Consider the following 116,621-nt stretch of genomic DNA (forward strand, 5'->3'; position numbering starts at 1 on the left):
TTGTTCCTAGTAAAATGAGGTTTTCCATGGTTGAAAAAACGGCTGCGTTCTTTTGAGTTAATTTCTAGATGCAGCTGAAGTTTTTTTGAAAAAAGGTCACTTTTTTCAAAAAAACCCTGTAGTCTAGATACACCCTCACTGAAAATCTTCAGTGAATGAACTCTGGTTCTATAGTTGCTTTCCTTAGGATGCTGGATTTTGTAGGCACTGGAGAATGGCAATGAAGAAAACCCTAGCCCACCCAAAGATTACATGTTAACATGCAGCTATGATAATATTGAGCAAAGAAAACAAATTAAAATATTTAAAAACAAACAAATATTTAAAAATAAGGACATGCTGCTGCTTCTTTCCCTGGTCTGGGTTTTTTATTATTATTATTATTTGAAAGCTGTCATTTTCATGTCTGCCAATGTTTTGGGTTGGTTTTGTTTCAGAGAAAAATGCAAGTTTCGTTTTCTATTTACAGATTTACAACATTGTTTGTACGATGCTACTCACTCCTGGCTCCACCCACAACTGATCACAAGAATGATTCAGCTCTAGGAGTCACAGCATAACCAGACCACAACATTCAAAAAATCAGGAATTATACCCCCAAAATCATGAGATTATCTTAATAAGTATCTGGATTCTTAAATAATACAGATGCAGTTATTTTTATTTGCCTTCTGGTCCTGGAGTCTTTCCAAGCTTTTTGTTTTGTAATCATGAGGGTGAGAAACTTGCTTCTTTCTTTTAAATGAAGACTGAGATATCTTGACTTTGGAAGCTGGCACTTTAAGAAAAAAACAAAAAATATCACAACATTTTCCAATGCAAATTCAGACCTGTCAACACTGGATTCAGCAGAGCAAATTCCTTATTCAGAACTCTTCCCAGGGCTAGATTGTTGCATGCATTATTTGCAATTACTTACCACAGTCCTTTATCAATTATTTTCATGACTAGCTGCTAAAACTGTGCACACAATTGCTGTACCTGAATGCATACCATGGCATGAATAGATGGGCCTCTGTTGAGAATTTTGACATGACCAAGAGCTTTCAGGTGGAAGCAAAACAAAGAAGAGTGATCTCTGCTTAAAGAAACTTAAAGAAAAGCTGTTTACAATGGATTTTAACGTAGCAGAGTCCACCCACAGTAAGTTGTCCTTTATGGAAGTATGAAAATATAGATCCACTCTGTTCCCTGAAGCTCAGACAGATTTCAAAGAAGGATCTTCCAGATCAGCTAGCATGAGAGATGTGCCTAAATCGATGGCATCTGAGCCAAGGACACTCATGTAAGAGAATGGAGCACACAAAGGTAAACTCTAGGAATGGAATATCTATTCATCTCTCCTGTTTTTTTTCTATTAATATCCTCCCTGCTTCTATCAGGAAGTTCCCTTCTCTTGCTTACCGATGTATATTAAAATGGCCACAGACTGTCTGAGTCATGTGTAACACTTTATCCGCAGACAGACATTTTTACAGAGGACTTTGTCTTGTCAAACTTCAGTTTCGGTTTCTGAGATGATACGTAAGTTGCAATTTCCATTTCCAGCTTCACCGCACGGTATCAGTTTTTGTTTTGTTTCTTTTAGAAACCCAACCCCAAGTTACTCTTTTCTTTCTGTTCTGACTGGATGTTTGGTTCTGATTAATACATGCTCATATGCCGGAGTCAGTTGTTTTGTGACGAATTCTGTAATTGACTTTCAGTCTGCTTTAGGATTTGGACAAATGGCAAAAGCAACACATAGTGCAGGTAAGATTTGCTTTTAAAGATATTCTAAGTTTTTAATGAAAAATTGCCTGACTTTTCTGGCTGCTCATTTATACTCCTGACTCTGTCTGTTACTTTTGATGTTTAGCACATAGATGAGACTGATTTGATACGAGTGGCATTGTGTATCCTAGGAAGGTAGAGGAAGGGGGGCTTCAGAAGCTAAATTATAGGTTCTGTCTTTGTCATCATATGTCTGCCTTAGGAGAGCGATTGGAAATGTCTCCTGCTTACTAGAGAACACCGTGAATAAAGCTGGCCAGAAAATGGAGTCTATGAAAAAAGATTAATTTTTCAGCAGAAAATGTTGAAAGTCAAAACCAATTTGGTTTTCACCAACTAAATCATATATTTCCAGCCAAAAACTGTCCGATTCCACCCTCTCCTCCTGACCCCAAAAATGAAATCAGAAAACTTTCTGTTTAATGGGCATTTTTTGAAAAACTGAATATTACCAAAGATAGCAGAGACTTTCAGAAAAAAAAAATCATTTAGCCAAGCCCCCAGTTTTCCACAGGAAAACAAGTTTTCATGGGGCATTTTTGATTAGCCCTTGCAATGAGAATTGGGGGACAAAGGGGTTTCTCTATCAACTCCCACCAAATCTGGCAGGTGGAAGGTTCAAGTCATCAAGCAGTTATGAAGACATCTGACAGGCAGGGATTGAAGGATTAAAATGGGACTAATCTGGGTCCATTGGCTATTTTCAGATTCACACAAACCCCAAGCTGGAAGACTGTGAACCCATGACACTGGCATCCACATGGTTAGTTAGGTATAATCCACCCATGGGATGCATAGCCTTAGCTAGAGGGTGTCCCACTCCAAGAGCTACCCACAGTACACTGCCTGAGGCCTGGGGCAGCTGTGCTGTTGGTGTAAACTTGTCCAGCAAGCTCGCTGTGTTGGCTGAGCTCCTAACTATAGACGGACAAAATAATAATTAAAGAAAACAATTAAATGGCCACCAAAACCAATTGGTTTGGTGAGAGCCCCCACAGCTGGCACAGCAAAAGCACTGGGAAGAGACCAACTTGTGGAGCCAGGCTGCACTTGCTCTGGCCAGAGAAGAGGTGGGAGAGGGAGCTTGACTCTAGTAATTCATACTTTGTCAAACCTTGGAAACATGCAGCACTGCTCCACTCGGGGGCCCAATCCTGGGCATGCTGCGCTCCCCCTGAGCAGAATGGGATGGGAGGTGCTCACTTGGGCTCAGCACCTTTCAGGATTAGAAGCCAGCTTTGCCCATGTCCAAGGTGTACTTAGACCCCATTATGTGGTTATAAGACCCATGTAGACGGGGCCTTATTTTCAGCAAGGTAAGAAAAATTTAGTCCTTTCTCTACTCTTTCTTTCCATCTTGGCTGGAAATAGTTACCATCTTTCCAATCACAGAATGTGTTTACCCTCGTCTCTTCTTGCCAGTCTCAGAGGGGTAGCCGTGTTAGTCTGTAACCAAAAAAAGTTTAAAACAACCAATAGTTCTGCAGCACCTAAGTCTGTCTACACAGCAGCGTTATTTCAGAATAACTGACATTATTGTGGAATAACACAGAGCGCATCTACACAGCAAGCCATTATTTTGAAATAATGTCAAGCTGCAGGACTTCTTACTCTGATTCGTGTAACCCTCATTTTATGAGAAGTAAGGAACGTTGAAGGAAGAGTGTTCTTCCTTCGACTTCCTGCTGTGTAGACAGCTTAATTCGGCTTTCGGCGCCATTTCGACTTCAGCTATGCAATTGATGTAGCTGAAGTTGCGTAGCTTAATTCGACTTCAGCCCTGCTGTGTAGATGTGCCCTTAGAGACTAACAAAAAATGTAGAGGATATCACGAGCTTTCATGGAAAAGAGGGAGGGAAAAGAGGAGGAAAAAAGGATAAAAATATTGTCAATTAGAGTGTCTGTGCTAAACGATGCTCTCTTTCTCTGCTCTTTATTGTACCCTGGGCCCCTCACTCCATTCATCTGAAGTGGATCGTGCTCATGATACCATCTACATTTTTTGTTAGTCTCTAAGGTGCTGCAGAACTATTCATCATTTAAGTTTCTTCTTGTTGGATTTAGCCTGAGTCCTGTAAACCCTTTCTTTGTGTGAGAATCCCCATGGACTTCCCATGGACTTCGTCGCACATGAGCAGAATTGCCTCCTTTATTACAGCCTCCTGCTACAAGCTGAAATTTCAAGAGCTTTGTGAGGATTTCCGCACCTCTCTTTGGATTGCCCATTAGACCAGAATTTCCCAGAGTAATGCTTATTGATCAAGTGACTAGGTCACATTCTGATCTTGGTTACGTGGTAAACCGAGAAACATCTTTCACTTTTTGTAGCTTTTTGGAGACGGTGGGGGTGGGGAGGGGAGATACGAGGAAATGTACATACTTTCATTCTCAAACATTAGCGTGGAGACATTTTTCCTAGTTCTTTTTCCAAGTCCAGGCATGTCTGAACCTCTGTAACAGATCCATTAAAGTGCGGGGAGAGGGGGGCGGGGAGGGGCGCAATAATTTTCACTTATGACTTTTGGTACGTGGTCATGGGACAGCTCCACACACACCCTCCCCCAGAAGGGATGGGACCTGGGACAGCAGGGGTGGGCCCGGGGACTAGTCTCCCCCCAGAGTTGCCTGAGGCTGGAGGATTTGCATTAAAAACACAGCAAAGGACTCACCACTCCCAGCTCTACAGCTACCATGATGCCTGGCAGCAGCCTGGAGTTGCTGCAGCTATTTAAAGGGCTCACAGCTCTAGCCCGTGCCATGGTAGCACTGCAACTGGGAGTGGCGAGCTATTTAAATAAGATCCTGCTGCCTGAGCCACTGCCTGGAAATTCAGTTGCATGGGCAGCAGGATATAAATAGAAAGCATCCAGATGCCATCCCCGGGCCAGATCGAAGTGTTAGGCAGGCTGGATCTGGCCCCGGGCCTCATCTTGCCCAGCCCTGCCTTAGAGCTTGGCTCTGAAGAGGGACAAACGTTGAGGCTGGTAGCACTAATCTGATCTATGTCCCTCAGTTGTCCCTATTGGTCGTGGCGAAACCTAATAAAAACAAACCATCTGGGAGTCATTTCCCATCATGCTTCACCCTGAACTGTATCTTCTAAAGTCGTTCATTTATTCTCCAGAATTGGCTGAGTTACAACGTGGTGACACAGGAGTTTAGTGGAATCAAAATTACATTTTAATGGTAAACATTTGTCCAGAAATTAATGTCTCTGAACTAATCGTTCTCTCCAACCAATGTGTTCAGGAACAAATGACTGTCTCTAATTGATTTTATGATATAAAGGGACATGTACATGTAGAAAATCACCCATGGATAATTGGAAATCCCCTTCTTTCAGCAGGTATCCACACAATCGCTCAACTGCTGCATTTCCTGGGTCTCTCACAGTTGTCGTTGAGGCGCTGCATTTGCAGGCGCTGAATTATTAGCTGAGGTGCATCTTTTCAATACACTATGGAGCTCAATTTGGGTTTAACCTTCAGCCCATGGGCTACATGCACCCCATTGGGGTTCCGCATGGACCCCCCCACTTACTTACTGTTCCCCCTCCCTTTCAGCACTTTCAGAGCACCGAGAATCTCGACTGATTCGTGCTCCATCCCCGCTCCTCTCCCCCCACTCCCAGAGCTTGAAGGCCACAAATCAGCTGATTTATGGCAGTTCAAGCTCTGGGAGAGAGGGGAAGAAGTGGGGACAAAGCACGAATCAGCTACAAAAGTGCTGGCAGGGAGGGGGAGGAGTAGATAAATGCTGCAGTACATGAGTAGGTGGAAGGGGGCAGAAAGGGGGTGCACAGGCTGCATGTGGAGCCCCAATGGGCCACAGTTTGCAGCTTGCCCATCACTTTCAATCTTGCGGCCCACTGAGGTGAAGGAGAGCCACTCATGTGGCCCACTCAGTAGTGTCGATGGCCCAGTGCTGATGCATTGTAAGAGTTTTCTCATGGCTCGGAAAAAGTCCTGACTGAGGTCTGTAGTGATGACTTTCTCACCGCAAAGGTATTTGTGATGTCTTCAGATCCTTGAGCTCCGTCAGTCACTCCAGTGTCAATCCCAGATTGTAAAGGTGTCTTGGGCAACAGCCAGGGACCCTTTTAACAGCTCATTGATAGTTCATCCCCTCTGCAAAACAAAACACAACATAAAAAGAAACTCCAGCTGAGTTCTTGCTCTTTCTTTTGAACTAATTTTTCTGAAGTTTTATGAGTTATTGAATTCATAAAGCACCGACACTACACACGGTCTGTGTGCTAGCAGCACCGAAAACTAAGAATCAGAATTTGAAAAACAGCAAACTGAGTACCCACTCATGAAGGGCGATGGACACATGAGGTCTTGCCCTCATGCAGAGCAGATCTCAGGATGCTCAGCTGACATCAATTGCCTTGATAGAGTGAGAGAGCCCCGTAAGAACCTTAGGCCTCAATTATTCAGATTTCAGCCTCCAATGTAAATATTCCTAACCATTTTTAAGCACGCTAATGTCGCTTGCTTATTGAGAGTATATAGTAGTCATGGACCGCTGGTGCATTATTCAGATGTTTGAAGGTAAATTACCTTAGCTGCTAAGGTGTGCAAAAGCCCAAAATTCAACATACCTAAGGACAGGTCTATACTAAACTGGAAGGTTGGCTTAAGATACACAACTCCAGCTATGTAAGTAATGTAGCTAGAGTCAACATACCTTAAGCCAAATTTCTCTAGTGGAAGCTCAGTGGCTGAAACTCTCCTGTTGACTTCCCAGAGTTCTCAGGAGTGTCCTCAGCTTTCTGCTTAGCAGGACCTTACTAGACCTGCTAAATCAAATGCCAGATCTGCAACTGGTCCACCTTGGGTAACAGAATCCCGCTGTTGAAACTTACACTCGGTAGACTTGTACAGGACTGTGTAGGCGTATCTCCAGCCTCTGGTATGTATTCTTCATCCATACAAATGTGGTGTTATACAATAAATGAACAAATGTGCCTAAATATGAATACAGCACTGACTCATACAGGGCTGACATCTGTTAATTTCACTGGGCTTTAGATCAGGTCCAGGTACCAAACATCTTACCTGAAAGCCAAGCTGCTAAAATCTGGCTCTTCAAAGAGTTTGGAAGAAGTCCAGACCAAATACAGTAAAACTTGCATTATCCAGCATGCTTGGGGATTAGGACTTTCCAGTTATCTAAAAATTCCGGTTATCTGAGGGTCCCATTAACCTAGGAAAAACCAATGGACAATAATAGTAAAACTCAGGGTTGTAATATTGGTAATTTTGTAATGTGAGGCAGTTGGTCTCACATTTCTATTGTGAGTTAAAGATGATTAATACTTCTTAAATAAAAAATTGTTAAGCCAATCATGGTAAATCAAGCCAGGCTTGTGAGCCTGAAGATGTGACAGTATTATAGCTGGGGGCAATGCCAGCTAACAAAGTTTTCTGGTTAGCAGAGTGCTGGATAACAGAGGTTTCACTGTAGTACCTTTCCAGTGCAACTTAGGAAGCTGTGCTGCGCATACCTAAGGAGGCAACTGTGATCAGCATTAGTGGCATTTAACTTTACAAATAATGGCAACTTTACAATATGGCAGGGGAAATTCACAGAATGTGCCATGAGTGGCACTGAAATTCGGAAAATAAAAGCTGCTGAAGATGTGAAAACCGATGGACAGGGTATAAATCCTTGGGGTGCATCTAGACTGGTAAGATTTTGTGCAAAAGCAACTGCTTTTGCACAAAAACTTGCCAGCTGTCTACACTGGCCGCTTGAATTTGCGCAAGAGCATTGACTTGAAAAAGCCCTCTTGCGCAAGAATACTTGCGCAAGAGGGCCAGTGTAGACAGGGAGGAGCTGTTTTGTGCAAAAAAGCCCCGATGGCTAAAACGGCGATCGGGGCTTTCTTGAGCAAAATCGCGTCTAGACTGGCCACGGATGCTTTTGCACAAAAGCACTTTTTGCACAAAAGCATCTGTGCCAATCTAGACGCGCTTTTGCGGAAATACTTTTAACGGAAAAACTTTTCCGTTAAAAGTATTTCCGCAAAATCCATCCAGTCTAGACACAGCCTTGGCGTAGACATTTTATGTCATGTCACTTCCTTTGCTTGAGGGACAAATTTTGCCTGCAGATATCCATGTGAATTTGTGTAACTATCAGAGCACCAGATTTAGCCTGTATTAGGAAGATCATCTGGGACAATTTATTTGGGTCTAGTGTCTAATTCCTGAGTGGTGCTGAAATCATTGGGAGATAAAGACACTTAACACTTTCCAGGTCCATAACTCCCAGCCTTGAATTGTTGTCTGCTGAAGTCAGTATAAGTATTTCCATCAACTTCGATGGGAATCGGATCAGCCCCTCAAAGAGCAGGAGTCAGGTTTAACTCAATTGCTAGCCCATTTTTATTGTATGGTGTATTTACAAAAATACCAGCCATGCGCTGTTTGACATACTCAGCTCAGGGTTTTTTTCATTCATCCATATTTAATTTCAGCGCTGGAACTCTGCAAGCATATATGCATGTCAGCAGCTCATTGTCAGTTTAGTATTAAAGTATTAGTCAGAATTGACTTTCTGCAGCATCCCAAACTCATTCATGATTATATAGCAATGGCACAGGACTGCTTCACTCAGCTTTGAATATTTTACAATGTTGCTATCGCTTTTGAGCAGTGTCTGCAGTCTAACTTACTTTCGGCTTCAGTAAACAAATGTAATCAAGGTTCATTCAAAAGTAGCTTTTTTGGAGTTTCTCCAGAGGAGCAAATAATCTGTTTTTTTTTAAGTCTGCATAGCAAATGATTTCCTCATTTTAATTATGTTGACTGTAATGTGCTTGCAATAATTAATGCCAGTGCTAATGGATGATTGAAATTTCTCCTTAATAATATCATTAGGAATGGATACATTTCATGCATTTAATTGTTTTTGTAAAACATCAGCTAAGCCCTCTTGCCTCCCATTTCCTATTTCCTGATTAAATTAGTTTGTATGCAAGGGCAAACCATGTTTCATAGCTGTAGCATCTTGGAGGAAATAAAACTGGTTTTTGGTTAGATGTACCAAAGTATTTTCAATTAGAGTCGCTGTTTCTGTTCTTTGTCAGTTTCAATGCTCTGCTCTGCTCTACTCCCCTTTCTTTCCTGGCCTTCTTGAAAAGAAATAAAAAATATGACAGGCAGGGATTGCCCTGAAGATGTCATTTTGGGTGGATAAATACATATTAATTAAAGCTTAAATATGTAATTACACCTGTTTTATATGATGTATAAATGCAGAAGAAGGCCATGACATCCTGTAATCTCAGTCCATTTCATGCCTCCACTACCAATGTCCAATCACAGTTCCCCATTTGGTTTCTATGAATATTATTACAGAATATTATGCTCTCAGTTATAAATACAAAATTCAGACTGAAGATCAGGGACAAGGGCTAAAATCTCATTGCTGTAAAAAAGAGGGTGAGAAGTATTGTCTGAATTGCATGTTACCGCTTTTTGTGCTTGCATTTCATTTCAGAAGTGGAACAACTTGTCTTGGACCACATAAGGACAGCTGCCCCTCCACAGAAGGCCTATCAGATTGCTCACGCATGTTCAATTACAAAACAGGAAGCCAACAAAGTACTGTACAAGCTGCATAAGGAGGGAAAGGTTGAGAAGAATGTCAGCCATAAATGGGTGGTCCGTGCAGAGGAGACAGAGGGGGAATGTCATCAGAAAACCACTGAGTTGAAAACTGGTAAATCGTCTGAGAAACCTTTTAAAACTATATCTACAGCTTTCGATGGTGAGGGCATTTGGAAGCAGAGTTTGTTTTCAAGTTGGTAACTAAATTGTGGCTACCTGCATCAAAGACTGTTGAGTCTTTGACTCCAAATACTTGATGTCCACTTTTTTACTCGGTGCAAGGGGTAACAAGTCAATCAGCTGTGTTCTTTCTCCTTTGTACGGAACTGAAACACGACTAAAGCAGGAGGTGCACTGACTCTTAGGCAGTTTTGCATTGAACCTTGTCCAGGGTGGACAGAGAAGGCAGATAAACCACATGTTACGTTCTCGGAGGGTACCCTGCCCTAGGACAGTTCTTTTGCATTACAGTCCTTGCAATCTTGGTGCATTCCGGACAAAAATTGGCTTTTCAGAAATATTTTTGAGTGTCAGGCTCCCCTCCTTATTCTGACGCAGGGTGGGTCTGCACCCAGAGAAGGGGATAGTTAATCCTCTACAGAACACTCCCCCCATCCTGTAACACATCTCCACATCTCCAGCTTCCCCGAGCCGTGATGAGGAACCATGGTTCCCAGGCAGGGGAATCTGGCACTGCCACATCCTGTGCCATGGAGACCTTCCTCTCTCCAGGAGGCATAGACCCTGCAAGTACCACTTCTGCAGGAAAAGCCAGGCAGAAGAATGACTCTGTGGATCTCATGGGATCCTGAACTCTGTAGTTCAGAATGAAAAGCTCTGCATGACCCTCCATGGGCTTCAATCCAGGGTCCTTTCCCCTCCACAGGATCTCTGTTAGCCAGGGACCTTTGGCTGGGATAGGTTTAAGCTAGCTAGAGAGAGGACCAACTCCACTCCAAGGCAGAGGTGCCATTCCCACCCCCTGATCAACTCAAGCCATGCAGCAAGCCAACCCTCTGCTCATATCCTCGCTCTTTTAAAGCCCCACATTCTCTGGAGCTGGCTGAAAATCAGTACCATGGCTATGCAGCAAGGGTGTCTGCTCCCCTGGGAGTCTGGCTTAGGAGACTGGTACAAGAAAGGAGAATGAGAAATCAGTCTCTCTTCCTAGCTAAATAGCAGAACTTTTCACAGCCCCCCCCCCTCCAAATGACAGTGCCTGATAATGTTCTCTGTTTCTAGATGACACCATGCTTGTCTCACTGCACCAGCCTGTGAACGCTCTGATGCCTGTGAAAGCTGACAGCAAACTGACAGAAATCGGTAAGATATTTGCCACATGCCTAAGACTGACTCAACTAACTTTAGAAATCTCTGGTTAACGATTTTTGACAACCACAATGGAGATTTCTCAATGTTAGCATTACGCTATTGTATGCGTACACGTGTAGCGTGGTTATTGGAGTCACAAATCATGTTGCCTCTAGAGATACTTTGCATGACTAGCATGCAGGTGATAGTACAGTCTCATCCTGTCAGGTGACCCTCCAGAAAGCCTCTGTCTTGGCGAGACAGAGCCCCACCCTGAAGCACTTTAGTGCATGGGGAGCCCAAAAACTGCTACACCGCTTTAAATGACACAGCAGACAGCCCTCCTGGGTGTGGTGTCCTGTCCCATCTAGTGGCACTGAGACCACTTACATAGAGAATAATGGAACTGTGCTACAACCTCAGCTGAGAGGCTGCTGGCTTTTAGCTCATGTAGTAGAGGCTCATACACTAAGCTCCCAGGTTCAATTCCACCTGTCCACATTACACATGCAGCCCTCTGGCTCTGGTACTTGGTGTATAGAGACAGAATTATGGGTCCACCTACTTCCCCATTGCCTGAGCTGGATAGCACAGAGCACATTACTGGCAATCCCAGTGAAGTCATATGAGCTGATAATTTGGTAAGACTCAAAGGGGAATTTGATAGACCATGTGAGGTCTCAGGGTCATCGATTACCAGCCCAGTATTCCCAGGGAGCAGCGTAGCTGGATTAGCTTCCATTTCTGGCAGTGAATCATTAAGTCCACCCTTTGTTTCCCAGAGGACCAGATTTACAAGTTTCTGTCAGAAAATGGACCTCAGAATGCACTAGCCATTGCCAAACACCTGGGAAAGACGACCTGCAAGGCTGTGAATGCAGATTTATATGCGCTTCAGAAGAAACATCTCCTCAACTTGGAGGACACCACAAACCTTTGGTCGGTTTACAGAGAGTTCACAGGTATGGTCCTGAGATGCATTTCTCATAACACTGCACTGTGGGCAGCGATACAAAAAGTGGATTTGTTTTCTTTTGGGCTGTAAAAAATTTCAGCTTGACAACTAAATGGTCCTCTTTGGCTTCAAGAACTCTGGCTTTTCCTCGAGTTGCATAGCTGCACTAATACTCACAGCTTGATCTATCTTTAACCAGAAGTTCTGGTAAACTGGCCAGTGCACCGGGCTGAGACTTGGGTCTTGGTTCAGCCAGGTGCTGTCTGATTCACTATGTACCCTCCTAAGGAAATAGGAGTTCATTTAACTCCCTGCTGCTCAATGTTCTTTCTCATCTTTTTCCATCCATGTGCAGAATAATTTTGACATGCACCAAAGCACATGTGAATATGCACCACCAGTAGAAACAAAACCTAGCTGTGGGCACTCTGCTAATCTGTTGGGGGGGGGGATTTGAATCTCTCCTGAGTGCACAGCTTACAGAGAAACACTGCCCAGTGGTGCTCCCATCTCCTCCTCCGTAAAATGGAGAGAGCGTCTGTTGGCCTTGTAAAGGCTTCTAAGATCCTGAAATTATTAGTCCTGTGTAGCCCCAAGTTATTATGCACACACATGAGGAGAAAAAGAGACGCTGCCTATCGTTCTCAGACAAAAATAATTTCATCTTGTTATCTATATGCCCTAGTCTTGATCAGACCCATTTCTGTCATTCTTTTCTGAGGATCAAATCCTGCGCTTGGAGTACACACCATTGCCACTGTTAGTTGTACATAGGTCTCGGGCATTGCTGGATGACTGAGATCTCTTTGCCACTGACACCGCTAGACACGCAGACACAGAAGTTCTATGTAAATTCACACTCCCTCCACTCTCCCTGACTTCCATAGCTCCTCCCAATGTGTTCCTGCCCACAGCCATCCATTCTGAGACCACAACACTGCCAAGACTCGTCAGTGTCACTATGAAACCAGAATTCTTGCATAGCATTTACTCCCTCTCAATACACACAAGTCGTAACATAACAGGTGCCTCTGGGCATGTCTGCACAGAACACTAAGTCTTGGCGCTCAGTCAGGTTTGAGCCATTGCAGTCCACACACAGATCAGTCTGTCTTGGGTTAGTAAGCGCACAAGATCTGGGTCCTAGAATCCTGCTAGAGCAGGGATGGCCAACCCATTACAGATAAAGAGCCAAAATAGTGGTGGATACAGCACAAAAAGCCCAGGGAAAAAAGCTGTTGAGGGGGAAAAAAAAAAGCCCCAACCACCGCGTTTCGTTGAGCAAAACAAACCCAAAACAAAAAAACAACTGTTTGCCCTTTTCAAAGCAGAGCAGGCATTGCCCTTTTAAGGCAGCCATTTCAGACAGAAACACACTGCCCCTTTAAGAACCACAAGCTGTGGGTGCCATCATTTTTTCTTTGAAGAGCCGCTAGGAAGCCTAGAGAGAGGCTGGGTTTTGTCTCAGGACAAGAACTGCTTGTCTCCCAGGAGAATTATATTTGTCTTTTGTACTGGTGACTAAATGTGTGTTTTTTTCTTTTCCAGATGACAAAGCAACAAGTCTTGGAGCAAATAAGGCCATTGGTCCAGTTATAATCCAGAATAATCCAACAAACATTATCTATCAGGGAGGAGTGCAAAACACTGTCTCTATAGCTGCTTCCACAGCTACTCAGATTGGAAACTACAACTCTCTGAATCTAGTGGATAAAAAAGATGGTAATCATCAGTCTGCGCTGGTTTATGGTTACTCTAGTGGTTATCCTCTCTGTGAACAGACATGAACAACGGCCATCATAATTGAGAACATGCAAAAGATTTCATGTTTCATTCCAGCTGGATGGAGAATGGAATTTCTGTAGGATGTGCCAACATGTTGAAATTTTGCTTTTGCTCAAAACGGGAATAAAAGTTACTACTGCAAAATGGAAATCTTGAAAAAAAATCTGTTGGGGAAACACCAAATCATTTCATGTCAATAACTGAAACTATAACATAAATGCATTAAGTATGCAGTACTGGGTCAGATCAAAGGTCCCAGTATCCTGTCTTCTGACAGTGGCCAGTGCCCGGTACCCTAGCAGGAATGAACAGAACAGGCAGTCATCAAAGTAATCTATCCCTTGTCACCCATTCCCAGCTTCTGGCAAATAGAGGCTAGGACACCTTCCCTGTCCATCCTGGCTAATAGTCATTGATGGACCTATCCTTCACGAATGTATCTACTGTAGTTCTTTTTTGAACCCTGTTAGGGCACATCTACACTAAAGGGGAAGGGGGACTTAAGATACACAACTCCAGCTATGTTAATTATGTAGCTGGTGTCAACGTATTTTAAATCACCATCCACACAGTAGGAGGTCGACTGGAGCAAACGTTCCCGTTGGCTTCCCTTACTCCTTGTGAGGAACAGGAATACCAGGGCTGACGGGGCACCCTCTCAGTTTGAATTAGTGGATCTTCACTAGCCCCTCTAAATTGAACCCTGGAAGATCGACTGTGGCATTGTTGATATTCCACATAGTATAATTTTCATCTTGACAAGGTCCTCTGGCAAAGAGTTCCACAGGTTGACTATGCATTGTGTGAAAAAAATACTTCTTTTTTTTTGTTTGTTTTAAACCCTCTGCCTATTAATCTCATTTGGTGATTCTCTAGTTCTTATTTTATAAAAAGGAGTAAATATCACTTTCTTATCTATTTCTCTACACCAGTCATGATTTTATAGACCTCAATCATAGTCCCCCTTAGTCATCTCTTTTTCAAGATGAAAAGTCCCATTCTTATTCATCTCTCCTCACATGGAAACTGTTTCATACTCCTAATCATTTTTTGAGCCCTTCTCTAAACCTCTTCCAATTACAGTCTATATTTTTGAGATGGGGTGATTTACATTTTACTAAGGGATTGTGCCCGCTGCTTGCTATGCTCACCAACCCCCCGCTCTCTGATGGCTTTCATGACCAGAGAGCACGAGAGTGTGATGACATCATTCTGTCACCCAGCAGGAAAAACGTTTTTATATATAGAGAGAGATAATATAAATTAAAATTACTATTGCAATATACACCTAATATAGACCAGATCAAAACGAGAGGGCCAAAGCAATTATTCTGGCACTCTTCCATAGAAAATTTCATTATTATCATTTTATTAATAGAGTTTTTATTCCTTCCCTTTACATTTATGCTTTAGATAATAGACCAAGTACTCCGAGCTCTAGGGCTGAATCAGAGAATGCTAATACATTACACTGTGAAGTTGAAGCAGCCACCCAGGGTGGTCAGGAAATCAACATCATAGAGTCTACACTCAAGAATACTGTGATTGGTGATGATAATCAAATGAATATCATTCTGAAGGATTTCCCTCACAACCCAGAGGAGCATGTGGACCAAGGTGGCATTCCAGAAAAGAGTAGGTACAGTGTGTTGGCTTGTGTCCTACCCTCTGCAGAGCACCGACTATATGAAAGCTCCCCCAAGAACAGTCCTTTCTGCAAGAGAGTTGAATTGTGAATCATTACAAGACACGTCAGTGCCAAAACAAACCTGTATTACCCTAGACACTGGGCATAATGCTCAGAGTCTATGATAGGGAGCAGCAGTGCCTGTTGCCCTCCAACCTTCTCCATGTAGCTCTGTCCTCTTTCACAACCATGGCAGGAAAACATGCCTAGGGCAGTTGTGGACTCTCCATCATTGGAGATATTTAAGAGCAGATTAGATAGACATCTATCAGGGATTGGTGTGTTGGGACTGCGGTCAGGGCAGGGGACTGGACCTGATGATCTCTTGAGGTTCCTTCCAGATCTAGTATTCTATGATTCCATGATTGTGAAAAGTAGTGGCCTTAGGATGATGGAGTTTGGGTAAACATCCTCTGGCATCTTACAAGCTCATGTTAGCGACTCCCTCCTTTATCAAAAACCTCTGAACCCTGCAACCCTCCCAGAAAGCCTACATTGAAGGCAGGCAGAACCAATTTTATGACAGAGTGCAGCCCAGAAAATGGGTCCTCACATTCATAATTGGCTCTGCAGCTATCGTCTGCTTCTGATTCCCACCGACTTGAAAGGGATATAGGACCAGGCAATTCAATTCCCCATTTGCGAATACTTCCCCTGTGATTGAGGGACCGAGAGTCAGAGGAGCTGGATTCTATCCAAGGCCCTACCTCTGACTTGCCAAGTGGCCTGGGGCAAACTGCTTAATGTCATCTATAAAATGAAGGTGCCAATATTTTGTATGATGCTTTTAAGTTCCACTCATGGAACACGCTGCCCAAGTGCCAAAAACTCTTTAGAATTGTGTTATTTACCCTCCTGCCTGGATCCATTTATTTCTGTGCAACAAACTAAAATGCTGAGACTTCTGCTACACCCAAGTCCTGAGAAAGGAGTACATCGCCTTTTTGAGATTGACTAATTCTGTCTGTCTTATGCCTTATTCTGTTGTTTTTATGACTAATGCTCCCTCTACCCTTTTTGTAAACTCTAGATCAATTTGGTGACTTTCTTACAAGCAGCCTTGGGCCGTCATTGAAAATTGTTAACACCCACCCCAGAGACGGGAGCGCTCCATTACAAAGAGTCAGTATCGACAACTCCAAGATGGAGAATGTCATGCTTGGAAACAGCAACAAGTTGAATGTTCATGACCAGCGTGGTTCTGCCGGCCTCGCAAAGGAGGAAACAAATGAGGAAGACGATGGTTCAGGTGAAGTTGCCTAATGCCTTTTGGACACATGTAGGCCAGTGTTTCCCAATTTTATTTGGCTATGGAACCCTTTTAAATTCGGAAGAATTTTGAGGAACCCCTACAGCCGGGGGGGCCAAAATGCAGACATGCATGTCCCAGGTGGGCTTTGGAAATACAGAGTAGCAGCTGGGGAGGGGAGGTGTCTGAAAGCTGGCAGGAAACCAGAGAGGAGTTGGTGTCTTTGCTTGCCGGCTCCTCTCTGTCTCTTTAAGGGGTGGGCGGGGGAGTGAATGAGTTCTCGCGGAACCTTTTCACCTCACGGAACCCCGGGGTTCCGCAGAGCACCATGTGGGAAACACTGTTGTAGGCTCTTCCTGATGTGGATGAGTTAGCTCCATGGTAGGTGCCAGACATTTGCCTAGGCCATACTTGCCAAACTTGGGTAGGTGACCAGTTCTAAAAATTCTATATTGGGGGTCTGATCCAAAAACTCTTTAGATGAATGGGAATCTTTCCACTGGCTTCAGTGGGCTTTGGATCAGATTCTAGAGCTCTCACTGGGTCCTTTCTCCCCCTCCGCCCCATAATGGTGGAATAAATTGATACTTTGTGCAGGGGGAGCCCTAACTTACACCACTGGCATGACATCCCTTAGCAATCTTACACCAGTGGAGAATAAAGTGCAACAGGGCTCTTTGCTACCCGAGGCATGTCACCTCCAGGGAATCAGCAAAGGGGTGGGAGTCACTGTGATGTCCACCAGACAGTGCATAGTGGCAGACTGGAGAATTCATCCCAAGTGTTGATATTATTTATCAGGGTACTTTTCCCATCATGCTAAACTGTAATTACTTTGCAAAAACCTTGGTTTCTCTTTTGCTGCATGCTGTTCCTTTTTCACATCAATATTTCTTACTTTTGTATCTTAAGCACTGATCATGAATGTCCTTTAAATTTTAAATGAAATATGCAGAGATAGAAGCAAATGTGAGTACCAGTGTCAGGAACCAGGATGTATTTATTTTCGTATAAGGATTGCACAATCCAGTTGCATTTAGAGCATGCAGGGCAGCTGGCACACAGCTCTACCTTGCTCCAGTCGTTTGAATGATTTCTCATGTTCGGTCTTGCTTAATAATTCTACCAGATTGCAACTTGACGGCAGAGCAAAGCGAACGGACATCCTGTGATGATAGCGGCGTGGCTCAGCCATGTGACGTTTCCCTTCTTTGTGAAAAACTTCACAATATAATCATTGGGAACAACAACTATATGAATGTAGAAGAAGCAGCAGATCTTGCCAGTGAGGAAGAAGATGAAGACGAATAATAGATATGCGGGGAAATGGAGGATCTCGCTTATAAGGCCCTTGTAGAAATTCACACACATGAGCAGGAAGAGATAAACTTGCTAATTCTAATTATTTTTGCCATGGAGAAGCAAGAGATTTTCTATGATTTGCAGACAATAAATGGAACAGGACATGCTGTTCTCTGCCTACTCAAAAAGCAAACAGGATCCCTCTAGCTTTCCTTAGGGAGCTCTTCTGCAAGAGAAAGAAAAGGAATAGGGAGTGAATTAATTTTATGCTCCCTGTGAATGTTCAGAGCCTTTGCTCCATTGTAAATCTTGAATCCACTCAGGACTTCGAAATCTTACGATGTGGCAAGTGACAATTTTCAAATGGCAGCTGCTGTAAAACTCAGTCACTTCCAAATGGTGTGCACCATCATTATGCTTCTAGGCAAACTGCTAACGGGAGGCGATGGCCCAGCACGAGCTATGACTCTATTTGGTCGAGAGAGTTTTCACTTCTGCCTTTTTGGAAAAGGAGATGTGCTAATGTCTAGGGGGTGGAATGGGGTGAGGAGGATGAATACAGATGTATTGTTGTCACTTTAGGATTCTGGATCTCTTCTAGGACTCTGTCCAAATTGGAAAAAGGGAAAGCAAAGGCTATGGAACCAAAGCTGAGTAACCCTACAAAGACTGTTCCATCGTAGTAGAGAATTGTATCCAGGACAGAGGATTTTGGGATGTCCTATTTTCAAGCTCAGAAAGAGGAGTCCTGTTCAAACCTCCTACACAGCCATATGTGTATTGCAAGAACAGCTGAGCTAGACTGGTTACAGAAAGCTAACAAGTGACTGGTATTAAGAGGTCAGCATGTCCACTGGGGATGTGAAAGGTTAATCACTTAACCAATTACCTGGTAAGCATAAGGCTTAATAGAATTCTTGCTGGGTAACTGGTTAACTGGACCTTGCCCCGAAACTCCAGTGGACGGCCAGCTATGTGAGGCTGGAGCAGCCACAGTTGGGTCAAGCTAACTGGTGGGATCCCAACCAGACTCACATTAGGCCAGTCGGGCTGAACCTCGGCTGTGTCGGGCCAGCAGACAGAGCCACATCTGGTCATGGCTGCGCTGAAGCAGCTCTGGCAGACAGGTGGTACCCCTGTCCTACAGACCTGGCAGGACTACAGCTCTGTTGGGACCTCAGCCCCAGCTGCCCTCCAGTGGCTCACCAATAATTCAATCATCTGACTGGTTAGCTGTTACAACAGAGAGTTACATCCCTAGTGTCCACCTCTCATTAAGTCTCGAAATGTTTACTGACTTGCTTAAAGCCCCAGCTTTTTGAAATAAGCAATATGCTTGTCTTTTAAAGAAGAAAAGCCTGAAAATGTGAACAAAGCATGGTCTTTGGCTCAGCAACCAAAAAGGCAATGAAAAGAACCCCAAAGGATATAGCTTTTTAGAACCTCTTGATTTTTTTTTCATGATTATGGGGCCTGTCTCATAATACAGTAAAACTCCAATAGTCCAGCATCCAATAGTCCGGCACTCCTGATAGTCCGGCATCAAAATGGCAAGAGCCTAGTGAATGAACTTTGGCAAAAAATGAGTCACAAGGTAACAGCGGCAGCAGCTGAACTGAGCAAAAAGGGTAAAAAAGGCTTAAAAAAACTAAAACATTACAGTATACTGTATACAGAATGTACAATAAAAAGGGTTAAGAACACTTTATATACAGTATATAATGTATACAGTATATATATAACCAGCTTATAGTACCTCCTGATAGTCCTGCATATTTGATAATCCGGCACTGGATAATCCTAGGTCCCATAGGTTCCGGATTATCAGAAGTCTACTGTAGTAGAATGCTTGATATTATCTCAGTTGCCTATATTAATCATGTGGTGCTTGGACATGACCTGGCCAGTAACTGGTTATGAACCCTGCTGAACATGGAGTTGTGGAAAGGGTGTTCTACAGCTGGGCTTCAGAAGCCAGAAATCATTAGAGGAGAATGAGGCCCTCTGGAATTTGTTTTCCTTTTAGCTCAATAATTCCACATATGTGGACTTCTCAGGTACTTTCCAAAGCCTGTGTCGTCACACAGGTCTTTCCTAGTGGGATTATTTTAGTTTTTCAGTCTCTCTCTCGCTTTCTCTTGACATTATGCTAATGTAGATAATTGTCAATGTTTTTGTCAATGTTTTGATTGTTTATGTGACAAGAGAGCAAGTGATAGGCACATTGTATAAACATGACAAATTAAATTAATGCTGCAGCTGGATTTTTAAAAGGGTTGAATGATTTTATTTGTAGTCACAGAGACATATTGCAGGGAAAGGAATCCCTTCTGCAGCCAGTTAGCTGATCATCCTCGGGGTCAGGAAGCAACTGCTCCATCTACAGCATAGTAGTCTTGGATAGGTGCCCTAGGGGCTGAAGTAGCTACTCACCGGGGGAGCTCAAAAACCAGAATTGGAACAGAAATCCCTACAAACCAGTGCACAAGGGGAGTTAAAGTAGCTGGTTTGAATCCCAGAAAGGGAAACCATTTCTATTTAAAAATAGGGGATCCAATAGTCAGTGCTGACCGAGTCCCCCAGATGCTGAAGGAGAAAATGGCCAGGGAGATGACTGATTTTCCTTCGTCCATTTTCGACACTGTGCTCCTAGAGTCTGGTTGCATCAGGAGCGCACTTACATTTGGGCTGCCCAGCAGACGTGGAGGCCGTTCCATCAACAGCACTGTGCTTCTCTTGCCCATGACTCCAACACATCCTGCCCTCCAGAGGCTGTGAAAGGAGATGGAGCAATTCTCCTACACTAAAACCACCAGCCATAGAGCCCCTTCGTGTTACCAGAGGCAGGAAAGGGCCCAAAGGAGCACTTAGCCATTTGGATTTCTCAACCACTTTTAACATCACTGTTCCATTTCCTGTTGAGCCAGAAGATTGATCCCTCTGCACCTTGTTTTTCAAGGCAAGGTAGGACCAGCTAATGGGGAGGGGGGAGCGGAAATGATCTCAAATTTTTCAAGAGTCTAAAATAAAATTCCCCAGAGTTAATTTATCTCCATAGTAAACTATAGCCAAGTCACTTCAGTGGAACATAAACATTTTAGGGAATTCATACAAATATTGATAGATTCTCCCTACAAACCAGTAAAGTCACAATATTGAATATGTCATTTAAATGCCTCATCTGAAAAGATCCAGATGTATAGCACACCACCTAGTAATGACTGTTTCAAGTTGCTTAACTCAAGGGTGACTGGAACCAGGGACACCAGTTTGCATATGGAATTGTAATATTTATCAAGCCAAGGTGTCTCCAGATGGCATCAGAACTGCCACTGAGTTCCTTTCAAAACACAGCAACAACCTGACAAGGTCTGGAGTCAGGATTTGTGGAGGTAAAGCCAAGAGCATACTGTGTTTGTAGTTGATGGATGACAAGCAAGTGACGGATTTCCACCCCCACCTCTCAGTCAAAGCAGCTGAGATGCGTGTCAAGTTTACTTGGACTGCAATGTGATCACTTTTGTTTTCCTGTGTTGAGGTAGCACTAAAATTAGGGACACTGGAACATATAAGCCCCTTCCCCATAAGAGAGTGCTCTGATTATAGCCAAATAGCAAATCAGTGGGTAGGCATGTGCCTCACTGTTCCAGGTCAGATCATTGTTCTGTGAGGTCTGGTATTCCCCTTCAGCAATGGTTAGAGACCTAAAATACCACAGTCACGGTTATATCCTGTTTATCTGACCCTTATCTCCCCTCTGTATGACCCTCAGTGGCCACCCTGAATAGTAGCTCTACACATTCATCCCTAACTCAATGATTAATTCCAATCATTAAAAGGCTTAAATGATTCCTTCTATGGCTTCGTATTTCCCAAGGAATTGCCATGTGAGTAAAGGGCAGCATATCCGTCAGAAGACCCAATAATTGACTGACTTAAGTCAATGAGAATCCTTGTGCAATTGACGTCCAAGTGACAATTATCAAGCTTAATATGGGCTTGAGTGTAAAATCCTTACTGACACCATCGGGCACTGATTCAATGGGGTATTATTCATGTAAACAAGTCCTATCTGATGTGAGTAATGGAGGCAGATGCTCAGGAGAAACCGAGTGACTCAGTTCTAGCTTCCAAAAATAAATCTCAAGCCATAAAGTGCCATTTGGCTTTTGTCGAGTTGATCTAAAAGGGTTGCACTGATAGTACAAAAGATCAAGCTTTTGAAGGTAAGTTGAATCTTCAAGCATCCAGTCCAGCCTGGATGCTGAAGCTGAGCCCAGCCTATTTCACCCAGGCAAAAAGCCTAAACAAGAACCTTCTGCTACTTTTCATTTAGAGGAAATGTCTATACATTGAAAAAAAAGGAAAATCCTGGGCAGAAGTAATTAGGAAACATCTGGCCAAACTAAAGGCAAAAGAAATCATTCCAGGCAAAGGTGGTTCATTGGAAGCTTTTCATCGTGACTCCAGCATAGCACTTAAAGGAAAAATAACACTTACCGATGAAGTGTTTAAAATGGCAAAAGGAAAAAATTACATTCATATCTAGCACAAGATGCTAAATAAATTAAGGGGAAAAATACTGGAGAGTCCGAATGTGGAGCATTCAATGTGGAGCATTCAAAAATACTGGAGAGTCCCTGGAAGCGGGGCAAGTATTTTAAAATCCCCAAAGCAGCGTGGTTCCAGGAATGACCTGTTATTGAAATGGCTGATTACTGGACACTGTCATGTTTGCCTTGGCAGCACATGGTACCTGTTTCCAGTGATGGCAATTCCTGGAATGGCAACACCGCATGAATGTGAAATATGCTAGCACTGGCAGGCATAGATAGTATGGTTGTTTAATGGCTCTCAGGATAATTATCTGCTGCGTGGGTTACCGCAATACATGTCACAGTAAGGGCTTTAATATCTCTGGGTACGTCTACACTACAGAGAAGGTCAAAGATGCCGCTGTCGATCTTCCAGGGTTTGAATTAGCAGATCCAGTGAAAACACGCTAATCCGAACTGAAAGTCCTGATTAGCTGGTAGTCCTGCTTCTATGAGGCAAGTGTGCTCCCTTCGACTTCCTGCAATGTGGACAGCACCAAAAGTCGAGTTAAGTTGCTTCAACTTCAGCTATGCAATTAACATAGCTGAAGTTGAGTATCTTAATTCAACCTCATCCCATAGTGTTGATATACCCTCAGAGGGGGAGCCATGTCAGTCTGTAGCTTTAAAAATGTGTGGTCCTGTGGCACCTTAGGGTATGTCTAGAGTACATGGCTCCATTGACGGAGCCATGTAGATGAGCTTTCTAGACACAGGGAAATGAAGCAGCAATTTAAATAATCGCTGCTTCATTTCCATCAAAATGGCTGCCACGCTGTGCCGATCAGCTGTTTGGTGACATAGTGCTGTAGTCTGGATGCTCTGTGGTCAACAAGGGAAGCCCGTGGAGGAAGCCCTTGTCGACCACCCCATTATGCCTTGTGGAATGAGGTTTACCAGGGCGGTCGACAAGGGAAACCCTTGTCGACCGTGGAGCATCTAGACTACCGCGCTATGCTGCCAAACAGCTGATCAGCACAGCGTGGCAGTCATTTTGATTTAAATGAAGCGGCGATTATTTAAATCACCACTTCATTTCCCTTTTTCGAGTACACTAATCTACATGGCTCCGTTGACAGAGCCATGTAGTTTAGACATACCCTTAGAGACTAACAAATATAGTATCATGAGCTTTTATGGGAAAAAGCCACTTCTTCAGACATGATGTTCTTGAGCAGAGAATAAGAAGGGAGAATAAGAATAAGAATAAGAATCAGAATAAGAAGGGAGAGGGAGAAAAAATAGTGCCTGTCAATTGTAGACCCAGTGCTAATGAGGCAAACTGAGTGGGCTGGAAGTGTCCCATACTTAGCTTTTGATGTCAATAGAGTGTTGAATGTACGCAAGGAAATCTGGTTTTATAAAATGTTAACCAGTCCAAACCAGGCCAAGAGAGACCGGGTCAAATTTGCATATGACGGTCAATTCCACACTCAATATCTATAATATCTGCCCTTCTAACTTCTTGATGGAAACAAGGGCCAAGGGAAGAGATGAGAACTGTTGGAATGGACTGGGTGTGTCAACTCCTTCCAGCCTGAAACCAAGGCTCTGACACCGTGCCTGCCTCTCACTGCAGAAAGTTGTCAGAGTGCCAGCAGTGAAGCAGAAGGACCAGATTTGGTGGCTGCATTGAGAGGGAAAGAAGTTGCAGCTAAATCACTTCTGAATAGTAATGCACTTACATACCATATTGGTAGACGGGCTCCGGTTTGCTCCCCATTGCAAACTGCAGGTCTGATTCTCCACTGTCCTGTGTCTTGTGCCATCATTTACACTGTGCGCATTGGGTATAAAACACCACCAAATCCACTTTACAAGGGTGTTTGTGATGATGCTGGATGCTTGGCAGTGGAGAAGCTGACTTAAGATATAATTTATTGCTGTACTCTTTTATCCCAGGTTACACACTGCTTTATGAGCTTACGACTGGGACCAATGCATTATTCAGTAGGAAAGCATGAACTCTGCAAAAAACCCACTGGAAAGCACACACGATAGTCCCCCCAAATTAATTGCTACTGTTTTGATTAAAGCACATTATCATATAAATATTTGATTAAAATGTGATTAAATCTTTCTTGCTTATGAACTGTGACACCTTTAAAACCTAACCTTTTATGGCTCTGCACCACATAATTATTTTGCTCATTAACTACGTTTAATAGTTCGATTTCTTAATATGCTTTGCCATTTGGAACCTGCCGTCAGTGCCAAGTTTAAATCAATGCTGTTAGTTATTTGTGCCATTGCAGATAATTAAACAAAAATTAAAAGCAATTTAACCTTGTAGATATTCACAGTCTGGTATTAATCTGGTTTGGGTGAGACTGATATTCAAATGCAATGGGTTTAATTTTCCTCTTGTTTATATAGGTACAAATTCCATTGCAGTCTGTGGGAGTAAAAGCAAAACAGCTTAGGGACCTTTGTGCCCAAACCGGTAAGTGGCTGCATGAAATAGATAAGGGCAATTTGGAATTTGCATGGGCAACTACTGCTCTGTAAAATAAGCCTTGGAGCAGCCCGTAGGGTTGCCAGATGGTTTCAACAAAAATACTGGACACACCTGACATTACATCACAATCTAAATTACATCTTATTTTGAAAATACTGGACATTTATAGTTTCTCATTTATATTTTCTCAATTTGTTTCCTGAACAGAAAGCTCACATACTGGACTGTCTGGTTCAAAACCAGACACCTGGCAACCCTAAGCCTCATATTTTGATTCTGTACTGTCTTGTAATTTGTGCTATCAAGACACACGAGACAGAATGCTACCCAGTGAGGATAGGATTGTCTCCCACATTCTTTGCCTCGCTATAAGTGAATGCACCAGGTTGCTAGAGGCTAGGAATCTTCAAGTAGGGGGGGCCCCTCGGGGATGTATGCCCTGGGACCACTTCCCTCTCACAATGCTTCAGGCGCAGACCCCAGGGAAACCCGCCCTGCCCTGCTTCTGCTCTGCCCCTGCGCTACCTCTTAAAAGCCCTGGACCTGCTCTGCACCTGACTCTCCCCAAGCAATGTGAACCAGGGGATTATGGGAGGGTCTTGCACGGGATGGCAGCAGGCGTGCCCCCTGCTCACACCGCAGCAGCAGGATCCAGAGGGCCCACCAGCCTGTTCTGCTGCCCTCTCCCAGCCTCCTGCACCTGCTTCTTTGCAGCCGTGGAAAGTGGAGCACACTGGGGCTTGGGGGCTCTGCTTCTCACAGCTGTGATGAAGCTGAGCGCAGAGGACAGGGAGGGAGTGGTGGGGTGAAGCAGAAGGAGGGCGACCCTTGCTGCCTCTCCATGCCAGGCCTCCCTGCCCAGCAATCCCTGGATGGTTGAAGCAGCTGCCATAGGGCATCCCAAAGCACAGGGCATGAGGCGGCCTCCCTGAACGATCCTGAGGATGGGACGGCCCTGCTTACAAGAGCCTATTGTGACTTCTGTTTTCCTTCCTGTCTGAGAATCCCCTGAGAAGTCCTTTTCTTAATCTCCTGCGGAGATTACCTGGAAATCGCCGAAAGCATAAAGACAGCAGCAAATGTAAAGAAAGTATCACAAAAATCATAATTTAGAAGCTTTATTAAAAGATCTGAATGGGTGAGAGCAAGTGAAGTTGGAGAAGAGAGTTTTTATATTTTTTTCTGGTTATGGAATCATAGATTACTTGAACTGGAAAGGACCTTGAGAGGTCATCAAGTATCTCCAGTTATGGAGATTCCACAACCCCCTAGGCAATTTATTCCAGTGTTTAACTACCCTGACAGAAGTTTTCCTAATGTCCAACCTAAACCTCCCTTGCTGTAATTTAATCCCATTGCTTCTTGTCCTGACCTCAGAGGCCAAGGAGATCAATTTTAACACCCTTTTAGATAGTTGAAAACCACTATGATGTCCCCTCTCAGTCTTCTCTTTTCTAAACTAAACAAACCCAGTTCTTTCAGTCTTCCCTCAAAGCTCATGTTTTCTAGATCTTTAATCATGAAAACCTTCCAAAGTATACGTTTCTGTATACAAAAGGCTACAAAAAGAGGGTGATGCTTATCATATAGTATCACTTGCGTTAAAGGTCTAGAAAGTTACACCAGGAAGCAAGAGGTTGTGTCCAATTCTCTTCAGATATGAACATGGACTCAGCATGAGAGCAGTGGGATGGCACGTGTGCGCTTAGAGAATAGTTTAACCCTTGGCTTACAAGAGCCAGGGATGCTCTTGTGGCTAAGCCAGGGGACAGGGACTCAGAAGCGGGCTGGCTTGGAGGACAATTCCATTTCATGAAAAATATGGAGGTTTTGCAATTTGTTTTCATTGTGAAGCAGAAGGGAAATGAGACCTTTCCATGTTTTTCATGAAAAACGACACCCAACCTCAAACTAGTGAACAGGGATGTGGGAAACCCAGGTTCTAGTCCATGCTCCTAATCAAGCAAAGTGGGAATTTAATCCTGGATATCCCACATCCCAGCACGGTGCCTTATTGGCTATTAAGGGGTTGGCAGAGGATGTCTCTGAGAAGCCTTCCTGATGAAGCCAATAGCTTTTGTCAAGACATTTCTGTTTTATGACAGAAAAAAGTTTACAGAAAAAAAGAAGATCCAGCCAGTTCCCCTCAGGAGATTGAGGTTCAATTCCAGTCTCTGCCACCGACTTCCTGTGTGATATCCCACCTCATCCCTTCTCCTTGCAGTGCTTATGGGAATGATAATGCTGCCTTCCTCCCAACTTCCTCTTCTCTCTTCTATTTACCCTGTAAGGGCTTTGGGGAAGTGTCTGTCTCATGCAATGTGCTTGTTCTACTTCTAGCACAATGAGACTCAGTTCTTAGTTAAAGCCAACCCTATGCTGTTGTGATACGGTTACTAATGAATGGAAACAGAGTCCTCTGCAGTCTGAGGCCAGCAATGACTGCAGACCAAGGCTGGAGGCATTATTCTTCCAATGTCTGCTCCTGCCAGCCTTAGCCCTATTTCCTGATTTAAACCATACACAAAAACTCGCCTTATATGGTCCTGGATGCTATATTTAGCTTGTCAATTAATCCAGCTGGATTAGAAATCACATAGCCCCGTAATTATAGGTGTATAAACTCCAGACCGGCAGCTGTTTTGACATTCTCAGCTGGGAAATCTGCCCTGAACAGTCAATGCCCTGAGCGGATGCAGGATCACGCTCTCATGACTGCCTATGCTCATGCCCATCTGTTGTGATGGCATCGTGCCGGCTCACAACGTGCTTGGACCTAGGCCCTGGGGCACAGGTGCCAGGCAATAATGAGCAGAGATGGGCAGCCTGCAAAGATCCTCTTTTTCCACAGGAAAATCTCTTCTCTCTGCCATGGTCCTTTCTCCTCCCCCGATGACATCTGCTGAGCACAGGACAGGAACGAAGCCTTGATGGGAACGAGGGCTGACGGTGTGGCAGAGGCAGACTTGGGATGAGGTGGGGACAGTTCCAGGATGCACAATGCTCCACGTGTAGCTGGAAGGCAGCAGGCTGAGGGGACAGGAGTGAACCGAGCACAGCAGAGAGAGCACACGCTGCCTCGCATCCAGTAAGGCTCCTAACAGGGCTCAGAATCCATAGGGGCAGGTCTTCAGCTGCTGTCCAGTGGGACTGCTCCCTGGAAGACAGATCTGTGCTGATTTACTCCAGCTGAGGATCTGCCACAGAGCGTGGCTGAAAGGCCAGAGTGCAGCAAACAGCCAGGCCCGGCCCTGCTCTTTCATAGGAGACAAAAGGAATGAAGCAATGAGACCATTTTAAACCCCCTCCCCTTCTTCCCCTCCTACCTAAGAAACATCTCATCCAGCTTTGAGCAATGTTTCCTGTAAACTGTGCACTTGAGCAGCCGCTCAGGAAAGATTCAAATGCTGCCCAGCGGATTAGCAGAGTGCCCACAGCTACAGGTTATTTTTCTACTGGTGGTGCACATTCATACATGCCTGTAACAGAAGCAACCCCCAGCCTGGGGGGAGTCCCAGGTCATATTGTGCAATCTCTCTGGCTGGGACTGGCCCCCCAGGCCAGGATCTGAGACTCGTGCCCCAGAGATTACACCCTCTAGCTACGTCTACACTGCAGGCTTCTTGCACAAGAGTTCTTGTGCCAAAGGTTTTGCGCAATAGCATGTCCACACTGTCACGTGCTTTTGCACAAGAGATGTGCGTTTGCACAAGAAACCCCTGTTGCCCGTCCACACTGCCTTCTTGCGCAAGAGCTCTTATGCAAGAGGGCATATTCCTCATGGGGAGAGGAATAACTCTTGAGCAAGAAGCCCTCTCTGCTGATGCTTTACTGTAAATTTACTTGTGCAAGCACGTGCATGCAGTGTAGATGCCCCGCAAGTTTTTGCACAAGAACAGCTGTTCTTGCACAAAAAGCCTGCAATGTAGACAGTGTAGCCTCTCAGTTTAACAACCAGTGTCCTACTGCCTGCACATCAACTTGGAGTGCTGTGTCTCAGATTAGTGGGAACTTGGAATTACAAAGTGTCAGCATTAAGGGTAGACAATGTTTCCCCAATGATGGGGTTTATGTGTGTATCAAAAGAAAACTCAATGAAAAACTGCTGACTTTTTAAAAAAAATTGTTTTGTTTTTGTAACTTTTATAATCAAAATTTTAGGGACACCATAATTATTTTTTTTCATTTACTAAAATCCTGTCAGATAGCAAACAGAACCTTCTGATAATAATTTAGTTTGCAATAATAATCAGCAAAATTTCTGAAAAAGTAAATTCTGCAAAATGAAAACAACTTCGCAATTTTTTGTAATGCCCTGTTCTATTCAGCATCAGTGAAACTTCTAACCACAGAAAGATCTATGCAGGTTTTATACTGTGCCCATTACCATGGTACATCTCCTTTTGGGTCCCATCTGGCTCAACATCTATCTCAAAATAATTAGTCATATTCAAAGGCCTGCACTAGCATGAATTGATTCTTGTGCAGAACACTGGCTGTTTTTCTGGACAGTATTAATTTTTCAGATGTTTCAGAGTCCATATCAGCAAGCTGGAATGTGTTTTTTGAGACCAATATAGTGTCTTCTCCCAATTCCTTGCTCAGTAAAATTGGCAATGGACTCTACTCTAGGATGGGGCAGACAGGGAAATCTCACTAAAAGCTGAGTTCAGGCCTGGAACAGATACTTCTATAGCTCCCTAGTGCCATTGATTTCATATTCCATGAGAGAAGGTCTCTGTCTGACCTCAACAAGATGTGAACCAAGCAGACATTTGCTTGCTGTGGCATTGCCATTAATTATAACTCTTGCAGCTCCTCAGCAGCTGTAGGAAAATGTGTGTGAATCTTTGATACCAGCCCAGTAAGTTAAATCAATTACACACCGTTGATAAAATAATAATTCATTAAGTGACTCTTGCATCTTTCATTTGAAGAATCCTGCCAAAATCAGTTGCATGGTTAGGTCTCTTGAAGGGTTTGCTGCCATTTACAAATGGTGTTTTGTTGTCCCCCACCCCCAGCAACTAGTACCTTGAATGGTTCAGTTGAAAAATGGGGCTAAGACTATTTCCTCTCTCACACACCCTTTTCTGTCTTGTCTGTTTGAATTGTAATCGCTTCAGGGCAGGGCTGGCCCTTCCTGTGTGGTTGGAGCCACATTTGCTAGGAGCCATGCAGGCTCAGTTGTGGTCTCTAAACACTGTGGGAAGAGAACTCATAGGGTGTGTCTAGACTACATGGCTCTGTCGACAGAGCCATGTAGATGAGTTTACTAGACATAGCAAAATGAAGCAGCGATTTAAATAATCATGCTTCATTTACATCAAAATGGCCGCTGTGCTGTGCCGACAGCTGATCCAGCACAGCGGGGCAGTAGACTTCACAAGGCATACGAAAGCAGTCAACAAAGGCTTTCCTTGTTGACCGCAGCGCATCTAGACTGCCCCGCTGTGCCGGATCAGCTGATCATCAGCACAGCGTTGCGGCCATTTTGATGTAAATGAAGCATGATTATTTAAATCGCTGCTTCATTTTGCTATGTCTAGTAAATTCATCTACGTGGTTCCTTGGACGGAGCCATGTAGTCTAGACACACCCATAATGGGTATGTCTACACTACAAAGTTAATTCGAACTAACAGACGTTAGTTCGAATTAACTTTGATAGGCGCTACACATGCAAACCGCTAGTTCGAATTTAATTGGAACTAGCGGTGCGCTTAATTCGAACTAGGTAAACCTCATTCTACGAGGGCTAACGCCTAGTTCAAATTAACTAGTTCGAATTAAGGGCTGTGTAGTCACTTAATTCGAACTAGTGGGAGGCTAGCCCACCCCAGCTTTTCCTGGTGGCCACTCTGGGCACCACCAGGGAAACTCTTCTGCCCCCCTCCCAGCCCCAGAGCCCTTAAAGGGGCATGGGCTGGCTACGGTGCCCGTGCCAGGTGCAAGCCTGCCAGCACCCAGCCAGCAGACCCTGCACCTGGCACGGATCGAGCCAGCCACCCGCTGCCACCCAGCCCTCCGCCTCTTCCCGGGACCAGGCTGGCGGCTCCCGGGAGCCTGCCCAGGTCCGCAAGAGGTGGGCGCCCGCCTGGTCTAGTGCAGACATCGTGGACCTCATCCACGACCTCCGCACTAGGCACAGGAAAGTGGCCATCTAGGGCAGGATAGCTGCCAGCCTGGCCACCCAGGAGCAGGTTGGCATGAAAATCAAGGTGGTCCAGTGAGACCCCCGACCCTGAGCCCTGCGCTTAGAATGGCCGTACTGGGTCAGACCAAAGGTCCTTTAGCCCAGTAGCCTGTCTGACGACAGCGGCCAACACTAGGGACCCTGGAGGGGATGGACCGAAGACAATGACCAAGCCATTTGTCTCGTGCCATCCATCTCCAGCCTTCCACAAACAGAAGCCAGGGACACCATTACTACCCCCTGGCTAATACCACTCCATGGACCCAACCTCCATGACTTTATCTCACTTCTCTTTAAACTCTGTTCTAGTTCTAGCCTTCACAGCCTCCTGCAGCAAGGAGTTCCACAGGGGGCTAGGGAGGGGTAAGTGGAAGGAGGTGAGAGAGGAATGGGGTACGAGCCCCTGATGGGTGGGACTGGGCTGGCTCTGCAGGCTCCTCGGGGTGGAAACTCTCCTGAAGCCCCTTGATTGACCCCCCTCCCCCCTCCGGATGGCAGTCTGCAGCAAGTGCAGCCGGGCTGATGGCCGAGTGCTGTGATGTGCCGAGTGTGGGCAATCAGGGCACTCCAAGCCAGGACTGCTTTGCAAGCAGGGAACCCCTGAGAACTGTCTGTCCGGGGTGGGGGTCGGGTCCCTTTAAGCACAGCCCTCGGCTAGCCTGAGGCAGCAGCTCCACATTCTAAGTCCTAACCTGATGCCCTGCCGGCACTGCTTACGGCCATCCTTAGCCTCAGTTCAGGGTCCACTCAGTGTGGACATGCTAGTTCAAATTAGAAAAACGCTAATTCGAACTAGTTTTTAAGTCTAGATGCGCTAATTCGAATTAGCTTAGTTTGAATTAACTAATTCGAATTAACTAATTCGAACTAAGTTAGTTCGAATTAGTGCTGTAGTGTAGACATACCCATTGTTACCTGATAGGTACTGGCCCTAGAAGGTGGCAGTGTGGAGCTGCTCTAGAAAGGACCTGATGTTAAGACTGATTCACCCATTCATCTGAAGAAATGGATTGTGCCCACAAAAGCTCATGATACCCTCTACAGGTTTTGTTAGTCTCTAAGGCGCTGCAAACCTTTCGTTGTTTTTTAAGTTTCTCCAGTTACAGACTAACTCAGCTACCCCTCTGAAACCTCACCCCATTCTGTCTGTTTATCCAACTTAGGGCAGCTCTCCATTAGAAGTGCTACACTGGCACACATAACACCAGTCTGGAAAGCATGCAGATCATTTATAATTTTATGCCATAAAATAGATAATCTGTCCTTTTAAACCACAGTATTGTAGGATAGTGTTCCATCTCACTGCCACGAAAAGAGTGAAGAGATTTAACTTCTTCCCCTGTCCCTCCATTAAAACATTTCCCATATCCTAAACTGCCAACTATGGAAAGGAGAGGAAAGACTTTCTGGCAAAATGCCCTGGCCAGGCTCAGACAAAAGTGGTCTAGGGAGTAGAATATAAGCAGTGTCTGAGGTCTCATTCTAGTTCTCTCTGTCCCTCTAAGGAAAAATTAAACCCTGTTTGTAACCTGGTTGAGTTGTTTCCAGGCCTCTTTGTTTTCTCGAGGGCCTGGCACGCTACATTTCATAGGACAACTCACCTACCAGACACAGATGTTCCCAGACCATATACATATCATATTGTACATTGTGATTAGTGCTACAACTACAGGTGGCACTCTCAGACTGGACTGAGAGAGATTTGATGCTCAGTAACCACCTGCCAGAGTGGTGATAGAAATGTAGCCGTGTTAGTCTGGTGTAGCTGAAACAACCTAGTTTATATGTAATATTTTCCCTCGGTAAATCAATGGCAAAGCTCTTTCTGACTTCAGATCATGTCCATCAGATCGTGATGAAGTTGTACAAGCTGCTGAGTGTCTGAAGCTATGTTATGACAAAGGGAAGGCATTCATTTCACAAGTTAATTCTTTGGTTGCAGAGCCCACGGTGAGAGCACCCTTCCGTCAACTTGGCTGAACAATTTAATGCTCGCAATGGAACAGAACTTCGACTGCCTGTGTGGTAAAAGCACAGTGGCTTCCAGAGGGGCAGAGATGCTGGAAGAGCAGGTGAGAGAACTTCTGGCAGGTTTGAGAGGGCAGTGTGAGTAAGTAACCAAAACAAAGTGAGCGACGCCCTATGGTTTGCACTGGGAGGTCTGACAGGTTGATCTGATGGCCCCTTTTGGCCTTAAAACCTGCAACTTTTCAGATCAAGAGGTTCAAAAGTGCTTAGTGTTTGCCTAACTCGCTTCCATTGAGGTCACTGGGAATTTTCCTATTGATTTCAATTGGAAGTAGAAGTAGGTCGACACTGAGCCACTGGGAAAATCCCACCTCTAAATATTTATTGTTGGGCCTGCGAAAATGGGTCAGAAAAACTCTGAATAGAAACTATGGATAATTTCCTACTCTTTTCTCGCTTCTAGTCAGACCAGCAATATTGTAGCACCATGTCAGGTTCAGCTGGGACCCATGATAGCAGTGGGATGTAAAATAATGAGGTGTGTTGGAGGGCAGGGAAGGGGAAACAGAAACCACTTTTGCATTGTATGAATGTCAGAAGGGATTTTGGTGCAAGTGCTAGGCAAAGTTATTTTGCTTGTCCTAATCTGACCCAATGGTTTGTGCATTGTTAGCATGAGGGTGGGGTAATATGGGGCTGGGAAATGATTTCTGGGCCTGTCACAGATTTGCGGTGGTTGCTATTTTTGGTTGATCTATTTGACTGGCATTTGATGTTCAGAAGAGCAGATGTAAGGGTAGCTAACTGGAGTCTGAGGATTCTGAGGCCTGTCATGGGACAGGCATGTAATGTTTTATAACCCCCATCCATGTCATGTGAGAGAAGCCAAGAAATAAAAGATGAAGGTCTTGCCAGCAACCCCATGAGTCATATCTTTATCACAGGCCCCATCCTTTACTGGGTAAAGGAGCAAACCAAGAACAGGAGTGTAAAGTTATATGTTTTTAAATGATTTTTGAGAACGCTGACTCATAGGACAGCAATTCTGCCATGCTCAACCCAGCTGCTAAGGAAGCAAAGAAATACCAGTGGGCAAGTTCCAGAACCTTTATACATCACCAAGAATGCCACCCTTAATAGGACCTACGCCCAAGGATAATACAGAAATCATTGTTCAGACATTTTGTGTATGATCTCACTGGCATCAGATCACAGCACACTCAACAGTCATCCAGTTACCATCATCATTCGCAGTATCACAGATACTTTACTTCTAAATCAGTCTGGGCCAGCACACACGAAGAGAGGTCTTTCAGCCACGGTCTGTTATTAGCAAAACAGATGACAAATTCCAAGCCCTGTTTGGGAGAAGATCACAATTCACATCCGCTTCTATTTTTATCAAGAATGCCGGCAGTTTGATTTAGATGGTGAAATTCATAAATCCCTAGATATCATGTCTGAACCACAAAGAGTTCATGTTGGGCTCAGGCTGGATTCCTAGAAGATTTAAAGGGTGCTTTCTGGAGAACTTGCTTTGTTGGATTATTGACCAGAATCTGTAGCACAGGAGGAAATCAACTGGTGCTTTTTCTGTCCACTCCCTTCCTAGATGTTTCTCCAAACACAAAGACCTTCTTTTACAGACTGAATCAAGTTTAACCTCTCTATTCCAGCACCCTCAGGACCCGAATGATGTCAAACCAGAGAATTTGCCCAATCATGGGAGGTCAATATTATCTAGCAGCATTACCAACACTTCTACTGCTTACTGGGCTCTTAGAAGACATTTGGGGGTAAATTAGAGCTAAATAACAGCACAGAACACTGAGAGCCAAGTTTGGTGGCTGCAAACAAACTTTATGGGCCCACGGGAAACTTAGCCACATCCATGTTAAGATGGCGTTCAGCTAACTAAAATTATGCCGGTCACTAGACCACGGATATTGCTGGAACAGAGAGTGCCGAACTAGAGAGGTTCAACCTGTAGATTTAAAGGGAAAGCAAAAGCAAGAGGAAAAAGCTGAAGTAGAGTGTCCAGGAGACAGTGGCTCCTAGGTAACGGGTTGTAGCAATTCCCAAAGAAGTGGGCACTTTCTCTGCACACAGGCAGAGCTTAGAGAGAGGCCCAAAAGAAAGGTATATTGTTATGATTAATTTGTCTCAGCACCGTGCTTAAGTGTCTATTATGGATCAGGAGCTCGCTGTGGTAGGCACTGTACTAAAACAACAAACAGATGGTTCCTACCCACACTGGCTGATCTGATGGCACCTTTTGGCCTGACAAGTTTTGAATCTTTAGAGCAGGATGTTCAAAAGGGCTCGGTGTTTGCCTAATGGGTCAGAAAACTCTGACTGAAAATTACTGATCGTTTTCTGGTCTTTTCTCGTGCCTAGTCAGACCAGCAATACTATCGCAACAGCCCTGGAAGGCCCCTGCCCCTTATAATGGAAGGGTAGGTCAGCACTGCAACTGAAGGAGTGATGGCAGCATGTGTAGACACACCTGACCTGGCGTTACTTTAGCTAGCATCGCATAAATATCGGCAATGCTGCTGCAGCATGGTCTGAGCAAAGCTGCTTGGAGTGCTGGGTCCGTGTTTGCAAAACTAGCCCATGCTGAAGCCCTTGCTGCCACGGCTTCTCTGATATTTTTAGCTGTGCTAGCTAGGTTGAATCTACACACATTTGATGGCAGTCTAGACACACCCTGACTTGAGAGATAAAAGACAACAGGTGTATTCAGGTGGATGGGGGAGCACATGTGAACAATGAGACTGTATAGGTCAGCAAAGTAGGCAATGGATTTGGCTCCCCCACAGAGCAATGTGTTGTCAAGAGCTATCTCAGAGGGATAGCCATGTTAGCCTGTATCTGCAAAAGGAGTCCTGTGGCACCTTAGAGACCTTACAGTCTCAGTTGTGGTCTCTAAACACTGTTGGCTGTGTCTAGACTGCATCCCTTTTCCGTAAAAGGGATGCAAATTAGACACATTGCAATTGCAAATGAAGTGGGGATTTAAATCCCCCCCGCTTCATTTGCATAAACATGGCTGCCTCTTTTTTCTGGCTTGGAGCTTTGCCGGAAAAAAGTGCCAGCTCTTTCGGAAAATAAATTCCTTAAAATAAGGAATAAGGGATCTTTCAGAAAAGGCTTTATTTTCCGAAACATCCCCATCTAGACTGGCGCTTTTTTCCGGCAAAGCTCTGAGCCAGAAAAAAGCGGCAGCCATGTTTATGCAAATGAAGCAGGGGGGATTTAAATCCTCACTTCATTTGCAATTGCGATGTATCTAATTTGCATCCCTTTTACGGAAAAGGGATGCAGTCTAGACACAGCATGTGGGAACAGAACTAATATTGATGTGAAGGGCCATTGTTACCTGATAGGTATGGCCCTAAAAGGTGGCAGTGTGGAGCAGCTCTAGGAAGGACCTGATGTTAAGACTGATTCATCTAAAGAAGTGGTTGTACCCACAAAAGCTCATGATACCATCTACAAGTTTGGTTAGTCTTTAAGGTGCTGCAAGACTTTTGCTATTTTTTAAGTTTTTCCAGTTACAGACTAACTCGGCTACCCCTCTGAAACTTCACCTTAGAGACTAACAGATTTATTAGGACGTAAGCTTTCATGAGAAGTGGGTTTTACCCACAAAAGCTTATGCTCTAATAAATCTATTAGTCTCTAAGATGTCACAAGACTCCTCGCTGGGTTGCCAAGAGAGAGTGTTGAAGGGGGTGTTTGAAGGAGCACAATGAATTAGCATTGCAGATGTTATGGGGAGCTCCTCTCAAGTGTGTGGGGCAGCGTGGGAGAAAGAATGAAAGTGCTTGTTTTAAAATGTTTCAAGGGCATGATAAAGGCAGAATCATTATCCAAATGGAGGTGGGAAATGACACATTTCACACCTGTGAGAGTATAACAGTGTTCAATACAAAACTAGGTAAGTTCATGGAGCTTACGTACATCAATGGCTATTAGCCAGGATGGGTAGGGATGGTGTCCCTAGTCTCTGTTTGCCAGAGGCTGGGAATGGGCGACAGGGGATAGATCACTTGATGGTTTCCTATTCTGTTCATTCCCTCTGAAGCACGTCACATTGGCCATTCTCAAAAGACAAGATACTGGGCTAGATGGACCTTTGGTCTGACCCTGTAAAGCTATTCTTTGTGTCTACGTTGCTGTTGTTAGCTGGGATGCTGTGAGGGGTAATGCTGACATAGCCACGGCAGAATCTTGGAAAGAAATAGAATGGGTTATGTTGATGCTGAAGTGACATATAGGCCCTTGTCTTATTTCTTTTGTTTTACAAAGCCATTTGTTAGTGTCCTGTTTTGGCATGCTTCTTCCCTGTGATCCCTGTGCTTTTGGAGACTGTTGTATCATGCAAGCAAGGTACTAACAAACTTCAACGGGCCTTTATTTAACAAAGGTGAATCCCCTTTACAAAGCTGCTGCTGCACCCCTCTGTAGCTCTCACTCCGTCCTGGCTCATCCCCCCCCCCCTCTTGTTTCCTGTGCTTCCAGACTCCCAACAGCCAGTGCTCCCAATTCTAATAATTACAAGCAGCATCTAAAACACCACAGAGACTTAGTGGGATGGGTATGTGAATGAAGGATAATATGAGAATAAACACAAGTTACTGGCTATATCTGCACTCTAGAAGTTGTCTCATGCTGTGCTGTTTAGATCATATCATCTGTCGAGCAGGCTTGGAGACTATTTCCGGCACTGATTAGGAGTTGCCAGAGTTGCCAATTGCCCTTATAATTACGGCAAGTTTCTAAAATAGGGAGGGGAAAAAGGACATTCCCGATTAGTGGTTGAATACATAAATCCTCTCTTCTCTGTCTGTAATTTTCCATTCAATCAGAGACCCTCTTTTGAAGGCTTTGTATGCAATCTTGTTGTAGCCTTGTTGATCTTAGGATATTAGAGAAACAAGTTGGGTGAGGTAATACCTTCTCTAGCTCCATGTGAGCTCCAAGGCTTGTCTCTCACCAACAGGAGTTGGTCCAATAAAAAGAGATTACCTCACCCATCGTGCCTCCTGAAGGCTTTGTGCAGCCCTGCACTGGCACTGTGTGGGACAGCTATGAAGACTGACTGCCAAGAAAAGGCTTTGAAAATCCATTTCTAAGGGCACGTCTACACAACAGGGCTAAACTCAAAATAAACTATGCAACTTGAGCTACGCTAATTCCATAGCTTAAATCAAAATAGCATATTTTGACTTTTGGTGCTATCTACACAGCTGTGATTTTAATACTCTTCCTCCGACTTCCCTTACTCCTGGTACAATCAGGGTTACCGGAGTCGGAGTAAGCAGTCCTCCAGCTCACCATTATTTTGACATTATGTCAAAATAATTTCTTGTGTGTAGACGCGGACTATGCTATTTCAGAATTACATCAGTTATTACGAAATAACGCTGCCGTGTATACATAGCCTAAGAAAATAATTATTTTGTTTTATTTATGTATTGCTCTTATACCTAGTCTGGTAGCACTGGGAGCCCTAGTTGTGGAGCAGGGCTTATGTGCTGTACAAACACTGAACCAGAAGACCTTGCCCTGAACAGCTGAATAGCTAAGAGTGAAGTATGTTCCCGGGGAACAAGAAAAAAGAGACACATCAGGCTCTAATTCTGTGGGCTGAGGTCTAGGAACCTGAGCATCTGGTTCCTTCTCTCTGTAGACCTCAGCCTATCAGCAAGAATAAAGTCAGTTGTGGCCCAAATTGCAGGTAGCAGGGGATACAGGTGGTGGACAGAGATCTCATGTGTCATGGTCTGTTGGTTATTTCTGCAGGGCTGGAGAAATCAGCTGATAAGAGACCTGAGAAATTCTCCATCTGCAACTTCCTATATAAGATCCTCCTGAAGCAGGACTGCTGACGACAGCCACTTCACTGCAGGATGCAGCAACAGGAGGGGTTTTGTTCTGTGGAGATGGGAGAGGCCTAACTGGTAGCTCTGAGATGAGTATGGTACAGCTTGGTAAGCTTCTCCTTCCTCCATCTCAGCCCTCCTCTGGAAGGAAAAGAAGGTGTTCAGTCTTCACTGCCATGTGGGCCTTGGTTTCCTTTCTACGAATGCCAGGAAAGGGGCCATTAGTGTCACTCAGGGGTGCTAGACACTGGATTGAGAACTAGTTCATTTCATGGAGCTATCAGCTGGGAAGAATTCTGGTGCTACTAAGTGGAGTGGAATGTGATCTGGAAGCAGAGGCATAGCGAGGGTGTTATGCGTCCGGGGGCAAAGGCAAAATATGCGCTTCCCCTTTGCCACCGGCGCATGGCTGAGCCCGACCCTGGGAGATGGGGAGGGAGCTTGTACCGTGTCTTCCCCTGCCCTCTCCAGTTTGGAGCTGGGCCCCCGCGTGCACTAACCTGCTGGAGGAGATGGAAGAGGATCGGGCTGGTGGCGGAGAGGCAGGGAGGAGGCTCCAGCCGGCGGTGGTGGGCGGAGGAGGAGCAGGCGAGCCAAGGGATGATGGGGAGTGGAGGGGGGACTAAATTAGCACCCCCCCAGTGTGGCGCCTGGGGGCAACTGCCCTCCACCTGTAACCCCTCACTACGCCACTGTCTGGAAGTTACCTGATTCTCCTTTCCCTTACTCCAGGATACATGAGGAGTAAGTCTACTGAGATCAATGGCATTACATTGACAATATCAGGCATCTTGGACTGAGAAGCATACAGCCAGCCTGTTTTCTGCCCTCTACCCAAGTTTCTATCTGTGCCACTTAGAAAGGTCAGTGGGAAAATGTGGCTCGTGCTGCTCTTTCAAGCATATATTTTAAGCATATTGTTTAATTACATCACCAGTGGTGAGTCCTGCTGCTGAACTGTAAGATGTTTAGGAAAGATGGAAATACAAAGGTGGGCTGCAAAATGCAGACTTGAATGGGACAATATTTTGAACACTCCAAAGTTTAGGAGCATTTAGACTGAGGATTCCAGTTTGACTCTCCACAAAGGATGATCTAGAATTGGGTCCAGATTTCCTGTGCCCCCAAAAGTTTTGGGATCTATTAAATTCAGGGATTTAGCATGGGCCTCTCCTTGCAGAAATACCCAACCAGCTATGTCTAGGTATTTCCCAAGAACTGCTCTGCTTACTGCATGAGATTCATCACACCTAGAAATACTGTCACTCTGACTGACGCTGATCTGCTCCAGATAGCTAATGTAAGCAGGGGAATGGTCCCGCTACTGTGGGGCACTTTCCTGGCTTCTACACTTCCTCAGTGAAATGGGCTGTGAAAGGATCTGAGTCCCTGCTCCCACTTCTTTTACCCAGAGGCCTCCCTGACCTCAAAGTCTCTCCTTCCACTCTCCTGAATGGTAGAGCCCTGGTAACCCCAACAAAGCTGGGCCCAGGATTTCTGGAGGCCCTCCACCCTAGCGATATTAGGAAGCGAGTAAATAGCTAATCATGGAGTTGATCGAATTTCTATTGACTACACGATTAGTCAATAAAGCTGTGTCTAGACTACACCTCTCTGTTGACAGAGAGATGTACATTGGGCACGTCGAAATTACTAATGAAGCAGGGATTTAACTATCCCACACTTCATTAGCATAAACATGGCCGCCGCTTTTTTTTGAAACAGCTTTTTCGGGGGGAAAAAAAAAAAAAAACCCTGGCAGTCTAGACATGGATCTATCGAAAATAAACCCTTTTTCAACAGATCCTGTATTCCTCACAAAATGAGGTTTATTTTCGACAGATCCGCGTCTAGACTGCCGGGTTTTTTTCAAAAAAGCTCCATTTCGAAAAAATGTGATGGCCATGTTTATGCTAATGAAGAACAGGATATTTAAATCCCTGCTTCATTAGCAATTTCAACATGCCTAATCTACATCTCGCTGTCAACAGAGAGACTAGTCTAGACACAGCCTAAGGGAGGAAGCCTCTGGGAGTTACCTCCTGCTGAGACTCTGCAGTTTAAATGGAGTAAGAGCCAGGAGGACAGGCAGCCTCAGTTGCTGCAGATAGGGGCTGCTCTGCAGGATGCAGAGCAGCCTATACCTGCAGCAAGCCTGGGCCTGCCATGGGCAGAGGCTGCTTGACAGCAGCTTCCCCTACTCCCCACCCCATCACTGCTGCCTCTAATAGAAGCAGCAGTGCAGGGTGGGGCAGGCGGCAACGCGGAGACAGTGCTGGGGGGAACTGGCTTTTAAGCCGGCTCGCCCCAGCACTAGCTCCTGCTGATAGAGAAGCAGCAAGGTGGCGGGGGGGGGGGGGGGGAAGGGAGGGGAGGATGCAAGTAGTCAAGTAATTGAGTAGTCAACTACTCGCGTACATCCATACTCTACCCACAATCTTGTTGTGGTCACCTAGGCCAGAGGCTAGGGCAGGGGTCAGCAACCTATGATTGCGAGCCAAATTTGGCTCACTAGGGAGCCAAATATGGCTCTTTAGCAGCTTGAGCTCAGCCCCCAACCTGTGTTTCCCCCTCAGCAGGGAGTCCGCACTGGCATTCTCGTGGCCCCTTGCAAGTTTACAGTGCCAGTGCCAGCATCCTGTGGGAAGGGGGGGGAAGCCCCAAGCTGTGGCCAGACAGCCTGCCTCCATATCATCCATCTTATTTGCCTCTCTGAAGCACAGGGCAGAGAAGGAGCAATAATATCAGCATAGTCTATGCTGGCTCATCTGATCCTGAGAAGCTGAAACACAGATATGTGGATAGAGAAGCAGCTAAGTCAATAAGCTGGCCTCGAGGCTGCGGCTGGCATCTATGTTGATTCGAACACACACAGTCCCAGGAAGAGGAATTTCCCACTGAGAAAACAATGTCCTGTACTTCAAAATTTAATCACCTCAAATCTCTCTTACAAGTGTAAATTAAGTTCACAACTCCCTTGTAAGAACTGGTCTCACAGCAGACAGACCAGCATCAATTGGCAATTAAGATAAGAAAGAGAAATACGTGACCCCATGATTATAAAAGATGGGCCCAGCACACACTCACTTGGAGTGTCATTCTACCCTCTACCTGCTGGTCGGGTTAGGTGTTTGACCTCCCGAGGTTCTATGGGGACGCCCACCTCGTATTTTCGTCTTTCCTAGGAATTGAGGGACCGGCCCTGGCCTGACATGCTGGAGTCGAGAGGCACAGAAGGGGGTAAAAATGGTACCTGGATGTGGTCCTCTGTCTTAAGTGTACACATAGAAAGAGTAAGCTGTTACTTGGTACCATTATTTCTATTTTTCTATCTTTATCTTCTTTGTAACCATTTTTAAGACCTATATTTTGCTAATAGTTAAGAAATAGAGCAATAGCCATTGTAACCATATGATTTATAAGCTTCCTCAATAAACCTGTAACTGTTTAAGCTTTAACCTGACTCCTTCAGTTGCTGTAACAGAACCAAGCACAATTTAAAAGAACTTCAGCCGGTCTAAAGGGACAGTTATAGGAAGAGCTTGGGCGTTTGGATCTGTGTCACTCCCAGGTGACAGGACCCACTGGGGCATCTTTCAGTCTTTCCTCAAGGCTGCCCGCTGCGAAGGAATTATGAAATTCTAGCAGCTGAAATCTAAGATGTAATAAGCTCTTCCTATATAACGGGGCGTCTGTTGGCCTGCTGGCCACCCTCTGCGATGGGACCCCGGTCCTAGCAGTAAAGGCACGGACGTTAAACCTTTTCTCGGAAACATACACACACACACTGCCCTGACCGTCGGCTGACACAAGCTTCCCCATGGATCCGGCTTGTGGGAAAGAAGCCGAAGGTTGGGAGTAGGATGCAGGGGGTGGGATTGATGCTGGGGGAGAAGGGTCCTGCCACCAAAAGCCTGAAGGTGTGCGGCCACCTCCGCAGCAAGTGTCAGACCTGCAGCACTCTTGAGGCACAGCCAGGGCCTGGGCAGGAGGTGCGGGGAACAGACTGTGAACCGCCCTGACATTCCGGAGACACTGTTTGTGTCCACAGGGCAGAGTGACGTCCCCCTCCAAATCTGTCCTGCAAGGTCCATGGCTGGGAACTCACTGTGCAGGGCTCTGCCCAGAGCACCTCCCCTCACACTCCCCAGCTGTTCACCACTCCTGGCTCTGGACTGCTCCAGCTCCACTCCCCTCAGCAGGGCTACTGCTCTGCCTCCAGCCCCCTGGGCTGCTTCCCTGGCCTCTCTGGCTCCAGTTTCTGCAACTCTCCTCCCAGCACAGAATCTGCTCCCTGGGCTGCTTCTCTACCTTTCCGGCTGCAGCCCTGCTCCCTGCATGGATCTTTTCCCTGGGCTGCTTCTCTGGTTCTCCCTCTGGCTGGCACGACTCTGTCTACTCCCCTGCTCACTCCTTAGCTCAGCTCTGCTCTGTCTGACCCAGGCAAATCCAGCTCTCATGGAGGACGGGACCTATTAGCCTCCTGACCCCTTCATTAGCTGCTGGCCCTATCAATCAGGCTGACTTGGAGTCTTGGTCTCTCCCCATTGGTCCTGGGGACTGTCATTCTCAGGGCTCTGATTTCTCTTCCACAATTCCCTTTCCTTTTTGGTACTAGAAGCTGACCAACCAAAACCACCGAGTTTTAGTAAGGTTCCAACAGTCCCCTCATACTAATACTCTGGGGGCAGTGGCAGAAGTACAGTGTATCTGACAGGCAGTTCAGTAGGTTGGATTAGCACGCTCAGGTTCTGCCAGAACCAGACAAGGGGTTACAGTTCCACAGATTCATTGCAACCCAGCTTCACTTGCCTCCTACCTGTAGTTAATAGTTCCCCCAGATGCCAGTTTTCATCATTTTCTATAAAAGTTTTCAACATTCCTTGGCTTTAGCAAAGCTTTTGATATGGTCTTGCACAGTACTCTTGCCAGCAAGTTACGGAAGTATGGATTGAATAAATGGGTTGTAAGGTGGATAGAAAGCTGGCTAGATTGTCAGGCTCAGCGGGTAGTGATCAACGGCTCGATGTCTGGTTGGTGGTTGGTATCAAGCAGAGTGCCCCAAAGATCCGTTCTAGGGCCAGTTTTGTGCAACATCTTTATTAATGACCTCGATGAGGAAATGGATTGCACCCTCAGCAAATTTGCGGATGACACTAAGTTGGCGGGAGAGGTAGATATGTTGGAGGGGAGGGGTATGGTCCAGAATGACCTAGACAAATTGGAGAATTGGGCCAAAAGAAATCTGATGAGGTTCAACAAGGACAAGTGCAGAGTCCCATACTTGGGACGGAAGAATCCCAAGCATTGTTTCAGGCTGGGGACTAAATGGCTAAGTAGCAGATCAGCAGAAAAGGACCTGGGGACTACAGTGGATGAGAAGCTGGATATGAGTCAACAATGTGCCCTTGTAGCCAAGAAGGCTAATGGCATATTAGGTTGCATTAGGAGGAGCATTGCCAGCAGATCTAGAGACATTATTATTCCCCTTTATTCAGCACTGGTGAGGCCACATCTGGACTATTGCATCCAATTCTGGAGCCCCCATTACAGAAAGGATGAGGACACATTGGAGAGGGTCCAGCAGAGGGCAACAATGATAATTAGGGGGCTGAAGCACGTGACCTACAAGGAGAGGCTGAGGGATTTGGGTGTGTTTAGTCTGCAGAAGAGAAGAGTGAAGGGGGATTTGATTGCAGCGTTCAGCTATCTGAATGGAGGTTCCAAAGAGGATGGAGAGAGGCTGTTCTCAATGGTGACAGACAACAGCAAGGAGCACTGGTCTCAAGTTACAGTGGGGGATGTCTAGGTTGGAGATTAGGAAAAACTATTTGACTAGAAGGGTGGTGAAGCACTGGAATGGGTTCCCTAGGGAGGTGGTAAATTCTCCATCCCCAGAGGTTTTTAAGTCATGGCTTGACAAAGTCCTGTCTGGAATGGTTTAGTTGGGGTTGGTCCTACTTTGAGCAGGGGGCTGGACTCAATGACCTTCTGAGGTCTCTTCCAGACCTATGATTCTGTGATTTTATGAATGACTTCCTAATGACTTCTTCGTTTCGGTCTTCACCAAGAAGTCCACTGATGAAGGAATGCCTAACATAGTGAATGCTAGTGGAAATGGGGTAGGTTTAGAAGAGAAAATAAAGAAGAACAGGTTAAAAATTACTTAGAAAAGTTAGATGTCTGCAAGTCACAAGTGCCTGATGAAATGCATCCTAGAATACTCAAGGAGCTGATAGAGGAAGTATCTGAGCCTTTAGCTATCATCTTTGAATAATCATGGAAGACAGGAGAGATTCCAGAAGGCTGGAAAAGGGCAAATATAGTGCCCATCTACAAAAAGGTAAATAAGAAAAACCCAAGAAACTACAGACTAGTCAATTTAACTTATGTGCCAGGAAAGATAATGGAGCAAGTAATTAAGAAAATCATCTGCAAACATCTGGAAGAAAATAAGATGACAGGTAACAGCTAGCATGGAATTGTAAAGAACAAATCATGTCAAACTAATCTGATAGTTTTCTTTCATAGGATAACAAGTCTTGTGGATGAGGGAGAAGTGGTAGATGTGGTGTACCTAGCCTTTAGTAAGGCATTTGATTTAGTCTCACATGATCTTCTTATCAATAAACTAGGCAAATACAACTTAGAGGGAGCTACTATAAGGTAGGTGCATAACTGGCCTGATAGCTGTTCTCAGAGAGTAGTTATTAATGGTTCACAAACAAGCTGGAAGGGCATAACAAGTGGGGTTCCACAGGAATCTATTTTGGGACCAGTTCTGTTCAATATCTTCATCAAAGATTTAGATATTGGCATAGAGAGTATGATTATTAAGTCTGCAGATGATACCATGCTGGGAGGGGTTGCAAGTGCTTTGGAGGATAGGATCATAATTCAAAATGATCTGGACAAACTGGAAAAATGGTCTGAGGTATATAGGATGACGTTTAATAAGGACAAAGGCAAAGTACTCCACTTAGGAAGGAACAATCAGTTTCACACATACAGAATGGGAAGTGACTATCTAAGAACAACCCAGGAAACTACAGACCGGTCAGTTTAACGTCTGTCCCAGGGAAGATAATGGAGCAGGTAATTAAAGAAATCCTATGCAAACACTTGGAAGGTAATAAAGTGATAGGGAATAGCCAGCATGGGTTTGTGAAGAACAAGTCATGCCAAACTAATCTGATAGCTTTCTTTGATAAGATAACGAGCCTTGTGGATAAGGGAGAAGCGGTGGATGTCATATACCTAGACTTTAGTAAGGCATTTGATACGGTCTCGCATGATATTCTTATTGATAAACTAGGCAAATATAACTTAGATAGGGCCATGATAAGGTGGGTGCATAATTGGCTGGATAACCGTAGTCAGAGAGTTGTTGTTAATGGTTCTAAATCCTGCTGGAAAGGGATAACAAGTGGAGTTCCTCAAGGGTGTGTTTTGGGACCCGTACTGTTCAATATCTTCATCAATGATGTAGATATTGGGATAGAGAGTACGCTTATTAAGTTTGCAGATGATACCAAACTGGGTGGGGTTGCAACTTCTTTGGAGGATAGGGACATAATTCAAAATGACCTTAGCAAGTTAGAGAAATGGTCAGAGGTAAACAGGATGAGGTTTAATAAAGAGAAATGCAAAGTGCTCCACTTAGGAAGGAACAATCAGTTCCATACATACAAGATGGGAAGCGACTGTCTAGGAAGGAGCATGGCGGAAAGGGATCTAGGGGTCATAGTGGACCACAAGTTGAATATGAGTCAACAGTGTGATGCTGTTGCAAAAAAAGCAAATATGATTCTAGGTTGTATCAACAGGTGTGTTGTAAGCAAAACTCGTGAAGTCATTCTGCCGCTCTACTCTGCACTAGTTAGGCCTCAGATGGAGTACTGTGTCCAGTTCTGGGCGCCACATTTCAAGAAAGATGTGGAGAAATTGGAAAGGGTACAGAGAAGAGCGACAAGAATGATTAAAGGTTTAGAGAACATGACCTATGAAGCCAGGCTTCATGAACTGGGCTTGTTTAGTTTGGAAAAAAGAAGATTAAGGGGGGACATGATAGCGGCTTTCAAATATCTAAAAGGGTGTCACAAGGAGGAAGGCGAAAATTTGTTCCTCTTGGTTTCTGAGGACAGGACAAGGAGTAATGGGCTTAAAGTGCAGCAGGGGAGGTTTAGATTGGACATTAGGAAAAAATTCCTAACTGTCAGGGTGGTCAAATATTGGAATAAATTGCCAAGGGAGGTGGTGGAATCTCCCTCTCTGGAGATATTTAAGAACAGGTTAGATAGACATCTGTCAGGGATGGTGTAGACGGAGCTTGATCCTGCCTTGAGGGCGGGGGGCTGGACTCGATGACCTCTCGAGGTCCCTTCCAGTCCTATTATTCTATGATTCTATGATTCTATGATCTAGGAAGGAGTTCGGCAGAAAGGAATCTAGGGGTCACAGTGGACCACAAGCTAATTATGAGTCAACAGTGTGACACTGTTGCAAAAAAATCATACATGATTCTGGGATGCATTAACAGGGATGTTGTGAGCAAGACATGAGAAGTTATTCTTCCACTCTACTCTGTGGTTATGCCTCAGTTGGAGTATTGTGTCCAGTTCTGGGCACCACATTTCAAAAAAGATGTGGAGAAAGAAATTGGAGAAGGCCCAGAGAAGAGCAACAAGAATGATTAAAGGTCTAGAGAACATGAGCTATGAGGGAAGACTGAAAGAACTGGGCTTGTTTAGTTTAGAAAGGAGAAGACTGATAGGGGACATGATAGCGGTTTTCAGGTATCTAAAAGGGTGTGTCTAGACTACAGGATTTTGTCGACAAAAGTGGACTTTTGTCAACAAAACTATACCTGTGTCCACACTGCCTTTGAGTTATGTCAACATAACGTCGACAAAACTCAGCAGTTTTGTTGATGTATATAAACCTCATTCTACGAGGAATAACGCCTTTTGTTGACAGAGTTCTGTCGATAGAAGGCATTATTGCATTTACACTGTCCTTTGCGTCCACACTGTTATGTCGACAAGCGGCTTGCTTTGTCGACAGAACTGGATGTAGTCTAGACACTCTTTGTCGGCAGAAGCTTTGTCGACAGTATCTGTCGACAAAAGTTCTGTCGACAAAACCCTGTAGTCTAGACATCCCCAAAGGGTGTTACAAGGAAGAGGGAGAAAAATTGTTCTCCTTGGCCTCTGAGGATAGGACAAGAAGCAATGGGCTTAAAATGCAGCAAGGAAGTTTTAGGTTGGATTTTAGGAAAAACTTCCTACCTGTTAGTGTGGTTAAACACTGGAATAAATTGCCTAGGGAGGTTGTGAAATCTCCATCTCCTGAGATATTTAAGAGCAGATTAGAGAAACATCTGTCAGGGATGGTCTAGATGGTGCTTGGCCCTGCCGTGAGGGCAGGGGACTGGACTCAATGACCTCTCAAGGTCCCTTCCAGTTCTAGTGTTCTATGCTTCTATGAATGTCTGTCAGGAATTGGATGCTGACAAATAAAGGCACAGTGTTGACAGCCCATCGCCAGCAATTTAAAACAATCAGAAAACTTAAGTTGTGGTCTCCAGAGAAGCAGGAGGGAAGTGAGTGGAGCCAGCAACAGGAAAGGCGCAGCCTCCAAGACCCATAGCAATGAGCAGCCCCTCCTCTCACCCCAGCAGTGCATTCGCCAGCAAACACCCCCATGCAGTAAGTACACTTCAGAATGCAGATTTGCACGAGCCAGGGCCTGAGCTGTGGCTAAGGTTTTAGGGGTGCTAAGCTTTCACTCCCTTGTTCCTGCAGACCCTCAGTGTCTCTTCTAGGACCAGTCTCCTCTAGGGTTGCCAGATTGTTTCAGAAAAAATACCAAACAAAAAAAAAAAAAAGGACCCCGAGAGTTGTTAAGCAGAAAACAAAAACTGCGTGGTCCCTTTAAGAAATGTGTGAGAGGCTTTTTGGCCCTAACAGGTTGCCGACGGCCACCCGCCATCTTGCCTTCCTGCACCGGGCCGGACAGCTCCCTGGTGGAATCTGGTAAGGGTAAGCACTAGGGTTGCCAGGCTGCTTCCGTATTGACCTGGACAGCCCGGGATTTTCGCCTCCTGGCCAGGAATAAATCAGGAAGCACCAGACATTTTAGGTGTCTGGTATTTTCTGAATTTTTTTACAGGACAGGCGGCGAAAATACCGAATTGTCCAGTTCAGTACCGGACACCTGGAAACACTAGTCTCCTCAGTTTACACTGCCAATCTGTTCAAACCTGCACCATTGACTGCAGGAGGCCCTACACTACCTGGAGTTCACAGGAGTTCAGAGGTCCCTTGGCTTGGATTTCTTCTTTCTGACCATGTGTTAACAGCCATGAGTAGGAGGGGGCGTAGGAGCTGCTGTGATCCTGCAGAGCTCTTTGTGCAGGGTAAAGCCTCTGGATCTGCCAGATTGATGACATCTGTGTCAGTAGCCCACAAGCAGGGACTTCACATTCATAGATGTGAGATGGACAGAATGACTGGACAGATCCCTACCATCCCAGCCTTACCACAGACCCTGCAGTGCTGTAGCCTGTACTGAATTGACAGCCTCAGAGAATATTCACAGAACCATGCATGTATACCACAGACCAGCGTTACTAAACGGAGTCACTAAGGTGCCTCTACCTTGAGCCAGAGGGGAGTTCTGCCTGCAAGCTTCCAGCCTTGACCTCTCTCTCCTTAAGTGGTCAATGAAAAAGACAATTGTGGGTGGTGAATTTACACCAAGCAGACACCTGTTTATTGGGAGACGGCATGAGACCAACCAAGCTCATCTCAGATACACCACCAAAGAGCCCTCATATGGGAAACAACTTCCTACCAACTGGGGCCGGACACGGGCAATCTGGAAGTGAAAGTCTCTGTATCCCATTACCAATGCCTTGAGCCATCTAGGGCTATGTCTAGACTGCAGGCCTCTTTCGGAAGAAGCTTTTCTGGAACAAATCTTCCGAAAAAACTTCTTACGAAAGAGAGCGTCCACGCTGCCAAAGCACATTGAGAAAGAGATCTTCTTTTTCGAAAGAGAGCATCCACACTGAATGGACGCTATCTCGCATTTCAGCTGTGATTGCTGTGGATGGAGTGGCCACCAGGGCACCTGTGCTTTTTCCTCTTTCCTCTTCTTGCAAAAGAATTCCCTCTTCCCCATTCAGACATGCCTTTTTTCGAAAGAGCTCTTTCAGAAAAAGGCTTCTTCCTCATAGAAAGAAGTTTACCAATATTGGAAAAAACCCTCTGTTCTTTTGATTTTTCTTTCGAAAGAATGTGATTGCAGTGTGGACGTAATTGAAGTTTTTTTCGGGAAAATAGCCATTTTTCTTAAAAAACTCTGTAGTGTAGACATACCTTTGTCCTCCTCTTTCTTGCCTTTGACAAAAGAGGAAGGGAAGAAACCAATTGTGAGATCACACAGACCTAACCAGTTTGTTTCGATGCCTGCTGGTTCTTGTGATAGCTGGTGGGAACTGCAATTAACGTCTGCTGCAATTTCTTCATTATCATAATGACAGTGCTCAGCAAAATATACGAGAGACATTGATGGCGATGCCCAGATGTGGGAACCATACGATGCCACATGGAAAATCATGGTGTGGTATAAAAACTAGGCTTTTATATGGTACAGCTGGCTCTGCATAATGCCCTTGTAATTTATCAGTCTAAAGCATCTGGTCCTTTGCTGTCATTCTTCGATTCTCAGACAACTATAATCTCAAGTGTCTTAATAATAACACAAACCTGCCAGACCGGGGGGGAGGGGCGGGGGCGCGCGCAGGGGGAGAGACGGTTCCTTTTGTGATGCTCATCACAAATGAGAGGGGGGTGGGGAAGAAACCACAAGGGAGAAACTAGGGAGGATTTGGAACGTTCCACAAAGGGGAAGATACGAAGGGAGGCTGGAGAGAGGTGAGTGGCCGCATAGGAGTCCCAGCGAAGACTCTGTCCAAGAGGGTGGACTGCAGAAAGTGTTGCTTTTGCATCCAGTCCTGAAAGAGCTTCCAAGGCACCAGTTCCACTGTAGCCTAATTTCCCTGTGAAGGTCTAATGAAAACCATTCGGCTACTCCTGCAGCTTCAGTGTGTGTGCAGCATTGGTAAGTCCCAGGGAGGCTGGCTTTCTCTACTCATCTGGAGCCTATTAAACACGACCCCCAACCCACACTCTCTGAGAAAAGAGGGGGCCAGACAATTGATCCAGATGAGCTCCCTATGACTTCCCACAGAACTACTCTCCAGCTGTTAGCAAGGCACAGGGGTGTTCTGATCAATCTCATCTCTCCAGGCGGGAGAGACAAAATTTGATCCTCTCTTGGCAGAGTTGAATGAATAAGTCATAAGGGTTTAGGATAGGATGTTTCACTTTGATGTCAGGCCTGTGGCAGATGGTCCGGTACATCCGTCCACCAGTACAAAGCTGCCCTTAAACCAGTGTAACCTTTAAAAGATTCCTCCTGTGTAACAAGATCTGTGGATGGTGTACAGATGCAATAGCAGCTTCTATAACACTAACTGCTTCTTCCCTATAGCTGGCACTTAGGATGTGGCTGAGGGCCTACTATACCTAGCTGATCCAGGGCTGCCATACTGGCTCCTGGGGACCAGTGAAAGTTAAGACAGCCTTCACTAACTGACACTGGAGGAGCAACATAATGCACAGTAGTCCCAGGATGGGAGGTGCACAGATGGCTTTTAAACCCCTTTGTACATCCCTCTCCTGGCTACGCTGCACCCCTCAGCCACAGCAGGAGACTTGGCTCTATAACCTGTGGGAAGTTAATTTCTGCAGCCCTGGGAGTTCTGGATCCAGATGCTGTAACGTGTGAGGCCTTCTTTTAGTTTGATTTCCAAGAACACTTTCTGTCTCCGAGGCCAGTGGCCACCTTCCCATTTCAACCCATTGAATCATAGAATCATAGAATAATAGGACTGGAAGGGACCTCGAGAGGTCATCGAGTCCAGCCCCCCTCCCTCAAGGCAGGACCAAGCTCCGTCTACACCATCCCTGACAGATGTCTAACTAACCTGTTCTTAAATATCTCCAGAGAGGGAGATTCCACCACCTCCCTTGGCAATTTATTCCAATATTTGACCACCCTGACAGTTAGGAATTTTTTCCTAATGTCCAATCTAAACCTCCCCTGCTGCACTTTACGCCCATTACTCCTTGTCCTGTCCTCAGAAACCAAAAGGAACAAATTTTCTCCTTCCTCCTTGTGACACCCTTTTAGATATTTGAAAACCGCTATCATGTCCCCCCCTTAATCTTCTTTTTTCCAAACTAAACAAGCCCAGTTCATGAAGCCTGGATTCATAGGTCATGTTCTCTAAACCTTTAATCATTCTTGTCACTCTTCTCTGTACCCTTTCCAATTTCTCCACATCTTTCTTGAAATGTGGCGCCCAGAACTGGACACAGTACTCCATCTGAGGCCTAACTAGTGCAGAGTAGAGCGGCAGAATGACTTCACGAGTTTTGCTTACAACACACCTGTTGATACAACCTAGAATCATATTTGCTTTTTTTGCAACAGCATCACACTGTTGACTCATATTCAACTTGTGGTCCACTATGACCCCTAGATCCCTTTCCGCCATGCTCCTTCGTAGACAGTGGCTTCCCATCTTGTATGTATGGAACTGATTGTTCCTTCCTAAGTGGAGCACTTTGCATTTCTCTTTATTAAACCTCATCCTGTTTACCTCTGACCATTTCTCTAACTTGCTAAGGTCCCTATCCTCCAAAGAAGTTGCAACCCCACCCAGTTTGGTATCATCTGCAAACTTAATAAGCGTACTCTCTATCTGAATATCTACATCATTGATGAAGATATTGAACAGTATGGGTCCCAAAACAGACCCTTGCGGAACTCCACTTGTTATCCCTTTCCAGCAGGATTTAGCACCATTAACAACAACTCTCTGACTACAGTTATCCAGCCAATTATGCACCCACCTTATCGTGGCCCTATCTAAGTTATATTGAAGGAATAAATGTGCCCAAAGTCAGCTGAATTGGGTTTAAAAACTCTTGACAAGATTCCAAAGCATGAAATCTCTGCATGGCTACCACATCATCCACCTCATTATACTGCCCAGTTCCATCCCCCACTGAAATAGAGTAGAACTGAGCCCTACGTGTAAACTTGGTTGAAAAGGAAAACTGCAGGCACTAAGCCAATTTTTTTTCAATTTAGTTGGTGTACATCTATTGACTTCATTGGCATTGATGCACACTTGTGTAACTAAGAAGGAAATCTGGCCCATTTTCATTTAAACAATGCGCTGATTTAAATTGTAAACAAATCCCAACCCATCACCCACCTTCCCACTCACCTGGCAGGCTTTCTTATTTACAAAAATAATGCTAATTTCTTTTTACAGTGCTTGTCATCATCCAAATCTCCCCAATAAGTGAGGTTCTTGTGGAAGGAGAATTTCTGATTTTCTATTTGTATTGTTATTTAAAATAGAATAATTTTAATTGTAGTTCATTAAAAAAAACTTTTGCACCCATTAAGTTTTTGTTCACTAGCATGAAAATTAAAATTCAACTTAAAACCTAGAGAACACTAAGTTCATCTTTTTTTCAGGGGTGTGAGGAAGCCAACAAAGGGCAAAGAGAAATCCTCATGGTTCATCTGCCGAATCCCCCAAAATGTGAAAATGAGGAATCCTGTGGCAGCTTACAGACTAACAAAAATAAATAGAATCATGAGCTTTCATGAGTAAATCCCACTTTCATCAGACGATTCTATGTATTTTTGTTCGTCTCTAAGACTATGTCTAGATAGCGGCGCTGTTTCAGGATGCCAGAAGTATCCCGAAATAGCTATTTCATGTCTTTAAATGAACCTGTTATTTTGAAATATATTTTGAAATAATGGGCATGTTATTCACAAATTGTGTAGCTTATTTTGAGGTAAGGGTGCTGTGTAGATGCACCCTAAGGTGCCATAGGACTACTCATTGTTTTTAAAATTACAGACTAACACAGCTACCCCTCTGAGACTTCCTCTACCCGTCCCCTCCCCCCCAAATGTGAAGTATTTCAAACGATTCATCAAAGGCCACAAGATGGCAGTCTAAGTAATCTCTTTGCATGCAAATGAAATGCTTTGTGAAATCACACTGTGTGATTCCATGGTAAATTTCAGTGGTTTTGTTTGTTTAAAAATAATAGGGAGGAACAAAGGGAAGGGACGGGGTAAAAATATGGGACCAATAACGGTCAGACTAAATAGAACCTTGCTGAGGAACCCTGTTGAGTCACCCCAGTAAGTGACAAAGCCTACCTTTGGCATCCCAGCCCCTTCCTCTCCCAACCCTTTGGCCCCCTCCTGCACCATACCTCCCATAACTCAAACCCTCTGCTCCCCACCCCCCCAACTCTGCAGCCCAGTTCCCTACCCCAGGTCACAACACCCTCCTTCACCTAAACCCCCTCCCAGATCCCACACCTCCTTCTCCTCCCTTACCCCAACCTCCATGCCAGACCTTGCACCTCCTCCATTACTATCATGGCTCTTCACCACTTACCACATTCTTGGAGTGGCCTCCATCAAAAAATTATTGCCTACTCATGGCCTAGAGTGAGTTCTGCACTGGTCAGTGTGGACAGCACTTCCACCAATAGATGGTGCTGTATCTTTAACTTTAGTTGTTATCTTGTGTGTTATGTTGTTGTATCTAAGCACAGTTCCATCAGAGCAAAACCATCTTTGCCTGGTGATCTAAAAGGTAACAATGGGCTTCGTGTCTTTGGGCCGACACCCATCAGCCTGAGTCTTGAGACCGAGGGCTGCAATATATTGAAAACATCGTTAAAAACTTTGACAAATCAGCGGGAAGATTATAACTGTAGTGGCATGTGGTGACTTTCCATGGAAAAAGTCTGTTTGACGGTATTTAGACCTCTTGGGTCCAATTTGTGCATGTGTTTAACATGATTATAGACCCAAATCTGGGAGGAGGGGTTAAGTGTACTCACGCTATCTGAATATTAGGATTCTCGTTTACTGAATGGAATCTGGCATCAGTATAGAGCATATGCCACATTAGCACCAATGAAAATGCCTGTTGTGCTGTAGGAATATTTTGTGTGCCTTTGGAGAGGCATGATTAATTGAAATGCTTGTCTCTTCCCTCTTCTGCTTGCATGTTGTACCATAACACCCTTCATCCCCCAACAAAATAGCAAAAGACAATGGCAGAAAATAATTGAGATCATCAAGGGCCAAATTTCATACAAGTAAAACTCATAAACATGTACGCAAATCAGGTAAGTGCATGCATGTGTTTACCGGGTGTGTTTGTGGGTGTGTATGAGTTCCATCTCAATTCATTCTAGCTGACAGTTCAAAGACCCACAGCATTTTTCATAGTTGCCACACAGAGAGCTGCATGTATAGTGCTGAAGTTGATACCACAGGCCAATTATCTCTTTGGTGTCAAATGGAACTGTCTTAAGAAAATATTGCTATGGAAGTCATCACCAGGTGGCGATGTTACATATAGTCTTCCAAGGTTTATTATTATTTATTATTATTATATTATTATTATTTATTTTTAAGTGTATGAGCTAATGTTCAGTTTTAGGATGAGATGTAGTCTTGCTATTAGTCTTTGCAAGTTCTGTGAGGAAGCAATTTCTGGAAAGGGGGCTGTACACTCAGAAAAAGAGTTTGCTGTCTGTCTTTGGGCTCTGATGAGAGTCTATTCTTGAGGCAGAGTTAATTCTCAGGAACTGGGCATGATTGTTGCATTGAGATTCCCACTAAATGGAATTGCCCTGCATACTGTTTAAGTCCCTTTGTCCAAGGACCGGCATATACATGTGAATAAAACACTTAGATTATACTCCACATCACTGATTTCTTCTTCACTGGCTAACCTGCCAGGCCCTAAACATCAGTTACTACTTGGTAGTGGTGCAACACTGGTGTCAAAATGGGACACTAGTTGTAGAAAAAGGAACAATGACTTAATCGATACTTTTCTGATGCTGCAACCATTGTGGATAGAAATGAAGTGCTATGGTGTAAACATCTTCTCTGGAGCATTTACCAGAAATGGAGTTTGCATCAGTAATAAAATTTCCATGATTTTAAAATCATTGGTTTCTTCTGGCATTTATTGTCAATGAGTCCAGATTCTGCTCAGTCACACTGAGGCAATCCTATAGACACAAGCAAGGTCATATAGGTAGCATTGAAAGTAATGTTTGGCTCAACATGTTCTGGGTATTTTGGTGTGAAACCAATACAAGACTATGTTAAGCACTATGACTTGAAGCACTGAATTCAGGTGTAATATAGTTAATATACAATAAAGGTTCTTTACCTATCCCAATCATAGCAATTACCTTACTAACCCATAGAAACATGGGACAGACGTTTTGCAATCTGCTGATGCCTATTAACTAGTGCTGCACTTTGAGACTGGTTGACATGAGTTGGAAAGCATAATACGTAGCTCAATATGCACAGTGTATGATTTTTTAAAATTTCCTGGTGCACTATAATGGCTGGTTGTTGGATGATACTTTTTTTTTAAAGCCTTGGTCAACTTCTCCATTATGCTGGGTCAACCGCACATGCTGCTCAGATTTCTCTGTCAGGCTGTCCTTAGTATGTTAGGTGACAGAGAATGCTTTGCAATGTTATGGACATGGATGCTGAGGGTAGGAAGAGAGATGTTGGCCTCTGTGTCTGTGTGTAAATCACTAACTGCACTCCTGTTTGTCTCCTGGTGTGACTTTTGCTCTATTTTACTCCAAATGCTTTCTCTTGTCCCCAAGAGTTACGTACCTGGCTGTTCCCTTTTAAAGTCATTGTAAGTCATTTAGGTTAAACATTGATAGTGTAAGAGTCATTATATGAAATCTATTGATATAATGAAAGTATATTTTGATCCTGTTCACCCAACAGGTGCTATTTTCTGCATCATAAACTATTATGAACCAAGTAAAATTGTGGTGGGGTGGGGGATTGATTGATGCAGGAGGTAGGTTATATGAAAAAGACTCTTTAGGTCATCAGCGGGAATCCAAACAGCCGCCAGAACGTGGAACAATTTGTGGATGTTCAGTGGTGTGTGTGAAAATTGTTTAATGGACTTTAATCCAGTCCCCATTCATCGGGATCCTTGTTAAATTTAGGCCCTTCTTGGCAAAGTAGAGACTAAATGGGTATTGGGGGGCTGAATTTGCCTGCCAATAGGGGAGCCGGGATGCCAATAGGGGAACTGACAGCTTCTGCAGGCCCCTAGACAAAGTGTGTATCTGTGTTGGGGGGCAGCAACTTTGTGATCCCAAAGAGGTGGGGCCTCAGGCAGAAGAGGTGGGGCAGGAGACAGCCAGCCTTTTGCTTCACCCAGAGTTTGGCGCACCCCCCCCTTCACCCTCAGAGTTACCCAGAGCATGTGGTGCAGGGATGTGGCCCAGGATATGCTGTTGCTACCATCTCCGACCTCCTGGAATCTCACCCAGCCTGACTCCTGCTCTGAATACTAAGGGTACGTCTAGACTACATGCCTCTGTTGCCAGAGGCATGTAGATTAGGCTACCAGACATAGGAAAATGAAGCGGCGATTTAAATTTATATGGCTGCCGCGCTGAGCCGACAAACAGCTGATCAGCTGTTTGTCGGCTCAGCGCGGTAGTCTGGACGCGCAGGTGTCGACATCAAAGGCATTTGTCAACCACCCAGGTATGCCTCCTAATCAGCTTTAAAAAGGGAGGCAATTTAGGATCCACAGTGCAAGTCCTGGGATCTCCCACTCTGTAGGCACAAGCAGTGCTCACATGTTGCGGGCACATGGCAATAGCTGGTAGGGAAAGGCATTGTGTGCAGTGAGCGAGGCCAGGACAAATCATCACCCATACTTCTGCCTTCTCAAGGTGCTGTATGTCTAGTGTGTTGTATAATATTCCTCAGTCTTGCTTTTGGGCCAGGTATGAGTCAATCCTGCTCTATCTCTGTTGAGAAACTTGATGCCAAAGCAGAGGCCTGGAAGCAGCATCAAAACCAAAGCTTTGTGGTAGCCATCCTAAGATCTCCAGTGAGAAATAGCCTAGGAGGGGAGACTCACAGCTTTAGAGAGGCAAAAGCTATGAAGAAGGGTCAGCACATGTTCTGTGTCTGTACAGGACCCAATACAACCGGGGTGTCTCAGGCCTTGGCGACACTATCACAAAATAAATGATGTTGAGGTTATTGAAAGTGGAGCCTCAGCTAACAAAGAATTGAATAGCATTTTCTGAATAACGCTGGGACAAGGATATAATGAGAAAATGATGCAACAATATAGGGTAAATGCAGAGGCTGCAACTTTTTTCAGGTATCTTATTAGCCACGGATACCACTAGGTATCCGTGTTTGGGAAATGTCCCCATAATCGCTGCCAGGCATGGGAGGCCCAATGCAGATTCCAATAGCTGTTGTGCTACCAAACCAGACTGGTATAGGCCTGTGCCCCGGGTAACTGCCATGGGAGGGGGCTGAGGTGGGACACCAGAGTGCATGCACCCTGCTCACATGAGGAAAGGTATTATGAAGAGGGAGCTTAAGGCAGCCATCCTCAACATGCCAAGCCAATGCCTGTACTAGCACCTGTATAGACTCCCAGCTAGAGTTAACCTGAAATCCACTCTGGAAATCTACATCAGACACAAACACGCTCGATAGCCCACAGCTAGACTTCTAGGATGCCAAGGTGAAAAACCCACAAAGCTGTTTGTCAATTTTGCTGTTTGCTACCCTTCCAGACCCTGCAAAAGGGGATCTTCTGAGCCTCCAGCATATCAGGAGACCCAGTGCACCTAATAAAGGCACAAAGTGGCAGAAAGTTCGAGCACCATCTGAGGCTGCCCAGGGGAAACAGACGTATCCTACCAGGAAGGTGAAGTAGCCAGTCAGGTCTCTGCATCCTCTGAAGTGCCCAACTGGGCTGAGGGATGGTAGAGACCAAGTTAAAGCCTGCAGCATCTGTCATCTCCCCACTTACATTTATATCTCCCTCCCCATGAAGGAGCATCCTTGCCTAGTCAGTTTGACAGACCTAAGCCAACAGCCTGCCACACTCTGATGGAAGGCAGGTATACAGGGCACTGGATAAGTGGTTTTCTCTTCCCAGAGTAAACTACTAGAGCCTGCTGCAATAAAATGAAGGCAGGAAAACACCTGGGCTAATTAACTAGATAGTTCCCTCATGCAAGTCACTCAACACCTGCAGCCATTTACAGTTGTTTTAAAAGGCCTCCCCTAGGTAAGGAGAGAGGGAAGACAAAGAGTGATGGACCAGAAGGAGAAAGGGAAGAGCAAGAAGAAGCTGTGTGTGAGCTGAGAGCTGGTTAACAGAGAGACACATTTTGGAGGGGTTGTTTGGGGGTAGAGGTCAAGGGAAAAAGCTGCCAAATCAGAAGGAAAAACAAACTTGACTGCTGCTTCCCAGAGTAGTGGACGAGCCCAGGTTCCCCCTAAAACTTCCCCCACTCTGGGAGGGAGACCAGGACTATCAAGGGGGTTTCACCCCAAAAACCTTGACCTAGATTGTGATGAGTATGGCTCACTAATGGTACGTCTAGACTACATGCCTCTGTCGCCAGAGGCATGTAGATTAGGCTACCAGGCATAGGAAAATGAAGCGGCTAAATAATCGCCGCTTCATTTAAATTTACATGGCTGCCGCACTGAGCCGACAAACAGCTGATCAGCTGTTTGTCGGCTCAGCGCTGTAGTCTGGACGCACGGGTGTCGACATCAAAGGCATTTGTCAACCACCCAGGTATACCTCCTGGGATGATGTATACCTGGGTGGTCGACAAATGCCTTTGATGTCGTCACCCGTGCGTCCAGACTACCGTGCTGAGACGACAAACAGCTGATCAGCTGTTTGTCGGCTCAGCGCGGCAGCCATGTAAATTTAAATGAAGCGGCGATTATTTAAATCGCCGCTTCATTTTCCTATGCCTGGTAGCCTAATCTACATGCCTCTGGCGACAGAGACATGTAGTCTAGACGTACCCTAAGCTATGGACCCTGCCTCCTGTAAAGAGAAAGGGGCTGTGTATAGGACTAGAGTGAGTCTCTGAGGCTAATATTATCCACCAACAGTGTGAGACCCATGAGGCATGGCCAGAACTTTGCCACGCCAGGTACAGCAAGTGGTCAATGCAGGCCAAGATGAAGCATAAACTGTCCCAGTCCCCACCAAGCAGCTCTCTCATCCTCTAGCCTCATCAGAGTTGTTCCCTGGCTTGTAAGCAGGTCATCAGTCCTATGAAACAGAGTTTGCCAAGGGGAGTCACTGAATAGTGTGAATTTGCTGAAAAGGCTGACTACAAATAAAGTCAATACATCATATTAGCTTATTTAACAAAGCTGTGTGTGTTCCTTGCTGAAAATAAAATATTTACTCTGGTGAATAGGAGGGTAAGTTCATACATTCAGGTGAAATGATCTTGGGCCAAAGTACAGCTGAGCAGCTAATACAGCCCACTGCAAATAGGAACCTGACAAGTAGGTGGACAAACATGTTACACCATGGAGAAGGAGCTGTGACTGTTTTCCTGAGTATTTGTACCAAGCCGAGGTGGCCTCAAAAGAAACATGGAACATAATGGAAAAAGGAATGGGAGGCTGACTCCTAGCACTCCCATTTCAATCATTAATGATGCTTCTATAGTGCAGAGGAACAGAAGAATGGTCATAATGGATGAAGCCTGTTAGTTCCATATCCTGTCTCTGGCAGTAACCAGTATCAGATGCATTAGAGGAAGATGCCAGGAATTTGCAATGGCAGTAGTATATTATTATGGAATAAGTTTCCTGGAAGAGGATGTTTTCTCCTGACCACTGAATTAGAGACAGATTTATACTTTGGGGCCACGTCCTCACTCCGCCAAAGATCGATGCTGCCGTCATCGATCTTCTGGAGTTTGAATTAGTGAGTCTAGTTAAGACCTGCTACATCGAACTCAGAGGGCACCCCCGCTGGCTGCCGGTACTTCTGCTTGTGTGTGGAGTAAGGAAAGCTGATGGGAGCAATTGCTCTCATCGGCCTCCCTCTGTGGGGATGGCGGGGAAACACGAAACAAGGTACATCAACTCCAGTTATGTAATTAACGTAGCTGGAATTCCGTATCTTGCTTCAGTGTCCTCTTTTAGTGTGCACCTGGCCTGAAGCATGAGGTTTTCTATCTCTTCTAAAAGATTTTTTTTTAAATCTTCTAATGTGTATCTTACCCACAGCTCCAAGTGCAGTGAATGTGCTCCATGCCCAGGGCTGGCCCTACTATGAGGCAAACTGAGGCAGCCGCCTCAGGTGCCAGACTGTGTGGGGAGTGTCACTAGGACCCAGAGTATAGAAAATTGTGTCTGCTGCTGGTGCATATGTAGGTAGCAGAGCAGTACCATGAAAGGAGTAGAACAGGAAGAAGGCAGAATTGAGACCTTTCTAAGTTTTGGCCCAAGCGAGGGGGCATGGGGGCATCATTTGAACTCCCCGCCTCAGGTACCAAAATGTTGTGGGCTGGCCCTGTCCATGCCACTAAAAGTCAAGAACTCAGTCCCTTGATTTTTATGTACTTTCTCCTGCTTTTTGAGATAGTGAAGTCTAATCCCTCCACAGTCTCCCTGGGCAGCCATTGCTTCTGAGGCCGTAGCAATTGCTGAAGAGCTTGTTATCTAAACTAATCTGTTGTTTCATTGGACAGTAATATTTTGGCCATACCAAGACTTGAATCCCATTTTGTCATGTTTAATCCAAATCAGACAATTTGGTAAGATCCCAAAGGTAAAAAACAGAATGGAATTAATAGGGAAAAAATGAATAGAATAAAAAAAGTAAGGAACTGGAGTGAGAGCAATCTAATAATAAGGCCTGTACTGTTTTTATTAAATTCTCATGAAATTATTAATGAGTCTTTGTTTAAAGGGCTGAAGGAGACTCTCTTTCAGCATATCAGATTGCAGGGTGAACTCATTAGGGCTATTCCTATAGATTGACGAGATTGTATCGACTCAATTCCCTTAGTCCTGTTTTGGTTTGTTGTTTCTTTCATTTGTGTGGATAATTATTTAAAGTTACAAAGGTTGAAACAAGGAGCCCAGTTCTTTCCCAGTTCATGTGAAGCCAAGCACAGTTCACATGTCATTTATGCTTATTTAGATGTAAGCTCTTTGGTGTAAGGACCTTGTCAGCTCTCTGTCCTGTAGCACCGACAGAGTGCTCAGCATGGTACAAAACAAGCCGGGTGGGAGGCTAAGTACTCTCCTAGTCCAGATAGTACACTGAACTACGAGTCAGGAGACCTGCGTTCCAGGTCTAGCTAGGATCCCTCTAGGTGGAGTGTTCTTGGGCATGCCTCAATCCTTCCACCCTTTGCTTGTCTTATCTGTTTAGAACAGTGCTTCTCAAAGTGGGCTGTGAGGGTGCCTGTACTGCTTTGTTTACCTAAAGCAGTGTTTCTTAAACTGTGTTTCGCGGCACACCGGTGTAATGTGAGGCAGTCAGAGATGTGCTGCAGAGAAGAACAGAATTCAAAATGGCCAGCCATAAAGGAGCAGGTGACTTTCTTTTTGCTCAATAACTTTCCCTCCAATTCTTTTTACCCCCGATTCTTTTTTTCTCAACCAAAAGTCCTTGGTGTTCCTCATAAAAAAAATTATTGTTTGGTGTTCCTTGGTCTTAAAAAGTTTAAGAAACACTGGCCTAAAGGGTCAGTAGCCATGGAGCCTTGTGGCTCCTGCTGCTTCCAGCACCTGCCCCTGGCTAGAAATGGTGAACTGGAGCCAATGGGAACTATGAAGTTCCATGACAAGCACCTTTTAGGTAAACAAATCAGTATGGGCCCGCTAGTGCCTTTCCCAAATCAAGCCCACAGCCCACGCTGATTTAGACTACAAGGCCCAGATCCTCAAAGGTTTTAAGGGTCTTGGAATAACTGAACCTCAGCTCTTTGGGACTGTTTTTCACCAGGTGTTTGTACAATATCAAACACAATCAGGCTTTGATCTTGTTGGGGACTGTCAGTATTACGGTAATACACATAATATCAAGACATTAATAAATGCTTTTGCTAGTTCTGTGACCAACCTTTGGGAGTAATATTTTGCACAACAAGCTAATAGAATTTCACTTACCATGTTATCAGACTTATCTATTTGTTTTCAAGCATCAATATAGTTGGAAACATTTTCTGATCACTTACCTTTGGACGAGCTTTTAGCCCTGGGATGGGAGCATGCTGTATATGTCTAAACAGATAACTTTCTTCATAAACGTCTGAGTTATTTTAGGTTCCCATTTACTGCCCTGCTTATCAGATCTTAGAGGACATTGCATCTCTCACTGCAAAGTTCAGAGCTCAATCTGAACTGAAGTATTGGAAGTGTTTGCGGCCAAGATTTCAACTCTCGACAAAGGTCATTGCTAGTCATACAAAATGCTTTTCCTTCCACTAGAACGCCCAGTTAGAGCACCAGAGAATAAATAAGTGGTCATCCAAAAGCTTTTTAAAATTCATGTTGAGCTAATTAATCTGATCAGAGATTTAGAGTATGTCTACACTGTAATGTAAGCCCAGGTTCCAACTCTGGCTTGAGCTCAAACCTTTGTCTACAGAAAAATCTCTCAGACTTGGAGTCAGATGTAGAGATCTAGGAACCTACAGTGGTGGAGGATCTGAGACCATTACCCAAGGTTCAAGCCCTATTGCTTCGCAGTGTACATGCAGCCCCAATTGACTCATGTCCTGGGAGTCCACCAAAAGTATCCCACAATACCCTGGGACAATTTCCTTTGTCCTCTCTATCCCAACAATCGCCACTTGACTCAACTGAAAATACACCCCCTCAACATACAGCAGTACATTACTGAGTCCGCATTAATCCTTCCACTGTCTTCTGATGACCCAGCTACAAACACACCATCAGAGAGCTCTCTGTGTTTGCAATGGAGACTGAACAGAACAAGCCTTTTGTTTCATGGTCATGGGAGCACATCCAAATTTTGGCCACTTTCTTAGTGCACAGCCAGTAAAACTGAGTATGTTGGCAAAAGTACCAGGAAGGACCATACATATCAGTGATAGCTAAAAAGTTGGCAACTTAGCACATTTTCCAGACCAATGACTATTGCAGGGAATGGATTAAGAGGCTGAAGAACAAGTACCAAAAGAACATAGAGTGGAAGTGCCCCTCAAGCATCCCATTGATTTCATGTCTATTTTATGAGGAGTTTGACCTGGTTTGGGACACTGCATGCAGCTGGTCAAACTCTGTCATGCTGCATGATGATCAGGTCTGCAGATATGGTGCCCTGCTGGCTCCAGAGCTCAGTATGGGGATTGATGGGAGTCAGCTGCCCTCTCTGCAAGGGGACCATGAAGTGACTTTGTTGCTGAAACCTGTTCCAGACCTGGCTGTGGAACTGGATCAAGGACAAATTCTGGGTCCATACCTGAAGGAGCGGTCTGATGCCACGCATCCTGAGAACACCCCACTGCTGAACCTGCAGCAAACATGGAGGAGACAGAAGCTGTCCCTGAGCCTGGTAAGTTTCTGATTCCAACTTATAGTTTATTATTACAGTAATGGGAGGGATTTCTGCTTTAAGATCCAATGCGAAAGTTATGAGAAGTCCCAGTTATTTGCATGTAGCTGCTAATTTTGGTCTGTTTCCCAGCACATTGGCCTCCCCCTTCTGTGTCTCCTCACTACCACATGGAGACCAAAATGGTGACTGGGATATACAAATACTAATGAATAGCTTTAAAGAGTATTTTTACTGGAAAGACACAGATGTTTGCTAGGGTCATTCCTGTTTTTCTTAAAGTAATAAAGGCTTTAAGCTTGCTACACTGTAATTGTAACCCACACACCTTCTGGATGTGGAGAACTGTCCCATTTGGCGGCACCAAGACCACTTACAGAGAGAAAAATGAGTCTGCTCTACAGCCTTAGGTGACAGCCAGGTGGCTTTTAGCTCATGCAGCAGAGGCTTCAGCAGTCCCAGGTTCAATTCGGCCTGTTGGAATTGAATAATCACTCAGCTGTCTTTGGAACCAGTGAAGTCAGTGTGAGTCTGGGAAAATGTGTTCTATTTCCAGACCTCGTTTGTTTTGGTTAAAAGTGGTCCATGTAATATGCAGAGGACAAAATCATTTGTCCCAGGTATGACTGGGGTGTCAGTTTTTGCCTAGAAATATGCTGTGGGCAGGGAGGAAGAAGAAAGCTGTGGAGTTCTGCACATTGGCAACCCTAACGGGATAACCTTAACACAGGATCCTGTTAATTTTCTCGTGGATTCTCAACCAAATCCAAGGTGCTAATAGCTGCAGATTTTTACTGCTCTGTGATAATTTTTGAATACTGCACATTCTCAGGTTATTGGGACATGCAGACCCACACAAGTAAGAGGGGCGAGGAGCGTTCATAGGAGCCTGTGCATGCAGTTGGCCCTGCCCTATTACATCAGCAGCAGATGCCATGTGTAGAGAGGGGAGTTCAGAGGAGGCCTTGCTCAGTTTGGGGCTAGTTAATTAGTAAGCCTCTCCCTTAACGAGTGAGGCTTCCCGGTTATGGTTAACCGGTAGGGGCTGGAATCTGCTCTACCCCTGCAGGGCCTGCAGAGGGCAGGAGCGCCAGAGAGCTAAAGCATCATGGCACTCCGCTTTATGACCAGGTGAGCAGTGCCTCTTTGGGCCAGAAGAGGGCATCACAGAAGCGGGCCCTGTCACAGGACGTTAAATATCTCCCAATGTTGGAGATTCCACAGTCTCCCTAGACAATTTATCCCAGTATTTAACCACCCTGACAGCTAGGAAGTTTTTCCTAGTGTCGAACTTAAACCTCCTTTGCAGCAATTTAAGCCCATTGATTTGTAACAGTAGGTTTTGACCATTTTAATAACATGTACAGGCACCATATTTACATAATTGCACCTATAGGATATTATTTAAAAAAAATAACCCATGCAGTTCCCAATACATTGCACAGTAGTAGCTCACAGGTCTCTCCTGTTCAGACAAGTGAATGGAAGATGTTGTTTCTCTGACTAGAAGCTCTAGAGATTGGCATGTTAGTGGAGTACTCAATGAACTTTACAAGCCCATATCATTTTAACACTCTGCCAAGTGTAGTCCATATGGATTATCTTTCAGTGGATCAATGTCCTGTCAGCTTCTAAGGGCAAAGTTTGTCAGACACTTTATGGAGACAGCCCCACAACATACACACTAGCTTCCATTTTAATTCATAATCTACTCCCAAGTTACATTAGGTTCCTGATGAATAACAAAGTTAGTGTATGCATAGGCTGTCAGATCCTATATTTGCTGTGCATAGGAGGTACTTTGCAGCACAGAGAGAGTGGTTCCCCCTTAAAAATAAACCTTGACCATACTGCAGTATTGATTACACCACAGCATTCCCTAACCCTAGAATTCACACAACCCATGATGTGTCACTAACACTGGGGTACAGGAAACACTTGTTCTTTTAAGGGCAATCACTGTGCCATTTAGTTTTAAGACTTCTATTAAATTGTATGGTGAATGGTAGGAGTTATATCTTAAGGCATGTCTAGACTACATCCCTCTTTTGAAAGAGGGATGTAAATTAGACAGATTGAAATTGCAAATGAAGCCGGGATTTGAATTTCCCGCACTTTATTTTCATAATGGCGGCTGCGCGTGCTTTCAAAAAGGCGATTTTGGAAAGTAAAACCGCCGTCCAGATGCAGTTGTGTTGGAAAAAAAAAACCTTTTTCAAAATAACCTGTAAACCTCATTTTTTCAGGCATTACGGTTCTTTCAAAAACGTTTTTTTCTCGAAAGAACTGTGTCTAGATGGCGGTTTCACTTTCAAAAAGCCCTTTTTAGAAAGAACACGCTGGCTGCCATTATGCAAATGAAGTGCGGGAAATTCAAATCCCAGCTTCATTTGCAATTTCGATCGTTTAATTTACATCCCTCTTTCGAAAGAGGGATGTAGTCTAGACATAGCCTTTGTGTTTATATCATACCTTGCACAATGGGCCCACAGTTCTGGCTGAGGTCTCTGTATGTGCCTGCAAGTTATATACTTAACTAGAAGATTTACCTGGCATTGCCTGGGTCTGATGCAGCAGGGACCACACAGGCCTTCCACCAGTTTCTCCCTGAGCCAGCCCAGGCAGGGAGGAGGTGTCCTCTGTCTTCTCCCCGGGACTAGCCCAGCGGCCACTCACCGTCTTCTCTCTGGGGCCAGCCTGGAGAAGGAAAGGATTGAAAAGGGGATGAAAGCACTTGCAAACTGAACAGCCAGTCAGCCAGCTGTGCTGAATCTTACACGCACGCAAAGAGTTAACTTGCAACGCAGAGGACATGAAGGCCGACGGCAGCCACGCCTCTTTCCATTATTTCATCAAAGCAACGGGAATGGCTTTAATTTTCCATGACGTGCTTATGAAATACAAGCTTTCTTGTAATAAAGAAATGATTTGGTTTTGTAAAGGTACATAAGAAATCAATTTCCCATTTTCAAATGAGGTAAGATTAAAAATAAAGCAAACAATAAGGAGGATGAGGGGGAGAGAAGAGAAATCGGAGAAGGTCCCAGCAGCCCTGAGACAGCACTGATTGCATTTGGGTCGGTTACAATGCATTCATTAATTGCTTTACTGCCGTAAAGTTTCAGCTGTAGTATTTCTTCAAAGAAATAATCCTCATCTGATTGTAAGTGATTACTTTCAGCAGGTAGTTATATGAATAGCCCGCAGGTACTTTTCTGCTGGTCATTAATCTTTGCACATAGGTTACTTTTCATTCAATAATTTGTAGATCAAAACACATGCCATCATCCCCATCTCTTAGGACAGACGCTTCTCTGACCTTCCTGCTGGCTCCATCAGCCTGGACAGTGCTTGTCAGACACATTTCACTTGAATTGGGAGGGGAGGGATTAGAAGCTGTCCTCGGTAATGGGTGATCTTGCACTCAAAGAATGATCTTCTAACTTCCATGTCATAGGCTACAAACACCACACACCAGGGACTGCATTGTCATATGCATTTGTACAGTGACTAAGACGGTAATATGGATAGTACAATAACATTCATTTATTGATCCTGATGAGGAACCTCTGAGTTCTACAGTAACATACATATGAATAACTTGGATTTTCCTCCTCGTTGGTGTTATCCGCCATGCTTACTACTCATAGGCTCCCTCTTCTCCCAGCTCCGGGGGCAAGCAGAGGGCAGAGAGTCAGGATTTCAGAGTTTTCTTCCCTGCTTTCTTGCTGGGTCACTTGGATGCATTTATTCAGCTGTCTGTGGCTCCAAATATATACCTACATCACAGCACTCGTGTGAGGCTTCATGGGCCTGACCCAAAACACACTGAAGTCAGTGGAAAGCCTCCAACTGATTTCCATAGGTTTTGGATTAGCCCCATTGTTTGCAAACCACCTCAAGGACCTCTGGCAAGAGGCGCTATGGCACTACAACACATTCTTTATGATTTCCTCAGGGGTGATCAGTTTCTCAAGAGGATGATCAATGGAATGGAGATTTTTCTAAAAGTTACACTCTAATTTAAACAGAAATGAATTCCAGGAGATGCTACCTGTGTCATTCAAACTATATGATCATCATGGTTGCTTATGGCCTTAGAATAGATCCACCTACCTGCTCATAAAAGCTCACTTTCTACATCTTGCATTGGGTGGTCTGTGTCTAAGAGACTTTCAGGCCCTGCCCTGCCAGCATGTTGTATATCTTGCTGTTACTTTTTATTCCCATTCTGCCTGTTCTTTCAAACAGCTCCTTTTTATCAAATAACGTTAAGGCAATCTGACAGGTGCAGGGGGGCAACTTTAACCTCTCCTGCTGGGCCTGCACCTTACGAACAACTGTGGGACACTCACCCTTCTGCAAAAGAAACAAGATGACTTCGGCCATAACTCTGCATCTGAATTGGGACCCATCTGGCACATGGGCCTTGTGCTGGCGCTCTGCACAGAGCTGACTTTCAGGCCAGAAATCTCTGAAATATGGGTCCATTGAAGCCTGGACTAAGCAGAGGCATTTGGTACAGGCACCCTTGCTAAGCTGCTTGCTGGCAATGGCACCAATGTCTTTTACAGGAGTACTGCTATTCCCCTGCCTCCTCTTCCATATACACACATTCTCTTCCCCACTCACATAGGTCGCTCAAGGAATAGTATTGCAGTATCATGGGGTCACATTAGCTCCCAAAGGTGTCCTTTTCTGCAAGCATCACAGAGCAGGGCGCATGCAGTCCTGGGCCAGTCTGCTAGCGCCCACAAGTTCCAGCAAGTCACATTTATAGTCAAGTCTGTTTCTCCAGTACATTACAGAATTCAGATCTGGAATGGCCAGACACATTCTCTGAATGCCAGCAGCTGCCTTCTGGCTGAGCTCCACGGTTATGCTAAGTGGCTTTGGAGCTGCCCCACGGGTCAGTCATGGATTGGAATTAGAGCCGCAGCCAGCTGGATAGGCTTCCTTCCTGCCTGGGTAGTGTTGCTTTTTTAGCTTATCTCTGCTGTGCATATTTTTCAAGTCCCTGCCTGAAGTCCCTAATAAGATTTGTATGGTGGCTTTTTCCTGACAGCAATCGTTATTTTGCCAGGAATATATTTTTTTCTGCAGACCTCTTCCTTGAACCTCCTCTGCAATTAGCTGAATGGGGATGAGAAGACTCTTTTAAAAAAAAATCAATGAGGGTGCTTATGAAAACGGGTGGCAGAACTTTTGGAATGAGGCAAAGGTGCCTGCAGTTGTTTTTCTCTTCCCTGTCTAGCTCTCTCCATGCAGCTAGCCCTTAAACCAGCAGTGCCACTGCTAGTGACAGTATGGGACTTTCCCGAGCTCAATGGTCAATCATGGAGTGAACTGGGCCATACCAGGCTCACTGATGGGGGCAGGCACAAAGCGGACAGTTATCCTGGAGCCCAGAGCTTTGAAAGCCCCTGGAGCTCCTGGCTGCTACAGTGGCAGTAGCTGGAGCCCTGGGTCCCTTTGAATTGCTGCAGAAGCACTGCTCCACACAGCTCTCAGGGCTGGGAGGGGGGGCCTGCATCGTGGTCTGGGAAGCGCTAAGGGCCCCACCCCTTCTGCCCTCAGCCTAGGGTTACCAGACGGGTTTCAAAAAAATACCTGATACACGTGATCTCAGAATGGGATGGGGGCGGGGACTGGCTGGGAGAGGAGTGGGGCTGGCTAGGAGGAGGTTGGGGGGAGCAGGGCTGGCTGGGGGAGATTTGGGATGGGAGAAACCGGCCGGAGGGAAGCAGGGTTGGCCAGGAGGGGGTTGGGGAGAGCGGGACTGGTCGGGAGGGAACCGGCTGGTGGGGAACGGGGCTGGTAGTGGGGAGTGGGGCTGGCCAAGGGGAGAAAACCGGGGGGGGGGGGGGGAGAACCGGCTGGTGGGGAGCTGGGCTGACCCGGGCACACGCAGATCCCAGGGTGCTGCCTGTCTCGCACACAGTCCCAGCGGGGCGCACGGGCGAGTCTGGCCCCAGGGATTCCATCCCGCCCCCTTCTACTGCATAGTTGCATATTTTCTGGCTGATTGATAGACATGCTCATGCAGCGGGCCAGGCAATATGCAATTAAGTACGGATACTCATGATAATAATAAAACTTACTTAATGAGAAAATACTGGACATTTATATGTCCAGTATTTTCTCAATTTGTTTCCTGGACAGAAAGCTCAACTACCAGACTGTCTGGTTCAAAACCGGACACCTGGCAACCCTAACTCAGCCTCGCCCCCTTCTGGAGGCACAGAGTCAGCCCCCTTGCACCACACTTTGCCGTGGAACCCTCGGTGACTGCCGGGCCCGCTGGGCTAGACTTTGTAGAGATTTTTAGGGATCAAGGTGAGACCATTAAATTTGTTTTCTGATTCCATCCTCCAGCAACAAGAGGCTACTGCGTTCCCTTTTTGAATCACCCAACCATTTCCTAAATGTTCATGTGTGTGTTTCAGCTGATGCTCTAGTTTAATCTATATCCTCTTGTTTCCACTGGCTGCCTATGAAGGCAGAGGGAAATGTTGGTAGATTTCCAAATTAAAAGCCAGAAACTTGAGACTGAACATACAAAAATTCCCCAAGCAAACCTCATCACAGAACCTGTAGTTTCTTCTCTCTCATGCCCAAATCTTGATCCCATTGATTTCCGTGGGAGTTGTGCCTTTAACATCTACGTGGTCATCCTTTGACCCTTAATGAACTTGCAGTGTAGTCTTGATTTTTTTCTCCCAGCTATTTAAACTGGAAAGCAAGTCACATCTAGCTCAATGTAACAGACCTGGAGGACCTGGAGGGACCTGGAGGGAAAGTGTTTTTCCGACCATTTACCATTAACTTTTGCTGGAACACAAGTCAAAGTAGGATTAAAATTCAGAGCTGAAGGAGAAGTCACAGTGTAATATGCTCTAAATCCCAAAAAAATCATTCCAGAGTCAAAACATCCTTTGGCATCTCCTGCGGGTTTTTTTAAATTGCTCGAATGTTTATGGTAGCAGAGTTACTTAAATGCAGTGTTTCCCAAATGATGTTCCGTGGAACCCTGGGGTTCCATGAAGTGAAAATAAGAGTTCTGCGAGAAAATTCCATTACAATAACATTTTATTATTTACAAAAATAATGATTAATATTAATGCATATTAGTTTTTTAGCTTTATTTTTTGTACACATTAAATGTGATTTTTTTAAAATACGTGCAATTAAACTAAATGTTGATCTCATGACCTTGTTTAGCATTTGTTTATTATTATCCTTACTTATTTGTGGTCTACTTTTTCAGCTCCCTATATGAGACTGTTATTAAGGGTTCCGCAAAATTCTTTTAAGTTTAAAAGGGTTCGGTGGCCAAATAAAATTGGGAAACGTTGCTCAAATGGATTAGAGTCTTAGGTTTTTTCTGGGTCCATGGATGGTGTCACATTGTAGTGGGGTTCTGCACAGAGATGTTGACCAGAAAGTACATAACTCCCAGGGAATATGGACTGGAAAGAAGGTTTGGCATGTATTCTTTCACACCTAGCCCACCAGCTTATGCATGAGAATACATACACTTTGTTCCTATTTTAGCCGAGAATCATTTGCTTGAGGGCGGGACTGTGTTTCATGGTTTGGAGAATACATCTGCAGACTAACACAATTTCACAGCACCCATGGGCACCCATGCTGGTTCTGTTTCCCATGACTGGCTAGACTTTGGCTCAGAGTTTCTCAACACTTGCCAGAAGGTGGTGATATGGACTTCTAGACCTACTGGACCGGCACCTTCTTGTCTTACGTAAGATGAGCTTCCTCTCTGGGCTTGTTTAAATACTATTGGGATTTTACAGCTGCTCAGATCTATCCCCAGGAATCTGAAAGATATAGATCACAGTGGGAAAGGTCTCAGCTGTTCAGGAATACGTGGTGCAATACGTTGTTGGCTTCCTGTGGATAAAAATGGGGTTTGTTGTGCTCTCTGCCTTTACAGTCCTTCTGCATTTACATAGGCTTGATGACCATGTGCTGTGTCTGAGCCCGCCTATATCATGATTACAAAAGCTACTTACGGTTTTACTGAGATTGGAGTAAGGAGGGGGCTCAGGCTGTTACTCTAACTAGTTTTAAAGCCCTTTTCAAATGCTGTGTAATTAAAGCAAGAGTAAGATCTCTTTTTGGTGTGGGCCTAGAAACTGATTCTCCATAGAAATGGAGCCTGGTTTGCTTGGAAACAGCTGGTTTCAGGTATTACCTGGGAAAGAGCAGTGGGGCCCCTCCTCATGTCTCTCTTTCAGTCTCTCAGTCTGCAAAGTGCTGTTGTGATGCTTTCAAAGACAAAAACACTTACTACAAAATGAGCAAAACAGCTCAGTAGAAAAACAGCAGCTTTACGCAAGGTTTGCTTCACTGGGTGAAAAGCCAGCAGGGTGGAATCAAAACAACCCCGGAACTTTGATAAGTTCTCTAGGGAGAATGAAAACAGATAAGACTTTCCAGCCTTTGGTTTTGTTGTAACATGCTGGAAAGGGTCACAGGACAGGATGATTATCCTGCACAGAGATCTCTTGTTTCCTGTGTTTTCAAACCTTGTGCCCTCTCTCTCCAACAGGGATACTTAGGTGAGCTCTTGGTTTTTTTTATTAACTTAGCTGGAGTTATGTACTTTACACCGAACTTCTGGGTCTAGTATAGACCTCGCCTTAGAGACTCGGATGTCCAATAAATGAGAGGAAGGCCAGGGAGGCAGTGAAGAATCAGCAGACCCCGTGTACCACAGGGTCCTGTAACAGTCTCGGCCCCTACCTCGGGAAGGGGGGTCGTTATCTTTTGCGGATTTGTCTCTTGGATGGCTCCCCGGTATCCGACCGGGGCGGAGGGGGACCTGGGCCTGCCCCCTCTCCAGGTCCCAGCCCAGGACCCTAAGGGGGGGTCCTGACCGGGGGGGCTACGGCCGCAACGCACCGGTCCCCGGGGTTTCCGACCCCGTCCTGGGCTGCTTCCTCTGACCCTTTCGGGTCTGTATGTCTCAGTCTGGTCCAGCAGGGTTTCGGGGTTGACTCACCCACTCCGATCACGGAGCAGTCGGTTGCCCGTCCTGGGTCCGCCGTCGGTCCTTCCGCCCCGCCGCTGTCCGGAACGATCGTCCTTGCCCCGTCTCACCGGAGCTCCCTTCCCCCTTCTGCGCCCCGGCCGTCCGGCTTTTAAACCCGGTGCTCCTGCTCAGGGACGCCAGCGCATGCCCCCTGCGGGAGGAGCTGGGCCAGTGTATGGGTGGCCCCTCCGGGCGGAGGCCCCTGCGCCTGCACCAGCCGCCAGCCCTGGGCCGGCACATTAGAGCTACTCGGATGTCCCAGCGGCCATTTCCCGTGGTGCCCCTGGCGTGGAGCGTAGGGTTGGGGCTTGCGATCCCCGCCGCCCTGCCCCCGCCTACATCGGCGGCCGCCGCCGAACAAGCGCGGCAAAGCCGCTCAGGTGTTTCGGCGCCTGTCCCCCGCGGCGCCCCAGTGCGGGGCGCGGGGTTGGGGCTCGCGATCCCCACCGCCCCATCACAGGTCCCTAAACTAAAATCCAGAGGAGGAGGAGGAGGAACTAGGTTCCACTGCTGGCTTCTGGAAAAGATGTCATGAAAACACCCTGACACAAGTAGGGAAAAGCTGTGGGAGGTATCACTCCCACAGGAACAGGCAGACAACCCTGCACAGCCAGGGCTGGGGGAATGAGTCTGCTGTGAAGTCAATGTAGGTGGGGGATTAGAGCCATGTCTGTTTGAGTTTGGTTTATAGTGTCTTTACCCTGAAAGGGGGAGGACTACACATGACGGGACCGGAGGGCCCACGTCAGGAGAAGGGGCCACACTCAAAGGTGCAGAATGAGCATGACAGAAGGAGAGTTGGTACAGAAGCAGAGAGGACCCTTTTGACAAAAGGCCATGCAAAGCAGAAAGGATCTTGGAACTTGAATCTGGTCTCAATTATGTGGTGTAGATCAGGAGTACCTCTATTGGCGTCAGTGGAGTCACTCTGGATCCACAGCAAAAAGAAGACAGATATGTGACAGATATTAGTCACATCACTTAATGCATTCCCAGAAAGTGCTCCGCTACTGGCATGATGAAGGCAGTAAAAGAACCAAGATAGAATAGAATAGAATTTGCTGTTTCTTACAGCTGCATGGGGGAAAAAGCCAGAGATCTTACAGGGATTTTTTTACTATAAAAAACATATCAGTCATGTTTAGGAAAGCAAATATCATGGGATGCTCAAAGAGGGTCTGAATTTTGCATGCTAATACATGTGTATTTCTTTAATTAAATAGTATTAATAGTGACTCTATTGCAATAATGTTCCTTCCAAGTTGCATGGCTGAATATTAAGTCTATAATGACTGAAGAATCCTGTGTAAATAATACTGTAGCACTGTTCCGTGCAGAAATGTTTTGCATTCTAGCTGTCAGAGGCGTCTGGATGTATTTGAAACATTGTTGATGAAAGTTTGTCAACACTGCATTGGAAAATGTGCCCTTTGTGTTTTTAGGGCTTAATTCACTGGCAGGAAAGTAGTTCACTGATGATTACTAATTTGGAATTCCAGTTTGTCTTTTCTAAGCAGTTTTGCAGCCGTTTCCCAGCCAGGTATGTCTCCAGTTATGGTAATTATCTTTCAATTGGGAAGCTAATTGACTCTGCTGCAGCGTATGGAATAAATAATGTTCCTATGGTAGCCAAAGGCTTAGAATGCAAGATGTCTCATTTCCCTGAATTTTCTTTCTTCCTCAGAAATTGGGCCTTTTGTGAGAGAGATGAGAGGTTTGAAGCTGGATTTTTGTTCCTTCCTGGAGGTAACGAAAAAGAATGAGAGTTTTGCAAAGCGGAGTGCAAGTTTTGCTTGATTCCCTTTACCCTTGTTCATTGAAGAAGTGCTTACTCATGAGTCCCTTTGAAGTCAGATGTGTGCATTCAAGTTAATGATGGGATTGTTGCTGGATAAAAGATTTACAGGGTCAGGATTGAAGAATTTGACCTAGAAATGGGTCTCAAACAAAATGCCAGACTCAGAGGCCCCAAACTTTAAGGAAAATGAGACCAAAATCTGGATATGACCTTTAGCTGAGACCCATATCTGCTCATACTGTGATTCCTTTAAGGAAGCACCTTTTGTCCAAGTGTCTCTAGATATATTTATACTGCAAGTGAAGGATTGTAGTAGCATGGGTAAATGTACTCCTGCTGTCTTCAATCTCGCTAGCATAAATAACACTAGTAATGTAAGCTTCAGCAAGGCTAGCAACCAGAGTACAAGCCTTCTGGGTAGAGCCTCCAAGGATACAAAATGGGTATCTGCATCTGCCAAAATGAGTAGTGGATTTCTGCAGATGCAGATACCCATGGATATAAATTGAATTGCAGGGCTCTACTTCTGGGAATCCTACCTGTATAGTCTGGTTGTTCTCCTGTGCTTACATCTACACTACTAATGTTTCCTATACTAGCTGAATTAATGGCAGCAAAGATACACCTCACCATGCAACATTCCCCTCTTTACTTGCAATGTAGACATATCCTCAAAAGTAGTTTACAAACACTGCACCATGCTTTTGATTCTTGTTCATAGACTCATAAATTTCAAAGCCAGCTTAGATCTTTATGCTTATCTAATCTGCCCTCTTGCATTACACAGCTCACAGACATCCTCCAAAATAATTCCTGTTTGAACCCCTGCCATTAATCCTTGCTGCCATCCCAACCCCACTACACTCTGCTTTTTCTTTTGCCAAAGATACATTTAAAAGAATCCTTTTATGTAAAAACATGCTCAAGTGCACATTGTTTGGTTGATTTCAATGAAATACCATCCTTGCTCAAAAAGAGTGATTATTTTGCATGACAGTTGTAGATGGATTAACTGGGGTCCAAAGAGGTTAAGTGACATGCCCACAGTCACACTTTAGTACGTGGCAGAGTTGTGATTCCGGTTACCAGGCACCTAACAAGAGATCATAGGCCAGCTGTATACATTAATGTAATTCTGCTGATCTGGAAGGAGCTACACTTAAAAGTTGGCCCCACATTTCTCCTCTTTCCCCATGATAGTCACTGCTCTATCCCTGAGAGCTTAACAAAATGACATGTTCTAAGCCTCTAGAACACAAAGTTCATTACATAGTATAAACTGATACAAACTTTATGGTTCTAAATGTTTTATGCACTAGTCTCTACAATGCTTCACTACACTGAAGTCCTTTTAATAGGCCAGATTGTATACTTAACAGCTAGTTTGTCTAGAATCACTGTCTATTTTTAAAATGGAAGAGGCTTCCAGATTTCAATTTGAAAATATTTTGTTCAAATCCATTTTACATTTACGAAGCATGGTATGTATTTGGTTTAGAGAAGTTGAAACCATAATCCAGCATGGTTGACTAAATTTCAAACCACCATTTTAAAAAAAACATTTTCATCTGCTGATACTAAACATTTTGATCATTCAGAATGTAAATTGCATTGCCTAAAGATACTGATGGGTTTGGGTGTAAACAAATACGAATCAGGTGTTGACTGATTCATATCCAACATTATTGTCTGGTTCATACCTTCTATGACATTTTTTTCCCCATCTTCTGTAATTGCTTTAATGTTAAATAGTTTACATACCTGTGCATTTAATAGCAATGTTCTTAAAAATGGGGGGGGGGGGAATTGAGCAGGGTGCAGAGAGGGAGAAGCACAAGTAATTAAAATATCATTGTTACAATTGATTGGAATGTTATTCTTTCAGTGCATGTTATTGTACTGTCATCTGGAATGTATTCCCTGGAGAATCAAGGGGTGGGCATAGAAGAACAAGGGAGGCAAATTCCTAGTGCTGCATCCCATAGCAATGGACCCAAACCTGATGTACTTGCTCTAGCATGATTCCCTGTAATGGGGTGGCCTGCTTCAGGTCATTCCTAAACACACCCCTACGAGATGGTTAAAGCTTTTCCCGGTGGTGTGACCTCACCTAGTAAGCTCTGAAGGCCATCTGTTGATCAGCCCTAGCCTCTATTTGTTTTGCAAGGAAGCTGAGTCTATAAAGAGTTTAATTACACCACAGAAGCGGTTTTCTTTTTTACTAAACAAATATTTGCAACCTATTCTGGGTGAGCAAGCGTTCAAAGGGGAGGAAAAACAGGCAGCTTGCCATTCATGTGGTCTGGAAGGCATGAGGGGAAGAATTTTGGTGGGGAGGACGTCAGGGGTTCAGTAGTTGGGTAAAGCACCCTTGTTCCCCATTCCTGAAACCCTATAATCTCAATGATCCGGAACATTCTTCACAAAGCACCAGAAATCCACACCATCGCCCTACTTCCTCTCTCCCCTAGAGGGGGGGATAGACATGCACCCTCATACTTCAGCATGTGAGCCAACCTCTAACTGATGGTGATTACAAAAACACTGTCCCAGAAGCCACTTATTGTTTGGAATGTCTTTGACTTCAAGTATATTTCAATCATGGGTAGGAAACTGACTTAGCTGGGGACTAGTTTTTTTCCTCATGTACCCTACAGCAGGAATGATTGGAGGCCCAGGTCATTTGCATGCTGTTTTCTGGACAGTAAGAATACAGGGAATGAGAGAATATTCTGTAAAAAAGTTTATTTCACTGATTTAAAGAACAGGCTGTGTAAAACATTTGGAAATCACAAGAATATGAGACCTAAAATAAAAATATTTTAAATAAGTGTTTGTAATACAAAACAATCTTTTGCTCTGGTAAGTAATCTTTCCAAATATTTGAAAGATAGAACATATAGTTAGATACTACATATATACATCTTAATTTTTTTTGAACCAACACCATTAAGATGTAAAAACAAATTCATTTGGATCTTTAATAATCAGTACAAAAGAAAACAACACAGACATTCTCTAAAACATTGGAATCTGTTTTTAGAATTGCACAGGCAAAAACATATCCAAGTAATCTGCGCATGTAACTGTGTGAGAATTAATAATTGTGCAAGCAAATGATTGTTTGGGTGTCTCAGTCATTTGCACATGTAATTCTAAACCCATGAGCCTGGAGCTACCTCAGAAATGTTCAGGAGTTTCAGCTGGCTAACAACCTTGATTTTCCTTTTCAGAAGGAAAATTGTTATATTTTTTCAGCATAGCCCCCTGCCTATCAGTGCATTGTTGAGCTCCCAGTAAAGTGTGCTTGTCATCTTCATTATGTGTGGATTCAGAAATGTTTTGATTACAGCTGTTTTATCCTCTTCTCCAATGCAAGAACTTCTCTTTCTATTTCATATGGGAGGTCGGCATTAACTTGCTCTTCAAAATATTTCTTGATTTCTTTCACCTCTTTTTCCCAGAACTCTTTGGATATATCAAACAGTTCCGTCATGTCAATGCCTTCCAGGCCCTTCAAGTTCAAGGCTGTGTCCGCAGGGATGTAGCCTATAGCAGTTAGCTTGGCACTGGCCTCTCCACGGATTCTGTTGAACATCCATTCCAGCACACGGGAGTTTTCCCCATAACCAGGCCACAGGAATTTTCCTTGCTTGTCTTTTCGGAACCAGTTCACGTGGAAGATCTTGGGCAGTTTTGCAGAGGGGCGATGTGCCATGCTAAGCCAGTGGGCAAGGTATTTGCCAAAGTTGTATCCAAAGAAAGGCCTCATGGCAAAGGGGTCATGCATAATGATTTTTCCTGTTGAAAGAATGTACAATAGAAAGTTAGAAAATACATTGCTTTCATTCAACATTTTAATTTGTCAGCAAAAAGAGGTTCAGGAATCTGAGCATAATCCCCAATCTACAAATGGAGAAACCGAGGCAAAAACTGATTAAGAGCCTGAATTTCAGAGGTGCTAAGCAAGGTCAACTCCCGGTTAAATAAATGAATAGTATAGGTGGTCAGCACTCTGAAAATTCAGCCTTACATGTCTCAAGTTGGGCTTTTCAAAACCAGCTTGCACTGCCCATTCCATATGTGCTCGGTAGTACAACAGAAAACTTTGGTGACTTGTGTAAGAACACACAATGGCTCAGTATCAGATCTTTCAACTCAGACTGCCACATCCTGTGTCCCCGCTTGATATTACTCATACTGAATTGTTTTGTACTCATGACTGAATTTTAAGTTAGCATTTTCTTAGCTCCAAGAATATTTTTGTATTTTGAAAACTGCACAATTCACAAAATTAACTCCCATGAAACAGACTTTAGTGTATATCCCAGTTGGGTATCCAGAAGCGCAACTTTTAAAATGGAAAGGCAAATTAGATTTTTATTTACCTTTGTGCTCAGCAGCTGCTGTTGCTTCAGACCGCATAGCTGCTCCTATAAATACTCCATGCTGCCAGTTAAGAGCTTCATATACTAGAGGCACACCTGTAGAGAACAAAAACTACACTAATTAAATGTCCAAAAGTCTTTACTATAAGAGCGTTAGCTACCTGAGGTACTGCAGTATGCATGATACCAAATAATTCAGTCCCTCTTTTTCCTGTTACATAATTCAGTTCATTTTCCCCTGCCCTCTCTTATTAGAAAATTAATTTAGGCCAAAGTTCTCTCTGTTTCCTTTCTGGCCCAAGGAATCTTTAAGTATTTGAAGCTGTTCCACTGTGTATAAATGCTTTGAGTCTGTGGGCAAGAACGAGAGAAAGACAGATGGACTGTGTAGTCTGGTGATTATGGCACCCATTCCCTAGAGATGGGAGATCTACTCTACTCTTTTTTTAATTAGCCAAATGGGACAACTGAAATAGGAGAAACTGAGGAAGCTTCATATTAGAATATCCCATAGTTTAGTGCTCCCTTCAGAGATAAGAGACCTCAGCGCAGAGACTTCAGCACAAATCCTTTCTCCCAATAAAGCAGAGGAGAGAATCAAGCCTGACTGAGTGTCCTACATCCTAGGGAAGTGCTCTAACCACAGGGCTAAAAGTCATAAGGTGGGCATCCCTTGCAACTTGATTTTTGAATGGAACTTGGTCCAGTAGGCAGCCTCAGTTCCCCATCTTTAAAATGAGGATAATACTTCATTTCTCCCACTCTCTCATTCAGGGCTATCTAAATTATAAGTCCCTTTAAAGCATGGACTGCCTCTTATTATGTATCTGTCCTATATCTATCACAATGAGGTCCTGATCTTGACTGGTGCCTGTGAGTGTTAATACAGATAATTATAAAGTGTGGGACACCCAAAAACCAGTGGCCACTTATTTAAAATGTGGTTTACTAATCTAGTGATTTTGCTTCTCTAATTTCTCAGGAACCCTCTCAATAGCAAAATCATGTTTAAACCTAACTATTGCCAGCAATTTCAAGTATGCAGTGGCTAGCGCGTTGGTCTTGATACACATTATTGCAGCTCTTACCAGCAGGTCTACGACCTCCAAATATTATACCCTCAATCGGCACTCCTTCTGGAGATTCCCATGCAGGGTCAATAATTGGGCACTGGCTGGCAGGGGAGCAGAATCGAGAATTGGGATGGGCACAAGTCTCTCCTGTACAGACCAAAATATTTCATGATGGCAGCGTTAACTTGAAATATACACGGAATTTCAAAAGTCTGCCAAACATGCAGAGTTACCATTCTCCGGGCTCCACTTCTTATTCTTCCATGAAGTCAGTGTCACTCCTGGTGCAAGCGGTTCATCAATGCCGTCCCAGTAGACACCTCCATCACTGGTTTCTGCCACATTGGTGAAGATGGTATTCTTGTGTATGGTCTTCATGGCATTGGGGTTTGTCTTTACTGATGTCCCAGGAGCAACTCCAAAAAATCCATTTTCGGGATTGATTGCTCTTAAATTACCTGGAAGGTAGGTTTTGTATCATTGTTTGGCATCACTTAACTCATCATTTGAAATCTCAGCAGACTAGGATCCAGATCAAGGGTGAGAAAATACTGACCTGTGGGCCAGATTCATTCTGCCAGGGTTAGCTCCTGGCAGACCCCGACTGCAATATTTACCTGCACAACCGCAGGTACCAGAGATCACAGCTCTTATTGACCACGGATTACCGTTCCCAACCAATGGGCACTGCAGAAAGTGGTGTCCAGGTCCACGCGACTTCCAACTGTTCCCATTGGCCAGAAATGGTGATTCACAGATCCTGTTGGCGGTGTTCACCAGTACCTGTGGCCTAACCCTGGTGAACCGCCACTGTGTTATTGCCCATCCAGATCCTGCTGCCATCAGCTTCAGAGAAACATGGTCACAGACTGAAATGAGAGACTGATCCCTAGAGTAATTCAGCCTTAAAACAAGACAAGTTACCTTGCTCATCGAATTTCATCCAGGCAATATCATCCCCAACACACTCAATTTTCCATCCTGGCAGAGTTGGGTTCATCATAGCCAAGTTAGTTTTTCCACATGCACTGGGGAATGCTGCGGTAAAGTATTTCTTCTCACCCTCTGGATTTGTGATACCCAGGATCTATTGAAAAAAACATCCCTGTTTAATATGCTTATTTTTTCCTACACTTGTATTATTTCCAGGAAATAAAATAGTAATAATAAGATATGTAGGATTTGCATTAAATTATATGAAGATTTTTTAAGAAAATGGTCTTAATATTAGATTTGAGCAAATAATTTGCAAAATAATATTTTATTTGACAAAATGTCCCCACGCGGAATACATGAGAACAGATCATAGATTTTTCAAATTTATTCACATGTTTATTCAAACTTTATTATGTGTTCCAAAGTGCACTCAAGGAGCTCAGAGAAGGAAGGGAAAAGGGAGATTGAGGAAGATCAATTTTTTTTTAATGTAGAGATTAAAAATCTTTAAACTTTGAATATTTGTATGTTGCTGAGCTGTGATAAATAATCAGGAAAGCCACATGGTATTTTTTTAGTACCCTGAGTGGCTCAGCATGGCACAAATATTTTCACAGATGTCTTTGTCATGAATACTCATGTGCATGAGTAGGAAATTCACTTTCCAAGACCATTTTGTAACAGGGAAATTGATTGCTCAAGTGAAAGTGGAACGTGAATACGGGAAGGGCATGAACAGAGCCAAACACAATTAATTTTTAAAAAGCAAATGAATATTTGCAAGATTTTTTTTTTTCATGCGAGGTTTTTATATTAAAGACAAATTTACAAATGCTGGACCCTATCCTGCAAGCTGTTGCTTGCATGTAGAAGGCCCTTATTCCCATGTACATCCTTATTAAAGTAAATAGGGTCTGCACAGGTACTGAGGTCTGACTGCATAGAAAATATTTCAGGATCAAGAGCCTAGACCAGCAGTTCTCAAACTTTTTGGGCTCCGGAGCCCTTTACATGTGTAAAAATTTATGTGGAGCCCCAGCGGTCCACTGATTGTATGTGTTGTACCTATAGATGTTTCCAGTTTGTCAACCTCGCGGAGCCCCTGAAGATGTCTTGTGGAGCCTTGGGGCTCCGCGGAGCACAGTTTGAGAAACACTAGCCTAGACAAACATATGGAAATCTTCCTTAGCTCCCTATTTTTCTAATTTCTTCTATAAAATGCTTATTTATCAACAACACAAGTAGTTCCCTATTTCTAAATAAGCTCATTGTTCATTATGTAATCTCATATCACAGGAATTTTCATGCCAGAGGGTAATTTCACTAATATCAATTCATGTCATATTCATGTTGAGCTGTTTTGAGATTTAATTGCTTTCAAAAAATGCACTTATGATTTTAACAGCTCTTACCAGCATGTGCTCAGCAAGCCAGCCCTCTTCCTTGGCAATTCTGCTCGCAATCCTGAGGGCAAAACACTTTTTCCCCAGTAAGGAGTTTCCTCCATAACCACTGCCAAATGAGACGATCTCTCTGCGATCAGGAATCTGAGCAATCAGAGTCAAATCTGGGTTGCACGGCCAATTGTTGACTAGTGGTTCTGCAAAACACAATGTGCTACTAGTGAATATAGGAACTGCCAGATTGGGTCAGACCCAAGATCCATCTAGTCAGCATCCTGACTCTGACACTCACCAGTTCCAGCTGCTTCAGAAACCCTGCGGTGGGTAGCTGTGGAATAATCTGCCCGCTAGGAAAGCCTTAAATAAGTCCTCATTCCTTCACCTGCCAGTGTTTCCTCTAAGATGAGGACATGGGCAGCCACCCAGGAGAGATTCAAATGCCACCCGGCTGATTAGCAGAGCACCCACAGCCAGAAACAGTCAGCAGCTACCAGTGGTGCACATCCACATATGCCTCAGTGCAGAGAACAAAATTAATTCCGCACATGGATGGAAAAAAGTTAGAGGGAACCGTGCCTGGGATGTGACCCTGCTTCTGTTGCACTCCAAAGCCTCCCGCTGACTACACTGTCCGTTTTCAGTGTGCCACAATAACAAGATAGGTGCAGCACATGTGTAAGAATTAGCCAGAGTTAATGGATAGGATAATTACTTACTTTTTAGTGGTAGAGGACACCCAACTGAATGAAGACATTTTACAAACTCTCCATTCCCTAGGGCTTCCAAGATAGCTGTTCCCATCCGGGTCATGATCCTCATGCTGGCCACCACATAGGGGGAATCTGTCAGCTCAATCCCAATCTTGCATAAAGGAGACTCAACGGGCCCCATACTAAATGGGATGACATACATTGTACGTCCTGTGAAGCAGGAGTAGAGGCCCGTGAGTGAGATGTGACCATGGAGAAAAACTGTGTATTGTTGGAATAGTCATTAAAAAGTACATTGTCCCTTTAAACTTTTGCACTTCTCTAAAAACTCTTGCCTTTGGGAGATGGTCTCAGAGGATATTTATAGATTTGTAACATTCCTATTTGTTGGGTTAGGTAAGAAAAGGTTTTATTTTTAACTACCTGTAGTTTTCCTGTGTTTTTTAAATGATAAAAGTTGCAGTGCTCTGTAAATCGTCATGCGGTCTCAGAAGGAGCAAGGGGCCAAATTCTCTACTTGTGTAAACTGGTGGAATTCCATTGAAGAGAATTTGACCCAAGGAGTCAGGGCTCCTAGATTCTTTCCTCACTTTCAAATCTACTGCTGACTCGCTGTTGATTTCAGAAAGTCACCCAACCTTCCCAAGTTTGTTACAAATGACTCCTTTACTTCACAGCACTGATGAGTGTATATGTATGTAGAGCTCTGAAATTGAAAGTTCCTGATAAAATGGATTAAATGTCTAACCTTTACGTGCTGAAGTTTGTTAATTTTAGCTAAATAGACTTTCATTTTAGATGTTGATTTTTATTATTGTTACGTGTGAGTTTTTATTATGCCATGTGAATTTTATTTTTACCTTTCATGCATCCAGGGAATCTGGCACTGAAAGCTTTCTCAAAATCTTCTTCTGACATCCAGTGACCCAGCTGGCTAGCTCCAGTTTTGGGGACTGGAATGGTATCTCGCTGCTCCTGAGTAATAATGACTGTTTTGCTTTCAATTCTTGCAACATCCCTTGGATCAGTGAGAGCCAACCAACTATTAAAAAACATCAGGAAATCGTGCTTTGGTCATTAAAAAGTGGTAAGTAGAGTACATTTAATCTTTCACTAGAGTCCACGTGGCACCAGAAGCTAAAATGCTCTATAGGGGATAGGGTGACAGAGTCCATATCCTGCAGATCTCTTTCCAGATAACCACAGCTTATTCAGATAAAGGATCAATGAAATGTGTTCTCTCAAAATAGCTAAGAATATTGCAGAATGAAAAGATGTCCCATCTTTAGAAATTTCACTGTAGTACAGTTACATGTTAATGTCGCTCATCCTCATCTTCACCAACTGTCAGATGGGGTTAACTCACAGGGAATTAAGGGTTAACTCTATTCTTTATTTATATCCGTATACATTGGGAGTTTTGTCAGTTTTACACAGGAATCAACAGAGTGACTCCTATGCAAGGCAAAGGTCCTATAAAACTTTTAAATACAGGTGTAAGTGTTTGCAGGATTGGGGTCTAAGTGAGACCAGAATGTAATCCCTTGCACTGGAAAAGCATTTTGAAGACTCATGGGGCTACACAAGTCAGATGACATAGTTTCTGTTCCTGAATTGGACGATTTATGTAACTAACTAATAGAAAATGGAATAATACCATTTAAATTACCATTGTGTGAATATTCAAGGATAAAGCACACTTTTTCTGAGTACTCAAATGCTCATGAAAAGTAAACACTCAACGGTTTTAAAAACAAGTAGTTTTGTGGCACATTAGAGACTAACCAAAATATACAGAATCATGAGCTTTTGTGGACAAAACCCACTTCATCAGATGAATTGGAGTGGAAATAACAGAAACCAAGATATATACATAGCAGCAGCAGAAGTACCTATCTATTGTAGGACCTGTGTTAATGAGGCTAATTAAGCAGGCTGAATGTGTTCCATTCACAGCTATTGATGTGAAATGTAAATGTCAAAGGCATGGGTTTTGAATATGGTTGAAATGAAATGCCCTTTGAAATGTAAATTTTCATGGAAAACCATTTACCACAATTCTTTCAAGTCTAATCCTGACATTCTTTTGCATGTTACTTACCAGTTCTCATACTTCTTCAGCTTCTTGATCATACCTTGTTCTACCATGAGATCCAGAATGCTTTTGTTCTCTTTCTCTGAGCCATCACAAACATGAATTCTTGCAGGTTGGCACAGCTTGGCGGTGCTTTCAATGAAGTATCTCACTTCTTGAGATAGTCTCTTCAAATCTCCTTGGACAACCTGTGGGGTTATGTTCAGTCGAGTCTTCAGCTGTGGAGGCATTATTGGTAGGCTGCAGTGGATATTGTCTGCAATCAAAGATCAAATGTTTGACCTGTTAACACATTACCCAGCAATTCCTAATGGAAGGAATATGTTTTCCTAAAAATACATTGAATAATAGAATGTGGATTAGATTTGTATCAGACCTGTTAGTCTGTACCCAAAAAACAGGGAGGAATCGTATGGCACCTTAAAGACTTAACAGATTTATTTGGGCATCAGCTTTCATGGGTAAAACCTCACTTTGTCAGATGCAACTTTATCCTCACATCAGGCAGTGCATCTGACAATGTGGGTTTTTGCCCATGAAAGTTGATACCCAAATAAATCTTTAAGGTGCCATAGGACTCCTCACTGTTTTTTGTGAAGTATCACTAAAGGTTACTCCTCTGATACAAATCTAATCCACATTCTTTCTATAATTCAATGTATTTTTAGGAAAACATGTCCCTCATTGATTAGATTTGTGTGCTTATGGTAATAAATCCACATAAAATCCTCACTGTGCATAGATATGGAATTTAAAGCTCTAGAAGAATACACATATATATATAGAAGCTCTACTTACTTTCTTGTAAACAAGTTCTGAGAGAATTTTGCTGCTGCTTCTAGCCGCTGTTCCGATTTTTGTCTACTTTGGACTGTTCTTGTGATTGTTTATTTCTAAGGAGGATTCCTCCTCTTTTAAATACTCCTGACATGCTGGAGTCCTTCCCACCAGCAGAGGTGAAGCAGGCTAGTTGTCCCCATATGTCATCACAGGATAGCCCTTGGAACAGTGCCCTGGACAGTTGTCGTCATGACCAACTGACGAAAAGAAGCCCTGAAGAGGTAATTATTTAACAGGCTTGATTAATGAATGCTTGAAGCAGAGATTCTCAGCCCTTTGATTTGCTGTTGAAGCAATTATGAAACGTGTTGGTTTGGCCAATCTTTCAGCTAGTGCTGCTCTGATGTAAAAAGTGTTGCAACACCTCAATATGTGAGAGAGGTTGTGCGCAACAAGAGGCTGGAATTGGAACACCAAGGGTAGTAAAGCATCACAGACAGCCTGGCACATCCTGTATGTGTGAATGGAAAGCTCATACAAAGTGTGTTTACTTACCTTGGAAACGCAGCCTGATGTGGGGATAAAGGGCAGCTTTAAGCAGAAGTAGGAGGGGAATAAAAGAATGCATTTCTCATTGTAGTCACACAGCAATGTATCTGGAGGTTTTAAGTTTGTGCATAAAGTTCTGAAAACCGAGGCCCAAAGTTCTTGCTGATGAATTTCCTGTAGTGTTAGAGCTAAGCAAAAAGCTCCATCTCTCTACACCGGGGTTATTCATGTGTACAGAATCGATAGTCTTCAGCATCGTGAGCAGTGACAGATCAGCATCTGTCTGAACAACCAAGAATACCTTCTGTTATTGTTGATTTAATAGAGTTACTATAGGAAATGTAAAGTTATATTTAAATTGCTACCTCTAAAAAAAAATCACAAAACTTCCTTGTGTTTAGCAAGGAACAAGTAATTGCAGTTTTCAAAGTTAATAAAAGAATAAAATACAATTCTTCTTTCCATACATAAGGCAACAGGAGCTGTTTTGTCGTTAATTGATATGAAATGATTGACCCCATGGTAACAATGTGAAAATATTTCATTCCTTCACTGTTCCTAGAGATCAGGCCAGATTTACAGAGTTCAGGCATTCAGCTGTCCGTGTCTGTATAACTGATACAATCCTGCCCATAAATCAGACAATTGAGGGCATCTCTCTGGCCTAAACTCTTGGGATATCTGGCCCATCACTTCCTATGCATTTTGCTATGTTTAGGTCTTTAGATGTCCACTGTATAGAAAACACTTTTCATAAAGAGAAGCTTGAGATTTATATGAATGTGCTCTCCTCTCACTCTGTTATGCACCATTACAGGTTGTACCTCCCTAAACCAGGACTTTCTTGTCTGGCAACATCCGTGGTCTGGCAGGAGGACCAACGACTGAGAACCCTGCAAAAGGCAGGGCCAGGTGCTCAGCAGACCAGCTGTAGTAGTGGGGCAGCCCATGCGTGCTGGCCTGGTAATGGTGGTTTTGCCGCAGCAGCGCAAGGAGGGCTGCATGCTAGCCTGGCAGTGGGCTGGGCTGCAGCAGCCCAGCAGGGGAAGCCTGTCTAGGGCCACAGCAGATCAGCAGCCCAACTGGGGCCATGTGCCAGCTGGCAGCAGGACTGGGGCAGCAGCAGCAGGGCCAGGGTTGTGTGCTGCTGTGCTGGCAGTGGGGCTGGTGCAGCAGCTATGGCAGCAGGGCCGGGGCAGCAAGCAGTGGGGAGGGGTGGTAGGGTAAGAGGGCCAGAGGCAGGGGACCTTCCCTGGTCCAGAAAATTCCCTCATCCGGGACTGCTCAGGTCCCGAGGGTGCCGGACCAGTGAGGTCCAACCTGTACTGCAGTGTTTCAGGGAATCTGTGCACAGAAAAGTCTCAAAATAAAGCCGCCATGTTGACCTGTTCACACATAGGCAGTCATAAGAACAACCATGCTGGGTCAGAACAAAGGTCAAACTAATCCAGTATCCTAATGTCTGATAGGGTGTGTCTACACTAGCTCGTTAGTTCGAGCTAGGTAGGCAAATGAGGGCAACCGGAGTTGCAAATGAAGCCCGGGATTTAAATATCCGGGGCTTCATTTGCATGTTCCCGGGCGCCACCATTTTTAAATCCCCCTTAGTCTGAACTCTGTGCCCGTGGCTACACGCGGCACGGAGTAGGTAGTTCGAATTAGAGATTGAGGAACGAGGAGTAACGGTAGTTCGAATTAGGATCTCTAATTCGAACTACCTACTCCGTGCCGCGTGTAGCCACGGGCACAGAGTTCAGACTAAGGGGGATTTAAAAATGGTGGCGCCCGGGAACATGCAAATGAAGCCCCGGATATTTAAATCCCGGGCTTCATTTGCAACTCCGGTTGCCCTCATTTGCCTACCTAGCTCGAACTAACGAGCTAGTGTAGACATACCCATAGTGACCAGTGCTAAATGCTTCAGAGGGAATGAACAGAATAGGGCCGTTTATTGAGTGATCCATTTACTCTTGTTCAGTCCTAGCTTCTGGCAAGCAGAGGTTTACAGCCACCCAGAGTATGGGATTACATCTCTGACCAGCTTGACTAAATAGCCACTGATGGACCTATCCTTCATGGTTTTATCTAATTCTCTTTTGAACCCAGTTATATTCTTGATTCCTTGTTTGTGTGTTATGTGAAGGAGCAAATAATACTTGCCCGTTTGCTTCCTTCACACCATTCATGCTTTTATAGACCTTTGCCACATCCCTCCTTAGTTGTCCCATTTTTCTGATGAACAGTACCAGTCTTTTTAATCTGTTCTCATATGGATGCTGTTCTATATCCCTAATAATTTTTGTTGTCCTTCTCTGTACCTTTTCCAAATCTAATACCTTTTTTGAGATGGGGAGACCAGAGCAGCAGGCAATTTTCAAGATGTGATCAAACTATGGATTTAGATAATGGCAGCATGATATTTTCTGTTTTATCCATCCCTTTCCTAGTGGTTCCTAACATTCTGTTTTGACTGCTGCTGTGAACTGACCAGATGTTTTCAGAGACCTGTCTACGATAAGTTGCAGATCTTTCTTGAATGGTAATAACCAATTTAGACTTCCATAACTGTGTATGTGTAGTTGAGATAATGTGCTGACCAACATTGAATTTCATCTGCCATTTTGTTGCCCTGTCACCCAGTTTAGAGAGATCTCTTTGTAATGCTTCACTGACAGCTTTAGACTTAATTATTTTCAGTAATATTGTATCCTCTTCCAATTTTGCTACCTTCCTCTTCATACTCTTTTCTACCTTTTCACCCACAGTCTCAGCAGAGACGCTGACCATGGAATGAAATGGTCTTTTCATCTCAAACCAGTTTTCACACTGATGGAGCGCCCGCTGTATTATGTGTGTATGCGTCTATACATATAAAGTTTCTAGAACCGCAAATCTGGGATCCGACTTGAGTCAGGTGATTGAACATTACAAAGTAATAAAATCAGTGTTAGTAGCTTAGTTAATGAGCTATAAGCTTGTAGGGGAATTCAGAAGCTGTCAAAAGTTCATGTTTATGCCATTCAGTCATATTTTTCCAAGGAGACTTCCATTAGTTAGACGTCATTGCTTCTGATAATTCATCTCTTGGTATTGGAATGAAAATCCTGAATAGAAACACTGCAATGCCAAGACTATCTGTACTGTAGATAAAAATTCCAACCTGACACACAATTTTTGCCATTAGTTTTAAGGGTCTCTTGGGTTAGTTGTTGAGTGACTGGAAGAAACAGCAATACGGGGGGAGGGGGGGCAGGAAAGACTTCACTCCCTGGAAGGTCTTTTATTGTGTTTTGTAAAAGCAAAGTAAAGAAAATAGTGAAGTAACAAGAGATGTCCTTGATGCATAGCAAGGCCAACATTCCTGATAAAACCAAAGGCTGCTAAAACATGGAGTGGATAAGAGATACTAAAGATTGCTCCAAGAGATAAAAATGCATTACAACATTAAAATTAAAGGCAAATGAATGCTGAAAGGAAGGTTGCCTGTGCATTGGACCCTCTTAAACGTGGAATCCTGCTTGTGTTCCACCAGTACTTTGGCAGAATCAGACTCTGCAAAATGTTCTGACACTGCTTCATAAGATTTTGCTGATTTGGCAATGCTTGGCTGGAATTTTCCCAACCTACTCTCAGCTTTGTATGCGTTAATTAATAAATCTTTTTCCTGTCCTATCCTCATATGGCTTCCCAGCTCACCCTTTCACATCTTGGAGTAGATAAGTTGTCAGTAGGGCATACTCAAGAATATGCAGCATTGTGCCCTTGATAGAGGCATATGGCTAGATGTGTGTACTGTATTTAATATCTTTATGATTCTCATGTGGAGAAAGAGGATATGGGGGAGATAATTCGATGTCAGGCCAGGGTTGGGATGATTGGTGTGTGTGTGTGTGTGTGTGTGTGTGTGTGTGTATAAAATATGTGGCTTCAGTATGATCACACAGCTGCCATATATAGGTTGAACCTCTCTAGTCTGGCACCCTCAGGACCTGACCGATTCTGAACCGAAGAATTTTCTGAGCCACGGGAGATCAATATTGTCTAGCAGTATTACTAAAACATCCACTGCTTTCAGGGCTGTTACAGGACATTTAGGAGTAAATTAGAGCTAAATAACAGCACAGAACACTGAGAGCCAAGACTGATGGCTGTAAACAAATGTTATGGGACTATGGAAAATTTAGCCGGATGTTGACTTCTCATGGATATGGCCAACTAAAATCATTCTGGACCATGGAAGTTTCCAGACCAGAGACATCTGGACTAGATAGGTTCAACTTGTAATCACTTTAGCCCTGAGTCTGGAGAGTTTCACCCAAGCTTTAGGTGGCAAGTGATAGTTTTCATCAAGAGAGGTAAAGAGAGAGAGGGGAAAAAAAGAGGAGAGATTCTGTAGACCCAGCCACACAGCCAATAGAGCAAATACATGTTAGTTCCTGGAAGAGGTTTTCTTGGCTAAGCTGCCTTCACTGATGATGTGGCCGAGGATGTTGATAAACAGGAGATAACAGGCAAATCAAAAGCTCTGTAAATTTCAGCTTAAGGAAACCGTCATGTTTGCCTATTGGAATAAGAAAAATCCTCAAGAATTTTGGTTAAAACTTGTGAGAGGACCAAGTTTGCTAACCTGCTGAGCATAGTCCAGGGCACATTGCATTTACCCAAGGATCATCCTGGGCTTGAGCTAGCATGTGCTGTTTAAGTCATCACTAGGCACGGATAGCAGGTTGACTGGTGATTGTTGCTGCCTATTGTTAGTAGGACTGTATATTATTTTCATGTTGTATTTGTATCCAGAGGTTATAGCAATGGGCACATAAGAAATCACTGTAGTGTGTGTGTGTGTGTGTGTGTGTATAAACAAGCAAGAGAGAGTAAAATAACAATGTTTATATCTGTAGAAAAGGGGTCAGACTCATCTTAGTGGCATTAGTTCAAAAGCCAAATTAATGGCACTGCTAAGTGAATCTGTCTGTTTCATGTTATGTTATGGCTTCCAAACTTTTCAACTTGTGATGTCAGCAGTTTGAACATGAGTGCTCATATACTGGGAATGTCAATCCTTAACCACTGAATGCTTCGTATTTGGTTAGCATTTCTCACCAGAAGATCGAAAGCTCATTTCAAACACTCTGTTAAGCCTGAGAATACCCTTGTGAGGTATGTTATTGTTATGGAGCATAGGAAAATGAGGGGCATGGTTTTCAAATGGTTCTTCTCATTTTGGGAGCCTCAAGTTATGGATGTTCAATTTCAGACACAAAGGAGTTTGGATTTTCAGAAGCGCTGAGACTACAAATCCCAGTATAATCCATGGAGTGTTCTGTCCCCCGCCAAGCTAGCCATACTGGTCATGTTGCACAACTATACTTAACTTGCCCTGCTGCTGTCTGTTGTGCTTAGCTAAGACAATACTCCAGTTTTCAGGAGTGTTAAGATGGCACATTTCCCCATCAATAAAGTCATTGAGGAAAGTGAAAGGGCCTTTTTAAGTGTCTCAAGTGTACATTTTGTTTTCTGTTTTAGATGAAAAACACTTTTTTTTTTTAGTAATAACTGTATTCTAATACACTGGATTTAATAGTGGAATGCAATTCCACTGTATTGAATTTTTTCTCGATACTTTTTCTCTGTACCTTTTTTTTTTGACACTTGAATCTGATGCTCATCGGGTGTCTTTTTTGGAAGCTGTCAAATTATTTAAATGAGTGTGAATCTGACATTTCCAGATGATAGTGTTCAGTAAGTGCTTTGAAAAGAGTGTTTTCAAGATGTCGTCTTTGATGGACACCAGTCAGGCTGTTCAAATTAGAGGTGTTGAGTGCTTCAGTTTAGAAATTAAATGTTCCTAGGTACTCAAGAATGGAATCTCTCTCTCTCTCTCTCTCTCTCTCTCTCTCTCTCTCTCTCTCACACACACACACACACACACCCACACACTTTTAGCTTCATCACTACAAATGGACATCAGGGCAACAAAGCACTGTCATGACTTCTGGAGTCACTAATGGCACATGATTTATAATAGACTTGGAAATCTTGAGTTCCTCACAAGGCTAATTATTGCAGGTATTGTCACATTACAAAGAGTCTGGTGTGACATCTCTTTTCAGACAACATATTTTAAAAAATCAATTTATCTGGACTGCACAGGGAGTCTGTGGAAGAGCCCAGTCCACACCTTAAAAACAGGTGTCACAGGTAACACTTTTTAACATGACAATACCTGGAATAATTTGGTATATGAAGAAACCACAAAAGCCACCTTCCTCTAATTTCTAAAGGCCAGATCTCAAAATGTGCAAAAGGGTTCCAGCTCCATAGAAGTCAGTGGATGCTCTGGCCCTCTGCATTCCTATCCCCAGGGAAAAGGGGTTGCAAACCCAGATGTGCTGTGTAAAATGCACCTGGGCTACAAAACCTTGCACGCACGCACATACGCACACACACACACACACACACACACACACACACACACACACAGAGAGCGTTCATTACAGTGCTTCCCCATCTCACTCGTTTCCTCTCATCATAAATGTTATTGCATTGTTTGCTTTAGGCCGCTTGTAAGATTATTTTAATATGGTGGAAAACCCCTACAGCAGCATGGTTTTCAACTTGCCACAAAATCTCCAGAAAAGTAAGGTCTCCTAATTTTCTGAGAGAGCCAAAAGAATGAAAGAAGATATAGAAGCACATTTGGTCTAGTTCAACATTTGTGTCAGGAAATATTGCAGATTTGTCTTTTCATTGGCATTTGATTTGGTGGTCATGACATGAGCCTTGTTTTAGGAGCAGTATATCAGGCTGTAGATCTGAGCGACCATAAACACCTTAATTATAAAGGACGTATTTCCAGTTTATGTCCAATATATGGCGTTGGCATTTTGTGTGGAAAGCCACCAGCTTTCCCCAGTCTGAGCAGCACAGAGTCTATATTTCCCAACTATACAGCAATATGGGAGAAGATCTGGAGGACAGATTCTCAACTCAGCTGTCTTGCCGAGATGATGTTGATTAAATATTCACTGTAAATAACCCATGGTGGATGCTGTGATGCCAATCTGATGGAGAAATTCTGTGTGAAAGTGGGAGTAATTGGTGAGTATAGAATCCAAATTGCAAAAACTAGAGATTGCTTCAACAGTGCATTTGTATACCACTGTAACTAAATAACCCATCACCCGAACGAGTTTAGGAATGCAAATGAAGTGCTAATTTCAAAGCAAGGGGCCATTGTGTTTGTGTGTGTGTGTGTGTGTGTGTGTGTGTGTGTGTGTGTGTGTGTGTGTGTGTGTGTGTGTGTGTGTGTGTGTGTGTGTGAGAGAGAGAGAGAGAGAGAGAGATGCCCGGAGGTCAGAGATTCTAAGTGAATTCCTCACTCACCCTCATCAAAACAAAAGCCACATGGCTAGAAACATTGGCAGCTTGTTTACTGTCAGAAGAAAATATAATACATTCAAGGATAGCTCCATCCTCTCTGGACTCTGGTACGCTTTCCTGTAAAAGTAGAGATCCCGAAAGACAATTTGGGTACCCCAGACCCGCTGACAGCAGGGCAAAGGGGACAATTGCCCTGATCATTCAAAAGAGCCTGGGACTCCTGGCAGCCACTGCTGTTACTGCGGTTGCAACGGTGCCCAAAGCCCTGAGCCTTTAAAATGGCTGAACCACACTCTGAGCAGTTCTGAGGGCTGGCTGACCCCACCTCACTCTTTCCCAGAGACTTTTGGGAAACTGGAAGTTCATTACATCACTGCCAGTACAAACCCAGACTCACCTGCAAATATATTTTACCTGCTTTAACCTCTCCATAACTCTCATTTCCTTTTCTTAACTAGTAAACCTTTAGTCTAACATAGATTTGGCTACCAGCATTGACTTTGATGTAAGATCTAGAGTACCATAAGTGTCTAGTTTCTTGGGACTGGGAGTGACCTGATGCGTTTGTGATTTTTGGTTTAAATAACTTTTTATCACAAAGTTCAGTGTGTCTGTGTAGTAAGATAGACTGGAGAGTCTAAGGCAACTATCTGTGACTCTATGGCAAGTCAGGCAGAATGATCCAGGAGTTCACATTTGTTGTTGGTTTGCTGAAATCTAACTATAGAATCCACCACCAGTGTGGGGTATCTACCCTATTTTCTGACAGTCTGCCCCGAGGCAGGCCTTCATAGCTATGAGCCACTCCAGCCAACGTGACACCAGCACTGTCCACACTCATTGGTCACCTCCTTATGGGAGTGGATCAAGGCCCAAATATCCATGTTAGTTCTGTTGGTTTGTCTGGCTTTCAGCAGCACGGATCATGTCCTTCTCTCTGCCAACGAGACCAGATGCTTGTTCCAGCCATACGGATTCTGAAGAGAAGTTGTGAATGATTTTTACCTCCTCTTCAAGGGATCCTCCACTGTGCAGCCTCGAAGGGGCCAGTCCTCTTTTTCCATCATGTTCAACACCAGCATGAAGGCACTGACATCGGTATCTGTATACTGGGCTCTGTAGCCATCAGTACCTGGACAGCATCCAGCTTTACAAATCCCACTTATCAAAGAGCATGGCATTCTCCTGATGTTACAGCAGCCATCTGGATGAATAGCCACAATTTTAAACACATTCCTCACAAGACACAGGTAAGGCTGTGTAGCAAGTGGGAGCATTTTGAGAATGGACTTGCATAGAGGTCCCATAAAAGCTTTGATGCAGGTTTTTTTTTCTATCAATGCCTTATTGAGTAAGTTCTCTGCTTGGTATTCTTTTTGGTTGGATGCATGGCACAGTCACCATTAGGAGATAGATGAAAAGCTGCACTCATACTGGAAAACAGTCAGTGGAAGGTTAACCATTTCTCTTCCTATGCAGCAGCTGCTCTGGTCAACTTGCACAAAGTCCAGATGGCACTGAGCCTTTAATTTACAAACTGAGGGCACAGTTGCTGGAGTCAGCCACTGAGGGAAATCCAGACCTACCACATAGCTGTTTTGTACTCAGCTTGTGGCCATCCTCCAACCCCTGAAGCTATGCAGCTGTGTGGCTACAGAGCTTCCCATTAAGCCCTGCACAAAGGCTACGTCTAGACTGCAGGCTTTTTGCACAAGAAGCTTTTTGCGGATGAGATCTTCTGCAAAAACTTCTTGCGTAAAAGTGCGTCCACACTACAAAAGCGATGTGCTTTTGCACAAGAGAGCGTCCACACTGCATGGATGATCTTGCGCAAGAAAGCTCTGATGGCCATTCTGTTAGAGCACCTGTGTTTTTTCCAATAGGCTCTTTTTGTACAAGAAACCCCTGTTGAGCATCCACACACATCTTTTTGTGCAAGAACTCTTGCACAAAAAGGAGTTATTCCTCATAGAAAGAGGTATACCTACACCACAAAAAGCCCTCTGTTCTGCCGTTCTACTGTAAATTTTCTTGCACAAAAAAGCGCTCGAGGTATGGACACTCTGCGGGTTTTTGTGCAAAAACCCTGAGGTGTAGACGTAGCCAGAGTGCAGGGGCGAGAGGATGCCTCTTCCCTCAAGCTGCCATGGCTGGTGGAGGGAAGCCTCTCCCTGCCAGCCCCAACAGGAAGCAGCCAAGGCGGGTAGAGGGGAGCCTCTCCCTGCCAGTGCCAGCAGGAAGCTGCCCAGGTAAACCAGAGCTTCAACTCCTGGTCTCACTTTGAGCCTCCTCAGTCCTGAGCATCCCAAAGCCCTCATTCCCAGCCCCATCCTAAAGCCCACACTCCCAGCCCAGAGCCCCTCCCCAAACCTCCTAGAGCCTCCTTCTTAAACCCCTCAAGCCCAGCCCTACTGCAGGACCTGCACCCCACAGGCAGAGTCCTTGCATCCCAACCCTCTGTCCCAGCCCTGAGCCACCCAACCCAGCCTCACCCTAGAACCTGCACCCCCAGCTTGAGCCCTCACACTCCTGCTCCTCAACCCTCTGCCCTAGGCATGAGCCTCCCCTCCCCCATGCTCAGAACCTCTTGGCCCCAGCCCATCACATGAATTCTGTTTGTCACACATTGCTGAACATGAAAAAATTCATTCTACTCAGGGGTGGAAAAAATTAGAGGGAACACTACTGGTGAGCAACATTCCCTCTAAGCTTTTTCCATCCATGTGCAGTATAAATGTTGTTGGCAACGAGACATGTGCACCACCAGTAGAAACAAATGCTGCCAGCAGTGGGTGCTCTGCTAATCAGCTGGGTGGCATTTGAATCTTTCCATGGTGGTCACCAAACATTCAGCTTAGAGGGACTACTGCTTCCTTAATGAGGAGGGGGGGAAGATAACAAATCTCCTAATGCCATCTCCCCTGAAGCAGTAAAAAAGCGGTTAAACATAATGGACTAAAATTCAGGATTCAATCCATACCTCTGCCTCAGGCTCCCTCTGTGACCCTTAGCATGTTTCTCTTTCTGTGCTTTAGTTCCCAATGTGCAAAATGGGGAGAGAAATACTCCTCCTCCTTCTGCTCTCGTCTAGGTAGATTAGTCATTTCTTCACAGCTTTGTCTATTTATATTTCAAACTCTCCTGGACAAGAACACATATTCCTGCGCATCCAGAAATATAATTTATGCTATCATGTGCCGAAAGTGTCCGTCTGCTATGTACATTGGACAAACATCTCAGACACTTCGCCAAAGGATTAATGCCCACAAAACAGATATCAGACAAGATCACAAAGAAAAAACAGTTTCTTGCCATTTTAACCAGAAAGAACACTCTCTCAGTGACTTAACCACCTGCATTCTGTTACAAAGACCTTTTACATCTGCACTTGAAAGGGAATCCTCTGAACTGTCATTCATGTTAAAATTCGACACTCTCCGAGAAGGAATGAACAAACACTCAAACTATCTTACCCATTACCAAGATAGTTTCCCCAATTATCACCTCTAATACCATTAACTCACAAACATCCCACTCTCCCCACCTCTAATATCATCAATTCACAGACACTTACCTTCCTTCCTTCCCCCCCCCCCCCCTCGCATCCCCTTCCTGTTCTGAAATGTGATTTGTCCTTTTCATATGTGTTCATTTTTTTTAATTGTATCCTTTGGTATATATGGTTGTGACTATTTTCTTCCACTATTTGATCTGAGGAAGTGGGTCTGGCCCACGAAAGCTCATCATCTAATAAACTATCTTGTTAGTCTTTAAAGTGCTACATTGTCCTGCATTTTGCTTCAGCTACCCCAGACTAACATGGCTACATTTCTATCACTATTCTCCTGGACAGTTATTTTCTATTACTCTGTGTATGTACAATGCTTAGCACAGTCAGACCTTGATCTTTGTTGGGACTATTGTAATACAAATAATAAATACTAACGTTCTCCCTCGTTTGCTCCTATACTTTTGATAAATGCTTTTCCTTTCACCTAAAACCTATTTTCTACTTTCCTACCTGCACAGATGCATTATGCTGGATTTAAGCATGTTTTCTATTTCAGATAAGCTTTGTTCTATATTTTGCTGAGAGAGGTGGCTGTGTTGAATATTTCAAGCTCCTTGTGATAGTGGAAACAAGGGCAGGATAAAGAAGCTGACCAAGCAAAAATAAAAGCTAAGCTCTATAAAGGTTAAAAGGTAAACACTGTATCTGTATCAGGCAGTACATATCTCCTGACTGCTTCAGAAAAATCAACATGAGAAAAAGCAATTGAGTGATAATGTTTTAAGTGTTTATCAGTGAACACGGACTTAAAGGCTATTGGGCCAGCTGAAAGAATGTTATGTACAGTACAATAAAAGCCCAATACACTTCTATTAAAGGAGGTTTTGGTTGTTGGTTTTTTTTTCCACCCTACTGATGCATTATTGAGTAGGCTCTTTGGGTAATACATTATTTTTGGCTGGATGCATGGCATAGCCACCATAAGGAGACAGGACAAGCAGCACTCAGATTGGAAAACAATCAGTGGAAAGTTGTGCATTTCCCTGTTCCCATGCAGTAAAATTTTAGGTACCAATACATTTCTAAAAAAAGGAAGGTAACAAGAATGATTCAAAGGTGAGTTAGCTTTTAGTTTGTTTTTTAGTAAAACAAAAAAAATAACTCTGAGAGGTGTGTGCACCACAAAAATTAATTAACTGTTATGATAGTCTGTGCAGAGGGATTCCAAGAGGCCAGGGAGACAAAATTACTATCTCCCCCCTATAACTAGTCTTTACAAGTCAAAATATCTGCTCTATCCCTGTGCCAATTCTGTTGATAACAACAGCACCTCAGTGTTCAGATCTGCAAATTTAGCATAACTCATTTAAAAAATAGATGCAATTTATTTTAAGGGGAAAAAACCTCTTATTACATCTGGTTTTTTTAAAATGATGTACAAATGAATCTTAAATGATTTCAGTAATGCAAATTGGGGGGAAGGAAGTCCAAACCACTAATCCTGGATTATTTTATATGTTAATTTGTAGTGTAGTTGTACCTAGAAGGAAGGTCCCACTATATTGGCCATAAGCACATACAAAACAATCTTTGACCAAAAGATTATACAATCTAAGATGAAAGGTAACAGGTGGATATGAATGACAGATTGAGGAATCATAAGATAATAGGAGACAGCTATTAGCTGTATAATCAGTGGTCACAGCATACCTATTGCCTCACTATTTTCTGAAGGCATCATGGCATGTGTTCATCCCATATGAACCTGGAAAGTATTAAGTCTAAGAAGAGGCCAAGTAACAGGCCACACCTGAGGGAAATTAGGTAATCCCAGACTGATGACAACCCACCTGAGAAGGATTGAATGGGGCTAGTATACAGCCAAGAACCAGGCAGCAGAGAGGTGCTATATGGAGGATGGCTGTTACTGTTTTCTGGATAGTGTTGTGGAAAAGGAGGAAACCCAGTGGGAGAGTAGAAACTCTGGTAATCTAGACCCTGAAAGAAGGGTTTATCTAGCAGGGTGACGGAGCAGAGTAGGAAAAGGCTCAGAGAACTGCCAGCAACATGGCATGTTGCAGAACTTAGCTGCTAATTAGAGAATCCCTGAGCTGGAATTCAAAGGGTGGGCCCAGATTCCCTTATTTGCCATGGGGGAACTAGCACAATCAGGGCAACAGAGCTTAAGACTTCCTGGGACAGTTTCTCCTGGGGGACTTTGAAACCCCGAACAGGGGAAAAAATCACAATGATCTGGCTAGAGGACCAAGAGGGAGGAGCAGTCCAGTCATAAAGAGGAAGTGTGCTGAATTCTAGAGGGTAGAAGGGGCAATCAGTAGTGGATTGGGTCTGTGCCAGTGGGTCTGTGGTGCAGGACCTGCATTATTCACTTCTTCCCCTCCGGCAATAGGACTTCTGCATGGGAGCCATTGTTCCTTGACCAGCTCCCTGCCAAGACAATTGGCCCTGGAGCAAGGAAGGGACTACATTTCCCAGCATTCCCCTGGCAGCTGGCAACAGGAAAGGAAGGGAGACTGCTGCACCACAGCATGGTGTGAATGGAGAACTCTGGCTGCTAAGAAGGGGGTGGCACTATGAATGGGGATTATCAATGTGTGTCTCCAAAGAGTAAAAGGCTTTGCCTTTGGCCCAGCTAGCACCCTCAGGAGCCTTCCCGGGAGGGGATTAGGGAGGCTGATGGCCTTGGCTGGCAACCCCCAAAGAAGGATTTGGGTGGAGTAAATGGACAGTGCACTTCTATTTCAAGCATAGCAAGGAGAGTTTAAAATGACAAGTAAGGGAGGGGCAGCTTTACTAGTGGGTGTGGGGAGCTTTAGGTTCAATACTAGGCATGCAGGAGGATTTGACTCCATTTCTACTTGTGAGCCATGGGAGCAGAAACTGGCTTTTCCTTTCCAGTTTCTAATATCCAGAAAAGGAATCTAGTGCCTGCCTTCCAGATTTGAACAGGTGTGTTCAAGTTCAGTTTGGGCTGCTGTTGGATCATTTCTCCCAAATCAAATACTGATCCACTATAATTTGCTGTAGAAAAAGTAGGATAAAATTCAGCAACAAATGCTGGCATCTTCCTAATGCTAAGTAGGACTGAAGATGCTATTTTCAACCACCATTACTATTTTTTGTTTGTTTTATTTTTTAAAAAAAGTAATATTATGTTCAGAATTTCCCCCACAGCAGTGAAGAGTGAAACAAAAGAACAAAGGCACCTCAACTTTTCCTCATTATGCAGGCCAGTCTTACAGTGTGTTTCTAGATATCCTCTAATCACTCAAACTGAAAATTCTTCCAGTTTACTGCATTTCTGTAGCATGTAGGAATCAGTCCTGTGTTCTGTGCACATTCAAACTTCCTACTGAGTTCAGAAGTGCCTTTCTTTTCTAACCATACTACCTCATAATTTGCATCCTTGTAGGCTAAGCAGGTTTACGTATTGGGTCAGAGGCCTCTCATAAAAAGTTAAGTGCTGTGGGAGGTGTCGATTATTCACTAGGTCATGTCAGACCTTCCTTTTATTGTTATAAGTCTGTGCAGAATAGAATACACTTTGCTTGTAGAATCTAGAAGAGGGTCCTTTGCTTCTTCTTACAAAGCCCGTTAAAGATAATAAAAAGACTGATTTCAACAGACTTTGGGCTGAATGGATTTTACATGGGGTAATTCAACTGTCATCTTAGGATACCGTCCCACAGGTGAAAGTAATGGTGTGAACTTGTTGCAGAGCTATTGCTCAGGCATGGGAACCTCCTGGTAACCCAGTCTCCAAAATCATCCAGGCTGTGCTTGCTGAGGGGTGCATAGAAATTGGGAGCCCCTGCTGCAGGTGATGGGCATCTTGGGTACTTAATCTATAGCTTAGAGGAGGGGAGCACCTAACTTAGAGTCCATGGTCCTGCCATTGCAAGGCTCAAGCATGCTTACCCTTGGAATTGCTTCCCTGCCTGTGACTAGTAGCTGCAGCTGTTTAAGAATGGCCTCGGGCTGTAGCCAGAGAAGCTGTAATAGCTCTCTGGTTACTGGGGCCACTAAGCTAGGAGCAGACACAGAAACTGGGCTTAACCTCAAGGAACAGAGATCACTAGTAAGAAAGGGCTGTCAAGGGGAGCAGGGAAAGAAGCAGCAGGTCAGGCTTGCAGGGTAAGAATAGTCCCAGCTGTCCAAGGCAGAAGAGGAAAAACCAGCATGGGTAAAGGTGATGGTGACCCATTAGTGGATGGGTGCAGAGGGAGAAAGCCCTTGGGACCCTGAAGCCACCAGCCTAAGTGGTCACTTTAGATAAAAGGTGTTCAGAAGTGGCTTGCTCATATGGCAGGATGGGTGCTGGGGGAGGGATTTGTCAGAACTGATCAGCTCTCTGCTGGCTGAAGAATTTTATTGAGCTGAGACCAGGACCACATATGACTGGTGAAATAGGGTGATACTGGAGACATGGCTGTAAAATGTCAGAATGAGGAAGGAAATAAATTTGTAGGAAGTTTTCCTTGATCACAATGAAATTTCTGCTCACTGGGGACACTGGTAAACCCACATGAGGATATGGCTCAATGAGAAAAATGAAGGGCTAAGGAAGCTCTTTGGGGCAGTACATATAGTCATGCAGAGGTGTGTCATCAAAAATGAAAAATGCCTCTGAGATTCAGTATGGGGTATACTAGAGCACTGTATACAGGGTATACAGGCCCACTGTATATGGGTATACAAGCCCACATTCAGAAGAGGCCAACAATGATCACATGGGGACCCACAAATATGTTTGGCACTAGACCCACAAAATGTTAATTGGAACTGGACCATGGCAAGAGTGGAGTGGGGGAAGGGTGCTGCACTCCATGCCCAGGGGCAGCCAAGACTCCAGGCTGGGTCACCCAGGGGTTTGGGCCATTCCTCCCTTGCACAGGCCTGCTCATCCTTTTCATGTGTTCACTTTTTTTTAATTGTATCCTTTGGTATATATGGTTGTGACTATTTTCTTCCACTATTTGATCTGAGGAAGTGGGTCTGGCCCACGAAAGCTCATCATCTAATAAACCATCTTGTTAGTCTTTAAAGTGCTACATAGTCCTGTATTTTGTTTCAGCTACACCAGACTAACACGACTACATTTCTATCACTGCTCCCAAGAGTCATCTGCCTGTGCGACGTGGATGCTACGGTGGCCGGCTTCGCTGCCCTCGTGCTCCCCAACTGCAGAGGAGCCCTGGATGCAACCCACATCCCCGTCCGGGCCCTGGAGCATCAAGCAGCCCATTTTATGAACAGGAAGGGGTACTGCTCAATCGTACTGCAGGCCCTTGTGGACTACCGTGGCCGCTTCCTGGACATTTATACGGGCTGGTCCGGCAGAGCACACGACTCCTGCATCCTCCAGAACTCCGGCCTGTTTTGCAGGCTGGAGGCGGGCACCTACTTCCCCCGTGGGAGTTTACTGTCAGGGATGTGCCTATGCCCATCTGTGTCATTGGGGACGTGGCCTACCCCCTGCTGCCCTGGCTAATGCGGTCCTACACAGGGCGACCAGACAAGAACCGGGCCCGGTTCAATGACCACCTCAACCGGGCCCACAATCAAGTGGAGTGCGCCTTCGGCTGCCTGAAAGCCCACTTCCGGTGTTTGCTCACCCGTCTCGAGATGGGTGAGCGGAATGCCACGGAGGTAGTGGCCGCGTGCTGCGTGCTCCACAATCTTGTGGAGCGGAGTGGGGAGGCCTTCCTCCCCGCATGGATGGCAGCCGAGGGCCAGGCCTACCAACAGCCCCGCACAGCTGCCATCCGCCAGGCGCACCAGGATGATGTTCTCCCAGGCCCCATAGTAGGGTCGCCTCGGTCTCCCTTTACAACTCCCTCCCTTACTCTACCCTTCCCTCCCCTCCCCTTACCTCCCAATAAACACCAAACACAGTTTTTCTTGAACACAAAAACTTGTCTTTGTTTTATTTACAATGGGGAGAGGGGAGACCTTGAACTGGGGGGGGGAGGAGCTGCTCTTGGGAGGGGTGGCCCCTGTGACCGCTCCTGCGGGGACGGATCTGGACATGGGGGGGCAGGCTGCACCGGGAGGTGAGCAGGAGGGACCATTGCAGGAGGGACAGGAGCAGGAGGGACCATTGCAGGAGGGGACAGGGGCAGTGCTAGGGGAGGGATGGCAGGTGCATGGGGCAAGACCATGCCATAATGGATGGCATGACCAATGTGTGCAGTGAGGGTGGCGATTGAATCCGCCATGCAGATGCACTGGGCCTGGAAGGAGCCCCAGGCCTCCTGGCACCACTGCAGGTCCGCCTCCACACACCGCATGATGGCTGCCTAGACACGCTCGACGGCCTGCACATGGCGCCGAAGGAGCTGGTCCCAGTGGCAGAGCCACCGCCGTGGTGGTTGGGCAACTAACGGTGCTGCTGCTGCCGCTGCTGCAGGGCTAGAGGGTCCCCGGCTTGTGCTCGGTCCCGCTGCAGGGAACAGAAGAAAGGATTGGTCAGTCAGGCAGCCTGGCCACTGTCCCCACCCCTCATGCCCTCCACCCCTGAGCCCAGGTGACCCCACAGTAGTGTGGCTTGGGCCCACTTGGTTACCCCCCTCACCTCCCGTGTTGTATGTTTGCATGCTTGGAGGAGAGTCCTCCTCCATGTATTGGAACCACTGGTCTGTGTCCTGGCCCCGTGGAGGGTGCGAGGGCGCTTGTGTTGTGTTAACCTGTGGAACTCCCTGCCGGTGGAGGCTGTGAGGCTTTGGGCTAATCACTGGTGTTTGACAGGGAGCGAGATGAATCCCCACACAGTGCCTGAGAGCACATCTGGCAGACATGGTCTGGGCTCTCAGATCCCCATCACGTGGGATGTCTCCTGGATGGAACCAGAAGAGTGTCTGGGGAGTGTACCATCTTTGCAGCAAAACGCAGGCGGCCCTAGAGCAGGCCCGAGTGCTTCCTCCCTCCCCCTCCCACTAGTTCTCACACACATAGCCCAGGGACATGTGTGGCCGCAGTGGGGACTTCCCTTGGGGGGCCAGCCAAGGCACCGGGAGCAGGCGAGGGGCTCAGTGGGAGCCACGCTCACGGGCTGTGATGCTGTGGTTTTCCCAGGAGCAGCTGGCTGTGCCTCACAGCCAGGCATGGGACAGTGTGCTGTCTGTGTGTAGCACCCTTGGCGGAGGTGCGGGCTCTGGCCTGAGCCCTTGGGGCCCTGGCTGGTTCCAGCCGGCATCCAGCCTTCCCCCCTCGTCCTGCCGGATGTGTGTGAGCAGCACGGTCACAGGCATGCCCTGGAGCTGCCTGATGCGGCACATGGTTGCACGTGCTGCATACTGCCTAATGATACACAGCCCATGCAGCTCACGTGGCCTGAGTGACGTGCTCTCCCCCTCCCCCCTCCAGGCTCCTGGCCTCCCCTCCTCCCCCCGCCCTTGTGAGTGCAAAGTGCAACACTCACCAGTGGATCCTTCCCCAGCCTCTGAGGACACACAGGAGACGTCAGGGCTGCCGGAGGGGGCCTGCAGGGTGGCGGTGCTGGCCTCATCCTCTGACCCGCTGCTAGTGTCTCCTTCTCCTGCCTCGGTGGTCCTGGTTATGGGGGGGCGCATGCAGGTGTCCACGGGGGCATCCAGTCCCTGCGGTGCTGGCTGGCCCAGGATGGCATGGAGCCATCGGTAGTGGGGGCAGGTGTCGGCTCCTGGCCCTCACGTAGCCCAGGCACAGCTCTTTTACTTTAGCCCGGACTTGCTCCAGGGGCCGGTCTGGATGGCCCTGCTGGGCGAGCGCCTGGGCCATACGGGCAAAAATGTCCGCGTTCTGGTGCTGGGAGCGGGTCTCGTGCAGGGCCTCCTCCTCCTGCCAGAGGTCCAGGAGGGCTTCCAGCTTCCCCGATGACCAGGATGGGGCCCTTCTTTTTCTGACCCTGGGGGCCTCCTGTGCTGGGGATGTGGGTGCCTGATCCCCTCCTGGAGCTGCCATCGTGGTCTGGGGTGGCATTGGGGACAGCAGGGCCACGTGGCAGACCTCTGGCCAGAGGTCCGAGAAGGGCTCCTGCCTCTTGACCTCAGCAGCCTGTGTCTGCTTTAAGGGGGCTCGGGTTACCAGGAAGTCCAGGAGCTGACTGTGGTTATGGAGTCTCCAAACGGCCACTAGGGTTTTTTTCCATTTAGTCTGCTTTTCCGCAAAACGTCTTAGCTGCCTGTCTACACTGGCCCTTTTGCGCAAAATCATTTCCGCAAGAGGGCTTTTTCCTGAACGGGCGCATCAAAGCATTTGCACAAGAAGCACTGATTTCCGACAGTAGAATGTCAGTGCTCTTGCACAAAATCAAGCAGCCAGTGTAGACAGCTGGCAAGTTTTTGTGCAAAAGCAAGTGCTTTTGCGCAAAATCTTGCCAGTCTAGACACACCCTTAGAGTTGTTTGTGGTCTTTACAAATGATTGTATGTGACAGTAGAAAGGAAAATGATTCTGAGAAATTGAGTGTGGGTGTAGATCAGAAGTCAGTAATATTATGCCAACATGAGATCAGAATTAGACCCTAAGAAGTTTTTTTATCCTTTTCTCAATTCCTTGGAGCGTTAACATCAAAGAGCATTACTCATCCGTTTTTGTACATATCCTATGTGTCTTCAATGGTTCCAATGTCCATGCAGGTTTGTGATCCCAGTTAATAACTTGAATGTGTGGCACCAATTCTGGCCAGAATATATGAATGCTGATTTTTTAATGGTTAAAGTATGCTTGCTTTTGGGGTATTTCCAAATGGATATAGAATTTGAATCCCTTTGATGACTGGGCATGTTGCTCAGTGATATATTTGAAACCATGATTAAACTGTCTCATCCTCTGAACTTACTAACTCCTAAGAGTTGGTGGCTGTCTAGGTACACGCCCTCTGTTCTCAGAACTGTTCTGATTAATGATTCACAATATGATAAAAGTAAGGAAACAAAAACATCCTTGACACTTTTTTATTTCATCAATTAAGTTAAACCATTACTATCTCTTCCCATTTGTATGTCTTCACTCTGTTTGGCAAACAAATTCTGCACTCTCCAAGTTTTCTCTAAGTTAGCCAAAATAAATGAAAAACTTTGTTTTCTAAAGTTGGTAATTTTTTTTTACTCTTGCACAAATAGCAGCAAGTGCTGAAAACACTAATCAAGGGGGCATTGTATCAAGAAAAAATGCTATTCATTAGGCTAAAGAGTGTTCTGTAAATATAATGATCTTCAGAAAATAATTTTAGTGGGTGTGTTATTTATACTTATGGAGGTGATGAAACATAAGTTTGCACAGCACTGCACTGGCTAGGAAAGAGACCAAGGCCCTGGTCTTCCAGTATAGAGTCCTTTAAGACATTCAGATTAATGCAGAGATTTCCATGAAAGGAGAGAAGTGAATTTTAAGGAGGGTTATGAAGGAGAAAATGGAGGATGTATGGCACTGGGAAGTGAAAATGTTTTTTCTGGATGTTTGGGAGAAGGGAGGACGAAGCGTGATGCTGGAAGTGGGGGAGGAGTGGGATGAAGTGGCAACAGTGAGGCAGGAAGGAGCAAAATGGGGAAGAGCCTTGAAAGTAAGGATAAGAAATCGTCCTGGAGGGCAGATTTTTATCCTGCCTCTAATGCCATGGAGAGTTCCACGGCAGAGAAATTTATTTTTGCTATGCAAAAGAAAGTAATGTTTTGTGGTGAGGGAAGAAGGATGGCATGCTGCACAGCAGCATATAGTAGGTAAGTAGAGCAGGTCTAGAGCAGGATCAGAGAGGGAGAGCTGTGGCAAAATAGATCTTTCAGTTCTTCATGAAGGGGTGTGCATGGAAGGGGCTACATACTGTTTAACTTCTCTGAACTGCCACTCACCATAGGCATCATAGCAAAGGTGGAGGGATCTGATAGAAGTAGATAATGGCTTTCTGATTTTTTTCCAGGAAATCTGAGTTCTGCATTTGTAGCAGAATGGCCGCAAATACACAGGTGCCTGTAGTCAGAGAAAAGGTTTAATGGGCAATGAAGGCTGCACACACCAGCAAAACAAAGGTAGCAGTAAATACAGTAAAATAATAGGGAGAATGATAGGGAGATTGGGCTAAGTTACTGACTTATCCATTTTTCAGTTAACTGAAAGTATAGTAATACTTAGCAGGGGTACTCTAAGGCTTATCTAATGGTAGTATGATGCTTTGAGAGGTTTGGATGAAAAAATGCTGTGTAAATACAAAGTCCTTGTTATTTATATTATAGAATTTTTTATGTTAAGGCTCTTCAAAAAATTAGTTTATTGGAAATAGGCTCAGCTTGCTTTATCCATTATAAAACCTTATTGGAGATGCAATTCAAATCATGACGATATTCTGCACACGACAAGATGGGTATTTTTACAGACTATGCACTGCCTTCTCAGTGATTGGTAAGACAAAGTGATTCTGAAGACAGCCAAAGAAAAGATTTTTTTCTCTCCAAACTATTAGCTACATCTCTGGCAAAAGAAAAAAAATTACCTGCTAGTAAGATGGCTGTTTCACATTATCCAAACTGGAAACCATTGCTGGCCTTCTGTAATGATTTTGGGACTGTTCTATAATAGCTGATGAATACTGTATGCTGACCTAGTTACTGAGATGTTTTCTGTATGAGTATATTGGCTGTGTTTAATATGGAAAAACAAGCAGGAAGGAGAAAATGGCTAAAGATAAGCTCCCTCCTTCAGTAAACATGTAAGTGTTGTTAAGAGACCATGCCAGATATATTCAGTTGGGTTATTTTTCCTTTATCTCTAGCCAAACCAACAGATTTTGGTGAGATGGACCGAAGACTCAGAACACAGAAGGACACAGACCACTAGCAGTTTTGTGATAGAGATGCAGCCGTGTTAGTCTGGTCTAGCTGAAACAAAAGACAGGACTATGTAGCACTTTAAAGACTAACAAGATGGTTTATTAGGCGATGAGATTTCATGGGCCAAACCCACTTCCTCAGATCAATTTGTGGAAGAAAATTGGCACAACCATATATACCAAAGTGATACAATCAAAAAAAATGAACATGTATGAAATTGACAAATCAAATTTTAAAACAGAGTGGGGGTGAGGGGGGAAGGTTAGTGTCTGTGAGGTAATGACATTAGGGGTGATAATAGGGGAAGCTATCTTTGTAATGGGTGAGATAATTAGAATCTTTGTTGAGACCCATACATAAAGTGTCAAATTTAAGCACCAAAATTTAAGCATGAATGACAATTCTGAAGCTTCTCTTTGAAGTCTGGAGTTAAAATCTCTTTGAAGCAATATGCATGTTTTAAGGTCATTGAGGGACTGATCAGTCTGGCTGAAACGGCAAGCAACAGCTTTCTCTCTGTGAGAGAGTCTTATGTCTGTTTTGTGTGCATTGATTCTTTGGTGAAGTGTCTGAGAAGTTTGTCCAATGTACATAGCAGACGGACACTTTAGGCACATGATGGCATAAATTATATTTCTGGATGAACAGGAATATGTGTTCCCTGATCTTGTAACTGGCATGGTTAGGTCCAATAATGGTGTTAGCAGAGTAAATATGTGGACAAAGCTGGCACCGGGGTTTGTTGCAAGGGAAAGTTCCATGGTTGGTAATAGTGTGGTATGTCCTGTAGTTGTAGGTAAGAATCATCCTGAAGTTAGGTGGTTGTCTATAGGAAACCATGAGTCTGTCTCCCAGAACCTCTCGGAGGGTAGTATCCTGTTCCAGTATAGGTTGTAGTTTATTGATAATGCGTTGGACGGGTTTAAGTTGGGGGCTATAGGTGATGACAAGTGGTGTTCTACTGTTGGTTTTCTTGGGTCTGTCTTGAAGTAGATGGTATCTGGGTATTCGTCTGGCTCTTTCAATTTGTTTTTTTATTTCTCCGGGTGGGTAATTGAGGTTTATAAATGCTTGATAAAGATCCTGAAGTTTCTGGTCTCTTTCAGTGGGATTAGAGCAGATGTGATTGTATCTAAGGGCATGGCTATAGACGATGTATCGTATGGTGTGTCCTGGATGGGAGCTGGAGGCATGTAGGTAACTGTAGGAGTCAGTGGGTTTTCTGTAGAGAGTGGTGTCTAATTTACCATTGGTGATTTGTACTGTGGTGTCCAGGAAATGGATCTCTCGTGTAGAATGGTCCAGGCTGAGATTGATAGTGGGGTGTAGGTTGTTAAAGTCTCTGTGGAATGCATCCAGTGTTTCTTGGCCATGGGTCCAGATCATAAATGACATCTTCAGAATTGTCATTCGTGCTTAAATTTGACACTTTATGTATGGGTCTCAACAAAGATTCTAATTATCTCACCCATTACAAAGATAGCTTCCCCAATTATCACCCCTAATGTCATTACCTCACAGACACTAACCTTCCCTCCTCACCCCCACTCTGTTCTAAAATTTGATTTGTCAATTTCATACGTGTTCATTTTTTTGATTGTATCACTTTGTTATATATGGTTGTGCCAATTTTCTTCCACAAATTGATCTGAGGAAGTGGGTCTGGCCCACGAAAGCTCATCACCTAATAAACCATCTTGTTAGTCTTTAAAGTGCTACATAGCACTAGCAGTTTTGAGAGACACCTCAGATATCTCAATCTCAATCTCAGATTTTCTCTAGCTTCCTCTTTGCTCCTTGGCTGTGTCTAGACAGGCAAGATTTTGCGCAAATACTTTTAACGGAAAAGTTTTTCTGTTAAAAGTATTTGCGCGAGACAGCGTCTACACTGGCATGGATGCTTTTGCGCAAAAGACATCTTTTGCGCAAAAGCATCCTTGCCAGTGTAGATGCTCTCTTGCACAAGAAAGCTCCGATAGCCATTTTAGTCATCGGGCTTTCTTGCACAAGAAATTAACTTGGCTGTCTACACTGGCCCTCTTGCGCAAGAATACTTGCGCAAGAGGACTTATCCCTGAGCGGGAGCGTCAGAATATTTGCGCAAGAACCACTGATTTTGTACAGTACAAAGTCAGTGTTCTTGCGGAAACACTCGCGGCCAGTGTAGACAGGCGGCAAGATTTTGCCAGTCTAGACGCAGCCCTTGTGTGGCAGAGTAGGAATAAGAGATTCTCCGGAAAAGGCTTTATTTTCTGGAGAATCACGTCTAGACTGGCGCTTTTCTCCGGCTTATCTCCAAGCCGGAAAAAAGCGGCAGCCATGTTAATGCAAATGCCGCGGGGGATATTTAAATCCCCCGTGGATTTGCCTATTCCAAAGTGCTACATTAGCATCCCTTTTCCGAAAGGGATGCCAGTGTAGACACAGCCCTGCAGTAAAGTACTAATCCTACACAAGTTAGCAGAGATTGACCAGTTCACAGAAGTGTGGAACAAAGATTTTGTTTATTCCTTACCCATCATTCCCACTTGCTTTGAAGAGAGTGTAAAGAAGCAAGTAGCTCCTCTTATTTCCATATGCTTGAAGCCAAAGGGAGGCTAGCCCTTGTGCAGATAAAGGGGAGGGCCTCTTTATTACTGACTTATACATGCATGCAGTCCAAGTTACAAATACATCTTAAACTAAATCTGCTGAAGTAAATATGCACAGGAACTACAATCAGAGTTGCCAACCATCAATGAATTCACAGACAGAGCTAAAATTGGACCTTACTGATCACAGTAGGGTGAGCTCTGTCCACAGGCCTGCTCCAGTAAGTCTGCAATTTCCAGGGTAGTGGCAGAGAGGGGAATTCCTCTGGCAGGGGCTCCCTCTATCCTGTGCTGGCTGATGGGGGATGCTCTTCTCTGCCTTCCTCTTTGAACTCTTCTTCAGCCTCACTAGCAACAGCACAGCAGCAACTCTTGGTGAAAGTGTGTGCAGCACACAGCTCCACTGGCTTCTTATGGGTTGGAGGGAGGTCACAGTGAGCTGGGCATAGCAGCCTCTCAAAGGCTCCCCTCTGGTAAGTCACAGAAGGGCAGTCACTTAAATATAAGAAATAAACAGTCCATTCCTATGCTGAAAGGATTATTCACGGTCATAAATAGATGTAAAAAAATAACTAAAGCATTGGTTGACAGTGTGGCTGCTGCAATGTCTGATCACAAACTGGAGAACTTGGAATACACTGATGTGGCTAGTAAGTAGGTTAAACTAGCATAATGTTGCTGTTATGCTATAGGAATAAAAACACTGAATATTTTTTCACTTTGTCCTTTTGAGAGCCCTTTATATTTAAGAAAGTGTCTGTAAAATAGATTGGTTGTCTGTCTTTTTTTTTCTACATTGTCCATAAAAATCATTTTCAGCAATTGGCAGCCCTGGTACAGATGCATGTAAGAGGTTTTTGTATATATATTCAGGATCTTCCTTCTTTATTTGTGTAACTCTCATCTCAGAGCCAGGGAAACAAGATTTCTGCAACAAACATTAAAAAACTTTATTATAAACAGTTTTCTTTCCTGAGTGAATTAATATCCTTCCTGAAATTCAGAATGTATCCCCTTCCTTGACAATTTGCCAGGCCAGCACTTCAGTACATTTAGGTAATTATAATCCCACAACCCCCAGTTTATTGTACTGGCCTGAGAAAGAAAATAGCTATTTTTAATCTCTCTTTAGTGGACTTGTTTTCATATTTTAATTAAGTTCTCTAGTTGCTCTCTAAATAAATGACTCATCAGCATGAAAGACAAGAAAGGTAAAAGACTTACACGTTGACAACAATACAAAGTGCATTTTACCAGTTTCAGCGGCAGAGTCGGAGCAGCTTCAAAACTGAACATCTTAAAAACAAAGGTTAGAAAATTACAGTGCAATAATCATTGCCTCTGAAGCTGGTGACAATGTGTAGAGGATTATTTACATCCGTGACTAATAAGAGGGGGAATATCTCTTCACAATCAGGTGACAGTGAAGAAGGTAATCTTTGCCACTGAGACCAGGCTAGGAGCATGAAAATTGTTGCCATTGAGAGCAGTGTTGAGAAACTCAGATACCATGATGGGCATGCTACACATATTAAACAATAAGAAAAATGATCCCTTCCAGGCAGGTGATTATGAAAAACTTTCAGGATGCCACACTAGTGAAGCTGATAGGAAAGAGACAACTCGAGTCCTTGTTCTAGATTAAATGGGAGTCATGTTAAGGATTGGACTGGACCTTGGAATGAAAAAGGGAAATTCATAAATTGAACCTATTTAAACTGCTGAAAAGGTTTGGATTGGTTTTACAGAGGCCAGGCTGCAGTTAGTTTGTCTCTCTCTTCCCCTCTCCTGCCCACTTTAACGACTTGATTCATTGCTATAATAAACCTAATCCACCCTGAACACTCTGGACTGGTTAAGTGTTTTTCAATACATCAGGTCTTATTGCTTTGGAGGCGCATCTCAGGCCGTATCCAAAACCTGTTGAAGTCAATTAAAAGCCTCCAAATCACTTCAGTGGGATTTGGATTAGGGCCCATGTTAGGGACGTGCAGCAGCAGTACAAAATGTACAGAATGACTGTTGGCTACCACAAGCACTTCAAGCACCAGTGGGTGCTTCCTAAAATGGAAGAATGGGACTAAACGGAAGGCTTTTAATTACTCTGAAGAGCTGAGATATTATGGCATGTGATGATGAAGGTGCTAGAGCTATTAGCATTAAAATACATTTTAACTAATATTAAGAGTCTCAATTAAATATGTAAATGACAGTCAGTTATGGATTACATATGACAATCTGGACTAATGTTCTGATTTTAACTTATACCAAAATAACAAAAAACAGTGAATGCTAACTGTGCAGTTTGTACACAAGAAAAACTTTTATTGGACCAAGCACTGTCCTCTTGCTGTGTTGCACCTAAGAGCAGAGTTTGACCGAATGACTTTAGATCTTGCGGGGAAGGGAGGGAGAGCAGTTAATGGGTGTATGTTCACTTTCATGCACTGTTAGTTCCTTAACAGCAATTTATCTTAATTTGCACAGCTGAACTTTGTTTTTTTATGTAACACTGTTTTGACAAAGAAGCCTGAAAAACATTTACATTCCATATGGTAAGAACTCCCTAATTAATAATGATTCATACTCCATTTACCCTCCCCAAAATAATTTGAATGTTTCTTAACAATGCATACTGTTCACAAGATAAATGCAGATTCTTCACCTGATGGACTCAAATGGAACATTTGGTGTATTGAGTAAAAGCCTGGTTGTACTTTATAGACAGATGATGTAACAGACAATATTAATTGCTGTGGAGATTGTACACACAATTGGCCATAATGATCATAATGGGGTGTTACAGTCTATTGTGTCCAAACTTCATTAGGGAATTTTTTTAGTTTGTGGATCACTGAATTCAATGAAAATGAACAGAATTGATATTTTAAATTGGAGTTATAAATCCTGAAAATATCAGATTGTAATGGAAATAATGACAGACCCTTAACTATAACTGCATGGATGACACTAGTATTAACAATACAAAAGTACAAGGCAAGACAGCACTTAGGTGCTGATGCCTGTTCAAGTGAAGAGAAACTCATTAAAATGACCTGAAGGAAGATATAATTTTAACAACATATCTCCTCCCAGTATCCTTCAACTATCTCTTATTACTACATAATACACAGTCGCAACCTGAAGAGATTCAGAAAATCTGCAAGAAGTATGTTCTATGACTGCAGACAGTGTAGGGTTGCCAGATGGTATCACAAAAAATACCGAACTCCCGCCCCCCCCCCCAAAAAAAAATGAGAAAAAATTCTATTGAGAAAAAGGAAAAGATGTTGAGCACACACAAAAAAAAGGCCTCTAATGCTCCCCTCTCCCTCCGCCCCAGCCAGCAAGGCTTTGGGAAAATTCGGATATTTTTTAAATGGGTACTTTCGGAATTTTTTTTACCAGACAGAAGACGCAAATATTTAAGTACATATATTTAAGTTCTGGGTCTTATCGTTAGTGGTATTGAGACACTCCCACTGGGTGTTACCAATTTAGTAGCTAACATCACAAATTTCTGGAGTAAATAATTGTACTTAAAAGCTTTGGTTTGAGTTGCCTTATCAATAAATAAGTTAATAGTTGTTAAATTATTTGCACATAAAGTAGCCTGTAATCAAAGTACCAATAAGAACAATGCCCCATAAGGTTAATTTACAAAAATCAGTCACGTTATCAAATGAGAATCACTTTCTTGTGTGTACATTTTCTAAGTCACCAACCTGCAACCTGTTGCATTTTGGTGGATGTCTGCATCTATGTGGAGCTCCTTTGATAACAATGGGACTTCAGGCACTGACCTCTTGCAAAAAGTGACAGTATCACTGCCTAGACTAAAGCAGTGATGGGCAACATAGGTTAGTGAGTGAGCTGCATGAGTGCTGTAACCAAGACATTTTCCTGGGTAGTTTTGCCTAGAATTTGTGGGTGTGTCAATTGAATCACAGCCATGCTTTAATTGGATGCAGAGGATGTGCATGGCTCCTATAGTCAATGTTGTGTGCAACCGCATGTACCTCCCTTCACGTGCCCTTGTTTTACATGCATGTCACTTTAGTAATACCAGTAGGAAACCAGCAGAATCCGGCAACCCTGTGCATCAACAAAGGTAAACAAAATGTCTCATGGGACACACAGAGAACCCTGAAAGACCACATGTGGCCCACCTACCAAAGGTTGCCCACCATTGCTGTAAAATCTTTAGTGCCTTCCTTTGTGTTTGTATATCATCTATCATTGTGGGCACTAATTCTATTATCAACTATATAGAACATGATATGCACTGTGGGCTGCTTTTGTGTTCAAATAATTTCACTATCACTATTTTTAAATGGATCAAGTCCATCAGTTTTGACAATCAAAGTAAAAACAGTTTAGTGGAATATTACATGTAGACTGCCCAGGAGAGGCAAACCTAGAGCTATTTTGCAATTTATCTAAACTTAAAGGTGAATCTTTTAAATCCTTCCTTTGCACTGATATATACTGTTGGAGTATTAATAGCAAGTGGGCCTTATAAAATGTATGGGACTTCAATGATTTATCTTGAGGATTAAAAAAGTGCTGGTTTTGAAGGATATAAAAGATGAAATATTTCACAAAATCTTACAAGTTTATCTCAACATTTTTTTCAAGTGCCTTTAGAGAACTCTTGAACATAAAATGTATTGTTCCCGGGTTGAGTAACCAATTCTGAACTACAGTATAGTGTAATGATGCTTATAGCTCTTTAATCAATTTCATAGAATACTTAGGCTTTGATGGTAAGATATACTACTAGCAGTCAACTAGCTATTGAATTACACTCAACTGGCATAATATCCAGGCTGAGTGTTTCCATAAGAGAAACATGGAAATGCTTTAAACTGTTTGAAAGTGGAAGGCTAACTAAGTGCTGTTCCATTGACTCCATGAAGTGGGAGTACAAGTTAAGAACTTTAATTAACATTCAGAAATCTTTCTTTATGACTCGGGGGAAAAGTCTGTTTCTAAATAGATTGGGGCTTTATCATATGGGAGATTTTACTGTCTAATCACAGAAACTTGCTATGGTTGTATCAAAGGGGAAAATTAAACTTTGGCTCTGGCCATGCAACACAATCCCCAGGGATCACGACTAGGGGATCCACTTACAGGCTGTTGGCCTTC

The 116,621-nt window shown here is 44.3% G+C and overlaps 2 protein-coding genes and 1 long non-coding RNA gene across 10 annotated transcripts; 1 reads left to right on the forward strand and 2 right to left on the reverse strand.

Annotated features, from left to right (window-relative positions):
* Nucleotides 1–453: 453 nt before the first annotated feature.
* On the forward strand, nt 454–40,455 carry ZBP1 (Z-DNA binding protein 1). 6 transcript variants are annotated; one of them, XR_012896505.2, is made up of 11 exons: nt 454–1,308; nt 1,707–1,752; nt 9,283–9,504; nt 10,635–10,715; nt 11,486–11,665; nt 13,207–13,380; nt 14,857–15,078; nt 16,161–16,379; nt 24,653–24,719; nt 32,872–33,001; nt 38,709–40,455. XR_012896505.2 is itself a non-coding variant. In XM_075901142.2 (10 exons), exons 1-9 carry the CDS (start codon nt 1,246–1,248, stop codon nt 24,697–24,699), a joined length of 1,254 nt encoding a protein of 417 aa, XP_075757257.2. In that variant the 5' UTR covers nt 454–1,245; the 3' UTR covers nt 24,700–24,719; nt 32,872–33,006. The 6 variants fall into 6 exon arrangements, 5 of the variants coding, with proteins under 5 accessions (XP_075757257.2, XP_006125401.4, XP_014430210.3 ...); XM_075901142.2 differs by lacking the exon at nt 38,709–40,455 and having other exon boundaries at nt 32,872–33,006; XM_006125339.5 differs by lacking the exons at nt 24,653–24,719; nt 32,872–33,001; nt 38,709–40,455 and adding an exon at nt 17,509–19,945 and having other exon boundaries at nt 456–1,308.
* On the reverse strand, nt 4,865–73,717 carry LOC112546167 (uncharacterized). Its single transcript, XR_003089799.3, has 3 exons — nt 73,399–73,717; nt 66,923–67,070; nt 4,865–5,900 (listed from the first exon to the last, which is right to left on the reverse strand). It is a non-coding gene; the product is annotated as an uncharacterized LOC112546167 (long non-coding RNA).
* A 4,237-nt stretch (nt 73,718–77,954) lies between these two features.
* Nucleotides 77,955–86,850, reverse strand: PCK1 (phosphoenolpyruvate carboxykinase 1). 3 transcript variants are annotated; one of them, XM_006125340.5, is made up of 10 exons: nt 86,630–86,848; nt 85,838–86,087; nt 84,597–84,778; nt 83,743–83,946; nt 83,036–83,223; nt 81,612–81,774; nt 80,921–81,145; nt 80,703–80,834; nt 79,615–79,710; nt 77,955–79,027 (listed from the first exon to the last, which is right to left on the reverse strand). In XM_006125340.5, the coding sequence occupies exons 2-10, from the start codon at nt 86,059–86,061 to the stop codon at nt 78,573–78,575; spliced, it is 1,869 nt and encodes a 622-aa protein (XP_006125402.3). In that variant the 5' UTR covers nt 86,062–86,087; nt 86,630–86,848; the 3' UTR covers nt 77,955–78,572. The 3 variants fall into 3 exon arrangements, with proteins under 3 accessions (XP_006125402.3, XP_089625791.1, XP_006125404.3); XM_089769665.1 differs by lacking the exon at nt 80,703–80,834 and having other exon boundaries at nt 86,630–86,850; XM_006125342.4 differs by lacking the exon at nt 86,630–86,848 and having other exon boundaries at nt 85,872–86,011.
* Nucleotides 86,851–116,621: the final 29,771 nt, after the last annotated feature.

Source organism: Pelodiscus sinensis, chromosome 17, assembly GCF_052426305.1.
Source record: "Pelodiscus sinensis isolate ZL-2025 chromosome 17, ASM5242630v1, whole genome shotgun sequence".
Classification (NCBI taxonomy): Eukaryota; Metazoa; Chordata; order Testudines; family Trionychidae; genus Pelodiscus; species Pelodiscus sinensis.

Coding starts and splice junctions, on each gene's coding strand:
- PCK1 (XM_006125340.5), bottom strand. CDS start 86,061: ATGCCTCCACAGCTGAAGACTCGACTGAACATAACCCCACAGGTTGTC. Junction 79,711..80,702: donor TGGAGGTCGTAGACCTGCTG/GTAAGAGCTGCA, acceptor TGTTCTCTACAG/GTGTGCCTCTAGTATATGAA. Junction 79,028..79,614: donor AGCAGCTGCTGAGCACAAAG/GTAAATAAAAAT, acceptor TTCTTTCAACAG/GAAAAATCATTATGCATGAC.
- ZBP1 (XM_006125339.5), top strand. CDS start 1,246: ATGTGCCTAAATCGATGGCATCTGAGCCAAGGACACTCATGTAAGAGA. Junction 1,309..1,706: donor AGAGAATGGAGCACACAAAG/GTAAACTCTAGG, acceptor ATTGACTTTCAG/TCTGCTTTAGGATTTGGACA. Junction 10,716..11,485: donor CAGCAAACTGACAGAAATCG/GTAAGATATTTG, acceptor TTTGTTTCCCAG/AGGACCAGATTTACAAGTTT.